At 46.0% G+C, this 144,179-nt stretch overlaps 1 protein-coding gene across 6 annotated transcripts; it reads right to left on the bottom strand.

Moving 5' to 3' along the window:
* Positions 1-83,495: 83,495 nt before the first annotated feature.
* LOC147423602 (protein CHUP1, chloroplastic-like) lies at positions 83,496-138,534 on the bottom strand. 6 transcript variants are annotated; one of them, XM_086502256.1, is made up of 10 exons: positions 138,335-138,528; positions 138,158-138,254; positions 136,332-137,101; positions 111,926-113,015; positions 111,561-111,784; positions 111,258-111,374; positions 85,067-85,254; positions 84,820-84,931; positions 84,097-84,237; positions 83,496-84,025 (listed from the first exon to the last, which is right to left on the bottom strand). In XM_086502256.1, exons 1-10 carry the CDS (start codon positions 138,359-138,361, stop codon positions 83,945-83,947), a joined length of 2,847 nt encoding a protein of 948 aa, XP_086358382.1. In that variant the 5' UTR covers positions 138,362-138,528; the 3' UTR covers positions 83,496-83,944. The 6 variants fall into 6 exon arrangements, with proteins under 6 accessions (XP_086358382.1, XP_086358381.1, XP_086358383.1 ...); XM_086502255.1 differs by having other exon boundaries at positions 111,561-113,015; positions 138,335-138,529; XM_086502254.1 differs by lacking the exons at positions 83,496-84,025; positions 84,097-84,237; positions 84,820-84,931; positions 85,067-85,254 and adding exons at positions 106,578-106,874; positions 106,951-107,336; positions 108,346-108,679 and having other exon boundaries at positions 138,335-138,533.
* Positions 138,535-144,179: the final 5,645 nt, after the last annotated feature.

The following is a 144,179-nucleotide window of genomic DNA, read 5'->3' as shown; positions in this document are numbered from 1 at the left end:
TGGTATGTCGAGTGGATCAGCTAGTTAAGGTGCCCTCGAAATGTCCTCCCCAAAGAGGAACCTAGATCCACCTCCCCCCCACGATGTATATAATAGTAGTAGCCACGAGCATCCGGGGCAGGCGCATCGCGGTCCTCATCCTCATGTGGAGCTCCAAGGGGTGAGCGAGGAGGTCAGGATGTAAGAGGAGGTGAATCTGTAGCATTGCCCCCTCCACCACCAAAGCAGCACGAGCCACTACCTCGACGAGAGCGTGAGCCACCACTACGGGAAGAGCGCTGGCCACCCGAAGAGCGCTGGCCCGAGCCCGAACCGCTGGGTGGTGTAGGCGACGGATAACTCGATGGTGCAAGCGTGGATCGCTGCGAATGCAAGGTGGAGGGAGCTACGGGTGACGGGAAAGTCGAGGGTAAGGTGGAGGGAGGCCCACTGGGAGGCACACTCTGCACGATGGGAGTGCCGGCGCCCGGTGTCGCAAGCGGTGAGAGCCCATAGGCAGCCAACTGTGCTGGTGTGTACCGCCCTCGAAGACTCTGCTGCGAGGATAGCCACTCTGCCTGGGCAGGGTATGCCCTCTCAAGGTCGGGGTCGTGTACTGCATCTCGGAACCATCGAAAGCCGAAGGTGGATTGTGACTGGTGGGAGGAAGACTGCGAGTAGTAAGCATCACAAGCGTCCTCGTAAGAGAGGCCCTCGACGAGAAAGTCCTCTATGGATCGATAGCTGGGCGTGGAAGAAAATTCCATATCCTACAATTTCACAAAAAAAGGGACCCTAATTAACATTGGATTCTAGTCAAAGTGAGATTCTTCCTTGCATAGGATTCCTCCTTGCATAGGATTCCTCCCTGCATAAGATTCCTTTTATCTCCTATTTAAGAAATGGTTTATGTGCTTTTTTTTTTTGCATCCATTTAGAGTGTGTGTGTGTGTGTGTGTGCTTCTAATTAATCTATTGTGTGTGTGCGTTAGTGTGTGGCAAAGAAATTAATCTAGTGTGTGTGTTGGACCTTAATCTACCGTTGGGCTTCTCGGTGACCATTGGGGTCTCAATCAACTTCATCGCACACCCACATGGAGGTATGTTTTGGTATGTTAATGCTAATGGAGGTATGTTTTGGTATATTAGTGCATGCCCAAGCACACACTAATGCAAGTGTTAGTGTGTGCTTGTGCATGCATTAGTGTGTAGACACACTAATTTGTGCACAAGCACACACTATTGTGAGCATTGGTGTGTGCTAGAGAGGTATGCACACACTAATGCAAGCATTAGTGTGTGTGTGTGTGTGTGTGTGTGTGTATAATGCATGCATTGTGCCTAAAATGGTGTGTGAAAACACACTAATTAGTGCACAAGCACACACTAATGCTTGCATTAGTGTGTGCTAGAGAGGTATGCACACACTAACGCTTGCATTAGTGTGTGCTTGGGCACAAATTAGTGTGTGGAAACACACTAATGCATGCACACTAATGCTTGCATTAGTGTGTGATTGTGCACAAATTAGTGTGTGCAAACACACTAATTTGTGCACAATCACATACTAATGCAAGCATTAGTACGTGTGTGTGTGTATAATACATGCATTGTGCCTAAAATAGTGTGTGAAAACACACTAATTAGTGCACAAGCACACACACTATTGCTTGCATTAGTGTGTGCTAGAGAGGTATGCACACACTAACGCTTGCATTAGTGTGTGCTTGGGCACAAATTAGTGTGTGGAAATACACTAATGCATGCACACTAATGCTTGCATTAGTACGTGTGTGTGTGTATAATGCATGCATTGTGCCTAAAATAGTGTGTGAAAACACACTAATTAGTGCACAAGCACACACTAACGTTTGCATTAATGTGTGATTGTGCACAAAATAGTGTGTGCAAACACACTAATTAGTGCACAATCACACACTAATGCAAGCATTAGTGTGTGTGTGTATAATGCATGCATTGTGCACAAAATAGTGTGTGAAAACACACTAATTTGTGCACGATCACACACTAATGCAAGCATTAGTGTGTGTATAATGCATGCACACACTAATTCTTGCATTAGTGTGTGCTTGGACACAAATTAGTTTGTAGAAACTAACTAATGCGTGTGTGTATTGTCATGCCAAGGGTAGGACTAGACGGGCACGGCCCGGGCAATGTGGCGGACACACATGCAGTAAAGGGGTCTATATATGGAAGAGGTCCAGGGGCCTATATATAGGATGGTTGAGAGGTTATTCGCATGTCTGTCTACCCGCTGGTCTTACACTTGGCATGACATGTATAATGCATGCACACACTAATACGGGCATTAGTGTGTAAAAACTAACTAGTGCGGCATTAGTGTGTAATTTGTGCACAAAACAATGTGTAAAAACTAACTAGTGCGGCATTAGTGTGTAATTTGTGCACAAAATAGTGTGTAAAAACTAACTAATGCATGCACACACTAATGCTTGCATTAGTGTGTGTTTGTGCATGCATTAGTGTGTTTACACACTAATTCATACACAAGCACACCCTAATGCAAGCATTAGTGTGTGCTTGCAACGCATGCACGCACTAATGCAAGCATTAGTGTGTGTATAATGCATGCACACACTAATGCAAGCATTAGTGTGTGATTGTGCACAAAATTGTGTATGTGTGTGTGCGTGTGTGTACAATGTGTGTGTGTGTATGTTAGTGCATGTGTGTGTATGCATTGTGTGTGTGTGTGTGTGTGCAATGTGTATGCATTGTGTGTGTGTGCATGTGTGTGTGTGTGTGTGTGTGTGTGTATGTGTTTGTGTGTGTGTGTAGAAGAACGAGAAGAAAGAGAGAGAGTTTGAGCACTTACATTCGTGACCTCGGTCGCTTGGATATGGTGGGGATGGAGATGAAGAGAGTAATAGAGGTTGGAGATGGACAAGGAGAAGGAGAGAGAGCTTGGAGATGGAGAGGGAAACAGGCCCGTGCAGAAGAGGAGGTCGATTTTGAATTTTTGGCATTCAATTTCGCGGGGACACACAGGTGCCCCCTTCATATAAAAAAATTTGCTTGAAATATTATCGCGCCATTTACCACCGGTATTACCGTCGTTATTACCGCGAAAATCTCTCTGATGAGACATTGAGGTTACGCCGACTGCATGACCTCTTGCACACACTCCCCTCTATCTTTAATGAGTGTCAGTCATGTCAGTACCAACATTCTTGATTTTTCTTTTTCTTATTTAATTTTTTTCTTATTTAGTGTGTGGTCATGTGTGCAGGACGATTGGGATGACGTGGGTCCGCCAATTGGCGCGGAACGAACTCGATGGTTGAGCGAGCGATTACCATGTCCATGTAGGCGATGTAAGCGTGCAATTGCATGGCTTCGACGTATATGCTTGGCTCACGTGGATGATTATGGGCTATGGGATGATCCGAGAAAACGTGCTCGAATGGAAACTAGCGATCCGAGGGTTTTGGCATCCATTGATGTCGCTCCCCATTGGAGTGTGATCGGGGGCGGAGGCGGGAGGAGAACGGAAGAGCGATTGTGCCAGGAAGCAGTCATGGGAGGGGGGTCACACCCGCCGTCCGATGTGGATGGGTCCACACGAGCGCATGCGCATCTTACATCCACCACATATGGGGATCTCCCTACCACCCCACCCCACATGGAGGTGGAGGAAGATCATTTGCACAATATGGTTGAGGATCTTCTTGCACGTGAGGCGGCGAATGAGTGTGAGCCTGAGTGTGCATGTAAAGAAGCTGCCCAAAAAACCAAAGATTCATTGCTAGAGGCAGCACACACCGCTCTTTACGAGGGATACTCCTACTCCATATTATGAGCGTCTCTTGAGATCTTGAATATTCAAGCAATGTTTGGATGGAGCAATGCAGGGGTCGATACACTATTGAGGTACATTTAAGTGTAATAAGTGTTAGTTGTGAGTTTTTTTCGTGGTTATATGCAATAACGAGTGTTATTTAATTATGTCATAGGCTATTAGGCAAGATGATGCCTAAAGGCAATCATCTTTTAGAAAATCGAAGGAAGGCACAACAGGTGGTGACAGGGCTTGGGATGGACTATGATCGCATACATGCATGTGTCAATGATTGCGTGCTATTCCGCAATGAACATGCAGGGCTTGATGCTTGCCCCGAGTGTGGAGAATCAAGGTACAAAGAGGGAATGCAAGGAACCACAATACCTCGCAAAGTTCTTCATCATTTCCCCCTCATTCCCCGCATCAAGCACATGTTCAGCACCAAAGGAACAAGCGAGCTTCTTACATGGCATATGACAAATCTCTCCACCGATGGGGTTATGAGAGTGCCGGCTGACTCGCCAGCATGGCAACACATTGAGCAGACATGGCCGGAGTTTAGAGAAGAGCCTCGTCACTTGAGGCTTGGTCTGGCTAGTGATGGGGTAAACCCATTTGGGCATCAGTCTACCTCATGGAGTACTTGGCCAGTGGTTGTTGTGAACTACAACATTCCACCATGGGAGTCAACCAAGAAGGGGAACATTTTGCTCTCTCTTCTAGTCCCAGGAAAACACAAGGTGAAGAACATGGATGTATATTTAGCACCTTTGATTGAAGAGCTTCAAGAGCTATGGAACGGCATAGATGTTTTTGATATATCAAGACCACTTCATGATCGGCGCACAATGATCAAGTGCATTCTCATGTGGACCATGCATGATTATCCCGGGCTTGGAGAGATTTCTGGTAAGCTTATACTTTGTGACGCTCGTTAATGTCTTTGCATTGGTCACTTATATGCGGTTATGTCTTTTGTTTTTGTAGGACTATCGACATCTGGACATAGGGCATGCACAACTTGTGGACCCTCACTCGTGACAGAGAGACCCGCTCTACTTGGTAAGGTGATCTACCCCAATAACCATCGCTTCTTGCCGCCCACACATCCATCTTATGCTCCACCGTGCAATGGGATGAAGCCACTCCATTGGACCATGGCCGATTGGGCAAGACATTGGAACAAGCATCACAACACATTGCCTCCTCCCAATGATCCACCTAGGGGTATGTCTAGGTACTCTATTTTCTTATCACTACCCTATTGGGCTTCATTAAAAATCCAATGCATGTGTTCAAAAATGTTGGGCAAGCTATATGGGATCACATATTAGGCACGAAAGATTCATTGGGGGCTAGAGAGGACATGAGGGCCATAAGGAGGCTCCCTCCTTCGGCCACACCTCGCATGGGGCCTCGGGGGAAGATGGTTCTTCCAAAGGCACCTTGGATTCTATCAAGGGTGGATCAAGAGCAGATGAAACAAGTCATTGCATCCATCCGTACTCTAACAGGTTATATGCGTTCGCTCAAGGGTGCCTTCACTAAAACTAAGAAAGGAGGATCCACACAACTGTATGGGCTCAAATCCCATGATTGGCACAAGATTCTTCAAGTAATGTGTGTGTGTGTGTGTGTGTGTGTGTGTGTGAGTGTGTGTATGTGGTTTAGGGTTCTGGATACTAAAAAGTCTTTTTGTTTGTGCAATAGTTTGTGCTTCCAATTAGCATTAGTGGATTTGCGGACATGAAGGTAAAGAAGGCACAATATTCAAGGTGGGAGAAGTTGTCAGGTATAGAACATTTGATCCTCCCTCCTAAACTTTACTTTGAAGACTAACTTTACTATGAAGATTATGAAGGGTTTTTTGGTTACAGGTTTGTGAGTTCCAAAGAAATCGAAGTTTCAACCATTCCAACAGCTCGACTTCTAGCGATTGAAGCAACTTGTGCTATTGAGGATGCATTCCCACGTTCTATCCTTGTTAGACAAGTTCACCTATTGCTCCATCTTGTTGAGGAGATAGCCATTTGTGGTGTGGTTCACTCCAGGTGGAGGTTCTTTCTTGAGAGGTTCCTAAAGACCTTGAAAGACTTTGTAAGGCTACGATCACAACCAGAGGTATTCATTGATCTTAAGCGTTAAACCTTATTAGGTGTGGATTGTATTAACAACGCTTTTTATTAGTTACTTTAATCACTAATGGTTTCATGTAAATGTGTTCAGGCAAGCATGGCAGAGGGTTGGATTGTACAAGAGGATTTTGTGTATGTCTCTCAATATCTTTTCACAATAGACCCATCATTGCCTCATTTAAAGACGGAGGAAGAGGATCCAAAAAAAAACGCAAACATTCCAAGTGGGAAAGGTTCTCTCTTGATTTTGGATAGGGAATTTCAAGCCATAGTCAACAACCATTGTCTACTCAATGCTCCCATCATGGGCAAATGGGTGGATATGTATGTGGAGGTGCGTACAACGAGAGAAAGGGAGAGGGAAGCATGGAAGAGGTCGCATGGCGGTAGGCGAGCACCTCCCTTTCCTAAAGAGCTTGCCAAATACCCTGATCTAATTCCAGTTGGGTGGATACACAATGCCATGACTAAGGCCAAGGCACAAGGAGAACAAATAAGCCCTAAAGAATGGGAGTACGCGCGAGGATGTCTACCAAGGGTAATATACTCAATGTGTTTAGTGTGTGTGTGCGAGTGTGTGTGTGTGTGTGTGTGTGTGTGCGTGCGCGAGTGTGTATGTGTGTCACCTCTCTCTCTCTCTCTCTCTCTCTCTCTCTCTCTCTCTCTCTCTCTCTCATCTATCTTGATTGGTTTTTGCAGGCCTTCACATTCAACTCTATGTGGTCCGAAGGACGTCATTTTCGAACCCGCAAGATAGATGAGCGTCGAACCACTCACGATAGTGGAGTCATGGGCAACTTTGACACGACAACACAAGAGGTGAGGGAATGTGGAACAATAGAAAGGATAATCAAAGTGGATTTCAGAACATTTCACAAATATCTCTTTGACTGCCGATGGTTTGCGGGTGAGGTTAAGAGACATGAGAATGGACTCTATATGGTAGACTCCGGGCAATTTCATCGCGGGAAGACCGACAACTTGGTGCAACCTAGTAGTTGTGAGCAGGTAAAGTCCATGTGCAACTCACTAAAACATTATATGATACATACAAAACTACATTCATGTTGTTGTTTGCTCTATGACCTACAGGTGTTTTATGTGCCTTGTATGTATCGAAGATGACTATGGTATGTTATTCCAGTCACACCACAAAGCAGATCTATCTTTGCAGATACGAACATAGAGACTTTGGCAGATCCCACCATACCATCTCAAGAAGACGCTAATGACGATGATGTAGTTGAGGTTGAGGAGAACCAACCATTCCCAATAACCAACCATAGTGAGGAGGAGGACGAGGATAGAGAGGATGATGATGATTCAATAGGAGAGGCTATAGAGGATGAATCAATAGATTTATTTGTTGATTTAGCTACCATGGGGTTGGACATGGATGTAAGCACTTGTAGAGATCTCTTGGAGGATGAAAATTAATAAATATCTTTTGGATTTTGACTTCTTTCTCTACTTATGCTGTACAAAAGGGCTATTTGTTTATGAACGCAAGACAATACAATTTTGATCATCGTTCGCTTGCCATTTCCATATGAATGCATAGTTGACATAAGATTTTGAGGTGGAAACAAAATATTTTTATTTATAGAATCTCATGGAGTACAAATGAGCAGAGTAGGAGAATCATACCAATAGATGAGGCAAGCAAAGAGAAGAGAGGTACTAAAAATCCCAATGAGAATGGGATTTCTTACACTCCATGCAAAAAGGGGGTGACAATACAATTTGGATCATCGTTCGCTTGCCATTTCCATATGAATGCATAGTTGACATAAGATTTTGAAGTGGAAACAAAATATTTTTTGATATAGAATCTCATGGAGTACAAATGAGTAGAGTAGGAGAATCATACCAATAGATGAGGCAAGCAAAGAGAAGAGAGGTACTAAAAATCCCAATGAGAATGGGATTTCTTACACTCCATGCAAAAAGGGGGTACCAATTTCTGAAAAGTAACAAAATAGAATAGGATTTATAGAAAGGGAAAAGTGGGAGAGGAATGGGCCACTTGGATTCTTTTCCGGGTGTGGTAATTTTGGCGGTTATGATGGCGGTAATAAATGCAGTAATACTCGCGGTAAAACTGGGAAACGCGACAGCGGGTCTGCACCATACAATCTCTCTCTTTCTTGCAGCTCTCTCTCTCCTCTTATGCGGTAATGTTGTGCGGTAACAGCACCATTCTCCCATAGTGTCTTGGAACCTAATTCACTTGAGTGATAACTTTGCTCACACACACTTGCACCATGTTTCTCTTTTATCCACCATAGCTAACATGATCCAATTCCTAACAATAAATATATTATTGTTCCTCTCATAAATGCTATATAGGCTACCCAACACCACATGGACCCTTCTCTAGAAATGGGGGTGATTAAATTAATGTCAACATTTGTTTCCTTAATCATTTAAGGATTGGAGACCAATAAATATAATGGTAATCTTGTATAAGCTCATGGCCAAGGCATTAGCTCTTAGACTTTGACTAATATTTAATCAAGCAATACATAAGAATTAATTTGGATTAATATTAGGCAAGCCAATGTTTCATAGTATTATGTAAATAAAAATGGACTTTGACCATGCCAAAAAAATCAAGCAAGACATAACGAAGCTAAAACTGGATTTTGCCAAGGCTTTTGACATTATTGAGTGGGATTTTATTGCACTTACCATGCAAAAGCTGGGACTTGGACCCAACGAACCTAGGTGAATATTCTTGTTGGGGGGAACAAGGATTCTCCAAATTGATCATTGATAATAGACTTTCCCCTTCTATAGACATAGCCATGTCAATTAGGCAAGGCTCCCTTCTAAGTCCTTTCTTATGTTTTCTATTTTGTAGATGCTTAGGTGGTTGCGGGTTATGTCACTGGTTTGAACGTAAATGGTGAGCAATGGTTGTGTCTTGGGTTTGTCGATGACGTTGCTTTGTTTTTTAAAGCCAATGATGTAAAAGTTTGTTGAAATCAATGTCATAATTCAATTTATTCTCACTTCTATGGGGTTGGATTTTAACGTTTCAAAGTCTATTTTGAACGACATTTATATCAATTACTTTGATGCATTTATTTGGGAGTAAGAGCCTATCTAAAAGACATGTTTCCAAATATTTGGGTTGGGAGGGGTTAAGATAGTACATGAGTTTAACATAAGGGTTGATTGTTTTGTATCGTATTACAAAATATATATATAAATAAAGGGGATTTTCATTTGAATTAGTAAAAAATTGATCCATAAGGGATACTTTCATTATAAAAAGTGTACTTGAACATATGTGATATAGAGGGTTTACATAGAGTGCCCCTCCCCCCCCCCCCCCCCCCCTCTCTCTCTTGCATGCGATATCTGAGGGGTATTGTGTGAGTGCAGAGGTAAAAAAACAAAGATCTTTATCTCTTGGGTCATGAACAAAGAGAACTATAAAATTGCACAATGGCATTGTTATGAGGACCCCGTACATGTGATGTTGAGAATCAAACAATATATTTTGATACCATACTTAATACTTGATGTATTATCTGCTATTGCTTGATTGGAAGAAAGTTCATTTTAGAATGGAACTTTGTTGAAGCACTTTTTCACCCCTAAGGGGTCCACCTCAAAATATGTAAGTGTAGCACGTTGGAGAGGGGCAATGGGGGAACACACCTGGAACACAACACAAGGCTTCTCTGTAGCTCAGGGCATTCACAACACCCCTATCCTCTCAAAAACACCTTCAAAACTTCACACTTCCACTAGTAGACCTTGTCTGCACACACACCAAAGCACCAACACGCTCACCACGACCAAACCCGCACTCGGTTGCACACCATCGACACCACACACTCACACTTACTAAGATCAGCTACCCATACACATTTCACACCTCACTTTATACCACAGACCGCTGCCGCACACATCACCTCTCTCTCACTCTCTCTTGCACACCAAAAATGGCTCGGGGGGCACACGTGCTCACACACACCAGCACCACGACACAAAAGCAAAAGAAGTAGAGAAGGGGGACAGGAGAAATGATGCTCGAGAAACGGCTATGGAAGCTCCATCACACTCAAAAAGCCTCACACATAAACTCTCTTACAATTGAGGTCACACCCACTTGGTTGTCGGAAAAAAACACTATAACTCTCTCTCCTTGGGCTCTATAGGCACACACCTCTACACAAAGAAACCCAAAAAAACACTCACTCTCATGGCTTCTTGCATACGGGTAGGCAAAAAGCGTGCAAAATGTACAAAAAATGCCCCTTATAGCGTGGGGGGGGACAATTCATTTTTGGTATCTGCTCTCCCATCCGTCCCCTTTGTGACCGCACTTGGTAACCTTGGAGGGTGGTTCCCTTTTGCTTGACAATTCCCCAACTGCTCTTTCACTTGAATCAGGGAACACTAGCGATATCACTAGTGCCCCTTGGGCTTTCAATGTTTTTTTTTTCATTTCACTTTCTCTCTCTCTCGACTCACCTGGAACTCACTCCCCCTCACCCTTGCACTAGCAAGGTTGCTGGGATTTTTTTTGTCTTCAAAAAATTTGGAGCCCCCATGGCTCGCAAGAATTGGCCCCTATGGGGGCCAAGTGCCACATCACCACTGCTACCATCGCAGACAGCAGTTACTGTCGCCCACACTGTTAACATCGTCAAGGTCAGCCTCAATCCCTTTTTCTGAAATTACATGGCCAAGGAGAGTGACTTTGCTTTCACCAATGTGACACTTATCCACGTTGAGCTGGCCACCCAAGGTTTTCAGCCTGATTAAGCTATCATAAACTTTGCTTAAATGAAGGGCTCGTGAACTATAGATGCAAAAATCATCTATGAAAACCCGTATTGATGTTCCAAAGTAGGGTTGGAAAACAAAGGTTACATAGCGCTAAAATGTGGTAGGGGTGTTAGTGAGGCCAAAAAGCATCACTCTGTAGGCAAAGCATCCCCAAGGTGTGATGAAGGTTGTCTTCTTCTGATCTTCTTCCGCAATGCTAATCTGGAAGTATCCTGAGTAGCCGTCACACACTGTGTATCGTTCGTGACCTGCCACTTCATTGAGAATTTCATCCTGGAATGGGAGGGGAAAATGATCCCTCTTCGTGGCTGCATTGAGAGGTTTATAATCCACACAGACTCTCCACTTACCATTTTTTTTGGTGTGACTACTACTGGGGAGACCCACTCTGAGTCTTCGACGGGGTAGATGAAACCTGCTTGTAGAAAACTTCTCACTTCTTTAAGTAGTACCTCTTGTTGGATTACTCCAAGTCTTCTGAGCTTTTGTACTACGGGTTTACTGCCTTCTTTGAGTTTTATGTGATGTTACACTACTGTAATTCCTGTGATCTTATCATAGCCATCAATGAACAAAGTAGTGAAGTTACCTAGCATGGAGACATACTCCTTCCTTTCTTCATTTGTTAACTTATTTGAGAGCATTTTTTGTAACTTACCTGCATCCTCCAAGGACTGCGTACCTGATGATTCCTCTTGGTTTGTTAGGGGTGTTTCAGATTGTGTCAATCTTTTTGGGTCTTTAAGAATGACCCCCATCACTTCGATGCTAATGTCACTTCCGTCGGTGGTGGTTGTCTCTTCTCCTGCGGTAGACGAATAGTCGCTAGTGGACTCATCTTCTAAAGCCTCCAAGATCATGTTGCGCTGCTTTCCAGTCCTCATGTCGTAGAATATGGACTTCCCCTTAGCGTCCTTCATCTAAATCATCCTAGTGCTCCAGTCTTGTTTAGCTTCCATAGCCATAAGCCAAGGCCTCCCAAGAATGATGGGGTAGCACTCCCCTTTGTGTGGCATGACAAAGATGTCAGTTTCACTTCTGTATTGAATGATTTTACTTTGACTGCATTTACAATGCCCACGCATTTCACTCTTACATTGTTTGACATCTTGGCTTGGCAGGGTGCCCGCCTACTTGCCTCTAGACCTAGATGGTGCATCATCTTTTCACTCATGACCCATATTTTCATGCCACCATCTATGTAGACATTTGAGATTCGTTGCCCCTTGATATGAGCATCCATGGTCAGTAGGATGTCGTCGAGATCCTTTCCAGAGATAGCCCCAGCTATCCTGGGTCTTGATTTCCTGGTGCTTACCATTTTTGTCCATTGCCTCCTCATCCTTGGTGCAAGGTGGAGTAATTGGGGCCAAGTTATCTTCGGGCCCTGCATTAACACATCCTGAACTAAGTCATAGGGTTTTGCATACTCACCTAGTGAGAAGTCCACAATGTCTATTTTTCGTCGCAGTTTAGCAGCTTGCTTGCTAGACTCGGTCTTCCCTTTCATCTTCTCTTCTCTTTGAGAGGATTCCTCGTGCCTAGTACGCTTCACTCCCATAGCATACACTTCTTCTACCTTTGCTTTCCCTTTGTGCTTCTCTCGAACTGATTCTTCTACCTTTGCCTTCCCTTTAGCCTCCAAGCTAATAACACTCACCCCTTGGTTCTCAGCAGGTGGTGGGGGTAGTGGTGGAATGAGAGGTTGGGGTGGTGGTTGTTGTTGTACAGGTGGTCGAAGGATTTGTACCGGTGGGATCGGCCCTAGTTTCCTAGGTGGTGGTAGTCTTGCTCTTGGCGGAGAGATCTAATTTTGTCTCTCCCCTCTATTGCAATTCTGTCTCCTTGGGTGTGGGCAGTAGTACATTCCATGGCCGTCTTCTCCACAGTTGTAACAGTGGTACTCTTGGTTATGCCTTCGTTGTCCTCTTCCTTGTTCTGGATTCCTGACAGGTGCATGCCCTTGCTGCACCAGATGCACAGATAAACTCTCTAGTTGGGTGGTGATGCGACTCAGCAGGTCTTGCTACTCTTCTGATGCCTCTTGCGGTTGGGCTCTATGATTGGCTGTTGTAGTCACTTGGGTTGGTCGGGCCGAGCTTGTCTCCTCTGACTCGTTTACTCTTGCTTGTATGCGCAGCTTTTTGTTTTTAAGGCAGGCTACTTGGACTGCCAACTCATATGTTACAGGAAACCTTCCCTTCACCTTCTCTCTAAGCGGCGACCATAGACCAGCAATGAAACGGTCCTTCTTTAGGAAATTAGGTGCTCCTTCACCTTCCTCCAGTGAGGCAACCCATCTCTCCCATAAGTCCACAAATTTGGACTTGTAGGTGGCATACTCTAGCAGACCTCCCTTCTTCAATTATGTCAGTAGCTTCCATAGCTTCTCCAAGGTTGTACCTCCACCAAACCTCTTTACAAAAGTAGCCCTTAACACATCCCATGCATTCTTGGTAGCCTGGGGCAATGCATTATATCAGGACTTGGCCTCTACTTTCATCAGTAGAGGAAAAATTCTAAGTCGTGAAGCGTCGTCATCTTTGTTGGAGATGACACAAGCAATGTCGATATCATCCAAAAAGTCGGTGGTGAGATCTTCTCCCTTCTTTCCATTGAACGTGGGGAAAGAAACACTTGCCATGGTAGTGACTCAGAAAATTACAAACCTTATATATATATATATATTATATTAACAACAGTAGCGGCTCATAGCGGCTTTTGCCAGGGTTGGGTGGATAGGTTAAAACAGGATAAAGATAGAAAAATTAAAGGAATGATGGTAATCCAATATGGGGAGAATGATAGGGTTTGGGGAATTGAAGATTTCTCCTAGTACCATCGCACCGAATAGGTATACGATCTGTTGTTGGTAGAAGACTTTCCTATCTACATAGATATTCATATGCATATGTTGTAGGAATCTGAACAGAAATGCCGTCGGCCCGTTTTCCATCATACACAGAGGGTGGAATACTTACTTATACTCTTACCGTGCCGTGTTGGTGAGTTGGCACATCCACAAGAGGTCATCGCCTTTCATGGGCTCTACCTTTCCTTCGTCGCTCAGCACGTACGGGGTGATGGCGACGCATTTGACCACTCCCAGCCTCTTGGCTAGTAGCAATTGCAAGTAATTTCCATAGTCGGCGTGTTGCATGAATTCTACTCCATTCAATTGCAACTCGTCCCCAGCCCACTGGGTTTCGCCCATGGTAGAAAGCTTCTTCAGGATAAGTTGTACAGGGAGAGGAGAAAGATCCTCTACCCGTCTTCCAAAACAGCGAGAGCAGTAATCAAACCACTCTTCCCTAGGACATGGGAATCTCCTTACCACTTCTTCTTCAGGATTGTCGAAGTGGATTGGTAGCACTCGCATGCGTCGTACAAATCAGTAGGCGACCTTCCGCCGCTTACCTTCGGATGACTTCCTCTTTGGCAAGCTGGGTACAACCCGGCTTTCTGAGCTTGAAGCACTTGCTTGGCCAGTTTCTTCTCCCTTCGGGGTCATGTGTTTCCAAACTGGCTTAACTTCTCCTTACCTTTGGCTCGAGCAGCCCCTTTAGGCCACTTTGGAGTAAAGCTTATAACTTTAACTGCAATTTCTTTAGGGAAAAGAGGCTTCACCGTTTTCTTTCCTTCTTTGATGTGAATGACTTCTTTGTGATGAATGTCCATGTAGACGATTTCAACCCTTTCGCTGCCTTCGTTGCTGGAACTCATTGACAGTGTGTCTTGGTTGACAAATGGTGTGGGGGGGGGAAGAGGGTGGGGATAGCGGCCCAAGGGAGGGAGAATGGGGCCGAGGGTGAGGCGAGCGGGTGGGGAAGAGAGAGGGAATATTTTTTGTCTATTGGCTTGCATGGAGAGTGTGGGAGGGGTGTGTGTGGATAAGAATACGGGAGAGAGCGAGTTCGTGTGCGGCTATGGCTCGACACAGCGGGAGCGCGAGAGAGAAAGTGAGAGAAGGGGGTGGATGCTTGAGCCGCTCCTGGTCAAGGGTGGCCAGTAAAGAGGGGGGGGGGGGGGCATTGAGGGTCAATGGGGTGCGGGTAAGAGAGAGAGAATATTAGAGAGAGTGTGATCGATCATTGGTAGGCAACGAGGGAGATAGAGAGAAAAAATGGACGGGCCACCTGCATGGGCGGTGATGAACAGCGTCGGGCCATGAGCGAGAGAGAGAGGGAGAGAAAAAAGGGGAATGGATGAGGGGAAGAGAGAGATGGAGGCCTGCGAGGTTGGCGAGTTAGGGCCGCGAGGTTGGCCAGGGCATTGCTTAAGCCTCCTGATGGTGTCACTAAGGCTTCGGTCAAGGGAAAAATAAGTTTTTTTCCTTTTTTTTTCTTTGATTTTCAAAAATCGGCCATCACCATTTTTGTGCCCAACTCTTGTGGCAGCTCTATCCATGTCCTCCTCGTATTTAGCTGGATCAGGTCCTGACGAATGAGTTTAGTAATCTCCACCCGTTGAGGGCGAGCTTTTTGAAATGGGGCCTCTAAACCCAAACCAATGGGCCTACCCTCACAAAATGTTCGTAAAGAGGTACACACACTACTTGGGGCACCACCTTCTTTTGGGAGTGGAGAAGGAAACCAATCAAAATAACACTTGCACTCACCCACTCAAGCAACACACTTTGAAAACCCCTTTACTCTATATACACTTTGAACACTTGAACACCATCAACGATTATGCAACCGAATGCCGTGCATCAAAATGAAATATGCAATTTGTGGAATAGCATTCACCTTCTCCCCATAAGAATACCCATAATACATCCAAACTCTTCCTCTCTCAAGCACTCATTAAAAAAATCATGTGCACAAGACTTGCCTCTCAAACACACTAGAAAATCACTTACATCAAACTAACACACTTTGCATAGAGAGCTCATCTCTATCTATGCAATGCCGTGACACAAATAAAATCACCATGAGAGGTATCCACATGCATATGTAATGAAGCAAAAGAGAGTTGGAGTGAGAAATTTCTTTAGACCAATTGAATAAGTGTGGAGAAACAAACCAATGGTACATTGAGAATAGAACACTTACTTGATTTCTCGCACACCTTTTAAGGGGAGGACAGACGCTGGCTAACCATCACGAATTGCGACACTTTAAAGTTTTGAAGATGATTTCATGATCATTAACATAACCATGAGAGAGATCATGATGTATTTACAAGTTATTGAGGTGCTACAAATGATTTATTGGGTTGATGGAGTAAGAGATTGTAGAATGGAAAGAGTGGAGAATAGAGTTGCACTTCCTCCAAAGAGGAGGGTTAGGAGAGAGGATGTGAAAGAGGGAGAGTTGGGGTTTTCTCTACTATTGATCAAGAAACAACATGAAGTTGAAAATATAGGTGTGTCCTTGAGTCTCTCCAAGGGGGGCTATTTATAGTTGTGTAGGAGTGGGATTATGCTACACTTAATTAGAGTAAGTGATTAGACCTAATTAAGTGTCCTTTGAACACTCATTGAATATTGGACATAAAAGGGACTATTTATTCACCAAAAATATCATTTTAGACCGTGAAGGCTCCATAGGGGTGCATAATGTAGGTGGGCCCCACCATGAGGCCCTATGGGTGGCTCCTGCGGGGTATCTCAACTTGTCTGTCTTGGCATTTAGAAAGCATCTTTAGGTTGGTCCCATCACATGCAAGTGACCTTGAACACTCATTGCTCTTCTAGAAGATGAGGAGGGGAAAAATAAGATCTCACCCTCTTGATTTACTTGATTTACAGTTCCCTTTTGCTGCGAATCTGACAGATTTACACTATTTTGACCATAACTTTTTTCCTGTAGCTCGGAATGACATGCTTCAAAAGGCAAAATTGACCTTCTCAACATGTTTGATATGAATTTGGACTATTCCTCACGCCCATGCACCAAGGAATTCGGTTTGGAAGGTCCACACTAGGCTAGGGAACCTTTTGCTTCCAAGTCTTCTTGTATGGGCCCTTTGCTTGTATGCATCCAAGGGGAATCATGCTTTTTCAAAAGGCTATGATGCTTAAACAAATAGAGGAGGGCCCAATATTATTTTCTTGTGAAAAGAATATACAATTGGAGTCTTTTTGAAAGGAGAGAAACTATATGTATATTCTTAAGAGATATTGGGCCACCTATGTAGGGGGCATAGAAGACTTGTAGAGAGGGACCATAATCTTTGGTAAAGACAAGTGGAGAGTTGATTTCCATGGGAATTTATCTATATGGGGTGGAAGATGGATATATTATTTTACTAATTCACAAGAGGTAAGAAAGTTTGGGGGTATATAGTTGGTTATTGTATGCTTATTCTATTTACAAAGCAAAAAAGAAAAGGGTGGTAATATAAATATACGACTAAGGTGACATTTTTGGGAAGAGTATAATGTATGTGTCGCCACAAAGGTTAAATGAAGAGGGGGAATTTACTCTAGATAACTTAATAGCATAGAAAAATATATACACATATGAGGAAGAGGACGTTGAGTAGGCTGACAAATGTTGCAAAAAGATGGTTACCATTTTATGCCACTCATATTAACCCTCCCCCAAGCCTAGAGATATTCATATTTTTAGGAGGACGGTGTTGCTTCTTTTTCTTCTTTTTTTTTTCTTTTTTTTTTCATTTTTCCTTTTCCACTTTTTTTTTTTTTTCAATAGGAGGAGTGTCATGTACTCTTTTACTCCATTAGACCTGCTTTTCATTACCTCAATCCCAAAAATCGAAGATGGGAGGGTTGCCTTGGGTATGTTCAGATTCCAAGGTTGGTTCTTCTTTGCACATCAAAGCTTTAAAAATAGGTGGAGCATTTGCCAAGCCGAAGAGAGCCATGTCAATTTGGAGATTAGACGATGTAGGCAGATGACTGCCTATCAACGGATTGATACGTTGAAAGTAGGGCTTTAATCTCCATCCATTGACTCTGGTCTTGTGGAGTTTTCCTGATAAATCTGCTAATCTGTAACTACCATTCCCAAACTTTGTTTTTATCATGAAAGGTCCCTCCCATCTTTGCAAAAACTTTTTGTCAAGTCGAGTATCAAGTCGGTTATCATAGCGAAGAACCAACATACCTTCCTTCAATCCTTTCCCCTTGAGCTTCTTGTTGATTTTATCCCTTTGGCTTGTCGCTTTGGTGATGTAGTGATCAATGGACTCTTCTCTATCTAGCTCAAGTCGTTGGAGATCTAAGATCCTTTCATGTAGAACCTCTTTTGGTTTTTTTTCCACTCTTGCAAGAACGTGCAAGCTTGAGAGCTCTACCTCAATGGGGAGAAGTGCCTCCTGTCCATAAACTAGATGAAAAGGGGTGAATTGGGTAGATACCTTGAAAGATGTCCTATACGCCCAAAGAGCAGCCATCAAATGGTGATCCCAATCATTAGGCCGGTCCACAACCTGCTTAGAAATGATCTTACATATCATTCCATTCACTTTTCCCACCAATACATTGCATTGAGGATAGTAGGGTGTGGAATGCAGGTGTTTCACTTTTAACCTCCTCAAGAGATCATTCAGAAGGTCAGCCCTAAAACCCGGGCCTCGATCTGATAAGATTTCTAGGGGTGTTCCAAACCTACTACAAATATGATCAAAATAAACTTTGATACCTCTTCAGCTGTGATTCGGGTTGTGCTTGTTGCTTCCGCCCATCGTGTCATGTAGTCAACACCCATGATGATGAAAACCTTCCCTGTAGAAGTACGAGGTAGGGGACCTATTGCATCCACACCCCACTTTTCAAAAGGGCCATAAGATATTATTGGGACTCGAGGCTCATATGTTAGTCGTCTATCCCCAGCAATTTGGCATGGCTTACATGCCTTACACCAATATTGGACATCACGATGTAAGCTCGGCCAAATAAACCCTGCTTGTAAAATCTTCCTACTTGTAATATCTTGAGAAAAGTGACCACCACAGACATCATCATGACATGAAAGAAGAATTTTCTCTATCTCTTGCACACCTGGTACTCTCCTCAAGACCAAATCTTTCCCTTTGTGATATAAATCATCCCCGATCAACTGGTAAGGTGTGGCCTTCTTAACTAGTCTATGTCTTTGCACCTTGTCTAAGTGTTTGGGACACTCACCTGCTTGTAGAAAGAAGATAATGTCTTTTAGCTCCTCTTGACCTTGATATTTGGGTTCATATAGTTTCACACCTCCTACCGCCATTTGAAGCTTTTCATTTGCGAGTAAGTCTGCTTCCTTGTTATGAGTTCTCACAATGTGTTGTACCTGTGTTGCTTTAAAACCCTTCATCAAAGCTCTTACACTACTAAGCCACTCAAACAATGTACGATTCTTGCACCTCCAAGTCCCTTGGATTTGCCTGACCCCTAGCAAAGAATCACCTTTTATAATAAGTCTTTGTATGCCTAATTCTTTGCATTCTTCTAACCCAAGGGTTAGAGCAGCATACTCAGCCTCATTGTTAGAGTGAACACGGGGTAGAGTGATACCTTTTCTAACCATTACCTCCTTTTGTGGGTTCAAAATGATGATTCCCCCTGCTGCTTTGTCTTGTTGGCGTTGATAAGCTCCGTCAAAGCATAAAGTATGGGCATTATCAATCTCCTTCACTTTGAAATGTTTTGAGCCTTCCTCTCTTTGTAGTCGTGATCCTTCCCTTTCTCTCACTATGTAGGTGAGAATGTCTGCAAGTCCTGCTCTTGTGCTATCTTCTACAAGGAAAGTGTATTCAAATTCTTGGAGTTCAGGCACCCACTTTGCTATTCTAGATGAGAGGCTCATGTATTGTACTACATATGGTAGATTGTGCTCTAAGGTGAGAAAAACAAATGGCACAGGGAGAAGATACGATTGAAACTTCCTTACCGCAAACAAGATTGCAAAGACCACTTTCTCCATTTCAGTGTATCCCTTCTCGGCTGGAGTCATCACCTTGCTTGCAAAATAGATCGGCCTCATGTATGATGTTTTAGGATCTTTTTGCATCAAAACAACACCAATTGTTTTGAAACCTACACTTGGAGTGACATAGTAGGTCTCCTTTGGATCTGGTGGCATTAGGATTGGGAGAGAGCTAAGAATGCCCTTCACTTCCTCAAAACATTTTGCATGTTCCCTCCCCCATTCAAATGTAGATTGGCTTGCCAACCTATGCAAAGGGGCGATGGCTTCTGCTAGGAGATGGATGAAGCGAGACATGTACCTCACTTTGTGGTTGAAGGTCATTAGCTCCTTAGTTGTTGTTGGTGGAGATAATGACAAAAGGGCCTCTACTTTAGAGGGATCCACTTGAATTCCTTGTGAAGAAACCACATGGCCTAGCAAAACCACCTGAGATTCACCGATATGACACTTCTCTGGGTTGAGTTGTCCCCCAAATTGATGGAGCCTCTTAAGCCCCTCTTCAACCTTTTGGCAATGAAGTGATCCACAACTATAAATACAAAAATCATCCATAAAGACTCTTATAGATTTTCCAAAGAATGGCTGAAATACAAATATTGTGAATCTCATGAAGGTGCTAGGAGCATTGGTGAGCCCAAAAGGCATTACTCTGAATGCAAAACATCCCCAAGGTGTGATGAAGGTGGTTTTTGGTTGGTCCTCTTCTGCTATTCTAATTTGAAAATATCCTGAATACCCATCACACACAGTGTAGCATTCGTGACCTGCTACTTCATTCAAAATTTCATCTTGGAAAGGGAGAGGGAAGTGGTCCCTCTTTGTCGCAGCGTTGAGGGCTTTGTAATCCACGCAGACCCTCCACTTACCATTCTTCTTGGGAGTGACTACAATAGGTGATACCCATTCGGAGTTGGATACTGGATAGATGAAGCCAACCTTCAAGAGTCGATTCACTTCTTGTAGGAGAGCCTTTTGTTGCACAGATCCTAGTCGCCTTAACTTTTGAGCCACGGGTTTGGTCCCTGGTTTCAATTCAATTCGATGCTCTATTACATCTACACCTCTTATTTGTGAGTAGTCAGTGATAAACAAATTGGGATACCTCCTTAACATATTGATGTAGGACCTCTTCTCCTCACAAGTAAGATCTTTTGCAAGCATCTTCTCAAATCCTTCTTCAAGGTGGTGGCATCTTTCATCCCCTTGTGTGTGATTGTCTGTTGGATTTTCTTCTATAGGAACATCTTCAGTGTTGGCATTGAATACAATTCCCATTATCTCCAAAGAAGATTCCTCTTCACTGGTTGATGCACTGGTTGATGCTTCCTCATCACTTGAGTAAGGACTCTCCTCCTCGCTCTCTTCATCTGCCGTGGTTTCATAGTTGATATCTATTTGCTTTCCTTCTCGCCAATCATACACCACCGGTTGACCCTTCTTAAGAATCAAACGACCACTTCCCCATTTTTGATCTGCATTCACAGCAATGAGCCAAGGCCTCCCTAGGATGATGGGATAGCCCTCCCCCTTAGCTAGCATGACATACATATCCACTCGTGCATCTATGTTACATACAGAGACTTTTACATTTTCAATGATCCCCAAACACTTCACACTTGAGTTGTTGGCTAGCCTAGCTTGACAATTAGAGGACTTTGTAATTTCAAGCCCTAACCTGTTCATTGATTTTTCCGTGATCACACACATTTGAGCTCCACCATCAACATATACATTAGACACCTTTTTACCCCTTATGTAAGCATCCACAATGGGTTCCACATCTTTTTGTAGCTTTGAGGCCACAACCTTAATGGAAAGATTTGCTTTCTTTTTTGGAATTCTTGTACTTACCAACTTTGGCCATTGCCTTCTTACTTTGGCTGATAGGTGTAGAAGTTGAGGCCATGAAATGTTTGGCTTTTGGGTTTGTAAATCCTCCAGGATGTTGTAGGGCTCTAGCTCCTTTCCCAATGGGAAGTCGTTGATACCAATTTCCCTTCGCCTTGATCTTTTCTTCCTGCTACTTTCAGCTTCTTCCATCTTTGACTTCTTCTTCTTGTCCCTTCTGGCTGAATTTGTTCCTTCACTTCTCATGTCTTCATCCTTATCATGTGCTCTTGTTCGTTTTTCTGCCGACATAACATCAAAGTTTAGAGTATGCTCATCTATTACCTCTTCTAGCTTGATGATGTTGACTCCTCTTTCTTCCTCCTCATGTGGGACGGGAGGTATATTTGCTGGTGGTGGTGGTCGACGAAGGATTTGTGGACCTTGAGCTAGTTCTTGCTGCACAGTGAGAGGAGGCGGTCTGGGGGGATATATGTCTCCCGGAAGTCGCCTTGGATGTGGACAATTGTACATGCCATGGCCCATTTCATTGCAATTCCAACATCGCAACTCTTGAGCTTGTCTTCGTTGATTGCGATTCGCTTCTCTTGGTTGTCCTTGTTGAGGTAGGCCTTGTACTAGATTCAGAGTGAGGTTCTCAAGCTGTTGAGTTAGCCTTTGTAAAACCTCTTGTTGAGAGTTATCTCCTATTTGTGAAGATTGTGCAAGAGGGGCCCTAATTGGTGCTTCCATGGTTTGTGAAGACTCCCTCTCACTCACTTCATTCAAACCCCTTGCTCTATGTACTTGGAAGTGTAGTTTTCTAAACTTGATGACGGCTACCTCACGTGCTTCTTCGAAGGTGGATGGGATTATATGAATGGATTGCCGAGCAATAGGCCTAAAAGGTTCATTGTTTTGATCGTGATTCATGTGCTACTCCTCGTTGTTGGTTTGAAGACCTCGTTCCTTCATATGGCCCTTGAGCACCCCTTCACCACTCCTTGTTCCTGCCTTTAAAACAAAATGAAAACGTGAACATCAAAAGAAGTTTCATAATTGATGATTGGAAGTATAATTGGATTGAGTGATGCCAGTATTTCTCTAAGTCTTTCTGCACCAAACATAAAAACAATGCGTTGCTGGAAAAATACTTTTCTATCTATGTGAACATTTAATCTAATGTGTTGTGCAAAATGAAATGGATAGATGGGAACTCCATTGTTCATCACTAAAAAATTTGAAGGTAACTTGGAAATATGTTCCTCAGTGGGGGCACCACTTTATGAGGGCGAGCTTTTTGAAATGGGGCCTCTAAACCCAAACCAATGGGCCTACCCTCACAAAATGTTCGTAAAGAGGTACGCACACTACTTGGGGCACCACCTTCTTTTGGGAGTGGAGAAGGAAACCAATCAAAATAACACTTGCACTCACCCACTCAAGCAACACACTTTGAAAACCCCCTTACTCTATATACACTTTGAACACTTGAACACCATCAACGATTATGCAACCGAATGCCGTGCATCAAAATGAAATATGCAATTTGTGGAATAGCATTCACCTTCTCCCCATAAGAATACCCATAATACATCCAAACTCTTCCTCTCTCAAGCACTCATCAAAAAAATCATGCGCACAAGACTTGCCTCTCAAACACACTAGAGAATCACTTACATCAAACTAACACACTTTGCATAGAGAGCTCATCTCCATCTATGCAATGCCGTGACACAAATAAAATCACCATGAGAGGTATCCACATGCATATGTAATGAAGCAAAAGAGAGTTGGAGTGAGAAATTTCTTTAGACCAATTGAATAAGTGTGGAGAAACAAACCAATGGTACATTGAGAATAGAACACTTACTTGATTTCTCGCACACCTTTTAAGGGGAGGACAGACGCTGGCTAACCATCACGAATTGCGACACTTTAAAGTTTTGAAGATGATTTCATGATCATTAACATAACCATGAGAGAGATCATGATGTATTTACAAGTTATTGAGGTGCTACAAATGATTTATTGGGTTGATGGAGTAAGAGATTGTAGAATGGAAAGAGTGGAGAATAGAGTTGCACTTCCTCCAAAGAGGAGGGTTAGGAGAGAGGATGTGAAAGAGGGAGAGTTGGGGTTTTCTCTACTATTAATCAAGAAACAACATGAAGTTGAAAATATAGGTGTGTCCTTGAGTCTTTCCAAGGGGGGCTATTTATAGTTGTGTAGGAGTGGGATTATGCTACACTTAATTAGAGTAAGTGATTAGACCTAATTAAGTGTCCTTTGAACACTCATTGAATATTGGACATAAAAGGGACTATTTATTCACCAAAAATATCATTTTAGACCGTGAAGGCTCCATAGGGGTGCATAATGTAGGTGGGCCCCACCATGAGGCCCTACGGGTGGCTCCTGCGGGGTATCTCAACTTGTCTGTTTGGCATTTAGAAAGCATCTTTAGGTTGGTCCCATCACATGCAAGTGACCTTGAACACTCATTGCTCTTCTAGAAGATGAGTAGAGGAAAAATAAGATCTCACCCTCTTGATTTACTTGATTTACAGTTCCCTTTTGCTGCGAATCTGACAGATTTACACTATTTTGACCATAACGTTTTACCTGTAGCTCGGAATGACATGCTTCAAAAGGCAAAATTGACCTTCTCAACATGTTTGATATGAATTTGGACTATTCTTCACGCCCATGCACCGAGAATGGAAGGTCCACACTAGGCTAGGGAACCTTTTGCTTCCAAGTCTTCTTGTATGGGCCCTTTGCTTGTATGCATCCAAGGGGAATCATGCTTTTTCAAAAGGCTATGATGCTTAAACAAATAGAGGAGGACCCAATATTATTTGCTTGTGAAAAGAATATACAATTGGAGTCTTTTTGAAAGGAGAGAAACTATATGTATATTCTTAAGAGATATTGGGCCACCTATGTAGGGGGCATAGAAGACTTGTAGAGAGGGACCATAATCTTTGGTAAAGACAAGTGGAGAGTTGATTTCCATGGGAATTTATCTATATGAGATGGAAGATGGATATATTATTTTACTAATTCACAAGAGGTAAGAAAGTTTGGGGGTATATAGTTGGTTATTGTATGCTTATTCTATTTACAAAGCAAAAAAGAAAAGGGTGGTAATATAAATATATGACTAAGGTGACATTTTTGGGAAGAGTATAATGTATGTGTCGCCACAAAGGTTAAATGAAGAGGGGAAATTTACTCTAGATAACTTAATAGCGTAGAAAAATATATACACATATGAGGAAGAGGACGTTGAGTAGGCTGACAAATGTTGCAAAAAGATGGTTACCATTTTATGCCACTCACCGTGTAAGAGACATCAAGGCTTCCTGAAGAGAGTATTGGAAAGGGGGCAGCCTATCCATGGTGAAGCCATGCGTCTGAAACCATGATGTCATGAGAGAGAGAGAGAGAGAGAGAGAAGAATACGACACCAGACGATTCTCAAACCCTCCTCCAAGGGTCCCCCTCTCTATGGCGAGAGAGGTCTATACTATAGACTACACAAACCTGGTACAATGGTCTAGATGCAATGGACTTGCCGACGATGTCGACGTCAATGATGACGAGGACGAGGACAGGTTGAAAACTGAAAACTCTAGGGCTGAAATGTTGAATTTTGGAAAACACTGATCTACTGCTGAATACTGCCATTGTGTCGGCGAGGATGGCGATGGCGACGACTTGCCAACGATGCGCTGAAAATACAGATGCTGAAATCTGCAAAAAGTGGGCTGCAACTGAAAACGCTGTTGATCCAACGATACGGTGAGGATCTGCTCTGCGGGTAGATGAGATCTGCGAAGCTAAGTCAATCTACAATGGCTAAGGACTGAATACTGAAAACGCTAACCTGTTTGGCTGGATCGGAGTGCTGATGACTGAAAACGCTAGGCAATCTGCAGGATGCAAAAACGCTAGGCCTAATCTGCAATCTTCAACCGCTGAGTGCTTGGGATATGAAAACGCTAGCTGATTTGGGATGTCCAAAAATGCTAGATGTTCTGATGGCTGAAAACGATGAGGTCCTCTGTTGGTCTTGCTGAGAAGATGCACTGCAAGTTTCTTGAACTTCTTCTGCTGCTTCTTCTGGAACCCCAATTGTTCCCTTTATAGTTAGATAAATCTAGGTCGAGCAATCTCCCAACAGCCACAGGACCTCATTAAATGGGAAAATAAAATGATAAAATTGCCCAATAATGTACTGTCCCAAATTTGGGTACAGTGCCTGGAAAGTGAACATGCTGGTTGGTATTGGGTTGTGCAATCAAAGGATATACAACTACTCTAAGTGCTTGGACATACACGGCCTATGCACATGCTCACAAAGGTGCCATAATAGTTCCTAGGCTAACCTGAACCCTTGAAACAACTTGTCCACATGTACATAGGGTTAGATGTACAGGTGACATCCCCTGCCTTTTAAAGTGAGGTACTAGTACCGAGCTGCATAGATTCCTTGTAGTCAGCCAACAACTCTAGATAATCTCTGAAAAACTCTTCATTGACCCACATTGCCTCGTGGGTTTCCTCGCTCCTTGAACTTCAAAAAGTACTATCTCACTTGCTTCTTTGAGCCATGTCAAAATCGATGCAACAAGACTTGCTCCGGTTCCATGAGTTCGGCTTCATTTATGATCTTTGGTTCTTATTCTTCGGAAATGTCCTTTGGAAGTATACCTTGAAACACTTTTAACCAAGAAACATAGAAAACGTTGTGCCTTCACCATTAGTTAGGCAATTGCAATTTCATAGAAACCTCATTGATCTTTTTAAAGACAGGAAATAGACCATACATTCTGAAAGACAACTTAGGACACTTCTCTCCGACTTGCTTAAGATGTTGTTTCATGATTCTCAAATAGACCCGATCCCCTTCTTTGATAGTAACATCTTGACGATGCTTGTTACCCTGTTGTGAGTAAGACTCCTGAGCTTTGCTTAGCCAAAGCTTTACACTCTCAGAAATCTCATCCAACGACTGACTTTCAGCATTGGCCTCACGCAGTTGAGTGACCGAGCAAGTCAAAAGTGACTCGAACGGATGGCCAAATGTTGCCTTATATGGAGTTCTATGAATGGCAGAGGAATAAGAGTCATTCAAGATTGCTTGGACCATTGGGAGATAGAGCTCCCAATGAGACTATTGATCATGCACATATGACTTTAAAACATCAAAAGCCAACTAATTATAAATTTTACGTTTGACCATCTGACTGTGGAATGAAAAGCAGATAAAAAATTTAACTTTGTGCCAAAATTTTCAAAGAGAGTGCGCCAAAAATTTGACGTGAACTTAACATCCCTATCTGAAACGATTCACTTTGGCAAACCACAGAGGGGGTACCTATGCTTAATGAACACCCGTGCTACATCTTGTACAATTATTGTGGCCTTACAAGGAATTAACATGCAAAATTTGCTAAAACGATCAACGATTGTCAAGCATTGTGTGTTCCTTGCATGCAAACTAGGTGGAAGATTAGTCACAAAATCCATAGAGATATCTTAAAAAGGTCCTCCGGGAATAGGCAACGGAATCAAGAGACCCTACTGCCTATCCCTAGGGGATTTTACTTTCTGACAAATGGTGCACTGACACATAACGAAACACATATTTTCGCATTTTAGGCCAATAAAAGAATCTTTCTATTTTTTCCAAAGTGGTGTTCTTTCCCCTTTGCCCACCTGTGAAAGCATAAACATCGTGCAATATGGTTGTCCTAGGAGAGGGCAACACACATGGATGGCGACGAAAATACAACAAACCTTTACGAATGAGATAGTTGTTGGGTCCTTGGGAAGCAAGGGCCTGCAACCATTGCTTACCAAACTCATGCTGTTTAAAGAGACACCCTAAATAAAAACTGTGGATCTTGACTCAAGAGCCAGGATTTGTCCTTTGTAACTTAACGCATCTGCAACAGGGTTAGCTTTACCAGACACATACTCAACCAAACCACCATACTCAATCAACTTAACCCCTTTCAAAACATCAGTCATGGGTGTGGCATGCATGCAAAATTCTCTATGTGCGAAATATATACTTGACAAAACCAAGAAAAGAACGCACATCATATGCAGTTTTGGGCAAATCCCAATTACGAACTTGTTCTACCTTTGCGGGATCAAGCTTGAAACCTTCTGCAGAAATGATATAACCTAGATAAGTAGCTTCAGTGAGAAAATGTAGTGTACAACTGACACTCATCCAAATGGGCTAACACTTTTTCAACATCCTTTTCATGTTGTTTCCACGATGCAGAGAAAATGAGAATATCATCAAGAAAGAAAACCACACACTACGCTCGCTGCTGCTTACGCCCCCCCCCCCTTCCTTCGCCTGCACCTGTCGCCCCCTCCACTGTTGCGCGTGGGCTGCTGAGAGTTGTCACTGCTACGCGCACACGCTGTCCCTGCCTGCTTATAGCAGCTCGCTGCGCGCTGTAGTTTCCAGCCAGCGCGCCCACTCAGCCAGTGCGTCCCCGCCTCCTGTTTTTTCACCATTGCCCCCGCCCACTGCCCTCACCCGCTCCCATTTTCACACCCCCCCCCCCCCCCCCCCCCCCCCCCCCCCCCGGCACCCGTCTTCGCTCGCTGAATTTCTCCCCTCACCCCGCCACTCACTTCGCTTTCTGCCTTTCTCTCCCCGAAGGTTTCTTTCGACTGGCTCAGACATTGCTGGTTTTCTGGACAATGCTCGTCAGGGTTTGTTGCAGAGAAATTACTCTATCCGATTCTTCTCTGCCACAGTAGCAGACACAAATGGAGGCTCAAGCTCCGCCACAGAGGGACTCCTCCGAAGTCCCCTCACCCGACTCTGATGAGCCCACCATTCGACTTGCTCTTTCACCGACACAGCAAGCGAGCCTAGCCGCAAAGGTAGAGCGCTTGTGCAGGCGACTTCTGTCATCTGCAAGATTCTCGGCACCGGACCTAGCAGAGGAGAGTTGCGTGACCTTCTCCAGGTCCGCCTTCTTGCACAGGTGGGCAAGATCTTGAACGTTCAGATCCTTGGACGAGGCTACTATCAGATCGAGTTTGAGATCTCCAAGATGGCATCCAAGGTCATCGCCATGAGCCCCTTGACCATCCGAGCACTTCGAGCCCACTTTCAACAGTGAAGACATGGTTTTGACCATGCTTCAGAATTGGTAGAGGAGGCAGACATTCCCATCTTCGTCTGCTTTCCTGGTTTGGAGAGGGAGTACCTACCACTTTTGTCGAGGATAGGCTCAGCGATTGGGACTGTCCTGGAGACACCTCGCACGGCAGCCTCGGTAGCTGCCAAGGCGGCTGGCATTCCCTCAGTTTGTGTTCTGGTTAGGGATACTCATACTCTCCCGAAGGTTATCCTCCTTCCTCGGGTGAGTGGGGGTTGGTTTAGACAAAGCGTGGAGTATTCGGGCCTCCCGAACCAGCGCTTCATTTGTCGACAGATGGGCCATCTTGCGAAGGCCTGTCCACAGAGGAGGCCCTGACCTACATCACAGACTCAGCCCCAGTCTGCAAAGGCTGGCCAGCAGCCACATGCAAAGACACAGAGCACACAGGCAGAGCCACTCTCCGAGCCTGGGACTCCAGCGGAGGCGGGATGGCAGTAGGTTCGTGGTCAATTCCGACAGGGGCCACAGCGATAGCCTGGCACTCAGACTGGTCCTCAGACGCCTGCCCATCAACAGTGGGTTCCTACGGGGAACCGACTCTGTCCTCTTGCGCAGGACAAGATCGTTGCTCCAGCCCCCGCCTCAGCTTCACCCTCCACAGTCCCTCCTCCCCCCGAGTTCCCCCCCTCCTCATCAGCCTCCCCCCCACCTCTTGTTCCCGCCGCCTCTCCCCCTCTCTCCTCTACCTTTGCCGATCCCCCCTGCCCCTCTTCTCCCCCACCTTCCCCTGCTCCTTCACCCCCCCTCCCGCTCTTGTTCCACAGTCGACTCAGGGGGCAGGGCCATCTCCGGCTGCTAAGAGATCTCTTGGCAGCGCCTTTGCCACGAGTCGCTTGGCGAGAGAGGGACAGCCTTTTTTGCGACCCCCTTTACAGGTACAAACGTCTCCCTTTGCAGCAGTCCCTCGAGGTCTGACGAGCTTTGACATTCGACACTGATGGGACTTTTTTGCCTACGACTTTACGCGCTTTCTCGGTGACTCCTCGTCAGACCTTGAGATAGCCTGCTTCAGGGTTCATGTGTTGTTCCTTGCAGCCAGGGGGATAGAGGCCTTGGACTTAGCAGTTGGCTTCTCTTTTCCCCTTTGCAGCAGGGACCAGACTGAGTGGACCCTTGACTCAATGTTGGAGTGGCTGCATACTCAGACCCTAGAGTTCTCTCACCACATGGGAGACCTAGGAGTTACAGACTTGCTTTCTACTCTCTGGCCATTGGCCAAGTTTACACTGACTCCTCCAGATGCAGCAGGATATAGACACACTGTGGTTCACTTCTTTGCTGATACTCAGTGCTCGCCATGCTATGTATACATTCATGAGGACTCCTAGACAGAGGAGGTTGCTTTACGTACGGCTCGGGTTACTTGGGCTTGGGCCAGACACTCTTTGCAGTCGCGCCTATCTAGAGGACGCTCGGATGCGGATTACTCTCCATCCAAGCCAGCCTCGAAGATAGCATGTTTAGCTGCTGCGGAAGCATCTGTTCTTTCTCGCTCCCCATGAGGATCGTCTCATGGAACGTGCAAGGACTAGGTGGGCCCCAGTTTTAGCGTCAGAGGGGCCGACTACGTCAGGAGCTTCAGCGTTGCCTTGTGGGAGGAGAGATTGATCTCCTGATGCTACAGGAGCATCATCTGTGTGAGAGCCGCATTATACGTTGTGGTCAGCTCTTGCGTGGACGATACAATACTTTTTGGTCAGCTGCTTTTGGACCTGGAGGCATCCAGGGTGGAGTATGTATGACTATTGCGGATTCTTTGCAGCAGGCCATTGTGGGCAGAGGGATTATTGTGCCAAGCAGGGCTCAGTGGATCACTATGCAGGTTCAGGGTTGCCTTGTGGGCTTCCTGAATATATATGCTCCCAATGTGGCGAGTGCACGAGCAGAGTTTTGGTAACAAATTGTTGAGTCTCTGCCGCCGCAGGCAAAGCAGTGGTGCATAGGGGGTGACTTCAACATGTTGGAGGATCCTTCTGACAGGATTGGTGGTAGTTATGCTACTGTACATGGAGTTGAGGTGGCAGCTTGGGAGAGGTTTTGTATGACTGCGGGTTTCGGATGTGTGGCAGCACTCTAGCTTTGTGAGGCCCCCAGACAGCCTGGCCTTCTCTCGTTCAGATCACAGAGTGGGAGGAGTGAATCTATCGCGGATAGATCGCTACTACACTAGTGACCATTTCTATGAATTGGGTGGGACAGTTGGCATTCTGGCAGGGACTTCCTTCTCGGACCATGCACCAGTGATCCTCACAGTGGTAGATAGACAGAGGAGGGGGAGCACGATGCTTCGCATCCCTGAGAGGGTCTTGCTGGACTCTGCACTCAGAGAGCGTGTAGAGGCTCTCTGGATAGAGAGCTTGGACATGCAGGATTCTCCTGCTGATAGAGTGGCCTCAGGACTAGCTCAGCTTATTCACTTCTTTCTCCATGAGTCTTTGGCTTGCCTGGCTGCAGCGAGAGAGGAGGAGCAGCGTCTTAGACGGGGCGTTGCTTTCTTGTAGAGGATGCAGTAGCAGCATCCAGACAGTCCTTGGTTGGAGGAGCAGTTACAACAGGCTCGCCAGGAGCTGGTTAGCACAGAGGAGAACCGCCATGAATTTTCTTTTCATCGAGAGGCATCTCAGTGGACACAGATGGGTGACAGAGTGACTGGTGCTGTTTTTGAGGTAGTGGGACCTCGGCATACGCATGCCAAGGTCAGTCAGCTGAGGAGGCCCGACGGGTTAGTTGCTTCTGAGCCAGAGGAAATGCGTGCAATTGCTACTAACTTTTACCGCGAGTTACTGTCTGCAGAGCATCAGTCAGAGTGTCAGGATGCATGCCGAGAGCAGGTGTAGGCACAGATGCCTTGCCTGGTGACTGAGGAGATGCGTTAGAGGCTTGAGCTGCCACTCCAGCTTGAGGAGTTACACACGGCTCTTAGTGCACTCCCCCGTGGTAGCTATCCAAGTGAGGATGGCTTGACTCCCAGTTTTTTCTTGGAGTATTGGGACTTGCTTGGCCCAGATCTCTGTAGTGATTTTCAGTACAGCTTGCACACAGGAGAGATGCCTGACAGCATGAGTGAGGGTCTCATCTACCTCATTCCCAAGGAGGGTGGCTCCTTGGATGAGATTCGACAGTGGCGCCCCATCACCATCCTCAGCTCAGCCTACAAAATTCTTGCGAAGGCTCTGAGTTTGAGGATCCAGCCACTTCGAGAGAGCCTTATACATGGGACTCAGACAGGTGTTGTCAAGGAGCGCAGTATCCTTGACGACATCTTTACTTTTTGAGAGGCTTCTGCCCTAGCGCGGCTCCGTGGTGAGGATCTGGTGATTCTTCTTCTCGATTTTGAGAAGGCTTATGACAGAGTTGACTGGGACTTTCTAGAGGGCACTCTACGCAAGATGGGCTTCTTAGATTCTTGGGTCAGAGGGGTGTCAGCTTTGTACAGACGGGCACACAGTAAGGTACTTTTGTTTGGAGGTAGAGGTGATTGCTTCATGCTCACACGTTCGGTCAGACAGGGCTGCCCTCTTGCCCCTTTCCTCTTTTTGTTCTATGTTGAGGCGATGAGCAGGTTTTTGGTGTCGCAGCAGGTTGGTTTATGGGGCTTAGCACTTCCTATTCGGGGAGATGAGCTATTGGACGCTAAGTTTCTTGACAACTAAGCCTTGTACTTGGATGGCCACGAGGCCAACCTTCACAGCTGTGAGCATTCTCTTGAGACCTTCTGTTGTGCATTTGGCGCACTGATCAACCAGAGAAATATAGTGGCTTTCTTGGTTGGTAGTGCTTCTGTACCTGATTGGATGCCAAGGGAGGGTTTCAGGTGGATTTTCCCAGGGAAAGCAATTCGGTACTTGGGCTATCAAGTTGGTTTAGACTTGTCTCCCGAGAAGCAGATTGCTCCCCTCCTCCTTGAGAGCGAAGCAGAAGGTACCAGTAGGTGCATGTCGCGATGTAGTGCACGATTGGGACAAGAAGCGCTAGGGATCGAAGCAGGGAGAGAGAGAGAGCTCACGTTTTTCGGAAAAACTCAATAAGTGAGTTTTGAGTTTTCCCACTTTTATTATAAGTGACTTAAAAAAAAAGTGTCCAGGTTCATATTGAACCTGGACAAAGTATAAAAATGTACAAAAAGGGGTTATTTAGGCCTTTAACCCAACAACCTCCCACTTAAAGGCATAAATGACGCCTTTAAGTTAACCAACTCCCACCAGCTGTATGCAATGCTCATGTTGAGCCTTAGCAAGACTCTTGGTGAGAACATCTGCAGGGTTATCCTGTGTATGGATCTTAGTCAAGGTGACTAGACCATCCTCCAATACCTGTCGTATGAAGTGGACCGCACATCTATGTGTTTGGTACGCACATGAAACATGGCATTTTTGGCTAAATAGACAGCACTCTGGCTATCACAACCCAGCAAGGGTCTATGAGCAGGCATGCCAAGTTCTTTTGCAAGCTGCCCAACCAAATGGCCTCTTTTGAAGTCTCCGTGGGCTGAAATATATTCAGCCTCAGTAGTACTCAATGCCACAATTTTTTGTAACCTAGAACACCAAGAGACTGCACCACCAGCAATGGCAAATACATATCTACTGGTAGATTTCCTGGTATCCATGTCACCTGCCATGTCTGCATCACAATATCCCTGCAACTTTAAGTCACTTTTGCCATAACAGATACACTTTGATTGTGTACCTTTCAAATATCTTAGAATGCATTTGACAGCTTCCCAATGAGCTTTTCCAGGATTCAACATGTATCGACTAACAACTCCCCCTGTATAAGCAATGTCGGGACGAGTGGCAACCATAGCATACATAAGAGAACCACAAGCTAATGCATAAGGGATTCCATTCATTGCTTTCAATGCCACCTCATCCTTTGGGCAATCTGCTTTGCTAAGCTTAGTGTATGGAGGTAAAGGTACCCCAAGAGACTTAGCATCAGCCATATTAAATCTGTCAAGTACTTTTGCAATGTACCTTTCTTGAGATAAAAACAACACTTTCAGCTTTCTATCTCTTTTAATACGCATGCCCAAAATATGCTCTGCATCACCCAAATCCTTCATAGAAAATGCTGAATTTCGCTTACATTTCAGAGCATCAAGACTAGTCTTATGTTTCTCGGCAAGCAGCATGTCATCAACATAGAGAACAAGTATGATGGGACTACCATCTTCATCCCTTTTCGTATACAAACAATGATCTACATGGTTGCGTTTAAAACCTTGAGACAGCATAAAAGTGTCAAACTTCTTATACCACTATCGTGATGATTGTCTCAAACCATACAAAGCCCTTTTCAGTTTCCATACAAGTTCCTCGCGTGTAGGGACTACAAAACCTTCAGGCTGTTTCATGTATATGTCCTCTTCAATGTCACCATGCAAAAACGTTGTCTTTATATCCATTTTATTCAATCCAAATCAAGCACCACAACGAGAGCAAAAGGACACGTAAAGTTGTAAGCTTTACAACAAGAGAAAATATGTCTTGAAAATCAATTCCTTCTTTCTGTGCATATCCTTTTGCAATCAATCTTGCCTTGTACTTGGGTTTTTCATCCACTATCTTATCTTGTATACCCATTTGTTAGGAAGAGCCTTTCTCCCTTTAGGCAATGGCACAAGATCCCAAGTATCATTTGCATACAAGGATTTCATTTCCTCTTGCATCGCAAGCTCCCACTTACTGCTTGACTCACATGATTTGGCCTCTTTATATGTAAGAGGTTCACCCTCATCTGTCAACATTACATGATCCAAAGAGGGGTTAAATCTCTACGGTTGCCTTCTCAAACGAGTTGACCTGCTACCCAATGATCTACATTCTCAGGCAACGGTTCTACATCATAAGGCAACTCATTTTCAGCTCTATCATGCAGCTACAAATCATTTTCAGCCAATTCAGGTGGTTGTCCATCCTCATTAGGAGCATCAAAATCATGTCCTACCTCTTCTAGCTCAAGGTTAACCGGATGATTAAATTTCAGCTTGCGGTAATGCATCATGAGGCTCTTTTTCAACATCAATGGGTAGCACGGAAGGCTGAAATCTGATTGTTTTCTTGTCAGAATTAGATTTTGTAGCATTCTTAAGCAATTTGGCCTCATTGAACACTACATCTTGGCTGCGTATTACCTTTGTAAATTGTGGTCACCACACTCTATAGCTCATTTCACCTTCTTCCCCATAACCTAGAAAGACTCCTTTAATGGACTTCATATCAAGCTTTGTTCTCAAGTCATTGCGTACATGAACAAAAGCTTCGCAGCCAAATACTCTCAAATGATCATAAGAGGCAGGTTTGCCAGACCAAACCTCCTTTGGAATGTCATTTTTCAGCGTACTATTAGGAGAGCGATTGCAAATATGAACTACAATTTTCAATGCCTCCCCCCAAAACTCTTGGGAAAGATTAGTGGTGGACAACATGCAACGCACTCTCTCGCATAAAGTACGATTATACCTCTCAGCCACACCATTAGAAGACGAAATTCAGCAAATACATACTCTCCTCCATTATCAGATCTGAAACATTTAAGCTTAATACTCTTTTGCGTAGTGACAAAAGCATGAAACTTCTTAAAAGCATTAAAAGTCTCACTCTTACTTTTCAACAAATGCACCCATCCTTTCCTAGTACATTCATCAATGAATGTAACAAAATACAATGCACCACCAAAAGACTTAACAGGCATAGTGCATACATCGGAGTGAATAAGATCAAGAGGATTAGCTTTGCGAGAGACACCAGAGTAATAAGAAGATTTCTTTTGCTTTCCATAAAGACAATCGTTACAAAAATCCAATTTTTTGTCTTTTACATCAACCCTCTTCAGAGAGGAAAGCACATCAATACCCTTTTGGCTCATATAGCCAAGTCTCTTATGCCACAATTCCGTGTGTGAAGCAACTTCAGCAACAACAAGAAACTTGTCAGGCAAAGCTTTGCATCGAAGATAGTACAAAGTACCTCTTTTAGACCCTTTTGCAACAAGCATAGAGCCCTTACGCAGCTTCCATGAACCCCCAGCAAAGATGGTAGTATAACCATGTGCATCTAACTGGCCAACAGATAGAAAACTTTTCTTAATGCTTGGTACAAACCTGACATCATTCAACACAAGCTCTTGACCATTGTTAAGAGCCAAACGCATAGTACCCATTCCCTCAATATTGCAAGCAAAATTATCACCAAGGTACACCTTGCCATAATTGCGTGTAGCATATGTAGCAAAACACTCCAAAGATGGAGTCGCATGGAATGAAGCACCAGAATCCACTATCCATGACTAGGATAGGCCATCATTAGCACTGAGCAATGCATCAATGACATCTTTCTTCGAGATAAGCATGTCTTCTATATTAGCTATCACCAAATCTGAGGGGCATGAAGCCGCAACCAAGATTTCCTCAACGTCTGACAACTCCTCAATGACCACACTAGAGGATACATTTGCATTCTCAGCATGCCTAGAGGAATCACCTATTGATTTTTCCCCTTTCTTCTCATCTTTCTTCTTCTTATCTTCCGTTTCCTTCTTCCTTTCCTGCTCTTTCTTGAAATACCTGCAATCGGGTTTCTTGTGACCCTTTCCTCCACATTGATAACAAGTGACATCATTATCCTTTGTCTTGCTCTTACTTCTATTTTGAGTCCTGTTGCCCGCATCACGCTTTTGATTTTTACCTCTTACATTGTAGGCAGAACTGCCACCTTCCCCACTAGATTTGCATCTAATCTCTTTATTGAGAATAGACCCTCTCACACCGTCATACGTGAGAGTGGGACTGTTGCTCAAGGAGACAACCAAGGTTTCCCAAGTATCTGGCAATGTCATAAGCAAAAAAATAGCTTTCAACTTATCATCGAATTGATGAATCCCATTGTCCTTTATTGACTCAACACACCTGTAAAAGCACTCAAATGCTCAGAAGCTGACTTCGAGTCATCAAGCTGCATATTCACCAACTTTCGCATCAAATACACCTGGTTCACAGGCGTGGTGTTTTCATAATTGGACTTTAGCTTTTGCCTTATTGCATAAGCAGAGTCCAAACGCTTGATGTCCGTCAAAATGTCATCATTGATAGCCATTTTGATGTAGACCATAGCCTTCTTATTCAACCTGGCCCACTCTTCGTCAGACAAACCTAGGGGCTTATTCTCTTCCAATGCATCTTCACAATCCTTTAAGAAAAGAATACCTTGCATGCGTTCTTGCGAGAGGTCGAAGCCTTGACCATCGAACCGTTTGATTTCCATCAAATTTTTAGTGTCAGATGCACAAGAGGAAGAAGCCATTTTAATTTAACCACAAGTGTGCATACAAGAGAGATGCAATAGGCTGAAAATTTTAGCAAATAGAAGCAACCACGAGACTTTGCATACGATAGACCACAATTTCTTTACATGAAACTGTCCAAATCTGAAATTTCAGCTGAAAAGTGCAATTTCAAACGCCTGTACTCAGCTTTTCACTCAATTTGTCGCGACAAACATCAATACATGTGATCCCACAACTTTGGGACACCTGCGTATTACTGTTTTGACCTGTTATAACCTGTGAATCACCTGCTTTGACTTAGAAACAGCCTGTTTTGGGCAATTTTTGCAGTTTTGGTGACCTTTTCGACTCCGAAAGCAAGGGGCTTCCCGATGGAAGAGAAATTGATCGCGGGAGAGCAATTTTAACTCGTTGTCCAGTAGACTGCGCAGGGCTGTTTTGAAACCCTAGGGCTTTGATACCAATTGAAAGCGCGAAGCAGAAGGTACCGGTAGGTGCGCGTCGCGATGTAGTGTAGGATTGGGGCAAGAAGCAGGAGGCGGAGTGGAGCAGAGAAGAAGCGCTAGGGATCGAAGCAGGGAGAGAGAGAGAGAGAGCTCACGTTTTTGGGAAAAACTCAATAAGTGAGTTTTGGGTTTTCCCACTTTTATTATAAGTGACTTTAAAAAAATGTGTCCAGGTTCAATATGAACCTGGACAAAGTATAAAAATGTACAAAAAGGGGTTATTTAGGCCTTTAACCCAACACTCTTGTCTATCAGAAGGAAGTTGCTACATTGGAGCTCCGCACGACTCTCTTTGGCAAGCAGAGTTGTACTGACCAACCAAGTGTTGTTGGCTACTATGTGGTACATCACTTCTTGCTGGATCTTCTCGAGTTCTAGTATCAGCCACGTAGAGAGGCTGATCAGGAACTTCCTTTGGTCAGGGTGTGACACTCAAACAGCTCGGGCCAAAGTGGCTTGGCAGGTCATCACTCTTGCTTGTTCACAGGGAGGGCTTGGGATCATAGACCCAGCATAGCAGAGTAGAGCCCTTCTTGGGAAGTTCATCGTCCGAGGACTTCTTCCAGGTGAGGAGCCCTGGAAGGAGCTCTTGCTACAGCGGCTTCGTGCTAGGGCGCCTCAGGCAGGAGGCCTCTCGCAACCTTCGACCAGATGGATCTTCACAGAGATGCGCAGAGTTGGTTTGAGTAGGAGACTGGAGGACCGCTTTGCTGTAAGTTTGCTTTGATCTTGGGAGCACTTACGGCGAGTCCTGGAGCAACGGCATCCTTCTTGCATGGAGGAGCGCTTGAGACAGCCCCTTGTTTGGAACCCCATGGTTAGCACTCAGAGAGGCCACCTGGTTGGTAGTCGGTCTCATGTTTCCTAGGGTCCCATGGTAGCGGGTCCTGCACGCTCTTTAGGTGACTAGCTACAGTTTTTAGGCTTGTCAGAGGGACTGCAGGGCTTTCAGTAGAAGGGCATGAGAGGGGTGCGCATGTACCAGGACATCTCAGAGGCAGTACCAACTGAGTGGCTCACACCTCTCGAGTCAGTAGCGCCCCGATAGATGAGAGCCTTCACGCGACTGGAGGTTCTCATCTCAGCTCGGGCTTGTTCAGAGACTGTGCCTCCCTGTTTTTTGAGTTACAAGGTGAGGGACGCTTACAGCGAGTTGCAGTAGAGGCTCCGCAGGTGGCTAAGTGTTATTTTCAGAGGATCCGAGTGGTGGGCATCAGTGGGAGGGCTTGTGTCATCGATCCTGACCCAGTTGCTCTTGAGACTAGACATTGGAGACTGTGGGCTTGGGAGTGATGTCCACTGACACGAGTACAGTGGGATTCTGGAGAGTGGCTATGGAGGGACCCTTTCTCTTCTACAGACCACCCAGGTGTCCCTTTCTTTCAGTATACTGTTCGACTAGGACGTCACATTCTGACAGCATAGAGAGAGGCTCGCCCTGCTGCCTGCAGCACCTCATTGGCAGGAGGAGGGTCTCATAGCTGAATTCTTGGCAGCTTTTTGGGAGAGGTTGTGGGACTCCAAACAGCCGCGGCGAGTCACTTTGTTTTAGTGGCTGGTCGCACACAGAGCTACAGCAGGTGGGAGCTGGCTTGTGCATAGTGGTCTCTCGGCCGCATGCGCAGCTTGTGACCATCTTGTGGAGAGTCAGTGCCACTGTCTTTGGGACTGTCCCTTGGCACGACAGGTGTGGCTTCGTGTTCTTCGGCTGATGCATGCTCTCTCCACGGCTCAGCAGTACACTTGGGGGGCAGCTGCTTGGTCCACTCTCACGGGCCCGGCACTTCAGTTTTAGCTATCTTCCACCAGCAGGATGATAGTGATGCAGGGGGGGCGACCTACACTCCAGCCTGCCAACAGATCTTACTCCACAGGATTGGTGCAGTGAGAGAGAGGAGTGCTGGGAGCTCATCAGTGGCCTGACACTCTGGTTCATCTGGCCGGCCCGCTGCTTCCGCATCTTTGAGGCTCGCCCTGTACCACCAGCAGAGACTGTTCGCGATCTTTGGCTAAAGTAGATCCACACTCTTAGAGGATAGCTCAAGACTCTAGAGCAGCTCCGACCACATGCAGGAGCGCAGAGAGGCTTTCCTTCGACTCTGGCGTCCTGGGCCTTTTTACACCATGGTCCAGGGTGTACTTAGATGGCACTACCGTCCACCTGTGTGGCTTTTCCCTCCCATTTCTTGATTTAGCCTCTTTGTACATTTGATGTTTTTTCATTAGAAGAGTCTTCCCATCATGGTTGTTTTAGCCCTCTCTCACATAGGTGGTTGTAGCCCTATGGGCAGTTTCATTAACTAATAGGAGGATCTTTTTCTCGAAAAAAGAAAAAAAAGGATAAACACACAAATGCCAATCATATCACCAAAACGGTCTACTATGAGACAGTTGAATGTACCCACGGCACCTGTCAATCCAAAAGGCATAACCACATATTCACATTGCTCTCGCTTTGTGTGAAAGGCGGTCTTATAGATATCACCTTTGAATACCCTTACCTGATGGTATCCACTTTTGAGATGAACCTTGCTGAAAACCTTTGCCCCATTGAGCCTATCGAGGATATACTCAATGTGAGGCATCGGAAACTTGTACTTGACGGTCATCTTGTTCAAAGCCCTGTAATCAACAGACAAACGAGACGAACCATCCTTTTTGCGGGGACAAATAATATAGGAGCAGTAAAAGGACTTACACTAGGGCGTATGAATCCTCTGGCCACCAACTTCGTAAGTTGCCGCTCTAACTCTTCTTCTTGAGTCTTGTTCATACAATAGGGAGCCTTACTCACTAGCTGTGTCCCCTCCGTGAGTTCGATGCAATGGTCCTCCGGCCACTCAGAAGGGAGACGAGGTAGAGAGATGATAGATCATCCTGCAAAAAGAGGTGCTCATACTTGGTAAACAAACCTGAATACCTTTCTGGAGCCTTGAGGTTCTGAGCGACTGGAGAGGCATAAATAAATGCCGCTTGTGCTCCTCTTCGTAATTCATGCTTCGCCTGCACATGTGAAATGAGAGGTAAAGAATGAAGACCCTTCTCACCACTAATGATCATGGGAGAGTCACTTTTGGCATTTAGAGTGAGCGTATTGTCTACCCAATCAATGAGAGGGTTATGTTCACGAAACCATCGAATGCCCAAAATCATATCACATCCTGAGAGAGAAGACACAACAAATTTTCTACGGAAGGAAGCTTGTTGAACAGTGAATAACACATCAAGGCACTCTTGTGTAATGAGAGAGTCTATACTGGGAGCGAAGCCCGACACCTCGAGAGGAGTTATCTGGCTAACCTCCAAGCGGGCTCTTTCTACAAGAGAGTCATCCATCACATCATGCATACTGCTTGAATCAAACAATATGACAAAACACTGACCCTTCGCATGACCATAACATTTAAAGAGGACTCATCAATGTGTGTGTCAGAGACATGTGGAGAATTAGATTGGTCCACTAAAGTGCTTGTGATAGTTGTTGGTGCTTTGGGTTCTTTAGGTGGTGCTGTCTTAGGACATGCCTTCTTAATATGCCCCTTGACGTGACATTGATAACATCGACCTCTCTTTGCATAAATGATTTATTCTTTTAGCGTTATGTATCCTTCTATAATTCCTTGTGCATCTTTTTCCTCTAGGGTTAGCTTAGATTTAGCTGGTGTTTTAGCTTTACCCTTGGATTCATTTTGAGAGAAGAATTAGAGGAAGATGAGCTAGAAGAATTACCATTCTTACCGTTTTGTGGATTCTGAGGATTCTGAGAGGTACTATGAGAAGACTTGTTCTCCTTAGACTTTCCTTTGTTGTGCTTCATCTCTTGTGCGAGAGCAATCGCTACCGCCTTGTTGAGATCTATGGGGTCAAGGACTTCAACATCGAACTTAATATACTCGTTAAGCCCGAAACGGAAACAGAAACGGAAACGGAATGCCTCTTTGCACTCATCATTTGATTTGTGTAATTGGGTGCCAATCTGCAAAACACGATAAGAGAAAGACATAACTGACATACCGTTTTTCTTGAGATTGTGCCAATCTTCTTTCAACCGCGCTAAGTACTGAGGTGGCATAAACCGTGCCTTGAGCTTGTCTTGGAAGTCTGCCCAATTGAAAGAAAGGGGTAAGCCTTCCTCGGCTTCCTCTAGCTGCACGGTCAATTGTGCCTCTTGCCACGCGTGATACCAATTAATGGCGTCACCGGCAAGATACATGGCTGCCGTCAAAACTTCACTATTCCATGTTTTTTTAATTGTCGACAAAGTAAGCATTAAATTGATGCAACCAAGAATGAATAACATTAGCATCCATCTTACCGTCATACTTACTGAATGTCAACTTCTCAGTGACTCGATTATTGGAATCCACATCTCTACTTGTGCTACCTGATGAACCGTCCACATCCTTGATTGGCTCGGATTTCGAGATGAGTATCTGTAGGACCAACTCTTGCATGCGTTGAGCTTCACGCGCTTGCTCGCATTGAAGCTCCATAGCTACCCTTCTTTCTTCGCTGTCGCGATCCATGGTGGCTCGTTGCACCTCTTGTTGTAGCATCATGTCCATCATCGACTTGACCAAAGCCTCCATTGGATTTGGTGCAATCCGTGGCGTAGATGGGGATGGGGGAGGATCGGGGAACAATCCTCCTGGTGTAGAAACTTCTTCTTCTCCAACTCCACTCTCATCACCTTCACGCAAAGTATCCATGCCGCTTCGGATGATGACCATACACTGAGATCTTGGGTACTTGGGTTCTTGAGGTACTTGGATTCTTTAGGTACTTGCGTTCTTAGCTTGCAATCGGTGTTTGAGAAGGCTTTTCTCTTACCCGAGCTTGACTCTTTCCTGTGGGCGCACCCCTTAGCGGCCATGTGCTCACACCAAAGTTGCTTTTTTCCACCTTACATCAATTGGACAGCCACTAAGTGCACGGTCCGCTCTCAATGAGTGAAAAGAGGAACAAGGGGAGGTTGGACAAGCCCTTCTTTCTTGGGGGTTTTTTTTTTTTCGAGAAAAAGATCCTTCTATTAGTTAATGAAAACTGCCCATAGGGCTACATCCACCTCTGCGAGAGAGGGCTACAACAAGCATGATGGGGAGACTCTCCCAATGAAAAAACAGCATATATACAATGAGGCTAAATCAAGAGATGGGAGGAGGGAAGAACCACACAGGTGGACAGTAGTGCCATCTGAGCACCCCCTGGACTATGGTGTAGAAAGGTCCAGGGCGCCAGAGTCGAAGAAAAGCCTCGCGGCGCTCCCGCATGCGGTCGGAGCTGCCCTGTAGTCCCTCAAGCTGTCCTCTGAGAGTATGGATCAGCTCTAGCCAAAAGTCATGAACAGTCTCTGCTGGTGGCACACGACAAGCCTCAAAGATGCGGAAACAGCGGGCCCGCCAAATGAACCAGAGAGCTAGGTCACTGATGAGCTCCCAACACTCCTCTCTCTCACTGCACCACTCCTGTGGAGTAATCTCTATAGCAGGCTAGAGTGTAGGTCGCCCCCCCTGTATCACTATCATCCTGCTGGTGGAAGATAGCTCAAACTGAAGTGCTGGGCCCGTGAGGGTGGACCAAGCCGCTGCCCCCCAAGTGTACTGTCGAGCCGTGGAGAGGCCAGGCATCAGCTGAAGAACACGTAGCCACACCTGTTGGGCCGAGGGACAGTCCCAAAGACAGTGACGCTGACTCTCCACCAACTGGTCACAAGCTGCACATGCGGCCGAGAGACCACTATGCACCAGCCAGCTCCCTACTGCTGTGGCTCTGTGTGCAACCAGCCACTGGAACAAGGTGACTCGCCTCGGCTGTCTGGAGTCCCAAAACGTCTCCCAAAAAGCTGCCAAGAACTCGACTGTGAGGCCCTCCTCCTGCCAATGACGTGCTGCAGCGGGGCGGGCCTCTCTCTGTGCTGCAAGTATATGACGTCCAAGCTGAACAGTGTACTGAAAGAAGGGGACTCCTGGGCGGTCGGCAGAAGAGAAGGGGTCCCTCCATAGCCACTCACCAGGATCCCACTGTACTCGTTCCAGTGGACAACACTCCCAAGCCCATAGCCTCCAGTGTCCAGTCTCAAGAGCTGCTGGGTCAGGGTCTATGACGCAAGTCCTCCCACAGATGCCCACAACTCGGATCCTCTGGAAACAGCACTCTGCTACCTGCGGGGCCTCTACTGCAACTCGCTGTAATCGTCCCCTACCCTGAAGCTTGAAGAACAGGGCTGGGACAGTCTCTGAGCAAGCCCTGATTGAAATGAGAACCTCCAGTCGTGTGAAGGCTCCCATCTACCGGGGTGCTACTGGCTCGAGAGGCATGAGCCACTCAGCTGGAACTGACTCTGAGATGTCCTGACACATGCTCTGCACCCCTCTGCTGCCCTGCAGCTGGACAGCCTGCACCTCCTCTGACAAACCTGTGAACTCTAGCCAGTCACCTAGAGAACGCGCTGGACCTGCCACCATGGGACCCCAAGAAACATAAGGCCGACTCCCAACCAAGTGGCCTCTCTGAGTGCTAACCATGGGGTTCCAGACGAGGGGCTGCCGTAGGCGCTCCTCCGTGCACGTCGGCTGTCTCTGCTCTAGGCCACGCCGTAAGAGCTCCCAAGATCGAAGCAAACTCACAGCGAATCTGTCCTCCAGTCTCCTGCTCAAACCAACTCGGCGCAGCTCTGAAAAGATCCATCTGGTCGAAGGTTACCAAGGACCTCCTGACTGAGGCACCCTGGCACGAAGCCTCTGCAGCAAGAACTCTTTCCAGGGCTCCTCGCCTGGAAGAAGTCCTCTGACGACGAACTTCCCAAGAAGGGCTCTGCTCTGCTATGCTATGCTGGATCAATGATCCCAAGCCCTCCCTGAGAACAAGGAATGGTGATGACCGACCAAGACACCTTGGCTCGGGCAATCTGAGTATCGCGACCTGACCAAAGGCAATTCCTGATCAGCCTCTCTACCTGGCTGATACAAGAACTCGAGAAGATCCAGCAAGAAGTGATGTACCACATAGTCGCCAACAACACCTGGTTGGCAACTACTACTCTACCAGCCAGCGAAAGTCGTACTGAGCTCTAGTGGAAAAGCTTTCTCCTGATGGACAGGAGAAGAGGAGCAATCTTCTGCTCGGGGGACAAGTCCAGACCAACCTGACAACCCAAGTACCGAACTGCAATCCCTGGAGGAATCCACCTGAAACCCTCTCCTGGCATCCACTCTGGCACAGGAGCACTACCAACCGAGAAAGCCACTGTCTTTCTCCAGTTGATCAATGCGCCCGATGCACAGCAGAAGGTCTCCAAAGCCTGCCCACATCTGTGTACATTGGCCTCCTGGCCCTCTAAGTACAAGGCTAAGTCGTCGGCAAACTCAGCGTCCAGAAGCTCATCTCCCCGTATAGGGAGTGCTAAGCCTCTCAAACCAACCTGCTGTGACACCAAAAATCTGCTCATCGCCTCCGCATAGAACAGAAAGAGAAAAGGGGCAAGAGGACAGCCCTGTCTGACCGAACGTGTGAGCATGAAGCGCTCACCTCTACCTCCTGCCAACAGCACCTGACTGTGAGCCTGTCTGTACAAAGCTGACACCCCTCTGATCCAAGCATCCGAGAAGCCCATCCTGCGTAGCGTGCCCTCTAGAAAGTCCCAGTCAACTCTGTCGTATGCCTTCTCAAAATCGAGAAGAAGAATCACAAGGTCTTCCCCACGGAGCCGTGCAAGGGCAGAAGCCTCCCAAAAAGTGAAGATGTTGTCAAGGATACTGCGTTCCTTGACAAAACCTGTCTGAGTCCCATGTATAAGGCTCTCCAAAAGTGGCTGAATCCTCAAACTCAGAGCCTTGGCAAGAATTTTGTAGGCTGAGTTGAGAATGGTGATGGGGCGCCACTGTCGAATCTCATCCAAGGAGCCACCCTCCTTTGGAATGAGGTAAATCAGGCCCTCACTCATGCTATCCGGCATCACTCCTGTGTGCAGAATGTACTGAAAGGCACTACAAAGATCCGGGCCAAGCAGGTCCCAGTACTCTAAGAAGAAGCTGGGAGTCAGCCCATCCTCACCTGGACAGCTACCACGAGGGAGGGCCCTAAGAACCGTGTGCAGCTCCTCAAGATGAAGAGGTATCTCTAGCCTCTGGCGCATCTCCTTAGTCATCACAAGACAAGGCATCTGTGCCCAAACCTGCTCCCTGCATGCATCCTATCTCTCTGACCCGGGCTCAGCCGACAGTAGCTCACGGTAAAAGTCAGTAGCAACTGCACGCATATCCTCTGGCTCACAAACAACTGACCCATCTGGTCTCCTCAACTGATTGACCTTGGCATGCGAGTGCCGAGGTCCCACTGTCTCAAAAAAAGCACCTGTCACTCTGTCACCCACCTGAGTCCACTGAGATGCCTGTCGGTGAAAGGCAAACTCATGGCGCCTCTCCTCTGTGCAAGCAAGCTCCTGTCGAGCCTGCTGTAACTGCTCCTCGAACCATGAACTGTCTGGATGCTGCTCCTACATCCTCTGTAGTGAAGCAATGCCTCGTCTGAGACGCTGCTCCTCCTCTCTCGCTATAGCCCGTCGAGCCAGAGACTCCTGGAGAAAGAAGTGGCTAAGCCGAGCTAGGCATGAGGCCACTCTGTCTGCAGGTGGAGCCTGGCTGTCCATGCCCTCTGTCCATAGAGCCTCGACCCTCTCTCTGAGTGTTGAGTCCAACAAGACCCGCTCTGGGATGCGAAGCATCGTGCTCCCACTCCTCTGCCTATCTGCCACTGTGAGGATCACTGGTGCATGGTCCGAGAAGGATGTCCCTGCCAGGATGCCCACTGATCCCCCCAAGTCACTGAAGTGGTCACTAGTGTAGAAGCGATCTATGCGCGATAGATTCACTCCTCCCACTCTGCCGTCCGATCTAGAGAAGGCAAGACTCTCTGGAGGCCTCACAAAGCCAGAATGCTGCCATGTATCCGAGACCCTCAAAGTCATACACAACCTCTCCCAAGCTGCTAACTCGACTCCATGCACAGTAGCATGGCTGCCTCGGATCCTGTCAGAAGGGTCCTCCAACATGTTGAAGTCCCCTCCTACACACCACTGGTCAGCCTGTGGCAAAGACTCAACAATCTGTGACCAAAACTCTGCACGAGCACTCGCCACATTGGGCGCATAGATGTTCAGGAAACCCACATGGCCACCCTGAACCTGCATAGTAATCCACTGAACCCTGCCTGGCACAATAATCCCTCTGCCCACAATGGCCTGCTGCAATGAGTCCGCAATAGTCATACATACCCCTCCCTGGATGCCTCCAGGTCCAAAAGCAGCTGACCAAAAGGTATCATAGCGTCCACGCAAAATCTGACCACATCGCCGAATGCGGCTCTCAGACAAATGGTGCTCCTGAAGCATAAGGAGATCAATCTCTCCTCCCACAAGGCAACGCTGAAGCTCCTGACGCAATCGGCCCCGCTGTCGCTGAAACTGGGGCCCACCTAGTCCCTGCACGTTCCACGAGACGATCCTCATGGGGAGCGAGAGAGAACAGATGCTGCCGCAGCAGCAAGACGAGCTATCTTCGAGGCTGGCTTGGATGGGGAGTAATCCGCATCCGAGCGTCCTCTAGATAGGCGAGACTGCAGTGAGTGCCTGGTCCAAGCCCAAGCAGAGCGAGCCGTGCGTAAAGCAACCTCCTCTGTCCAGGAGTCCTCATGGATGTATACATAGCAAGGCAAACACTGCGTATCAGCAAAAAAGTACACCACAATGTGTCTACATCCTGCTGAGTCTGGGGGTGTCACCGCAAACTTGGCCAGTGGCCACAAAGTCTGCAGCAAGTCTGTAACGCCAAGTTCTCCCATGTGGTGAGAGAACTCAAGAACCTGTGTATGCAACCATCCCACCACTGAGTCGAGGGACCACTGTCTCAGTCCTACCACAGAGGGGGAAGGAGAAACCAACTGCTGAGTCCAAGGCCTCTGTCCCCCTAGCGGCGAGGAACAAAGCGTGGACTCTGAAGCAAGCTGCCTTGTGGTCTGCTGCGGAATCGCCGAGAAAGCGAGTGAACCCGTAATCGAAGAATTCCCAGCGGCGTCGGAGGTCAATGCTCGTCAAACCACGAGGGATAGCTGCAAGAGAAGATGTCTGAATCTGCAGAGGGGGCCGCATGAAGGGCTGACCCTCTCTCGCTAGGAGACTCATGGCAAAGGCGCTGCCAAGAGATCTCCTAGCCGCCGGCGAGGGACCAGTCTCCTGAGCCGACTGTGGTACTTAAGCAGGAGGAGGGGGAGAAGGGGCTGGGGGGGGCGGGGGAGAAGAGAAATGGGGTGGGGCGACAGAGACATGGGGGGGGCGAGGTGGGGAGTGGACGGGAGCAAAGGGCGGGGGAGGGGATGAGGAGGAGGAGGGGATATCGGAAGGCGAAGCGGCTGGCGAGGGTGAATCGGAGGTGGAGGCTGGCGTAGGGGGCTCTTCCTGCTCAAGAGGACCAAAGCGGTTCCCTGTGGGAACCCACTGCTGCTGAGTAGGCACCTGAGGGCCACTCTGAGTGCCAGGCAATCGCTGTGGCCCCTGGCGTCGACGGCCACGGGCCTGCTACCACCCCTCCTCCGCTGGAGACCCAGGCTCGGAGGGTGGCGTTGAATCTGTGCGCTGTGTCGCTGGCTGTGGCTGCGGCCCAGCCTTGGCAGGCTAGGGCTGAGGCTGAGGTGCGGGTCGTGGTCTCCTCCATGGACAGGCCTTCGCTAGGTGGCCCATCTGTCTGCAAATGAAGCACTGATTCGGGAGACCCGAGTACTCCACACTCTGTCTAAACCAACCCCCACTCACCCGAGGCAGAAGGATGACCTTCGGGAGCATGTGGGTATCTCTGACCAAAACTCGAACTGAAGGGATGCCAGCCGCCTTGGCAGCTACTGATGCTGCCGTACGAGGTGTCTCGAGGACAGTCCCGATGGCGGAGCCAATCCTGGAGAGAAGTGGAAGGTACTCCCTCCGTAAACCCGGAAAGCAGACTTAGATGGGGATGTCCGCCTCCTCTACTAGCACATCCGAAGTTGGATCAAAACCATGTCGCCACTGTCGAAAGTGGGCGCGTGATGCTCGGATGGCCAATGGACTCATAGCTATGACCTTGGAGGCCATCTCGGAAGTCTCGAACTCAATCTGGTAGTACCCCCGTCCGAGAATCTGCCTCTGCGGCAAGGCTCGCTTGCTCTGTCGGCGAAAGAGCAAGTCGAATGGTGGGCTCAGTGGGGTCAGGCGAGGGGGCTTCGGGCGAGTCCCTCTGTGGTGAAGCTGGAGCCTCCATCTGTGTCTACTGCTGAGTCAAAGAAGCGGGCGGTGAAGAAAAAACCTGCAAACAAGTCAACCAGGCACTTTTTCCGAAGAGAAAGTGCTGCCGAGCCAGGTGCAGAGGACCTTCGGGAGCGAAGAGGATAGGGGGGGGGGGATGGGGGGACGGCGAGGACGAAGAGGGCAGCCGTGCAATGTGCGGGTGCACAAGCAGCAGCGAGCAGGGGGAAGGAGGGGGAAGGCAAAGCGAGAGGAGGGCAGTGGGCTGCGGGCAGCCTTTGGGGCAGTGCGCAGATAGAGGGGGGCAGCGGGGCTATGTAACTTTTTTGCACCAACTTTCCGGTTGCATCTACTGCTTGCTCATCGATGCTCGCTGCTGCTCCTGCGCGTTCCCCTTCCCCCCCCCCGCCTGCTCCTGCTCCCCCACGCCATAGCCCCCCCTTCGCCCTCGTCCTCGCGCTGCCCCTGCCTGCGCGCTGTCTGTCCACGCGCGCTGCCGAGCTTACACCCAGCCTGCGCGCAGCCCAGCAAGAGTGCAGCCCAGCCTGCTGCCCCCCCTGTTGTTCGCTGCCCGCTGCCTCGCCGCTCCAGCCCCTTATCCCCCCCCCCCCCCCCCCCCCCCCCCCCCTCCTCCGAAGGCCTCGTTTGAATTGCCTGGCAGTGGATTCTCAGTCGGTTTCTCCTTGCCGAGCTCTCAAGCGTTGGCCTTCTTGTCCGCCCTTCTCCTTCAGAGCAGCAGACACTAATGGAGGCTCATGCTCCACCTCAGAGGGACTCCTCCGAAGCCCCCTCGCCCGACACCGCTGAGCCCACCATTCGACTTGCTCTCTCACTGACAGAGCAAGCGAGCCTAGCCGATGAGGTAGAGCATCTGCAGGCGACCTCGGTCATTTGCAAGATTCTCGGCACCCGACCCAGCATAGGAGAGCTGCGTGACCTTCTCCAGGCCCGCCTTCTCGCAGAGGTGGGCAAGATTTTGGATGTCCAGATCCTCAGACGGGGGTACTACCAGATCGAGTTCGAGACTTTCGAGATGGCCTCCAAGGTCATAGCTATGAGTCCACTGGCTATCCGAGCATCACGCGCCCACTTTCGACAGTGGCGACACGGTTTTGACCCGACTTCGGATGTGCTCGTAGAGGAGGCAAACATCCCCATCTCAGTCTGCTTTCCGGGTTTACGGAGGGAGTACCTTCCACTGCTCTCCAGGATTGGCTCCGCCATCGGGACTATTCTGGAGACACCTCGTACGGCAGCATTAGTAGCTGTCAAGGCGGCCGGCATCCCTTCAGTTCGAGTTTTGGTCAGAGATACCCACACGCTCCCAAAGGTCATTCTTTTGCCTCGGGTGAGTGGGGGTTGGTTTAGGCAGAGTGTGGAGTACTCGGGTCTCCCGAACCAGTGCTTCATTTGCAGACAGATGGGCCACCTAGCGAAGGCCTGTCCACAGAGGAGACCACGACCTGCACCTCAGCCTCAGCCCCAGCCTGCCAAGGCTGGGCCGCAGCCTCAGCCAGCGACACAGCGCACAGATTCTGAGCCAACCTCCGAGCCTGGGGCTCCAGCGGAGGAGGGGTGGCAGCAGGCCCGTGGCCGTCGACGCCAGGGGCCACAGCGACCGCCTGGCACTCAGAGTGGCCCTCAGGTGCCTACTCAGCAGCAGTGGGTTCCCACGGGGAACCGCTTTGGTCCTCTTGAGCAAGAGGAGCCTCCTACGCCAGCCTTCTCTTCCGTTTCACCCTCGCCAGCCCCTCCTCCTTCAGATTTCCCCTCTTCCTCCTCATCCCCTCCCCCGCCCTTTGCTCCCGCGCACTCCCCACCTCGCCCCGCTGTCTCTGTCGTCCCGCCCCGCTTCTCTTCTCCTCCGCCCCCCCCAGCTCCTTCTCCCCCTCCTCCTACTTCAGTACCACAGTCGACTCAGGAGACTGGTCCCTCGCTGGCGGCTAGGAGATCTCTTGGAAGCGCTTTTTCCACGAGTCGCCTAGCGAGAGAGGGTCAGCCCTTCATGCGGGCCCCTTTGCAGATTCAGACATCTTCCCTTGCAGCTATCCCTCGTGGTCTGACGAGCATTGACCTCCGATGCCGCTGGGACTTCTTCAATTACGGATTCACTCGCTTTCTCGGCGATTCCGCAGCAGACCACGAGGCAGCCTGCTTCAGGGTCCACGCTCTGTTCCTCGCCGCTAGGGAGACAGAGGCCTTGGACTCAGCAGTTGGTTTCTCCTTTCCTCTCTGCGGTAGGACCGAGACAGAGTGGTCCCTCGACTCAGTGGTGGGATGGTTGCATACACAGGTTCTCGAGTTCTCTCACCACATGGGAGAACTTGGAGTTACAGATTTGCTGCAGACTTTGTGGCCACTGGCCAAGTTTGCGGTGACACCCCCAGACTCAGCAGGATGTAGGCACATTGTGGTGTACTTTTTTGCTGATACACAGTGTTTGCCTTGCTATGTATACATACATGAGGACTCCTGGACAGAGAAGGTTGCTTTACGCTCTGCTTGGGCTTGGGCCAGGCACTCACTACAGGCTCGCCTATCTAGAGGACGCTCGGATGCGGATTACTCCCCATCCAAGCCTGCCTCGAAGATAGCCCGTCTTGCTGCTGCTGCAGCATCTATTCTCTCTCGCTCCCCATGAGGATCGTCTTATGGAACGTGCAGGGATTAGGTGGGCCCCAGTTTCAGCGACAGCGGGGCCGATTGCGGTAGGAGCTTCAGCGTTGCCTTGTGGGAGGAGAGATTGATCTCCTTATGCTTCAGGAGCACCATTTGTCTGAGAGCCGCATCCAGCGCTGTGGTCAGATTTTGCGTAGACGTTATGATACCTTTTGGTCAGCTGCTTTTGGACCTGGAGGCATCCAGGGTGGGGTATGTATGACTATTGCGGACTCATTGCAGCAGGCCATTGTGGGCAGAGGGATTATTGTGCCAGGCAGGGCTCAGTGGATTACTTTGCAGGTTCAGGGTGGCCTTGTGGGCTTCCTGAACATCTATGCGCCCAATGTGGCGAGTGCTCGTGCAGAGTTTTGGTCACAGATTGTTGAGTCTTTGCCACAGGTTGACCATTGGTGTGTAGGAGGGGACTTCAACATGTTGGAGGACCCTTCTGACAGGATCCGAGGCAGCCATGCTACTGTGCATGGAGTCGAGTTAGCAGCTTGGGAGAGGTTGTGTATGACCTTGAGGGTCTTGGATACATGGCAGCATTCTGGCTTTGTGAGGCCTCTAGAGAGTCTTGCCTTCTCTAGATCAGACCGCAGAGTGGGAGGAGTGAATCTATCGCGGATAGATCGCTTCTACACTAGTGACCACTTCAGTGGCTTGGGGGGATCAGTGGGCATCCTGGCAGGGACATCCTTCTCGGACCATGCACCAGTGATCCTCACAGTGGCAGATAGGCAGAGGAGTGGGAGCACGATGCTTCGCATCCCAGAGCGGTTCTTGTTGGACACAGCACTCAGAGAGAGGGTAGAGGCTCTTTGGACAGAGGGCATGGACAGCCAGGCTCTACCGGCAGACAGAGTGGCCTTAGGCCTAGCTCAGCTTAGCCACTTTTTTCTCTAGCAGTCTTTGGCTTGACGGGCCTCAGAGAGAGAGGAGGAGCAGCGTCTCAGACGAGGCATTGCTTCACTACAGAGGATGCAGGAGCAGCATCCAGACAGTCCATGGTTGGAGGAGCAGTTACAGCAGGGTCGACAGGAGCTTGCTTGCACAGACGAGAGGCGCCATGAGTTTGCCTTTCACCGACAGTCATCTCAGTGGACGCAAGTAGGTGACAGAGTGACAGGTACATTTTTTGAGACAGTAGGACCTCGGCACTCGCATGCCAAGGTCACTCAGCTGAGGAGACCCGATGGGTCAGTTGCTTGTGAGCCTGAGGATATGCGTGCAGTTGCTACTGACTTTTACCGTGAGCTACTGACGGCTGAGCCCCAGCCAGAGAGACAGGATGCATGCAGGGAGCAGGTTTGGGCGCAGATGCCTTGTCTTGTGACTGAGGAGATGCGCCAGAGGCTGGAGATACCTCTTCAGCTTGAGGAGCTGCACACGGCTCTTAGGCCCCTTCCTCGTGGTAGTTGTCCAGGTGAGGATGGGCTGACTCCAAGCTTCTTCTTGGAGTATTGGGACTTGCTTGGCCCAGATCTTTGTAGTGCCTTTTAGTACATTCTGCACACAGGAGTGATGCCGAATAGCATGAGTGAGGGCCTGATTTACCTCATTCCAAAGGAGGGTGGCTCCTTGGATGAGATTCGACAGTGGCGCCCCATCACCATCCTCAACTCAGCCTACAAAATTCTTGCCAAGGCTCTGAGTTTGAGGATTCAGCCACTTTTGGAGAGCCTTATACATGGGACTCAGACAGGTTTTGTCAAGGAACGCAGTATCCTTGACAACATCTTCACTTTCTGGGAGGCTTCTGCCCTGGCACGTCTCCGTGGGGAGGACCTTGTGATTCTTCTTCTCGATTTTGAGAAGGCATACGACAGAGTTGACTGGGACTTTCTAGAGGGCACGCTTCGCAGGATGGGCTTTTCAGATGCTTGGATCAGAGGGGTGTCGGCTTTGTACAGACAGGCTCACAGTCAGGTGCTTTTGGCAGGAGGTAGAGGTGAGCGCTTCATGCTCACACGATCGGTCAGACAGGGTTGTCCTCTTGCCCCCTTTCTCTTTCTGTTCTATGCGGAGGCGATGAGCATATTTTTGGTGTCACAACAGGTTGGTTTGAGGGGCTTAGCACTCCCGATACGGGGAGATGAGCTTCTGGACGCTGAGTTTGCCGACGACTCAGCCTTGTACTTAGAGGGCCAGGAGACCAATTTACACAGGTGTGGGCAGGCTCTTGAGACCTTCTGCTGTGCATCGGGTGCATTGATCAACTGGAGAAAGACAGTGGCTTTCTCGGTTGGCAGTGCTCCTGTGCCAGAGTGGATGCCAGGAGAGGGTTTCAGGTGGATTCCCCCAAGGACTGCAATTCGATACTTGGGTTGTCAGGTTGGTTTGGATTTGTCCCCCGAGCAGCAGATTGCTCCTCTTCTCCTGTCCATCAGGAGAAAGCTTTTCCACTGGAGCTCAGCACGACTTTCGCTGGCTGGTAGAGTAGTAGTTGCCAACCAGGTGTTGTTGGCGACTATGTGGTACATCACTTCTTGCTGGATCTTCTCGAGTTCTTGTATCAGCCAGGTAGAGAGGCTGATCAGGAACTGCCTTTGGTCAGCTGCCTTTGGTCAGGTCGCAACACTCAGGTTGCCCGAGCCAAGGTGTCTTGGTCGGTCATCACCATTCCTTGTTCTCAGGGAGGGCTTGGGATCATTGATCCAGCATAGCATAGCAGAGCAGAGCCCTTCTTGGGAAGTTCGTCGTCAGAGGACTTCTTCCAGGCGAGGAGCCCTGGAAAGAGTTCTTGCTGCAGAGGCTTCGTGCCAGGGTGCCTCAGTCAGGAGGCCCTTGGCAACCTTCGACCAGATGGATCTTTACAGAGTTGCGCCGAGTTGGTTTGAGTAGGAGACAGGAGGACCGATTCGCTGTGAGTTTTCTTCGCTCTTGGGAGCTCTTACGGCGTGGCCTAGAGCAGAGACAACCGACATGCACGGAGGAGCGCCTACGACAGCCCCTCGTCTGGAACCCCATGGTTAGCACTCAGAGAGGCCACCTGGTTGGGAGTAGGCCTCATGTTTCATGGGGTCCCATGGCAGCAGGTCCAACGCGCTCTCTAGGTGACTGGCTAGAGTTCACAGGTTTGTCAGAGGAGGTGCAGGGTGTCCAACTACAGGGCATGAGAGGGGTTCAGAGCATGTATCAGGACATCTCAGAGTCAGTTCCAGCTGAGTGGCTCACGCCTCTCGAGCCAGTAGCACCCCGATGGATGGGAGCCTTCACACGACTGGAGGTTCTCATCTCAGTCAGGGCTTGTTCAGAGACTGTCCCAGCCCTGTTCTTTGAGCTTCAGGGTGGGGGACGATTACAGCCAGTTACAGTAGAGGCCCCGCAGGTAGCAGAGTGCTGTTTCCAGAGGATCCGAGTTGTGGGCATCTGTGGGAGGACTTGCGTCATAGACCCTGACCCAGCATCTCTCGAGACAGGACACTGGAGGCTATGGGCTTGGGAGTGTTGTCCACTGGCACGAGTACAGTGGGATCCTGGTGAGTGGCTATGGAGGGACCCCTTCTCTTCTGCAGACCGCCCAGGAGTCCCTTTCTTTCAGTACACTGTTCGGCTTGGACATCATATACTTGCAGCGCAGAGAGAGGCCCGCCCCGCTGCAGCACGTCATTGGCAGGAGGAGGATCTCACAGTTGAGTTCTTGGCAGCTTTTTGGCAGAGGCTGTGGGACTCCAGACAGCCGAGGCGCGTCACTTTGTTCCAGTGGTTGGTTGTACACAGAGCCACAGCAGTAGGGAGCTGGCTTGTGCATAGTGGTCTCTCGGCCGCATGTACAGCCTGTGACCAGTTGGTGGAGAGTCAGCGACACTGTCTTTGGGACTGTCCTTCGGCCCAGCAGGTATGGCTACGAGTTCTTCGGCTGATGCCTGCCCTCTCCGCGGCTCGACAGTACACTTGGGGGGCAGCGGCTTGGTCCACTCTCACGGGCCCGGCACTACAGTTTGAGCTATCTTCCACCAGCAGGATGATAGTGATACAGGGGGGGCGACCTGCACTCCAGCCTGCTACAGACCTTACTCCACAGGAGTGGTGCAATGAGAGAGAGGAGTGCTGGGAGCTGATCAGCGGCCTAGCTCTTTGGTTCATCTGGCGGGCCCGTTGTTTCCGCATCTTTGAGGCTCGCCCTGTGCCACCAGCAGAGACTGTTCGTGACTTTTGGCTAGAGCTGATCCATACTCTCAGAGGACAGCTTGAGGGACTACAGGGCTGCTCCGACCGCATGCGGGAGCGCCGCGAGGCTTTTCTTCGACGCTGGCGCCCTGGGCCTTTCTACACCATGGTCCAGGGGGTGCTCAGATGGCACTACTGTCCACCTGTGTGGCTCTTCCCTCCTCCCATTTCTTGATCTAGCCCCATTGTATATATGCTGTTTCTTTTCATTGGGAGAGTCTCCCCATCATGCTTGTTGTAGCCCTCTCTTGCAGAGGTGGATGTAGCCCTATGGGTAGTTTTCATTAACTAATAGAAGGATCTTTTTCTTGGAAAAAAAAAAAAGAGGGGGGCAGCGGGTGGGCTGAGGGGCAACGCGCACGGGCTGAAGGGGGTGGGGGGACAGTGTAGGGGCAGTGGGTGGGGGGGGGGAGGGTAGCAATGGCGTAGCAAGGGGGGGGCGAGCAGCAGTAGCGAGTTCTTTCTTGGGTTACCTGCCACTCTTCAAAAACACGATTAGGAATCGACACATCCAAGTGGACTTGGGTTACGAGCGACCGCAACAAGGAAAAAATTTGTGTGGTTCTTTCCTTGAGTCATACAGAATACTGCCAAAAAGCTCCGATATCAATGTAAGGTGCAGCAAAAGTGAATGTTGATATTGCTCAAGATGAGAGCTCCGAACTGTGCTCAAGGGTCCTTTTACTTACGGAAGGGAGAGCCTTCCGTTCTTCTTAGAGAGAGAGTGCAATGATCACAAACAAAGTGAATGCTACTATAAATGAAAGTGCTGAGAATGAGAGAGAGAGAGAGAGAGAGAGAGAGAGAGAGAGAGAGAGAGAGAGAGAAGAATACAACACCAGACTGTTCTCAAACACTCCTCCAAGGGCCCCCCTCTCTATGGCGAGATGTCTATGCTATAGATTGCAGAAATCTAGTACAATGGTCTAGATGCAATGGACTTGCCGACGATGTCGATGACAATGATGACGACGATGAGGACGGGCTGAAAATTGAAAACCCTAGGGCTGAAATGCTAAATTCTGGAAAACGCTGATCTACTGCTGAATACTGACATTGTGTTGGCAAGGATGGCGATGGCCACGACTCGACGACGATGCACTGAAAACGCAGATGTTGAAATCTGCAAGCAACGGACAGAAACTGAAAAGGTTGGTTGATCCGACGATACGGTGAGGACCTGCTGCGGGTAGGTGAGATTTGCGAAGATAAGGGGTCAATCTGCAATGGTTAAGGACTGAATACTGAAAACGCTAACCTGTATGGCTGGATCGGAGTGCTGATGACTGAAAATGCTAGGCAATCTGGAGGATGCAAAAACGCTAGGTCTGATCTGCAATCTACAACCGCTTAGTGCTTGGGATTTGAAAATGCTAGCTGACCTGGGAAGTCCAAAAAGCTAGCTGTCCTCATGGCTGAAAACGCGGAGGTCCTCTGTCGGTCTTGCTGAGAAGACGCATTACAAGTTGCCTGAACTTCTTTTGCTAATTCTTCTGGCTTCTATTGGCGCCCCAACTGCTCCTTTTATAGCTAGATAAATATGGGTAGAGCAATCTCCCCAACAGTCCAAGGACATCATTAAATGGGAAAATAAAATGATAAAAATGCCGAATAATGTAGTCCCAAATTTGGTACACTGACTGGAAAGTGAACATGCTGGTTGGTACTGGGTTGTGCAATCAGAGGATATGCAACTACTCTAAGTACTTGGACATGTACGGCCTCACGCTCACAAAGGTGCCAGAACACTTCCTAGGCTAACCTCAACCCTAGACCTGAAATAGCTTGTCCACATGCACATAGGGTTAGATGTGCACGTGACAACCTCCCTTTTTGGTTTTTTTTTTTATATTGATCTCCCGGAGGTTAGCTTATCGCTTGATTTGGAAAAGCATAAAAAGTATGACTTTTCTAAAAGCATTCAAAGCATCTTCGTTCTTGTTGGAGGGTTTCTTTTGTCCCTAAGAAAGTTGACTTAGGTCGTGCACATGGAATCGAGTTTCCCGAGCATCCCTAGAAATAGAACGTTGTGGTTGAGGATTTTCTTTAGAAGCTTGTTCTGGTTACGATGCAAAGACAAGTTTTCCCTTCATCAACTTGTAACCAACAACAGCCTGATCCATGTGTTCTTGCAAGGTAGTGACTTGCTTGGAAAGACATTACTCTTGGAGTGGAGAAGGTAATCCGATAGTGTATCACGCACATTGATCCTCGAAGGTCACTGAACATTCAAATCACATTCACATCACTATTCCCGTCGAGATCTTGGATGGGAATCATGATCTATTGTAACGTATTTAGCAATCACATTCAGATGTCACTGATCTCTCATGGATGTCTTGATTGACTAAATCTTGTTACTATCATGTCCACCTCATCTCGCAAGAGCAAGACCAAAATGTTGCAACCATTTCGTCTTTCAAACATGCAATCAACATGAGAGAGCACTTATAACAGATTCATTTCAAGAATTCCCATTTCAAAGTACTTCTTTCCTAAAGTCATACATCAAAATACAATCAACCCATCCGTATCCCTAAAATCACAAAAGGAAGTCAATGACTTTATTCTATGTGACAAAGGAGCGGAGTAAGTTGTAACTCCCCTCTTGTGCAATCCCGGTTGCACTAGATTCAACCCGCTAATCTCCGGAAACTCTCGCAATAGTCGAAGCTAGACCAAAAGCCTCAAGGTAAGGTTTCAAAATCTGAGGAGTATCTGCTAGGTCCTTCTCCTCGATCCACTTCGCGTCCAATTGTTAGAGTTCATATTCCCGTGCGGTGGTAGCTCTGGTATCTCCCAGGAGAAGATAAGGGAGTGAGGGTTGTTTTATGGCTGTGCCCGGCCAGTGTGAGGTTGTTCTCTCATGTTTGGTCATGGCTAGCCATCTTTAGCTTGGGTTTTGGCTTTGTTCCATGGTCACATAGGCTCCTGGAGGCCTGGGATACTTTATCCCAGGCTCCCCCTATTTTTCCCTCTGTCTCCCATACGCATTTGATGCCATTCCCACTATTTTCCCATATTCACAAGGTCGTGAGGGATGAGGGCTAGGTCGGGTAGTTTAAGGATGACCCTATATAGGGAGCAGGGGGGAGTCACTTGTGGAGCGTGCAGTGCAGCCCAGGGGCAGGGCAGCCCCTTCAGCCCAGCGTTTTCACCTCCCCTTCAGCCTGGCGTTTTCTCCTTCTGGCAACGTGGCATTTACACCTCCCTGGAGTTTTTGGCCTGCTGCCCACAGCCAGTGTTTGCATCCATTGGGAACCTCTTCCCAGCGTTTTTCCTGGCCAGCATTCACATCGCTTTGGGAAACCCGCCAAGGCAGGTTTGGCACCGCAGATCCGGGGAGCAATTGGTGATCCTTCGCTGGGTGTTGGGCAGTAGTTCTCCCCTTCCCCATTCCTCCTCAGAGCAGCCTATTCGACGAGCTTTATTGTAGATCCATGTCAGAGAGTCCAGCCCATGACAAGACCGTGACAGTGGTCTCATGTGCAGGAGCAATTGGCAATGTCAGTAGCAGTCGCAGTTGTGTGTGTCCTTGGGTCTATCCATTGGTATGTCAGTTCTATGCCGGACCACCCTTGGTCACTTGTATGAGCAGATTGTTATCAACATGGAGAGCCTTTCCCAAATCTCTCTCTCTCTCTCTCTCTCTCTCTCTCTCTCTCTCTCTCTCTCTCTCTCTCTCATTCTCAGATGTCCTGTCTCATTCTACCTATGTGATCTCTCTTCTCCACAAGTGTGCCTTGTTTGTGTGTTTGGCATTGCAGGAGTTCTAGATCGGAGTCGAGGTACCCACTGGATCACGAGCCAGGTCTTGTCCTCATTGCATCTTCCACTGCCACCTTTCACATGGTATTAGAGCTCTATGGTGTTACAACCACCTGAGTGCTCGGATATGGCTGATCCGGTGCGGTCTTGGACATGATTCAGAGAGAAGAAGCTCGCTGTTTTTTTCTGGTTTTCTCCAAGTTTGGGGCAGCTTTGGGTATGTGGAGGGCTTGGATCTTCGTCTACAACTTCCCCACCTTTACCCTTGATTACCCCGACCTCTCTTCACCAAGGGGAATCCAATGGAGACTCCAAGATGTGTAGCAGTGCTGGATTGCCTTAGTTATCGCAAATAGAGTCATGTTACCGTGCTTTCCTGCAAGGAGAGCAAGCATGCGGTTGTTGGATGCAAAGGGGGAGCTACTCATTTCCGGCTTCTTCTTCAAAGAGAAGTGTTTGGACGATAGTAGGATCTTCTTCATCCCTCTAGGAGGAGCTTTCTATGGCTATGTTTTCTTTGAGAAGATGGATTGGCACATTTGCTTTGCCTTTTGCAAATGCACGTCTTTCTTGTAATTGTCGACGGAGCTTCCTATCCTTTGGGTAGCAGGTTGATGATTCAGTTGCACTTTTGTTCCTGATTGTGGATTATGGATAACAGAGGGGGATTTCTTCCCGACCTGAAGCAGGGGATGTTCTGTCACAAACTGGTGACGTGGCTGCCTTGTACACACACACACCTGCCCCGCTGAATCGCTGACCCCGCTGCAAATGTTGACACGTGGCAGAGCGTACCGACACCCCTGCAGATTGCGGCGCAAAACGCGGGATGACATGGCAGCTGCGTATGACAGAATTGTACGGCTGTTTCTTCTACGCATATCAGGCTGCTTTTTCTACTCTATGGCTGAAAAATTCCTACGCCAAAATTTCTTTATTTTGAGTTGCTTTATTAAGCAAACCTTGTGAGATGAATGGCATTATTTTTAATGCTTTTTGGGGCAGCTTTTGGGGCTCTACTTTTGGCATCCCTTGTAAAACCTTTAAAAGAGTGGTTTGGGCTCCCACTTCTCAAAGCACCTGGATGCAGAGTCCGAGAGTGAGACCCAATCACTCCCTTGTACATTGAGCATAGATTTTAATAAAAAAAAGAATACCGAAAGGGGCGCCAATCTTTGGGGCCAATACCTCTTGGCACGGAACTCCATTGAGCCGGTGTCGAATCAAATTGTGAATTGTTTTGAAGTGAATTCCTGTCGTGTCGCGGTAGATTCTTGACTTGGGAGTGTCCAAGTCTATTACAGTGGTATCAGAGCGCGGCCGATTTCTCTTCTACTGGGAAATCCGATCCTTTTTACGCGGCACTTACACATTCAAGAAAAGGACATTTGACTTTCTCTGCATCCGAAGATGCGGGAAGAGATCACGAAGAAGATTCATGCGAGTACGGCCCGCCTCGGCCTACTCAGGCGGAGCTTGAAGAGATGGAACATCGGAGATTGGTTGATGATGCGACAAAGTTGATGATGAATTTTGTGAAAGACCCTAAACTTGCAAAATTTTTCACCCAAACCTCCTTGGACGAGGTGCACTCACAGTGGTTGCAAACCATGGAGCCACCCCTCAAACCGGCGCTCAAACAACCTCCTACGCAAGGATGTTTACAAAGCAAGAATTAGATGAGGTGGTTGATGCACGGATTAGCCAGCTTTTTGACACGCAGAACAAAGCCCAAAAACACGACAAAAAGCAGAATAAAGACACTGACTTCCCGGGTTATTTGGGTCATCAATCTACTTTTGCCTCGGCAAGAAAGTAGAAGAAGTGTGTGCGATTTGAAGGAGTACCTAGTTCTTCTTCTTCTTCTTCTTCTGACAGTTCTTCTAGCTCTTCTGAGTCAAGCGAAGAAGACAGAAAAGGAAAAAAAATGAAGCAAAAACAACGCTTCGGAAAGGGCAAGAAAAAGGCAAAGAAGTCTAGATCTCGCCCAGTTTCGGACAGTTCTACAGAGGACTCGTCTTCTGATAGTTCGGACTCCGGTGGCAGCAGATTTTATGCAAGGAATAAGAATTTTTACAAAGCCAACCAGTATAACTTTCTGGAAGATAAAAGCAAGAAAGTCCGAGAGTTTGAAGAAGGTGGACAGTCAATTAAATTTGACACGTTTTCTGGATTTCGAGATGCTTCGAAGGCTTTGGCCTTCATACAACATTTTGACATAGCTTTCTCAGAGGACATTACTCAGAGCACTCCAAGATTTGGAGGGCTACCTCTTACTTCACGGGAAATGCTCGAACTTGGTGGTCCACTATTCTATTGAACAAGAAAGCGCCACTTAAATGGCTGAAATTTAAAAGGCTTTTTATTTCTTCATGGCTGACTCGAGAGTACGAGCGTGACATACGAACTGCTTGGAACCATCTTCAGATGACCAAGAAAGATACATTGGACGCATATTGCGAGAGATTCTGGAGCTCTTTTCTACCAGCTTCTTCATTTAAGAGGATCTTGTTCAAAGAACAGATTGAGTGGTTTACCTTGGGACTTCCTACGGAGATCAGAGATCACTGCTTAGAGAAAAAGTCATATTCCATTCAGGAACTGATGAGTCATACGAAACGGAGTTTTGCCATTCATTCAGGCAATTTGACTTACCAAACAGATGAGATCATGACGCAGAGAACCGAACAGACTTCTAGCAATGAAAGTAGAAAGAAGAAGAGTAATCCAGAAAAGAAAGAAAAGGATGCAAGACCCCAGCTCACTCTTCGAGAGAGGGTCAGCTATATCAAAGAGGGAAACTGCTTTGGATGCAGGGAAACCGGGCACATCTCCGCGAAGTACCCTAAAAAGGTACCGAATGAACAAGATGAAGAAAGGACTGAGAGTTCGAAAGCAGCTGAGGAACGTGGCAGAAAAGGCAGATGAAAGCATAACTGGCACCACATTGCATGGGGCCCGAACCAAATCAAATGAATGAAAGTACAAAACTTTGCCGCTTTTAGGGCAAAGTAAAAGATCAAGAAGTCCTTTTTTTTCTTGGATGAAGGAGCCAAGACCGACTTCTTTTCACTTGAATGGGCGGCTCGATTTGGAATTACGTCCGACAGACGGAGGCCACAGGTAGAGGTAGTTCTAGCGGCACCCGGACGGGATGTTGCCATTACACCGATCATTGGCAAACTTCGTTTGCAATCTCAGGGGTGTTTAGGGCACGAGGCTTCTACGTAATTCCCTTGGGAGGTTGTGACGTCCTGCTCGAAATCCCTTGGTACCACAATAACAACGTCGTGGTTGACTATCGGGCCGAGAAAGCAACTTTGACAAATGAAGAACACAGACATTGTACTTGATGAAATTCAGTTTCTTTACTTACTGGAAAGGACTGAATGAGGATTGAAGGTCGAATATGTTTTGACCTCGAAAAAGAACGCCAAGATTTTCTCCACACTCATGCCGATTGCTTTTCAGAGGGCCTGCAAGGCGAGTTGCCATCAGCTCGTCCTAAGGATCATACCATTGATCTGATACTTGGAACCACACCACCGAACCGGCCACCTTACCGTGTGAGCCGAGCCCAGGGATACACTTTTTGGGACACATTGTCTCAGCCAGCAGGAGTGCAGATGGACCCGGCCAAGATAGAGAGTATCTGTGAGTGGCCCGATTTGAAGAATGTCCATGAAGCTAGAAGCTTCTTGGGCTTATGTTCTTACTACCGGCAGTTCATCAGAAAGTTTGCAGAGGTTGCTTACCCCTTTGCATTTGTTGACATAGAAAGGAGTCCTTTTCTTGTGGGGACCCCAGAGGTGACTGCCTTTCAAACATTGAAACAAAATTTGACTACAAGACCAATTTTGACTTTGCCGGATTTGCAGAAGTCGTTTGAAGTATATTGTGATACTTGTGGTCGTAGTCTAGATGCGGTCTTAATGCATGAAGTCCATGTCATTGCCGGAATTGACAATACAGATATGTGAGAAAGAGCTTTTAAAGGTTATCCATGCTCTTACTCAGTGGCGACATTACCTACTCGGAGCCGATTTTACGGTTTTCACAGATGGTTGTAGTTTACGCTACTTCTTGTCACAGAAGCAGCTATCAAAAAGCAGATGCGGTGGGCAAACATCTTGTCACAATTTTACTTCCGGATTGTCCATGTGCAAGGACATAAGAAATTGGTAGCAGAACTTTGTCCCGAAAGCCGTTGGTTCTCGCTATTTTCCACGATACATCATAGAAGCTTCGAGGATATGGTCAATCAGTATGCCACAGATACAGATTTTTGCAAATGTATTCAGTTGAATACAGAATGGGGAGGACACACACACACCCGCCCCGCTGAAAGTATTCCAATGGATTTCATTTTTGATCTCCCGAGAACACAGAGTGGTCACGATGGTATCTGGACTGTTATTGACAGATTTAGCAAGCAAGCTCATTTCATTCCAGTGAAGAAAACAATCAAGCCGGATCATTTAGCGAGACTGTTTGTGGCCCAGATCTTCAGATTACACGGCATGCCTGAGACGATTGTCTCCGATAGAGACCCCAGATTCACGAGTTTATTTTGGAAGGCTATTTGGGAGAACATTGGCATGCGGTTGCAATTCTCATCATCGTTCCACCCGCAGACTGATAGGCAATCAGAGATTGCCAATTCAGTGGTACTAGATTTATTGAAGTCTTACATCTCGGATTAGAAGACTCAATGGGAAAAGTATGATGTTTAAGTGCCAGAATTGATAGAAGAAATGACTGCAGCATTTCAATCTGAAAGATCTTTATAGACATGCTTTTTGGGGCAGCTTTTGGGGCTCTGCTTTTGGCATCCCTTGTAAAACCTTTAAAAGAGTGGTTTGGGCTCCCACTTCTCAAAGCATCAGAACGCAGAGTCTGAGAGTGAGACCCAATCACTCCCTTGTACTTTGAGCACAGATTTTAATACAAAAAGAAATACCAAAAGGGGCACCAATCTTTGGGGCCAATACCTCTTGGCACGGAACTCCGCCGCGGGCCGGTCTCAAATCAAATTGTGAACTGTTTTGAAGTGAATTCCTGTCATGTCGCGGTAGATTCTTGACTTGGAGTGTCCAAGTCTGTTACATGTTCCATGATTTTTCATTTTCCATCTATGGATGGAAGTTACAGTTCCGGCTTCAGTAAACTCTTGTTTATCCGGTATACAGTAGTTCAGGTACATATTCCAATGCATGTGTTGGAGTTGGCTTTGACAGGCAGAGGGGGATACTTCTACCTCTTGAACCACTTCTTGTTTGATCACTAACTTCCTTGGATGAGGTTTAGAGGTGGAGCATGTGGTGTCAGACCCTTAGCCAACAATGACAACAATACGAGGAGGTTATGTTGGAGTATGGATCCTTCCTTCTCCATGTTTTCTCCTTTCCCCAGTGGTAGTGTGGCCCTACAGATTTGGTTACTTCCTTGCCCTCTTGTGAGCTTGTCAGTATTAGTTGTGGGACAGTTTACGATCCTTGTCAGCTAGTCTACACCAGTTTGGGACAAGTTTACAACCCTTTATGGGCAATTTTTCTTGATGATCGACATCAGATTTGTCGAGATCCTTTGGATGACAAGTTTGCACGTAGTGTCGGTAGTTAGTGGAGACATCTAGTTCCTACTCTTGCAGTCAGCAACAATTGGATGCTCCTTCCATACATCTCTTTCGAGAGCTCCAACCTTGGGGGCAACCCTTTCTTCAGGTGTGCAAAATTTAGGTTCTTCCCTTGCAGTTTTGTGCCCAGTTCTTTGGCATGTTATAAATCAGCCCCAACGTTCTTCACGGGCTAGTTCCCCGAGCCGGTACCTTTACTCTCTTTGCTCAGTATTGGAGTTATGTTGTGTATTGGATATTGATTGCCCAGTTTAGTTGTGGGTATGTTCTTTTCAGCACAAGTACAAAGCACAGTTTTCTGATAAAGATTTTAAGGAAGCAAGTTACAACAGTGGCAGTATTATGTGCTATTCCGAGTCTGTATGCAGTTTGGCATATTGTATTGGATTGTACCTACCAATTTAATCTTGGCAGATGCAGAGATACGGCAGAAATTTGGTTTGATCTCAGGGAATTTTCTTGAGTAGCTAGGCTTTTTGGACCCTGACGGCTTCTTTGGCAAACATGATCCTCAGGTGACGACCTTTCAGGTCTTCCTATTCTTCACATTCCGACTTTACCGGTGGTGTGATTCTCTTTGAGTCTCGAGCTTCATGAGATACTCCACATTGTCTCGGATTTCTTTCTGGTGGTACTTATTCTCTTTTCCCAGGATTGAGCAGGAGGGGGACTTCCTATCTTTCGGGGAGTTCTCAGCTTTAGCTCTTGAGCTTTCAATGTCAGTGTGTGCTCTATTCCGACGTGGGTTGAGTCACTTGCTACCTCATAGCGTACTTTTGAGGATACTTCTCTATCAAAGGGAGCTTCTAGGTTATTATCTTCAATCAACTTCCAGTGCTCCATTTAGCGGAGTACCACGCATGGTGTCTTTCAATCCTAGATTTCCCTTGCCCATTTGTTGCAGTTTTGGATGGTGTGCTTGAGCCCACAGTGTAGTTATTATCTTGGCGGATGTTTTCCCTTAGCCATTTCGGTGGTTGCCTTGTCTTTCGGATTTGTGGTGTGACGGTTGCTCTTCCCAGTGCATCCGAGCAGTAGTTCCTATGCCTCGTCTTCCACATTGATCCCTGGAGACTGTACCATATAGGACACACCTACTTCCCTTATCCTTAGACCAGCATGTTCTCTTTTGTACAGGTGGATAGTGGTCTTTCCCGGACTAGGAACCAGTTATAGTTAGCCATGGCAATCTTCAACAAGGGGAGACAGTCTTCTTGCTTCTCCGAGATTTGATTCCAGATTCCACAGGTATATTGTCACAAAGTGATGATGTGGCTACCGACAGCAAAAACCCTAATTTTTGCCAAAAACCCTAAAATTCGTGCAAACCCTAATTTCTGCCAAAAACCCTAATTTTGCAGAAACCCTAATTTCCGGAAATCACGGAGGTGGAAATTTATTTTATTTTTTTCTTTAAATAATTTTTGATCGACGCAAATCCCAGCTTTTGGGCTACGCTTTGCTTTATTTTGCTCTCATTGAGAGAAAGAGAGAGAGAGAGAGAGAGAAGGAGAGAGAGAGAGAGAGAGAGAGAGAGAGAGAGAGAGAGAGAGAGAGAGAGAGAGAAACTGCTTTAAACTGAAATCTTTGGGGCTCTGTTTTTGGGCATCCCTTGTAATCTTTATATACACTCACTCTGCAGAGCATCTGGACGCAGAGTTTGAGAGTCAAACCCTAACCGCTCTTTGTACTTTGACATTGATTTAATACATAAAGAAATACCGAAAGGGGCGTCAGTCTTTGGGGCCAATATCTCTAGGCACGGAACTCCGCCGGGCCAGTGCAAATCTATTGTGATCTATGAATTGTTTTGAAGTGGTTACTTGGTGTTGTCGCGATTGATTCTTGACTTGGAGTGTCCAAGTCTGTTACAGTGGTATCAGAGCACGGCCGATTTCTCTTCTACGGGAAATCCGATCCCCAATTTTTTTTCCGCGGCACCTATGGCTTTACGCAAGGATCAGTCGACTCCCTCTGCATCTGGAGATGCGGGCAGGGATCACAACGAAGATTCAGATAGAGAGTATGGCCCGCCTTGGCCTACTCAGGCAGAGCAACGAGAGGTGAAGCGTCGTCAATTGATCGGTGATGCAACAAAGATGATGCTCAGTTTTGCGAAGGATCCGAAATTGGCAAAATATATGAGCGAGACTTCTTTTCAGAAAGTGCATATGCAGTGGTAGAAAACCACTACACCACCCCTGAAACCCGCTCTCAAGAAACCTTCTGATCACAAACAGTATTCAGAGAAGGAATTACAAGAGGTGGTTGATGCACGGATTGCTCAGCTTTTTGACGCGCAAAAGAAAGCCAAAAAGCACGGCAAAAAGCAGAAGAAAGGCACTGACTTCCCGGGATATTTGGGTCGTCAGTCGACATTCAACAAAGCAAAGAAACAGAAGAAGCGTGTTCCATTTGAAGGAGTACCCAGTTCTTCTTCTTCTTCTTCTTCTGACAGTTCTTCTAGCTCTTCAGATTCGAGCGAAGAAGACAGAAAAGGTAAAAAGCGAAACAAGAAACAAAGCTTCGGAAAGGGCAAGAAAAAGGCAAAGAAGGCTAAATCTCGCCCAGAGACTGACAGTTCTAATGAGGACTCGTCTACAGACAGCTCAGATTCCGATGACGGAAACTTTTATGCGAACAAGAAGAATTTTCACAAAGCCAACCAGTATGACTTTCTCAAAGATAAAAGCAAGAAAGTCCGAGAGTTTAAGGAAGGTGGCCACTCGATCAAGTTTGATACTTTTTCAGGATACTCAGATGCTTCGAAGGCTGTCTTTATACAGCAGTTTGACATCGCTTTCGCGGGAGGACGCTATTCAGAGCACTCCAAGATTCGGAGAGCTGCCTCTTACTCTAAGGGGAATGCTCGTACTTGGTGGTCCACGCTTCTTTTAAACAAGACTACGTGAGTTAAATGGCTGAAATTTAAGAAGCTTTTTATTTCTTCTTAGTTACGCAAGAATATGAACGAGATATACGAGCTGCTTAGAACCATCTTCGGATGACCAACAAAGATACAATCAATGCTTACTGTGAAAGATTTTGGAGCTCTTTTCTACCCGCCTCTTCATTCAAGAAGATCTCGTTCAGGGAACAGATTGAGCGGTTTACCTTGGGTCTACCTACAGAGATCCGAGATCACTGCTTGGAACAGAAGTCAGCTTCTATTCAGGAGTTGATGAGTCATGCGAAGCGGGGCTTTGCCATTCACTCTAGCAGTCTGACCTACCCCACAGATGAGGCCATGACACAACGAGCCGAGCAAACTTCTGGGAATGAAAGTAGAAAGAAAGAGGGCAATCCAGAGAAAAAGGATGCACGACCCAAGCTTAATCCTGAGGAGAGAGCTCGCTTCATCAGAGAGGGGAAGTGATTTGGATGCGGGGGAACATGGACATATCTCCGCGAAGTGCCCTAAAAAGGCACAGAAAGAACAAAATGATAAAGACGACGACAAGCCTGAGAGTTCGAGAGCAGCTGATGAACGTGGCAAAAAAGGCAGATAGAAAAGCAGAACTGGTACCACATGGCGTGGGACGTGCACCGAATCAAATGAATGGAAGTATGAACTTTGCCGCTTTTTGGGGCAAAGTGAAGGATCAAGAAGCTCTTTTGAAGGAGCCAGGGCAAACTTCTTTTCACTTGGAATTGGCGGCTCGATTTGGAATTACGCCCGGCAGACTCACGCCACAGACGGAGGTTGTTCGACTCGAACCGGATGGGATGTTGCCATTACACTGAGCATTGGCAAACTTCGTTTGCAATGACAGGGGTGTTTAGGGCACGCGAGTGACATTCTACTCAGGATCCCTTGGTACCACAAGAACTATGCCATGGTTGACTACCGGGCCGAGAAAGCGACTTTGATAAATGAAGGGCTCAGAGAATTGTAGTTGATGAACTTCAGTTTCTTTACTCATTCTTTTGGGAGAGAACTGAACGATGGATAAAGGTTGAATATGTTTTGACCAGATCAAAAGAACGCCAAGATTTTTCTCCACACTCATGCCAATTGCTTTTCAAAGGGCTTGAAGATCAGACCATTGATCTGATACCTGGAAGCACATCACCGAACCGGCCACCTTACCGTCTGAGCCGAGTTCAGACAGAAAAGATTATGAACCAAGTGAAAGACCTCTTGGAAAAGTGTCTTGTCCACCCTAGTACTTCACCGTACTGCTCTCCATTGTTGCTGGATTTGAAGAAAGACGAATCTTGGAGAATGTGCATTGATTATAGAGCTCTCAACAAAATCACCATCAAGAACAGATTTTCGATTCCTAGGATCGATGATATACTCGACAGGTTACAGGGATCCTCGTGCTTTAGTAGGATTGATCTGAAGAGTGGATATCATCAGATCCGAATCGCGACGGGAGACGTCAATAAGACAGCCTTCCGGACTACTTTTTGGATTATTTGAGTTTTTGGTGATGCCTTTTGGCTTAACCAATGCTCATGCGACATTTAACCGGATGATGGACAGGATTTTTCGAGAGTACAGGCTATTTGTTGACACTTTCTTTGATGATATCATTGTTTCTCCAAGAATGAGGCAGAACACAGAGATCATTTGCTTCAGAGACTTTTTGGGACACTTTGTCTCGGCAGCAGCAGGAGTGCAAGTGGATTCGGCCAAGATAGAGACTATAAGTGATTGGCCCGATTTGAAGAATGTGTTCGTACTACAGGCGGTTCATACGAAAGTTTGCAGAGGTTGCTTCCCCTTTGCATATCTTGATACAAAAAGGAGTCCCTTTCCCGTGGGGATCGACAGAGGGGACTGCCTTTCAGACATTGAAAGAGAAATTGACTACGGGACCAGTTTTGACTTTGCCGGACTTGTAGAAGTCATTTGAAGTATATTGTGATGCTTGTGGTCGTAGTCTGGGTGCGGTCTTGATGCAAGAAGGCCACGTCATTGCTTACAAGAGCCGATTGTTCTCTAGGCCGGAGATGACAGCACAGATTTATAAGAAAGATCTTTTGACGATTATCCATGCTCTTACTCAGTGGCGGCATTACCTACTCGGAGCGGATTTTACTGTCTTTAGAGACCATAAGAGTTTGCGCTACTTCTTGTCACAGAAGCAGCTTTCGGAAAATCAGATGCGATGGGCGAACATCTTGTCATAGTTTCACTTCCAGATTGTCCATGTGCAGGGACAAATGAAAGTGGTGGCAGATGCTTTGTCTCGGAAGCCGTTGGTTCTGGATTTTTCCGCGATACATCATAGGAGCTTCGAGGACATGGTCGACCAGTATGCCACAGATACAGATTTTGCAGATATTTTCACACAGATACGGGATGGGAAGATAGTAGCAAGATACTTCCATCGGGAAGGCTACTTGATGAGAAAAACCATGTTGTGCGTTACACAGCCGTTGAGTAAAAAGGTTATGATCGAATGCCACTGTCCATCTTTTTACAGGTCACCGCGGCATTGCTACCACCATGAAAGGGGTAGAGAGATACTTCTTTTGGCCGAGACTCAAGAAGGATGTGGAAGAGTTTGTGCGCAGTTGCTTGGTATGCCAGAAGGTCAAGTTTGATAGGCATAAGGCACAAGGATTTTTACAGCCTTTACCCATACCCACCCACACCTGGGAAAGTATTGCAATGGATTTCATTTTTGATCTCCCGAGAACACAGAATGATCACGATGATTTTCCGATTACATGGCACATCTGAGACGATTGTCTCCGACAGAGACGCCAGATTTATGAGTTTGTTTTGGAAGGCAATTTGGGAGAACATTGACACGCGGTTGAAGTTCTCGTCATCGTTCCACTTGCAGACTCACGGGCAATCTGAGATTGCCAATTCAGTGGCTTTAGATTTATTGAAGTCTTGTATCTCGAATCAGAAGACTAAATGGGAAAAGAACTTACCTTTGGTGGAATTTGCCTACAATAACAAGATACACTCTTCGACGGGGAAGACGCCATTTGAGATTGTTGAAAGTGCTGTGAAGGTTCCATCCTTCCTGAGCACAAAAGATTAGATATTTGAAGCGGATAAATATTCGCGAGATTTGGATACGGCTTTTGCCAAGGTTCGCAAGAACGACAGAAAAAGGCAGCGGATCGCCATCGTCGCGACTTGAAATTGAAGGAGGATGATTGGGTGCTCTTACGTTTTGAGAAGGCACGCCTAAGAAAGAAAAAGGGAAAGGAGAGGCTTTTTCCAAATCTTAGTATGCGATACTACAGACCTTTCCAGATTACTGAAAAGATAAATGATGTCTCCTTCCAATTGAAACTGCCAGATACTTGGAGGATTCACAATGCATTCCATGTGGGTCTCTTGAAACTTTTTAAGGGTGATGTGCCTGATGATGGGGAGCCTGATGAGCAATCCGAAGTGGAAGAAAGCGAGGAGACCCTTGTTCCTAAACAGATTTTGGCACATAGGGATACAAAGAAAGGTAAAGTCCGAAGGCGGTTCTTGGTTAAGTTCAAGAACTTTCTTGCATTAGATGCGAAGTGGATGGAGGAGGAGGACCTAGCAAATACTCCTCGGATTGTGAAACTTTACCTCGATGCTTTGGTTTAGCATAGTCTACTCCGAACGGAACCCGGAAATTCAGCTTGGCCGAAGATCTGGTGCAGTGGGATGCACAAGAGAAGAGTTACTCCACTCCTTTGTCAACAGATGCCTTGATTTTGATACTAAAGTCACTAATGTCTCTTTGAGCTTCAGGAATACTGAGAGCTGACAGTATTCTGCTGGATGACTTTATGAAATGGAATTCCTGATTATGATACTGATTTGTTCTTGACTGCTTTTAAGTGCAGGAACTGATAGAAGAAATGACTGCAGCATTTTGGTCTGATTGATCTCGAATAGACATGGTTGCAATAGGTGTTAGTCAATCGGACATCAATAAGGTCCCGATTGGACCTAGATGTGATTGCTAGCTACATTGCCGATAAATCATGGTCTACGATCTGAATGAATGTTGAATGTCATGTGATGTCCAGTGATGTCTAGTGATGTCGCGTGATGTCGTGTGATGTGACTATCCATTTGGTACATGTGCTAGATGTGTGTTCCTAGTACGTAGGTACTATTAGTCAGTGTCTGCTAAGACGGTTTATGGCTTTTGTCGGTTTTACAGGCGTAATCGCGGTCGATTACAATGCTTTCAAGAGGGGGGGATGTCACAAAGTGATGACGTGGCTACCGACAGCAAAACCCTAAAACTCCTACAAACCCTAATTTCTGCCAGAAACCCTAATTTTGCAAAAACCCTAATTTCCGGAAATCACGAAGGTGGATTCTTTTTTTTTTTTGATTTAAATAATTTTTGAGCGACGCAAATCCCAGCTTTTGGGCTACTCTTTGCTTTATTTTTCTCTTATTGAGAGAGAGAGAGAGAGAGAGAGAAACTGCTTTTGAACTAAAAGCTTTTGGGGCTCTGCTTTTGGGCATCCCTTGTAATCTTTATATACACGGTTTAGGGCTCACTCTGCTGAGCATCTGGACGCAAAGTCTGAGAGTGAAACCCTAACCGCTCTTTGTACTTTGAAATACCGAAAGAGGCGCCAGTCTTTGGGGCCAATATCTCTAGGCACGGAACTCGGCCGGGCCAGTGCAAATCTATTGTGATTTGTGAATTGTTTTGAAGTGGTTATTTGGTGCTGTCGCAATTGATTCTTGACTTGGAGTGTCCAAGTCTGTTACATATATCATTTTTCCCTTGCGGATTCACTTATCCTTGGTGATCCAGTTACACAGGCAGATATTGTTGGAGAGTTATGACAGTTATCCATGGTTCGAGTGTTCTCCCTTGAGAGGGGGATATGGAGCCAGCTTGGGAGTCAGTTTCCACGGACTACTTCCATTTAGTTCTTGTGGTTCCATGTGCAGCAGACAGGATTGACATATTTGGTTGCTTTCTACAGCACCATGTTCTTCTCGTACAGAGCTTGAGAGAAGGATCTTCCTTTGATCTTACCATGCTAGCTACAGTCTCAGTATTGATGTGTGTTTCCATTTTGATCGATGTTTGTTCCCTATTCACTATGAGAGTGGGGTGATATTCTCTCGAGTAGTGTTCCAGACAGATCAGTTACAGTTTCACTCTTGGCTCCGATGCGGTTCCTTCAGATAGAGTTAGCAGATCATCATTCTCTATGGTGGTTGGTGCAGTTCTTGGTTCCTTATCATCTGACATATAGTTCCATAATAGCCGTCGCTTGAAGTTTTTTTTTTTTTGGCATGTGGTATATGACCGGAGGTGCAGATTTCCGACTCTTTCCTCAAGGGTGAAGTACTTTAGAGTTGGGAAATGATCCGGATACCAGTTTTTATGCCTTTTACCTTCAGCTCTCGGATGTATACGCTTGGAGCGGTCAGCAGCAGTACTTTCTGCAGATGCTGGTTGTGCGACTTGTGAGTCGATTGGCTTGAGGAGATTCTTGAGAGCTGGATTTACTTTCACCAGACAGCATTATAATTCCTGGACGTCTTTCGAGGGTAGCAGTTGGATCGTATTTACTACAGGATACTTTCCCACTGCAGAGTTCGTAGCAGATATCCTCGTCCACAAAACCCTCTCTTTATAGTTGCAGATTGCTCACTCCAGCTCCTTGGACCCGTTTCACGTCCACAATCTGAGAGGGGGTGTTAGAGTTCATATTCCCGTCCGGTGGTAGCTCCGGTATAAGGGCTGTTTTGTGGCTGTGCCCGGCCAGTGAGGTTGTTCTCTCATGTCAGGTCATGTCTAGCCCTATTTTTCCCTCTATCGACCATAGGCATCTGATGCCCTTCCCCCTATTTCCCATATTTACAAGGTCGTGAGGGCTGAGGGCTAGGTAGGGCAGTTTATGGATGACCCTATATAGGGAGCAGGGGAGAGTCACTTGTGGAGTGTGCAGTGCATCCCAAGAGCAGGGCGCCCACATGGGAAACCCTTTCAGCCCAGCGTTTTCACCTCCCCTTCAACCTGGCGTTTTCTCCTTCCGGCAGCTTGGCGTTTACACCTCCCTGGTGTTTTTGGCCTGCTGCCCACAGCCAATGTCTGCAGCCATTGGGAACCTCTTCCCAGCGTTTTTCCTGGCCAGCATTCACATCGCTTTGGAAGACCAGCCAAGGCAGGTTTGGCACCGCTATGGGAGCAGATTCAGGGAGCAGGAGCAATTGGTGATCCTTTGTTGGGTGTTGGGCAGCAGTTCTCCCCTTCCCCATTCCTCCTTAGGGCAGCCCATTCGACGGGCTTTACTGTAGATCCATGTCGGGGAGTCCAACCCATGACAAGACCGTGACAGTGGTCTCATGTGCAGGAGCAGTTGGTAGTGTCAATAGCAGTCACAGTTGTGTGTGTCCTCGGGTCTATCCATTGGTATGTCAGTTCTATGCCGGACCACCCTTGGTTACTTGTATGAGCAAATTGTTATCAGCATGGAGAGCCATTCCCAAATCTCTCTCTCTCTCTCTCTCTCTCTCTCTCTCTCTCTCTCTCTCTCTCTCTCTCTCTCTCTCTCTCTCTCTCTCTCAGATGTCCTGTCTCATTCTACCTCTGTGATCTCTCTTCTCCACAAGTGTGCCTTGTTCGTGTGTTTGGCATTGCAGGTGTTCTAGATCGGAGTCGAGGTACCCACCGGATCACAAGCCAGGTCTTATCCTCATTGCATCTTCCGCTGCCACCATTGACACCAATGGCGGATAGTTAAAGTAGTTCTTGAACTTAACTAAGAACCGCCGTATCACTTTACCTTTCACTCTCCTTTCTTTGTGAGCCACTATTTGTTCAGGAATAAAAATCTCCTCAGTCTCTTCCACTTCAGGTTGCTTCTCAAGTTTCCTGTCCCACTGGCACCTCACCTTTGAAAGGTTTCAACAGACTTACATGAAAGCATTATGAATCTTCCAAGTATCCCGCAAACTTCAGTCTGAAGGATATACATCATTGATCTTCTCTTGAATCTGAAAAGAGCCATAGTATCGCCTGATTTCCTCTTCGAACTCAATACCATGGTCATCAATGTGAATAGCATACCCTTCGTTTCCATAGGCGTGTCTTCTCGAACCGTAAAAGCACCCAATTATTCTCCTTCAGCAGCAAGTCGCCTCAATGCTTGTCTGCCACCTTCTCATGCCGTGCTTGGGACATCTCAAGAGCCTCGTACAACTTCCCAAACGCAATGTCCAAAACCCACGTGTACTGATCTGCTTCAAAAATCTTACCTTTGGTGCTTAGAAAAGGTGGAACCTTCTTAGCACCCTCAATTACCTCAAATGGTGCCTCGTCCGACAAATGAATTGTGTTGTTGTAGGCAAACTCCACCAAGGGCAAATACTTTTTTCATCGAGTCTTTTGATCCGAAATATAAGACTTTAACAAATCCAAAACCATTGAATTGGCTATCTCAGATTGCTTGTTTGTCTGTGGGTGGAATGAGGACGAGAACGAAAATCGCGTGCCAATGTTCTCCCAGATTGCCCTCCAAAACAAACTATGAATCGAGGATCTTTGTCTAAAACAATAGACTCAAGCATCCCATGTAATCAGAAAATGTGCGAGACAAACAGTTTTGCCAAATTATCGGGCTTACTGTCTTCTTTACCGGAATGAAGTGAGGCTGCTTAGTGAATCTGTCGATGGCTGCCCAAATGTCGGCATGCCCACTCTGAGTCATGGGTAGATATAACAGACTTGGACACTCCAAGTCAAGAATCAATCACAGCAGCAAAAATCTTATCTTTCGTGCTTAGGAAGGGCGGAACCTTCGCAGCACCTTCAACAATCTCAAATGGCGCCTTCCCCGTCGAAGAGTGTATCGTGTTGTTGTAGGAAAATTCCACCAAAGGTAGGTACTTTTCCCATTGAGTCTTCTGATCTGAGATATAAGACTTCAATAAATCTAGAACCACTGAATTCGCAATCTCAGATTGCCCATCGGTCTGCAGGTGGAACGATGACGAGAACTGCAACCGCGTGCCAATGTTCTCCCAAATTGCCTTCCAAAACAAACTCGTAAATCTGGGGTCTCTGTCGGAGACAATCGTCTCAAGCGTGCCATGTGATCTGAAGATCTGGGCCACAACAGTCTCGCTAAGTGATCCGGCTTGACTGTTTTCTTCACTGGAATGAAATGAGCCTGTTTTCTAAGTCTGTCAATAACAGTCCAGATACCATTGTGACCACTCTGTGTTCTCGGGAGATCAAAAATGAAATCCATTGCAATACTTTCCGAGGGGCGGGTGGGTATGGGTAAAGGCTGCAACAATCCCTGTGCTTTATGCCTGTCAAACTTGACCTTCTGGCATACTAAGCAACTGGGCACAAATTCTTCCACATCCGTTTTGAGTCTCGGCCAAAAGAAGTATCTCTCTACCCCTTTCATGGTGGTAGCAATGCTGCGGTGACCCGTAAAAGGTGGACAGTGGCATTCAGTCATAACCTTTTCCCTCAACGGCTGTGTAACGCACAACATGGTTTTTCTCATCAAGTAGCCAGCCCGAATGGAATATCCCGCTAGTGTCTCCCCATCCCGTATCCATGTGAAAACGTCTGCAAAATATGTATCTATGGCATACTTGGTCGACCATATCCTCGAAGCTCCTATGATGTATCACGGAAATAGCCAGAACCAACGGCTTCCAAGACAAAGCATTTGCCACCACATTCTTCTGTCCCTGCACATGGACAATCTAGAAGTGAAACTGTGACAAGATGTTCGCCCACCGCATCTGCTTTTCCGAAAGCTGCTTCTGTGACAAGAAGTAGTGCAAACTCTGATGGTCTGTAAATACAGTAAAATCCGCTCCGAGTAGGTAATGCTGCCAATGAGGATAACCGCCAAAAGCTCTTTCTCATAAATCTGTGCTGTCATCTCCGGCTTTGAGAACAATCGGCTCTCGTAAGCAATGACATGGCCTTCTTGCATTAAGACCGCACCCATACTACGACCACAAGCATCACAATATACTTCAAATGACTTCTGCAAGTCCGGCAAAGTCAAAATTGGTCCCGTAGTCAATTTCTCTTTCAATGTCTGAAAGGCAGTCACCTCTGTGGATCCCCACGAGAAAGGGACTCCTTTCTGTGTCAAGATATGCAAAGGGGAATCACCCTGTGCAAACTTTCCAATGAACCGCCTATAGTACGAACACAGTCCCAAGAAGCTTCTAACTTCATGGACATTCTTCAAATCGGGCCAATCACAGATAGTCTCTATCTTGGCCGGATCCATTTGCACTCCTGGTGCTGAGACAATGTGTCCCAAAAAGTGAATCTCTGGTAGGAAACATTCACTTTTCAAGATAGTCTCTATCTTGGCCGGATCCATTTGCACTCCTGCTGCTGAGACAATGTGTCCCAAAAAGTATATCTCTGGTAGGAAAAATTCACTTTTCTTTGAGTTAATCATCACTAACTTGTGATCTCGTAATGCCTGAAAGACCTGAAGTAGATGATCTCTGTGTTCTGCCTCATTCTTGGAGAAAACAATGATATCGTCAAATAAAGTGCCAACAAATAGCCTGTACTCTCGAAAGATCATGTCCATCATCCGTTTAAATGTCGCAGGAGCATTGGTTAAGCCAAAAGGCATCACCAAAAACTCAAATAACCCAAAAGTCGTCCGAAAAGCTGTCTTGTAGACGTCTCCCGGCACGATCCTGATCTGATGATATCCACTCTTCAAATCAATCATACTAAAACACGAGGATCCCTGTAACCTGTCGAGTATATCATCCATCCTAGGAATCGGAAATCTTTTCTTGATGGTGATTTTCTTGAGAGATCTATAATCGATGCACATTCTCCAAGATCCGTCTTTCTTCAAAACCAACAACACTGGAGAGCAATATGGTGAAGTACTAGGCTGGACAAGACCCTTTTCCAAGAGGTCTTTCACTTGGTTCATAATCTCTTCATTCTATGCTCGGCTCACACGATAAGGTGGCCGGTTCGGTGGTGTGCTTCCAAGTATCAGATCAATGGTATGATCTTCAAGACGAGCAGGTGGTAACTCACCTGGTAGGCCCTCTTAGAAGCAATCGGCGTGAGAGTGGAGAAAATCTTGGCGTTCTTTATCAAGTTTAGACATATTTGTCCTATCCTTATCGCTCAATTCTTTCATAAAGATCGAGTAAACAAACAGACTGGATTTCATTGATTTAGAAATGGCCGAAGCCAATACAATACGGACAGACTCGCCCTTCAGTTTAATATCAAGTACAAGGGTTCTACCCTTCTCTGTAGTCAATGTCGCTTTCCTCGCCCGATAATCGACCACGGCGTTGTTCCTGTGGTACCAGGGAATCCCTGAGAGAACATTGCAGCCCTCTAAAGGCATTATGAAAAAGTCCTCATGCCCCAAATACCCCTGACAATGCAACCGAAGTTTGCCAATGACAGGTGTAATGGCTACGTCCCTGCCGGGTGCCGCTAGAACTACCTCCGCCAGTGGTCCCATCCGATCGGGAGTGATCTCGAGCCACGCCACCAATCCCGGTGAAATGAAGTTGGCCTTGGCTCCTCCATCAAAGAAGATCAGGGACTCTTGATCTTTCACTTTGCCCCAAGCTCGGCAAAGTTCTGTACTCTCGCCCATGGTGTTGGGATCGGTACCCACACAATCTGGAACCAGTCCTGTTTTCATCTTTCCTTTTCTTCCACGTTCCTCAGCTGCTCTCGAACTCTCAGGCCTGCCGTCGTCCTTATCATTCTGTTCTTTCTGTGCCTTTTTAGGGCACTTCGCGGAGATATGTCCATGTTCCCCGCATCCAAAGCACTTCCCCTCCCTGATGAAGCTAGCTTGCTCCTGAGGAGTAAGCTTGGGTCGTGCATCCTTCTTCTCTGGGTTGCTCTTTCTCTTTCTACTTTCATTCCCAGAAGTCAGTTCGTCTCGTTGTGTCATGGCCTCATCGGTGGGGAAAGTCAGACTGCCAGAGTGAATGGCAAAGCCCCGCTTCGCATGACTCATCAACTCCTGAATAGAAGCTGACTTCTGTTCCAAGCAGTGATCTTGGATCTCTGTAGGTAGACCCAAGGTGAACCGCTCAATCTGTTCTCTAAACGAGATCTTCTTGAATGAAGAGGCGGGTAGAAAAGAGCTCTAGAATCTCTCACAATAAGCATTCATTGTATCTCTCTTGGTCATCCGAAGATGGTTCCAAGCAGCTCGTATATCGCATTCATATTCTTGCGTCAACCAAGAAGAAATAAAAGCTTCTTAAATTTCATCCATTTAACTGGCGCAGTCTTGTTTAAAAGAAGCATGGACCACCAAGTACGAGCATTCCCCTTAAAGTAAGAGGCAGCTCTCCGAATCTTGGAGTGCTCTGAGTAGCGTCCTCCCATGAAAGCGATGTCAAACTGTTGTATAAAAGACAAAGCCTTTGAAGCATCTTGGTATCCTGAAAAAGTGTCAAATTTGATCGACTGTCCACCTTCCTTAAACTCTCGGACTTTCTTGCTTTTATCTTCCAAAAAGTCATACTGGTTGGCTTTATAAAAATTCTTCTTGTTCGCATAAAATTTTCTGTCGTCGGAGTCTGAACTATCCGTAGACGAGTCCTCTGTAGAATTGTCACTCACTGCGCGAGATTCAAACTTCTTTGCCTTTTTCTTGCCCTTGCCGAAGCGTTGTTTCTTGCTTCGCTTTTTACCTTTTTTGTCTTCTTCGCTCGAATCTGAAGCTAGAAGAATTGTCAGAAGAAGAAGAAGGAGAACTGGGTACTTCTTCAAATCGAACACGCTTCTTCTGTTTCTTTGCTTTATCAAATGTCGACTGACGACCCAAATACGTCGGGAACTCAGTGCCTTTCTTCTGCTTTTTGCCGTGCTTTTTGGCTTTCTTTTGCACGTCAAAAAGCTGAACAATCCGTGCATCAACCACCTCTTCCAATTCCTTCTCTGAATATTGTTTGTGATCAAAAGGTTTCTTGAGAGCGGGTTTGGGGGGTGGTGTTGTGGTTTTCTGCCACCACTGCGCATGCACTTCCTGAAAAGAAGTCTTGCTCATATATTTTGCCAATTTCGGGTCCTTCGCAAAACTGAGCATCATCTTTGTTGCATCGCCGATCAATTGACGACGCTTCACCTCTCGTTGCTCCGCCTAAGTAGGCCAAGGCGGGCCATACTCTCTGCCGGAATCTTCGTTGTGATCCCTGCCCGCATCTCCAGATGCAGAGGGAGTCGACTGATTCTTGCGTAAAGCCATAGGTGCCGCGAAAAACAAAATTGGGGATCGGATTTCCCATAGAAGAGAAATCAGCCGTGCTCTGATACCACTGTAACAGACTTGGACACTCCAAGTCAAGAATCGATCACAAGAGCACCAAATAACCACTTCAAAACAATTCACAGATCACAATAAATTTGCACTGGCCCGGCGGAGTTCCGTGCCTAGAGATATTGGCCCCAAAGACTGGCGCCCCTTTCGGTATTTCTTTATGTATTAATCAATGTTCACAGTACAAGAGAGCGGTTAGGGTTTCCCTCTCAAACTCTACGTCCAGATGCTCTGCAAAGTGAGCCCAAAACCGCTTATTTATTGTTTACAAGGGATACCAAAAGCAGAGCCCCAAAATCTGCAGATCAAAAGCAAAGTATTCTCTCTCTATCTCACACAAGCTCTCTTGAGCTTTCAATAAAGCAATCCAATTCTCTCTATCTCTTCAACTCAATTTGCGTAGAAAAATAAAAGCAAAAGCTGCAAAAATTGCGCCGCAAAATCCGCATGCTTTTCCATACGGTGCCACGTCAGCATGCCAGTGCGTTTGACGGGAATCAGCCCTGCTGCTAGGGTTAGGGTTAGGGTTTAGGACAGGTTTTAGGGTTAGGGTTAGGGTTAGGATTTTTGGCAGATTTTAGGGTTTGCAGGTTTTAGGGTTAGGGTTTGCAGAATTAGGGTTTTCAGCAGCTCGGCTCCCGGGCAGACACGTCATCACTTTGTGATAGTAGATCGAAAATAAAGTCCATTGCTATGCTTTCCCATGGTCGGGATGGTATGGGTAGACACTGTGGGAGACATGGTACCTTATGCCTGTCAAACTTGACCTTTTGGCATACTAAACAACTGCGAACAAACTCGTCCACATCTTGTTTTAGCCTCAGTCAATAGAAATACCGCCAACACCGTTCAAGGTAGTATCTATGCCGCATTGACCCAAAAAAGGCGGACAGTGGCACTCTGTCATAACCTTTTCCCTCAATGGCTATGTAACACAACAACATCATTTTCCGCATCAGATAACCTTCCCGTATGGAATAGCCTGCAATTGTCTCCCCACTCTGTATCTGGTTGAAGATGTCTGCAAAATCAAGATCGATGGCGTACTGATCTACCATATCCTTGAAGCTTCTATGATGAATCGCCAAAAGAGCCAGAACTGATGGCTTGCGAGACAACGCGTCTACCACTAAATTCTTTTGTCCCTGAACATGGACAATCTGGAAATGAAACTGTGACAAAATATTAGTCCACCACATCTGCTTTTCCGAAAGCTGCTTTTGGAAGCATAAATTCTGATGATCGGTGAACACTGTAAAATCAGCTCTGAGTAGAAAATGTCGTCACTGTGTAAGAGCATGAATAACTGCCAAAAGTTCTTTCTCATAAATATGTGTAATCCGTTTACAACGTGAAAACATCCTACGCTCATAAGCTATAACATGGCCCTCTTGCATCACCACAAGCATCACAATAAACCTCAAAGGGCTTTTGTAAGTCTGGCAAAGCCAACAATGGACCAGTTGTCAACTTTTCCTTGAGAGTCCCAAAGGCTGCAATTTGCTATGGTCCCCAAGTAAAAAAGGGAACCCCTTTCTGTGTCAACACATGCAATGGAGAAGCTATCTCTGCAAACTTTCGAATGAACCGGAAGTAATAAGAGCACAAACCCAAAAAGCTTCAAATTTCATGAACATTTTTCAAATTTGGCGAATCACAAATGGTCTCAACTTTGGCCGGGGTCCCATCTTTACACCTTCTGCTTAGACAATGTGTTGTATCTCTGGCAAGAAAAACTCGCTCTTTTTTCCATTTACTATCAATCGATGTTGCCGCAGTGCCTGGAAGACCTGTAACAGATGGTGTCTGTGCTCTGCCTCACTCTTGGAGAATACGATGATGTCGTCGAAAAAGGTACCCACAAATGATCTATACTCTTTGAAAATCCTATCCATCATACGATTGAATATAGCCGGAGCATTCGTGAGACCAAAAGGCATCACCAAATATTCGTACAAGCCAAAAAAATGCCCTGAAAGCTATCTTGTAGACATCCCTAGGAGCAATTCGGATCCGATGATAACCACTCTTCAGGTCAATTCTGTTAAAGCAAGTAGAACCCTGAAGTCTATCTAGTATATCATAGATCCTTGGAATAGGGAATCTGTTCTTGATGGTAGCTTTGTTGAGAGTTTTATAGTCAATGCACGTTCTCCAATAAATGACCCCTTTTTTAATTAAACTTATGGGTTTTTCCTAATTTTCATTAAAAAATCCCCTTTTGTAAGTAAAATAAAATAAAATTTATGAATTAAAATACCCCTACTTTTGAACGCATGCCATACACAAAAAGTTTTTGAGGTGCACCTCTTGAGTAACTCTCACACATTCTGGGAGTTGAGCATACTACCACTGCGGACACTTTTTCCTCAAATCTGTCTAGAGCTTCATGGTACTTATATATTGGACTACTCTTCTCATGAACATTTTCATCTACATTCTTCGTGTCAGTTCAGCATGTCTTCCGATTATCCTGTAGTTCGAGCTTCTCTGGAGACTGCGATTATCCGAGCAGAGGCAGCAGAACTAGAGGCGTCGTTTGTTTATATCAATAGTCAGCAGAGGCGGCAAGCAAGGCTGGCAGCCTACCTGTGATTGTTGGACACTTTCCTTGTACTTTATTAGATGTTGGCTATTTTGTTCGAATAGAAGCTGGGTAGATAATAAGAGGCACTCCGACCCACTACTATGCGGTGCAGAAACTTTGAAGAATTATTTGGCAATGGTTATTTTACAAGTTTCACTTATTGCAGGTGCCTTTAATCTTATTGGTAGGAAAATAAAGGGCAGCAATTGAGTGAAATACAGCCAAGCTCCGTTGCCAGAGTAAGTTACACATGGTAAACACACATTGATAGAGCCAACTCCGTGAAACTTTACTTGCAGCAAAGAGGAGGTATGTAAGTGATAAAATCTTAGTGGCACCACTTCTAATGAGGTGAAGGATCATCGACACAAAATTTGTCTTTAAACAGACCAGTGAACTTCGAAAGAGTGAAAGAGTTCTTATTTCTTTTAGACCAGTTTACAACAGCTCACCCTCTGCGGCGAAGAGTGTTTAAGTTAAATTTATTCCAATTACTATTGCTTCATCAAAATTTTCCTTTGTAGATCTAGTGTAGAAAATAACCTTAAACATTCATGGCCCCATTTGAGAATTGAGAACTTCCGTACCGAGCCAGAAGAGAGGAATACACATGCCATATTGATAAAGCATCAAAATGATTTCTTTTATTAAGCAGAATTTTTTGCCAGTCCAGAGCATTTTACTGTCAGATATGGATATCAACAAAAACTAATTGCAGTTGCAATTGATGCTATTACAGGTACAAAAGCCTTTTCACCACTTCACTGAAACATACTTCCATACTTCCAATATCAATGGAAAACTTTGTGGATATGTACAAATATGTAGAAAAAGTGTTTGGGCTTGCTTTCTAGGAGGCTTACTTGGAACACTCTACACTTCTTTGTACTAATTTATGTATAATAACTATTGCTTGAAGCATTATACAAACTCGTGTTCTCGCCCTGATACTAGCAAAGGGAGAGAACCACAATCATTTCCCGTGACATACCAAGGAAAGCTTCAATTCTACTTTCCTACTGATAGATGTCATCCCAAACAAAGGCTGTCATTGCCAATTGAGTGTCCCACTTTTACCATTTGGGACCTTAATCACATCCAACATTTGACGTCATGGGCTCATCATGAAGTCGCAATACAGCATTACTTACTTGCTACTTTGGAGGTCTGCTTGGCTCTGTAGCAGCTTGAAGGCATTTGCTGTTTTCTCATCAAAGCCTCCTGCAAACTGTCATTCCGACATGTATGAATTTCCTATGGCCTAACAGATAAATTTCACAGATAACCTCTTGTTCTTACATTATGTACTTGAAGTAGAAACCTTGCGGCTTCCAACAGCAAATTCTCCCTGGACACTCTTCCGGGTTCTGCTTGCGTTGTGAGTAGTATTGTCACTCGTTGTATAAACCTTTGAGCTAGTTGTAGAGCTGCTAGCTTGATCTACAGTTTGATCAAGGTTGAATTAGCAGATAGCAAATCTACAAGCCCATGCACTGCTTACAAATCAGCAACAATTCGTGATCTTCATATGTTAGAAACAAAAAGGTGGACTGAACTGCATGGGATAAAAAGACCATTAGAATATGAACTGAAGCAATGTATCTGCATTGTCCACTTGGTGGAAGGACATTGTTTGTTAGAAAGTTTGTGATGCAAGACATCAGGTGTTCTGCAAATATAGTGGCTTACTATTGTTGATGCCTTCTGTAATTAATATTGTATTAAAACGGGGCTTCAACATAGCCGCATGCTCTTGCCTACCTGTACTAGACTACAATTTTGGGCACATTATAGTAGAGATGTTATGCAAAATTACAAGGATAGTAATGACACTCTTGGAACATAGTAAAGATGTGATGTAAACTAAAGTTGATAGTGATGGCACTGGTCGTAATTGTTGATGGCTTCCTGTGTTTATATTTACCCATCCCATTCTTTCCCAGGTGCATTAATCGGATGCAAAACTTACCAAAGGCTTCAATATACTTGTTCACAATGATAAAGACGTGTGCAGGCAAATACCTTGGCAATCATTCCAGAATCGAGCATCCACGCCGTTGGAATATCAAGCGCAGAGAACTGCGCAATTGCAAGTTCTCGTGCTTGCTTGAAACCTTGAATGTAGTTCTCCACCCTAAGAAGGAAACAAGACAAAACACATCAACACTCAAAAAGAGCCTATGAGCAGAGGGCTCTTCTCATAGTAATACTTAGCTCTCTTCAAAAAGATTTGTGGCCAGGAAAAGAATGTTCCATGTCAGGTACTTGCTTTTCTAGCAGAGTCTTCATATCCTGCACAGAAAGATCTGCAGGGCCTTTCAGCTCGTTCTGATGAGTGTGCAGCTCAGTTTCCAATGCCTTCAATTCTTCATGTTCATATACTGCCCGTCTCATTGCCTCTACTTTATCTCTGGGAAAATCTGGAAACCCAAAGAATTCCTGCTTGTCTACCTCACCCTGTACAAACCTTGAATAAGATTATCAACATCAATAACCACACAATTTACACTCACAGCATAATTTGGTATGTTCTGATAAAATATGAGCTGAACCAAAATTCCTCTACAGATGTCCAACAATTAATGCCAAACGTATATACACCAAGCCATCCATATTATTGAATAGTAAATCCCTGACCATCTTCAATTCTATATTAATTTTGTCACAACATGGTAATGTGGCACTACTCAAGTCAGATCTGATGAGGATAAACATAGCTGAGCCGAACTGGACCCAAGTCCCATGTCAAACACCTGGAAAATTTGGTGCATTTTGCGGAGCAAAGCACGGGCCGTACGGCCATGTGCTGACATGGCAGTGTATGGAGGGCTGATGACATTGCACTGTATGGATGCTGTTGGCATGGCACATTTTACGCTAGGAGAACTTTTTGGGTGTTAGTTTTTGAAAGAGTTGACCTTTGGGCGACCAATTGTACAAGCAGTTGACTTTAGTGCTCTTGAGCACTTGTAAAGCAGAGACCAAGTGTGTATATAGCCAGGGGGTGAGCCAAAGCTTTCAGACTCAAGTTGAGTTGGCTCACACTGGCAGTTGTAACCAACACAACTTTGAGCAATAAAAAGAGGTAGCTAGAGGTGCCTAGTTTAGGGGAGTGAGGAACCCCGTCCCACTTTGTCTCGTCTCTTGTGTTATCTCTCATTAAATTTTTCTACTTTCAGTCTGTTCCTGGTGTTGCTGTTCTAGGTTCTTTCAGTCTTTCGGAGTGAAGGGAGGTGCTTTTGGACCATATAGCATTGGTGCAGGTAGCTTTGAACTGTACATTATAGGTGCTTTTGGCACATATTGAGCATGGATGCCTGGATATATGGGAGGATGTACGATGCTATGCCTAGCATGTTTGGAAACTTGTATGGATTTCCTAAGAGTGGGATTACTAGTATGTATGGAGGACGAATACCGTCAACCTTCAGGACAAATAGAGGGCAAGACACACTCGAGGCCTCATATGTACAATCAATTGCCACCTTTGGAATCACAGAAGGACTTTAAAGGAGGCGGCCAAACTATGAAGTTTGACACTTTTTAGTGCCTCACGATGAGATAAAAACATTGGTTTTCATGTAAGAGTATGATACAGCTTTCTTAGGAGGCAACTCTTAGAAGCCTTTTCTAAAGGGGAATGCACAACAGTGTTGATTGACCAAATTGCTTCAAGTACAGGCACATCGTACTTGGGTGGGATTCAAACAGTTGTTTGCTTCCCTATGGTTGACACCTACTTATGAGGTACAAATTCTCACAGCTTGAAACCATCCGTGGATTTGAAAAAGTCTGAAACTTCATTGTCTTACAACCAATGGTTTTGGGATACTTTTCTTCCCATGGATTCTTTCTGGATGGTCCCTTGGAGGAGTATATAAAGTGCTTGAGTTGCAGAAGTATTGCCTGAAGTAGAAGGTTGCCAACATACACAGGACGACTATGCCTTGCTTAAGGCATCATTGACATTTGCAGACGAGGATTTTGAAGAGAAGTCATAGGACAAAGAGCAGAAGAAGGTAAGAAGAAGACAAAAAAGTTTTTCAAGTGGAAGCTGTCTAGAGAGCCACAGTGACACCGGCACAGAGTGCAGAATGGTACAAGCAAGGGAAGGGTACTAAACAAGCCATATTTCAGTCAAGTGTCCCATGAAGGAAAGTCCAGTAGACAAGCTTGAGACATCAAAGGTTGCTGATGAACGGAAGGTAAAGAAGGAAAAGACAAAAAGGACTAGTATCACATTTGTTGGGAGACTCCATAGGATCAAGAGGACGAGAGTACTGAGCGTGGGGCAGAGTACAAGATCAAGAGGCACTGATTTTCTTGGGAGCCAAGGCCCACTTTATCTCACTAGAGATGGTGGCACAGTTGGGAGTGAAGCATGAAGAGATGGGACCAAAGATGCATGTGATTGGAGCAACACCGAGGCATAAAGTTGCAGTGACACCCTTGATAGACAAGCCCCGCTTGGATTATCAATGGATAGGAGGACTTCTATATCATGCCACCTGAGAGGTATCTTGTTCTCTTGGGGCAGCCCTTGCACCATGAGTAGCCTCGTGGTGGATTCTGAACCTAGTCATTGATATAAAACTCAAAGGAGACTGTCTACCACTTGTTGCGGTGTCAGCCATTTTGAATTATTGAAATCACCCATATCTGTTTGCACCATCTTCTTTAGAGATTATTTTTCCAAGTTTGACTCATTGTTATAGGCTTGGACACTCCCAGACGAGAAATTACTAGCAACACACGAACAAAAACTGCAAATAACTGAACTGAACTTGAAAAGAGAGAGAGAAATGAAATGAAATGAAATGTTATATTAAATGTCTTCAAAAGGCTAAAATGACCTATGAGACTAAACTGATACAATCTTGGTGAATGTAATACAATGTCTGGGTACAAAATAGAAAATGAAAATGAAGTAAAGTGAAAAACTAAAATCACCATTGAGCTCGGGAGAGCTAGATGTCCACATCTATGAGGGCGACTACGACATCGACGGAGGCTCCATCAGAGGGTTAGGACTATTCTAGCAAGACATGAGAGACGTTGAATACGACTATTTACAGAGGCGGACATTGACGATGCTCTTCAGCGAACGATGCAATACTTTCTCGGAAAATGCCCGATACCGGGCATTCTTGAACATTGATGATAATGATATAGGTAGTATAACTCTGGTATTGGTGGGCTATGAAGTCTGCTATGAAGCTTGCTCATTTGACTGCTGAGTCTCTGCTCTAAAAAAGTCATTGATCTCCCTCTGTGAATGTCTCCCACTCCCTGATCTCCTCAAGAGACTCTCCTTGTGATTGCGCAGCTCTAGCAAAAACAACCCGAGGCATCTCTGATCCTGATAACTCATGACTCTAGCCAGCCGTCCGAAGCCCGCTCTGAATAGACAATGAAAGAGGCTTCGTATCTCAATAGTATACCAGGCATCGACATAGGTGATGTAACTCTGTCTCTGGCTCTATATAACACAACTAGAAAATATTGGCCTCTGTTGGTAATCTCCTAAATCTGCCGGTCTCAATCTCTAATTGATGCGATGATGTGCACATCTGACCAATAGCACATCGTATCCCATGGGATAGATGAGTGTCCATAAAGGCATGTCTGCTTACATATCCATCCTCTGTTAGTTGGAGAAGATGCTCTCTATAGAAATCCATCTTCGTGCCTAACTCCTGTGTGGGTTGTGCTCCTGGCATCAAGTTGAATTAGATCCTGACATATGAGTCTAGTGATCTCTTTCCGTGTGAGAGATAGGGAGGGTGCATCCAAGGAGTATTGGAACGGAGGTAGTCTATCCATGCTGAAACCATTTGACTGAAACCATGATGTCATCTTCCCATACCAGCATGCTGTATCCCCTTGTAGCGCTAGCTGTCTAGATGGCTCGAGGGCTAGCCCAGCATATCTTTCTCTGGGGAGGTCTCATAAACTATGCATGAAGGATACTGATCTAGTAAGTGCCTCGACCACGAGAGGGGGGGCACCTAGCTCGCCTTGAATAATCTCATGTGGCATTGAGGCCTTAGCCCGAATCATCCGAGAGATCATTGAGACTAAAGGCCTCTCCATACATCTCCATCCATCAGTGCTACCAGATCTGCCGTGGTGATCCAGTGAGGGTCCCCATATCTGAACTCTGTAAAGCATAGCTAAAGCCACTAGAGTGTCAAAAAACTAGAGCTTTGTTCGAGGTTCCTAAAACTGAACATGGCACATCCTCTCCAATCCTCCCAAGGCTGCATAAGCTCTCATCAGTCTAGTCTTTGCTGCTCTCCTCAATGAAAACATTGGTCCACTGAAGACTGCCCCCCAGATAGGTGTATGCATCTGTATACTCCACCATCTCCTAGCCATATGTAAATGTGGGTGCTGACCTTCTGACTCACTGTGGTGTGATGGTAAACACCATAACCTTGGTTTTTCCCAGGTCAACAGACAATCCACTATCATGAGAAAATGTGTACAAAGCATATAAGTGATGCTGTATCCCCTCTGGGGAGTTAGAAATCAACACAATATCATCATCGTATAACAATAGCGGGATCCATGCCCTGCCAGCTGTGCTCCTCTATCACCATCCCTCTCAATGTAGTCACAAACCTCATCCACATACATGCCAAATAGTGTAGAGATAGTGGATAACCTTGTTTCACCCCAATAGTGGAGTAAACCAAATAAAAAATCCCCTCTGGAGTGTGCACATGCCCCACTACTAACCTCTGTAGAGCCATGATCCCCCAAATCAACTTTGTGGGTACCCCCATCTCCTGTAGTCTACGCATCAATCTAGCTCTAGGCACTGTATCGAAGGCTTTGCGGAAGTCCACAACGCAACAATAGAGCCATCTCCCACGTGATCTCCCCTCCTCAATAATGGCTCTGAGTGTCAGGATATGATCAAGAGTAGAGAAACCTCTCCTGAAACCCGCTTGTCCTACTACCCATACACCCTCTCTCTCTGCCCATTAACTCAACTGCTGCTCAAGGATGGATGCGTACAATCGTGCCAATGTGTGTCCAATCATGATAGTGTGATAGTTCCCAGGCTCCATAGGGTCCCCTGACTTGAAGATAGGTACAATTGTCGACAAACTCCAAGTATCAGGTAGGACCTCGCAATGGCACGGTTGAACATCATTGCTAGAAGCTGTGCAAGCACATCTTTGGCATGTATAAAATGCTTTGCTACCAAGCCATCGTGATCATATGCTCTCCTAGTCTTCATCCTGTCAATGGATTTCTTTACCATCTCGGCGGTAAAGAAAGCACATGTGTGTGGGCATGGCTTTGGCATATCTGGAAGAGGTGGCTGCAGTGAGACGGTGTATAGAGATGATGCATATTGACCCCATACCTCTGTAGAAGTGATGACCGGTGGGAGGGAGTGCTCATGGAAGAGTTGCCATGCCTCGCTTGAATCCTGGCTCAAAAACAGCTGATACAAATCTTGCTCTAGCCAAGCTAGAAACGCCCTCTTCTTTCATCGTACCAAACGCCAAGAAGAGAGAGAGAGAGAGAGAGAGAGAGAGAGAGAGAGAGAGAGAGAGAGAGAGAGAGAGAGAGAGAGAGAGAGAGAGAGAGAGAGAGAGAGAGAGAGAGAGAGACATGAAATGAAATGAAATGATATATTAACGTCTACAAAAGGCCAAAATGACCTATGAGACTAAACTGATTACAATGGTGAGTCTAGTACCAAGTCTGGGTACAAACTAGATCCTGAGATAGGAGTGCTACCGACTCCTATGGGTGGCTGGTAAGCTGAGCAATGGTATAATGCCACAAAGGTACAAAGTGGGGATAAGTGTTACCATGATACAAAATAGCAGTAGCATGAAGCCTATCCTGATCAACACGCTAGGTGTCGTGCTAGAATCCTGTGGATCCTTTGCCGCAATCTCCGTCGGTGTTGCGTAGCTCCCCTCCTCAGTCGTGGTCATCTCGATCTCCGAGAGAGAGACCGAGAGACAGAGAGAGAGAGAGAGAGAGAGAGAGAATGTTTTATGTTAAACTTCTTCAAAAGGCCAAAATGACCTATGAGACCAAACTAATACAATCTTGGTGGATCTAATACAATATTTGGGTACAAAATGAAAAATAAAGTAAAGTAAAAAACTAAAATCATTATCTTCATCAGTGCCCAAGGATACCTAGAATCGGGCATTGTTTGAGAAAGTATTGCATCGGCCATTGAAGAGCATCGTCAATGTCCGCCTCTATAAATAGCCGTATTGTACGTCTCTCATGTCATGCTAGAATAGTCCCGATCCTTTGATGGAGCATCCGTTGGTGTCGTGGTCGCCCTCGTAAACGTGGGCATCTAGCTCTCCCAAGCTCAATGGCTCTGTCAGCACCTATACCTCTGGTATAGGTGATCTCTGAAATCTGTTGTGAAGCTTGCCCATCTGACTGCCGAGTCCCTGCTCTAAAGAAGTCAGGGGTCTCCCTCTATGATTGTCTCCCACTGCTTGGTCTCCCCAAGAGACTCTCCCTATGTCTGTGCAACTCTAGCAAAAACAACCCGAGGCATCTCTCTCTCTCATCCTGATATCTCATGACTCTAGCCAACGGTCCAAAGCCCTCTCTGAATAGACAATGAAAGCGGCCTCGTATCTCTTAGTGTACTGGAAAATGACAAATGTGATGTAACTCTGACTTTGGCTCTATATGACGCAACTGGCAAATCCTAGCCTCTGCTAGTGCTCTCCTAAACCTGTCACTCTCAATCTCTAACTGATGTGACGATGTGCGCATGTGACCAATAGCACATCATATCTCATGGGATAAATGAGTGTCTATATAGGCCGGTCTGATCACATATCCATCCTCTATTAGTTGGAGAAGATGTTCTCTATAGAAAGCCATCTTCGTGCCTAACTCCATCTTCATGCCTAACTCCTGTGTCGGTTGTATCCATGCGCTCCTGGTATCAAGTTGAATTAAATCCTAACGTATGAGTCTAGTGATCTCTGTCCGTGTGAGAGATAGGGACGGTGCATCCAAGGAGTATTGAAATGGCTGCATCAATCTAGCTTTGGGAATTGTATCGAAGGCTTTGCAGAAATCCACAAAGCAACAACAGAGCCATCTCCCATGTGATCTCCCCTCCTCAATAATGGCTCTGAGTGTCAGAATATGAGAGAGAAATGAGATGAAATGAAATGTTATATTAAACATCTTTGTGGATTTAATCCGAAGTCTGGGTACAAAAATAAAATGAAGTAAAAATGAAGTGAAAGTGAAGTCAAGTGAAAGACTAAAATCATCATCCTCATCCTCATCATCATCATCAGTGCTTGAGGATTCCTGGCATCGGGGGTTGTCCGAGAAAGTATTGCATCGGTTGTTGAAGAGCTTCGTCAACGTACGCCTCTATAAATAGTCGTACTAGAGACGTTTCCCATGTCGTGCTAGAATAGTCCTGATCCTCTGATGGAACCTCCGTCAATGTGAGCGTGGATAGGGCAGATGTTGTCATAGGTAAACGAGAGAGAGAGTAGTCGTACTAGAGACGTTTCCCATGTCGTGCTAGAATAGTCCTGATCCTCTGATGTAACCTCCGTCAATGTGAGCGTGGATAGGGCAGATGTTGTCATAGGTAAACGAGAGAGAGAGAGAGAGAGAGAGAGAGAGATATGAAATGAAATGTTATATTAACGTCTTCAAAGGGACAAAATGACCTATGAGACCAAATTGTTACAAAATTGTGAATCCGATACCATGTTTGGGTACAAAAAGACTAGAACAAAAATACTACTACTACTAGAATCCATCCTCATCTGCACTCTGGATGTCGAGAGAGTATGGCTCGAATCCTCTAATGTAGTCTCCGTCGATGTTGTGTAGCCCCTCTCCTCAATCATGGCCATCTAGATTTCCGTAGCTCCAATGCTCGCTCGATGAGAGTGCCGGTAGTGGTCGAATGAGTGTGGGCCGAGCTCTGCAGTGATGGCTTCTCCTCTGGCTGTTCCATATCTAGTGAAAAGAAATCTGTAATCCGTCTTTGGGACTGTCTCTCTCTAGCTCTCCCCAGTAAAGTGTCTCTATGTCTGTGTAACTCAAGTAGATATAGCACAAGACATCTCTGATCCTCATAACTCATGACCCTAGAGAAAGGACCGAAACCCTCTCTAAATAAGGAGTGGAAACGGCCCTGAATCTCATAGTACACTATGCAATGACATATGTAATGTAGCTCTGTCTCTGGTCTAGCTGGCATAAGCGGCATATCCTGTTGTCTACTGGTATCCCTCTGAATCTACCAGTCTCAATCTCCAGCTGATGTGAGGATTTGGGTATCTGACCAATGGCACACTGCAAACCATGAGACATATGTGTATCCATGTAGCTGGGTCGAATCATAAACTCATCTCCTGCGAGGTGGAGAAGATGCTCTCTATAGAAATCCATCTTCGTGCCCAACTCCTGTGGTGACTCTATCCATGTCCTCCTGGTATCCAATTGGATCAGGTCCTGACGAATGAGTCTACTAATCTCCACCCGTGTAAGAGACACCGAGGGTGTCTGAAGAGAGTACTGGAAAGGGGGCAGCCTGTCCATGGTGAAGCCATGCATCTGTAACCATGATGTCATCTGTGCATACTAGCATGAAGTGTCCCCGTGAAGAGCTAGCTGTCTGGAAGACTCAAGGGCCAGTCTAGCATATCTGTCTCTAGTAGTATCCCACAAGGTGTGCACAAAGACTTACCTGGTAAGCGCCTCAATCTCCATAGGAGGGGTAGTTAGGTTTTCTCGAATGATAGCATGGGGTATAGAGGCCTTGGCTCTGATCAGTCGAGAGATCATAGATACCAAGGGCCTCTCCATATGTCTCCAACCATCTTGGCCTACAGAAGGTCCCCATATTTGCACCGCATACAACATAGCTGAGGCTACTAAAGTATCAAAGAGCCATAACTTTGTCTGAGGTTCCTGGAACTGAACTTGTGAACACATCCTCTCCAAGCCTCCCAAGGCCGCATAAGCTCTAGTCAGTCTAGTCTTCGCTGCTGCTCTCCCCAAAGAAAACCTCGGCCCAGTGAAGACAACCCCAAGGTAAGTGTATGCATATGTATACTCTACAATCTCCTGACCATATGTGAAAGTCGGTGCTGATCTCCTGATCCACTGTGGTGTGGTGTTAAACACCATAACCTTGGTTTTACCAAGGTTTACAGACAATCCACTATCCTCTGCAAAACTATGTAATTCATCCAATTGTCGCTGCATACCCTCTGGTGAGTCAGAGATCAACACAATATCATCATCATATAACAACAATGGGATCCACGTCCCTACCAGCTGGACACCTCTGTCACCCTCTCTGTCAATGTAATCAGACACCTCATCAACATACCAAATAGAGTAGGAGACAATGGGCAACTTTGTTTCACCCTCAATGGTGGAGTGAACTAAATCAGATATCCCCACCAGGGTGCGTACATGTCCCATCGCTGATCTGTATAGAGCCATAATCCCCCAAATCAACACTATGGGCACCCCCATCTCCTGCAGTCTGCGCATCAATCGAGCTCTCTGTACCATGTCAAATGCTTTGCGGAAATCCACAAAGCTACAATAAATCCGTCTCCCATGTGACCTGCCCTCCTCAATGATGGCTCTGAGTGTCAGAATATGATCAAGAGTGGAGAAACCCCTCCTAAAACCGGCCTCGCCCTTTGCTTGTACACCCTCACCCTCTGCCCAATTACTCAACTGCTGCTCGAGAATGGATATATACAACCGTGCCAATGTGTGCCAACCATAATAGTGCGGTAATTCCTAGGCTCTGTAGGATCACCTGCCTTGAAGATAGGCACAATAGTAGACAACCTCCAAGTCTCAGGTAACCCCTCACACATGGCATACACTGCAAGAACCTCTACCAAGGTTTACAGACAATCCACTATCCTCTGCAAAACTGTGTAATGCATCCAACTGTCGCTGCATACCCTCTGGTGAGTCAGAGATCAACACAATATCATCAGCATATAACAACAATGGGATCCACGTCCCTGCCAACTGGGCACCTCTATCACCCTCTCTGTCAATGTAATCAGACACCTCATCAACATACATACCAAATAGAGTAGGAGACAATGGGCAACCCTGTTTCACTCTCAATGGTGGAGTGAACTAAATCAGATATCCCATCCAGGGTGCGTACATGTCCCATCACTTATCTGTATAGATCCATAATCCCCCAAATCAACACTATGGGCACCCCCATCTCCTGCAGTCTGCGCATCAATCGAGCTCTCGGTACCATGTCAAATGCTTTGCGGAAACCCACAAAAGCTACAATAAATCCGTCTCCCATGTGACCTGCCCTCCTCAATGATGGCTCTAAGTGTCAGAACATGATCAAGAGTGGAGAAACCCCTCCTAAAACCGGCCTGGCCCTTTGCTCGTACACCCTCACCCTCTACCCAATTACTCAATTGCTGCTCGAGAATGGATACATACAACCGTGCCAATGTGTGCCAACCATAATAGTGCGGTAATTCCTAGGCTCTGTAGGATCTAGAAGGGGGTCCTGTCCAGGAACTGTATTTAACGATGTCACATACTGGCCCCACACATCAGAAGCATTGATCACGAGGGGAGGGGAGTGCTCATGAAAGAATCGCCATGCCTCTCCTGGGTCTCTACTCAAGAACAGCTTATACAAGTCTTGCTCCATCTAGGCCAAATAAGCTCGTTTCTTCTGTCGCACAAGGCGCAGAGAGAGAGAGAGAGAGAGAGAGAGAGAGAGAGAGAGAGAGAGAGAGAGAGAGAGAGAGAGAGAAGAAAGATTTTATTTACGTCTCCAAAAGGCCAAAGAAAACTGGCCTATGAGACAGATCCATGTACAACAATGTGAATATCCTCAGGATATCTGGTATGTGCAAAATGACCAGGTAATAATGGCATCTGGTGTACAAAATGTAGTGTGGTAAGTGATCTGGTAATAACAAAACATCCGGTGTGCAGATGTGGGGGTGACCGTATAATAACAAAACATTCAGTGTACATAAAGAGGCATGTATGTGTGTAGTGAGAGTGAGGGGAGGAGGGAGGGAGGGAGGGGGGTGGTGTGGTACATCATCTCCATCCAGTAGTGATGGCAGGGTGCATCCAGGGAGTATTGAAGCGGAGGTAATATATCCATCTTGAGACCATGCGACTGAAGCCACGTTGTCATCTGTCCATACCAACATGTTGTATCGCCTTGTAGAGCTAGTTGTCGAGATGACTCCAAGGCAACAAGCCGAGCGTATCTGTCCCTGGGGAGATCCCATAGACCGTGCATAAGGGAAACTGATCTCGTCACAATGCCTCCACCACGAGGGGAGGGGCAGCTAGCTCGGCTTGGATAATCTCATGTGGTACTGAGCATAGTCACAAGGGACGCATTCCGGGACGAGAAACGGGGGACGGGGCTCAAATTGATTTTTAGTATAAAAAAGTGGGCGGGACGGCAAGTGGGGACGGAAAAGTGGGGACGGGAAACCCAAAAAAGGGCGTCCCCTGTTACTATGGTACTGAGGCCTTAGCCCGAATCATCCGAGCGATCATAGAGACCAGAGGCCTCTCCATACATCTCCATCCATCTGTGTTGCCAGATCTCCCATGGTGGTCTACTGAGGGTCCCCATTCCTGAACTCCATAAAGCATAGCTGGAGTCACTAGAGTGTCAAAAAGACAAAGCTTTGTTCGCAGTTCCTGAAACTGAACCTGCGAACACATCCTCTCCAGTCCTCCCAAAACTGCATATACTCTCGTCAGTCTAGTCTCTGATGCTCTCCTTAGTGAAAACACCGGTCCACCGAAGACTACCCCAAGATAAGTATATGCATCTGTGTACTCCACAGTCTCTTGGCCATACATAAATGTGGGTGCCAAGCTCCTGACCCACTCTGGTGTGGTGTTGAACACCATAACCTTGGTTTTCCCCAGATTGATAGACAATCCACTCTCACGAGCAAATGTATGCTGAGCATCCAAGTGATGCTACATCCCCTCTGGAGAGTCAGAAATCAGCACAATATCATCAGAATATAGTAACAGCGGAATCCATGTCCCTGCTAGCTGAGCCTCCCTGTCCCCCTGACGCTCTACATAGTCCGAAAGCTCATCCACATACATCCCAAAAAGAGTCGGGGATAGAGGGCATCCTTGCTTTACTCCAATAGTGGAGAGGACCATGTCCGACGTTCCCTCAGTGGTGCGTACCCGCCCCATCATTGTCCTGTATAGAGCCAGAATCCCCCAAATCAGCTCTGTAGGCACACCCATGTTCTGTAATCTGCGTATAAGTCTGGCTCTCTGCACTGTGTCGAAATCTTTGCGGAAATCCAAAAAGCTACAATAGATCCTCTTGCCATGGTGTCTACCCTCCTCAATAATAGCTCTGAGTGTCAGAATCTGGTCAAGAGTGGAGAAAACTCTCCTGAAACCTGCTTGCCCTGGTGATCTTATGGCCTCTCGCTCTGCCCATCTACTCAGCTCTTGTTCAAGAATGGATGCATACAGCCTAGCTAATGTGTGACCAACCATGATGGTGCGATAATTCCCGGGAATCATGGGATCTCCTGACTTGGAAATAGGCACAACCGTGGACATACTCCAAGTCTCAGGGAAGTCTTCATACATGGCTCGATTAAACATCATAGCCAGGAGCTCTGCGAGCATATCTCTGGCATGGATGAAGTGCTTTGCTACCAGACCGTCATGATCATGTGCTCTCCTTGTCTTCATCCTGTCAATAGCTTTCCTTACCCTCTCGGAAGTAAAGAAAGAACATGTCTCCGGGCATGTCTCTAGTGGGTCCGGTAGAGGTGGTTGTCCTGATGCTGTGTAGAGAGATGTGGCATATTGTAGCAGGCTACAGTGTCACTTTCACAGGACACAATATTAGGGTACAGTTGGTCTAGTCTGGTTCACACTGGACAGACTCTCTAGGCTGGGCACTGACACGTGGCAGGATACGGACGGTGGTGGTTTAGTGGACATCGTGGCCAGGTCACCACCACCACTCAGTTTGGAGATTGGTTTAGGTTGCTGACATTTATGAGCCATTGGTGGATCATCTTCTAGCTCTATGGTCCAGCGTCGTCGTTAGGAGAGCGAGTATATACACACAGTACTGCTTCACCATCCCTACACATCTGAGCCTCGACACCCCATTGTACCTGTAAGTCCTGGGCTAGAGCTGAGTGTGCTGCCACGCCAGAGTATGTATCAGTTCTTTGAGATAGTCGAGTCATATGTTGTGATCTGCTCGTTGTGTCTCTGTGAGCTCCGTTGTTGTCTATTTGTTCCTTTGTTTTCAGTCTGTTTTGAGTGAGATTGTCACGCACATTGCACTGAGGAGCACCCACTGTAGAGAGCACGACACACTATCCGCGCTACAGGTGCTCTCATTTTCGCGATCACGGTGGGACCTCAACTGAAGTCTCACTCTCTGTTGAGATACAAACAGTGAAGCTAGTTGGTTTTTACTTAGCTTCGCCTACCTTAGCCTTGCACTGTGTAGTCTTCTAGTCTAGTCCTCTCTCGCCCTCGTCCAATCAGCCCTCGTCCTTGGACTAGTCCCTCCTCGTCCCTGGACTAGTCCTTCCTCGACCCTGGTCTAGCCTGGGTCTAGTCACTTGCCTGGTTTAGTAGAGTCTAGACCTGTCTTCAGCCAGTTAAAGCAATCAAAAGATCTTATTGCCCAAAGCTTTGTTTGGTTGAGCTTTGGTTGCATTTGTGGCCGCTGCATGACACGCACAAGGCGGTCATTAGAGCGTCAAAGCGCACTACTGAGTCCTCTGAAGTACTACAGCAGAAGACGACCTTGGTACGTAGTAGAAGTCCATCAACCTCATCACCCTTACATACGACATCACCCATTCCTCCATCCGGTTCTACATCTTCAAGATCACCTTCCCCAGTAAATCTCTCTCCTATTCTGTTACAGCAGACTATTGAGCAACGGGCTCCTGAGCAAGGGGCCATGAAGGCGTTGGCTAGTTTTGGCCAAGGTAAACATCAAGCTTCCTACCTTCAAAGGACTCTCTTCAGAAGATGCTGACGACCATGCAAGGAGGTTTGTATCTCTCTGTAGGGGTCGTGGTCTTAATAGAGAAGATGCTTGTTTGGTACTCTTTCCATCTACCTTGGATGGCTTAGCAGACAAATGGTACAGTCAGTTTTCAGAGAACCATTTTTCAACTTGGGCAGCTTTACAACAACAGTTCTGTGTGGCATTCAGGCCAAGTGACTATCAAGAAAAGGTTTTGGATGAGTTCGCCAACATGGTGCTCCAGCCAGAGGAGACTTTTGCAGAACTCGTGACTAAAACCAAGTCTCTGGTTGCGAAGCTTCCTCAGCAACCTGGTGAGTTCATGGTCAAGAAATGGGTAGAGAAGGCTCTCCCAAAGACTTCTCAGCAAAAACTGAGAGAGAATCTCCGACCTGATGCCACCTTGGAGGAGTTTGTTGCAGCTGCTACTAGGATAGAGGGGGCAAGGAAGTTGTTTACAAATTCTTCTCAGGTAGAAACTGCCTCTGTACTCTTGGAGAGTCCAACTGACCCGTTCACTTCTTTACATAGGGAACTTGAAGCCCTAAAACTACAACACGCTCTTCAAGAGGAGAAATCAATCTCTCTTAAACAGGAGAAGCCCCCACATCACGAGGCTTTGGATCAAATCAAGAGAGAGCTAGAAGAGCTTTGGTCTCAACAGGAGACTAAAGCTATGGTAAGGTGCAACTCGTGTCGCTCTCCAGGACACCCTCCACAGGACTGTCCCCTTCGAGCTTATTGCCACTTCTGCGAAAAGTCTGGGCATGAGAACAAGGACTGCTACTACTTCAAGGGATTGCAAAAAATACAGCAAAGTCTTGGTCCTACTCTTCAACAAGGGCCAGCACCTGCATCCAATATGGTTTCTCCCTGTGGAAATCCACACCACATGCCACCTTTATTGTCAACCCCTCCTATGCAAGGTATGCAGAGCACTTTTCCCTTTCACAGCTTTTATCACACCTATGCTCCCTCCCCACCTCACAGCTTCTATGCCTCCACCTCCAACTCCATGCACCAGGAGAAAGGACCACCTCGTCCTTCGACTCGCCCATTGAATCGGCCATTTTGTGCTACAGATGCGGGGAATATGGTCAATACCAAAGCAAATGCCCTCTGCCCGAAGGGTCCCCTCCCTGTCGTCATTGCCCTGAAATGAAGGATCACTATAGTAAAGATTGCCCTAAACTTCGTGCATCCACGACTGCGAACCCAAGTCAAAAATAACTGACACAGATCTTGCTCTAGTTGGGATAAATAAGCCCTATTCTTTCGTCGCACTAGGCGGCGAAAGATAATCCGTGACTGTCTATGTGTGGTAATACCCATGAGCACTTCCCTCTGTAACTTGATCCTCATCTCTCTACATTCCTCATCATACCAACTATTCTAAGGCATTTTTCCAGATCGTCTCCGTGTAGGCTGGCTGTGGGAGTATGCTTCTGATGCTGCATCATGGAGCATCTCTGTCAGTATCTAAGTGAGTTCATCTAGTGGCCGTCCTGGCTCCTGGGTGCATAGCTTCTTGTAAATCTCATCCATATACACAGAGTCTATCTCCCTCATAAAGGTATACCGGATGTGTGTAGGGACCTCTCCTAATGGAGCTGTGCTGAACTGAAACGTCAGGGTGAAGGACAAGATAGTATGATCAACTGCTACTCCAACTGGCCTAGTGCCCACCATGAAATCTTGAAAGAATGGAATGAGACCTGGCTGGGCCATAACATAATCCACTGTGCTGGCACCATGTCGGTGTGGAAAGCAAGTAAAACCTCCAGCTGTCGAAAATCTTTGTAGGCCATTCAAAATGGCCAATCTATGTGCGGTTCCCATATCCATCAAGTGTCTGCCATATTCCGTGTATTCCTCATCTTGTGATAATATGGATAGACCCATCTCTATAACGTCCAGCTCCATAAGCATTTCCTCGGAAGTATCATAAAATATTGTCTAGTGGTGGACATCATAGCATTGAAATCCCCTAGTATGATAATGTCACCATCCTTAGAAAACTCCCATATGTCATTATCCAAAATAGCAAAGGGGGATTGTCCCCTAAGTGATGCATATACTAACGTACTAGGAGGAAAGTAACAGATAGCAATGTAGAGGTATCTGCCCGTCTCTGCCATGAGCCTCACCCACATGTACCTAGCATGCTCATCCTTGTGTGCTATATATATCAATGGCTGCAACTCCTCCCTGAATAGAACTGCCACTCCCCCTAAGCCTCGTCCTCGATGCTCCAATCTGGTCTCTTGTCTACAGGCTGTCTCCCATCTATATCCGCGCACCTGTGGCATGGATTGCCTAGGGGCTTGATGCGTCTCAGAGTAGAAGATGATGTCTCTCCCTGTGAAGCTATCCTCAAAGGCCCCTACATCAAGACAAAGTGAACCGTTACAATTCCAGGTTGCCATCTTTAGTGTGGTCCCATAGGTCTCGCACCGTCATGCGGGACGTCGCTCCAATATCACCACCTTTCCATCTTTGTAAAAAGCAATCTGCCCCTTTTCCCTTGCTGCTCTAATTTCCAGCATTACTTCTTGCATATGAGCAATCTGCGAGAGGGTGAGGTCATCTCCAAGAAAGATGTCAGTCTTCTTTAGAGTCGGTCTCTTCTTCAGGAAATCCTTCTTCGCTTCCATGAAGGGGAAGCGGAGAATGAGTGCCCTTTCCTTCGAGGTTTCTCCGTTGCTCCCGCTTTTCTTTGTGCCCACTCTCCAGGCCCTCGTATGCGTCTCCTCGTTGACCCCCACCAGAGTCATGAGTTCTTTCACCTCTTCCTCCACATTATCTTGGTCTATGAGGCTACATATCCTTACGTGTAAGGCCCACACACATCTCCTTTGCTCCTCTTCTAGTGTCAAGTTGATGATGGTTGGTGTGGTGGGGGGGGGAGGTAATTTCCTTGCCTTTCCCTTTCTTAACAATCTCGATTCATTTTTCGGCCTTTTCTGCTTTTTGTTGGGTCTTTGTGATGACATCTACCCACGAGGTCGTCATTTCTTTTTGTTGCTCCCCACCTTCTTTGATGGCCCGCACTTGTTCCTTAATCGTGTTAAGGATGAGACGGCGAATCTCAATGAAAAAGTACAGCAACAAAAAAAAGAGCAAGAGCGTCGACTAGATAGTTATGTTCAACTACAACACACTTCACGCAATATGCGTCGGCGAATCGATCATCTCACACACATTCCCCTCGGCTACCACATTCGTAAGCGCAAGAGACAAGCGATGTCCTTGCTATCCTGAAGTGGTGGAGCTCGAAAGAAAGGTGTCCGTCAAACTCGGTAAGAATACTGATGCAAGATTCTGATTTCCTATATGTTCTACAGGTTTGTGTAATGATAATTCAATATGCAGAAACTTGGCTCGAATGATGATGGGAATTGATCCCGATGCTCAAACAACAGGACGTGCTCTGCTGCAGCATATCATCAAGCCAAAGGAGTTGGTTGAGCTACTAGATGATCCATCCAATGCTAATGTTTTGCGGCATAAGTATTTCAGTGAGCTAAAGGACATTGTGTCGCCTCAAGAGATGATGGAAGTGTGTGACAGCGCAGGAATAAGTTTCAAGGCCTATGAAGCTTTGTATAAAAGTGTCACACTCGTCATCATCATCGGACAAAAGGTTTGTTTCAGTTTCTGCCAATGCCTTACAATGTCAGTGTTGCAAAAAAGTGAGTCAATAATGATGTTGCAAGCTTGTTGGAAGGATTTCAGTATGTGAAGGATGACATGCCATTAGATGACAACAAAGTATTCCGCTACAAAGAGTTGAACAATGTGTATGTTGACTTGTTGAAGCTCCAAGAGTCAGTGATAAGATTTTATGGGTTGACACAAGAAGAGCGTGATGGGAAAGTGATATTTGTTATGAAACTTGATGAGTGCCAAGTTGTTAAAGGTCAACGGCTCGAAAGGGTAAGTGTTACGTTGATGAGCAGGGCCTTGGTGGGTGTTGATGTGGAGCTAAATGCCAATGAGAAGGGAAACACTTGTTTAGGTGTTCAGTCAGAGAAAAATATTTGGTGGCTGACAGCTTTTCATCTCCCACATGAGACACATGAGACTCTCAAATGGTATTTCAATCACACAGCAATCGTTGATGTCATTCGACAACAGCAAGAAGGACAGAGATTGCATGTTTCAGGTCTGGGAACGTTCCAAGTTAAGTGGCATTTGGCAGGAGACTTGAAAACACTCAAGTGTATGTTAGGGTGCAAGCAAGGTGCAATGACCCTCTTTCCATGCATTTATTGCTGCCACAGTAAAGTCTCAATGGGAACTGATGGCAAGGGTGCAAAGGCCAGCAAGTTGAAAGGTGGTAAGGATAAGGGAGGCAAAGTTACAGTCAACTCTGCAAAAGGTGTACCCACTACACAAGCAGTGGGTAAAGCACTACAACAATGGTTTCAAGGTATCCTCAGTTGTGACCAACAAGTACCTCCTAATCGAAACATGGATGATCCAAATTGGGATCCTATTCTTTTAATACCACTAATAAATGTGCATACGTGCACCCTTCATGTCCGTCTACAAATTCTTGACAAGTTGCTTATGCTCCATATTAATTACGCTTGGAATATGGAGCCTGCAGAAAGAAGAGAAGAGTGTATACAAGAACTAGAATCTATTCTATCGAGCGTTGGTCTACATGGGGGTGCAGTTGAGCTATCAAAAGACAAGAAGGCATCTGGAAGTACACAAGATCGCCCTAATAAAGTTTGTATGGGTGGTAGTGAAGCTAAACATTTGCTTTCAAACTATTCAGACTCCCAAAGTCCCAATGAGTTTCAGTTGTGGAAAAAGGTGTGTGACATTACTACCTACAAAGGTAATGAAGCAGCCCTAGGAATTAAGCATGCTCGTGTGTAGCAGTCTACTGATGATATTTTTCATCTTCTCGAAAAGGCAAAGCTAACCGATGATGAGATATCCACCCTAAAGTTTGTAATCAATAGTTTTACAGCACAAATGGTGGATGTTTGGGGGGAGACACACATAACACATTACATGGTGTGTTGCACATTTGATATTTTCAATCAAAATACAGATATCTGTATACGAAACTAAAGTTTTTTTTTTCCAGCACATTCTTTTTGCACATACTGCTTTTTTCCTCGACACTTATGGTTCATTAGGCATTTGGAGCAGCCAAGGGATGAAGCGCTCACACTATCAAGCAAAAGCAGTGTATTTTAAAAATACACAACATGGAGGTGGAAGAAAAAAGAGCAATGCCCTTCACGAGATGTTCAATTGGTTCTACAGAGTTTTAGCAGGGAGAGAGAGAAAAAAGACAAAACAACAAAGAAGTTTAAATTGTAGAATAGAAAAAGTGGTTAGCTTGAGGCGATCACAATCATATCATACTTCGAGTGCAAAAGATCGATTCCAACGCTGGTTGGAGATAAGGTGGCGTGATGGCAAGCGTTGGGTGGAAATTTAATTTCCTTTTGACACTAACCATTTCTATTGTAAACATGCATTGTCATACAAAGTGATTTGTAAAGGCAACAATTATTAGTCCCATGGTTCAAGTTTCATCTATTTTGGAGTCTTTTTTAATTTTTAGTGATTTTATTGAGTTTTTTAAAATTTTTAAAAGTTTAAGTACTATATAAGTCAAAATTCATAACTCAAAGTTCATTTCTTGTTTGAACATTTTAGAAAATCCTCTCAAGCCCAAACGTACACGCACTCATATCTTGCACAACATGGACAATACACAAGAGCGCACCACCACGCACAACGATGACACCACTGCCACTGACAATACTGCAAATCCGCAACCACCACCTCGTACAGAATCCACCTCTTCAAATCCACAGCCTCAACCACAAGAACTAGCTCCTAACACCTAACCACTCCTCCAACCTTCAACTACAGAGGATCAAAACACCATGTGACAGATATTTGGTGATCTCCAGCCACCACAGCATGCAAATCGCACACCTCCACCAGACCTCGGAGCATTTGCAGCTCATGACAAACCAACACAGGAAACAGGACCTGGAGCTCATGCAACGGCAGCAACTGAAGATCAAGCAACGGCAGCAACTAGAGATCAACCAACAGAAACACCTGAAGCTCAAGCAGCCGCAACTACACCGCGGAAATTCCCTCCACGAATCAAACAAAGGATAATCAAGGTAATACCCGGTGATCCTGTTTCAATAGCACGAGATGCCAAGAGGAGGAAGAGAATGAGAGAGTTAGAAAAGAAAGAGGCAACAGATAGAAAATCACAGAAATTGCATGAAGAACAAAGAAGGCAGAGAGAGCAGGAAGAATGGCAGAGAGCCGAGGCTAAGAGAGCCCACTTGGCTAATTTATAAGCACGAGCTAAGGCCGAGACGAGAGCGGAAGAGGACAGGGCTCAGGCCGCTCAACAAGCAAAGGCTGGGAGCTCCAGACCAGCAAAAATTCCTCATAGCAAAACAATGTGCGAAAAAGAAAAAGGACAAGCTCACACCTAAAGAGCACAAGCCCAAGAAGAGAGGAGGAAGAAGTATAAAAATGACCCTCCTCGATGGGCCAAACAAGCGGCTCCTCCACCACCACCAATAGCACAGAAGAAAAGACGATGGAAGCCTGGAACAGTTGCTCTACGTGAGATTCGCAAATATCAAAAGAGCACGGAGCCAATAATACCAAAGGCAGCTTTTTCTCGAGTGGTAAGAGAAATAATGGACGAATATTCAGATTCAGTTACACGTATCCAACGTGCATCTCTTTTGGCTTTACAGGATGCCGCCGATGACATTCTGGTGCAGTTGTTCCAAGATGGTGTATCTTGTATGGTGCATGCAAAGCGAGTTACATTAAAAATTACAGATCTAGCTCTAGTGCTCAATCTGAGGAATGAAGGGTGCCTCCATAAGAATTAGTTTTCCCATATAATCTCTGTTTATCAGATTTGTAATCTTTTCGATATAATATAAACGACTTGATTTTCTCTCATTCGGTATAACTCTAATAGTTAATTGTGTACTTTCTATTGTTGAAGTATTTGAATTAATCAAGTAGTTAGATTTCACCTCCTCGACCATCCAAGCACCCGTCTGACGTGGGACGCCCACCGGTGAATAATTTGTGAAACGGAGCCGTTTCGGGTGCGTACGGAGGCTGTGGGACGACCAAAAGCACGGCTATGACCAATGACGCGGAACGGGCTGCAAAAAATCCCCGTGCGCCACGACACGCATGGGGCAGTTTTGACCTGGTCAAAACTGCCCCATGTGCGCCGCAAAAAGCCCTGTGCGCCACGGCGCGTATGGGGCAGTTTTGACCCCATGCGCGCCGTGGCGCACAGGGCTTTTTTGCGGCCCGTTCCGCGTCGTTGGTCATAGCCGTGGCTTTTGGTCGTCCCGGCCTCCATACGCACCCGAAACAACTCCGTTTCACAAATTATTCACCGGTGGGCGTCCCACGTCAGACGGGTGCTTGGATCGTCGAGGAGGTGTGAACGCGTTGAAGAAAAAGATTTATTGGCCAATATGTGCAATAGAAAAAAAAAAGTACATGAAGTGACAAACAAAAGACAAAATTATGGTATATTGCTCTGGATATTACATCATGGCTGGTTGGTTTTCTTGTAAATTACATCTTTTGGTATAGGGCGAATAGCCGACTTGACACCAAAAATTTTGACAATCTCCTCTGGGTTTGTCACCCCTTGACCTAGGCTTAAGGCACAGTGGAAGAGGACTTACCTAGGATGCTTTCCTGTAAAAGCATACAATGCGGCCTCTCGATCGACCAAGGTACACTTGTGAGCATTAAGGGTAAGGGAATCTTCAACAAGGATGGCACCTAATGCCTTGCACTTGAGCAACTCCGCAGAACCATGCTTGGAGAACTCTGTGTGTGCAACTCGAAGAACGGATGGCCCCAGATGGCCAAGGTAGTGCCACAGGAGGCTATCTCTACCCATAGGATTGCTGCGTGAACCTCCAGTACGCATTGCAAACTTATCAACATGGTATGCGGTCTGCAAAACATTTTAAACAACTTCAACACTTGCTATAGGAAACAATCTACTATCGATAAAGTTAAAAAGTGGATACCTCAATTTCCTCATCCATCTCTCCAAGAGTTTTCCTTGTAAGGTCGATGCTAGAGCGATCTTCTCCACCCATAATGGTCAGCGGTTTGTGTGGAAGAAAAGCGCTTTCCGGGATGCTTTCATAAAATGAGGCACATGATTTGATTTCCATAAGTGTATTTGCCACGGTTTGTACCAAATTCTGTTCGTTTTCACTAGGGAGGAATGACAGGCTTGGTGTGAGACCTTGGTCTTCAAAGTCAATTTGAAAGTTGACCTTCTCTTGCCTTCCACTGGAATCTTTCATGCACGCATAGATAGCGAGCACTGAGAGCGACTCATCTTCTCTGAGTCCTAGTGTCTTTGCAATGTCATCAAGGAACAAAAAGTGACGACCATCCACCACCACTGCATGCAAAGTGAGAATTTGTATTAATGGGAGGGAAATTGTTTTAGTTACAAGCTTTTACATTAATATATCGCGGAAAACCAATGTTTTCACACAGAAAGCTCTTCTCTTTTCTGGAACGAACAACCTTTTCATTGATTACAAAAACATATTGATTGGGCAAAGTATATCTAAGATTAAGATACTCGCGAAGGTGAGTGAGATTCCAGTCATTATTCACCGAGATGTCATGCACTGCATTATTATGGAGGCATATTTGCAAATCAATTGATTCTCTAGGAGCAACATCAAAGTCTAGTGCCTCCCATTCTCCCTTCGTCAGCTTCCATCTTCTGTAGGGGAAGACAATTGACAAGCTCTGCTTCGCAATATGGTATCTACACACCACATTCTCAGCAACTATAGAGTACTTGATTGTATCTCCCTGGTGGTTGACCACCTTAGTCTGCCATTCAGCTGCAAGGAAACTGTTGATCGCACTTTCCCATTTGCAAGTCCACATTGTTGGTGTCATGTGAACACTCTGCAGTCGAAAGATAAACACGAACACATGAAGTGACATAAACCAAGTTAGGGAAGCTTTATGGGAACCATAGGTGCACTTCATTGCTGAATACACATCCGCCTCGATTCTCGTTTTGGTTGCTGTGATCAAGGCACTATCAGACAGGCTTAGGCCATTCCATACTCTACAAGGCTAATGGATAAACTGGAGAAAGATTACCATACCCAGTTTGCCTAGGCGTTACATAAGTATGGTTATAAAAAAAATGTCCCGTGAGACGAGCTCCACGGATGGACAACCAGCATAGAGCAGCTTGCCAAGGTCAATGTGGATGGCCTCAAAAGTTCCTATGAAGGACTCTAATGGCTCCCACTCTACAAAATTAGATGGGAATACATCTGCAAACATGAACAAGCAATGAAAGCCTTATAGACATCAAAGCAATATATACAACACAAATACAAAATATACAATCTAAAAAATTGATAGAGGAGTGAAATTACAGTTTGCAAGAAACCTCGATGGATCCATTGTTGTCTCTAGCTTCAGTTGTGAAGCAACATACACATGTTGCACCTTTGCAAGACGCTTGCCATCATGGGTTTGCTTGAACTCCATGATCTTTCCCTTCCAATGGTGTGCTCGAGAAGCCATGTGTCTCCTTGAGACCTTGTGTGCACCTCTTGAGCTATGCTGCATTGTCACCCACATCAATCGTTTGAACTCCATCGTCACCCAACATCCACTGTTGTCTTGTACATTGCTGTATGAAATGGAGTCAATGACACTCCTAGGTCGTCGAGTACCCGGTGATGCCATGGAGAATAGTGGCACAACCTACAGACAAACACTTATGATTAGAGATTGCACATCCATGTTCTCAGTTGTATAGAGCAAGATTCTTGATGGTACATCAGACGAAGGATGCCACTTACTGCTATACTGCTCCACCTGCTTGTTGGCTTAATTGAAAAGATAATGTTGCAAAGCTTGAGAGGAAAGTAGATCCTCTCTAGAGAGCACAATGGAGAAGAAGTAGGAAACCTGTTGAGGAAAGAAAGAGGGATGATCTAGCAGAAGAATATGCAGCAGATCTTCAGCTTTAGGTAGAGGTGTTTAGTGAGGCTCATGGAGAAATGGAGAACTTCAACTTGAGGAGAATGCAGTAAGCTTGAGGAGGGAAATAAGGTTCAAACTTCTGTTGCAGAGCTTTTGGGAGGGAAAACTGAAAGTGAAGTGAAGAGAAGTGAGAGATGGTACAGTAGAGAGAGAGGGAGGGAATGATCAGCACATTTTTGGAGGGACCCTTTTTTAGGAGAGAGGGGGGGAGAAACTGACAGCCACTAGAGAGAGAAAGTATTGGTTTTTACTCAACTATTTAGAGAAAAGTTCATTTTGTTGAAATTATAAGAGATTTTCTCTTTGATTTTGTAAAAGAGCACAAGTTTGACCACTTTACTTTTAGGACCTGCCATACCCACCATTTCAGTCCACATGGCATCCACCCATTTGCCCCTTCCATAATCTCCTTTTTAATCCCATGGCAAATAAAGAGGCCCCCTTAGACCCCATTCCCTTCCTAATGGCAGCAGGTGCAGGCGCGAGAAGGGGCAGCGGGGAGAGAGAGAGAGAGAGAGAGAGACTCTCAAGTTCTCCCAAGTATGTGGTGTGTCTGTGTGTGTATGTGTGTCTCTCTCTCTGTGTGTGTCAAAATGCTGTTCGACTTCGTTTGTGGCCCGACTGCCCGCTACATTGCAGAGGCAAACATGCTCAGTCTAGGCATGTTTGTGTGGCTCGTTTGCTAGCAACATTGCAGAGACAAACCTACTTAAGCACGCTCGTGTGTGTGCACCCCTCACCTCAAGGGAGTACTCTCTGAGTTGCTGCTATGGCTGCAGGCTTCTGCCCCCACCCACACATTCCTGCCTGCCTGCATCCTTGCCTGCATGTATCATTGTAGAAGAAGTTACGCATGACCTTTACCTGCCCTATATGGCTACATCTGCCCTATTGTTGAAAATGACTATTGCAGACCCTTGCTGATGCTTTGCACGAGTTTGCAACTGTTCAGTACAACTATTTACAGAGTCGTGGTCGTCCTCGTAGACGTGGGCGTCTAGCTCTCCCGAGCTCAATGGCTCTGTCAACTAATATATCTCTTGTATAAGTTCCCTCTGAAGTCTGTTGTGAGGCATGCTAAGTCCTTGCTCTAAAGAAGTCACTAATCTCCCTGTGTGAATGTCTCCCATTGCCTAATCTCCTCAAGAGACTCTCCTTGTGTCTGCGTAGCTCTAGCAAAAACAACCCGAGGCATCTCTGATCTTGATATCTCATGACTCTAGCCAATGGTCCAAAGCCCTCTTTGAATAGACAGTGAAAGCGGCATCGTATCTCACAATATACCGGACAGTGAAAAATGTGATGTAACTCTATCTTTGGCTCTATATGACACAACTGGTATATCATGGCCTCTGCTCGTACTCTCCTAAATCTGCCAGTCTCAATCTCTAGCTGATGCGATTATGTGCGTATCTGACCAATAGCACATCGTATCCCATAGGATAAATGAGTGTCCATATAGGCCGGTCTGATCACATATCCCTCTTCTGCTAGTTGGAGGAGATGCTCTCTACAGAAAGCCATCTTCGTACCCAAATCCTGTGTCGGTTGTATCCATGTGCTCCTGGTATCTAGCTGAATCAAATCCTGACGTATTGAGTCTATTGGTCTCTGTCAGTGTGAGAGATAGGGAGGGTGCATCCAAGGAGTACTGGAACGGAGGCAGTCTATCCATGCTAAAACCATGTGACTAAAACACAACCACTGTTAGACCAACTCTTTGGGACAAAATCGCCAATTTTAATGCACCCCCAATTTGGATACCATACTCCTATTTTCCATACAATTTCAAATTTGGAAAATGAATATATGTGTTTGGAAAGAACTATGCTCCCAGGATCCCCAGACACTCAAGTCACGCCCGCACTGATGCACGAAGGCTCACACCGGTAATTGTAAGTTGTAACAAAAAAGAAATACCACAAGAGGCACCTAGTTTAGGGCCAATGCATCTGAATAGCGAACTCCACCCCAGAGTGTCTCGCCTCGTGTTGCTTTTTTGAAGTTTTCTTTTTTTAGTTTGTTCATGGTGTTGTTATTCTGTTTTAGCCCCTTGTCGAATGGCTTGCCAGGTTCAAATTTACAATAAAAAACACATCTTTACTGACAGTAGGTGTAAAGCTCAAGCCCTGATGGCCACACTTCAACATGACTCTCAGGTCATCGTGAAGTTTGACATTACATTGAAGCAATTGTTGTACTAGCCACAACCCACTATGGAATGTGTTAATATTTTCTAAAAATGAAAGAAATTGTTCACGAACCAAATTCAGCAGTTTAAGAATATTGTACCTACCTGTCTCTCAAACCAGTTTACAAATGCAGATATTTGCTCGATAGAACTGTAATGTGTGACTTGTATTGCTCGGGCTAGATCGCAAATGAAATCTACTTGAGCTGGTCTTTCTGTGGACTGCACGAAAAAATCAAAACAAACATAAGCTTGGAAAGGAGGGTTCATGCATTTGTCAATAAACTCAGAAATAAGAATCCATGCTTATTTCAATATGGGCAGCCTACCTTGCACAAAAGACTACAAGTAATGGTGGAGTTTCAATTCAGAAAGCTGCATATGTCTGAAACGATTGTCCTGGCTTACCTTATGAGCATCATGTTCGTCATGTTGTTGAGCCTTGCTTTCTGCTTTGTAGTCATGGCTGTTCCGCCTTGACAAGTCCTTGAATGTCTGGTGTGCGTTTTTTGTTGGTGAGGAAGCAGAGAGCTTCTGAAAGGCAGCAACTACTCTATTTGAAGGATCCAGGTGAATTTCAAATGAATGAGCCTTTGCACCAGTAGAATCTTTCCTCTTTGCAGGCTCCATCACTTTTTTCATCGTAGGGAAAGGCACAGTTTTGAAATTACTAAACTGTCTATTATCAGGTAAAAGATCTGAAAATCTTGAAGTGGGCCTGTTAAGGCTCCTGGTGTTTGTACTGTGTAGGTATTCGTCTAGGAGGGACATACCTGAAGACGCTGAATGCCGCCGCAAGCTTGGGTTGGTACTCAGATTATGTTCAGCAGTAGGGATGTCCGAGTCTGCACAGAGTGTACTAGAAGACCTCCTGAAAGTTTGTCTGTCTTGTATTTGACGTCTACCTTGTGTTCGGTTCGTAGATCCGTCGAAGCTTGCAGAGAGGGTACTAGCTGATCTAGTGAAGCTTCTTCCCAATCTTTGCAGTGAATTATGTGTGTGGAGGGTCATATATGAAGTTGCATCTGATGTGGATGATCTATCGTGGTTGAATGTTAGCTTTGACTGAATCTCTGCTGTTTTCTGAGGATCTCTGTCTTGAGTCATACTTCTTGGGCTGTGTTGTAGAGCATTATAGGCATTTGAAGATTGAGGAAAGTGACTGTTTGAGGGAGGAGATTGTTGCTGTATTGAATAAGGCACACCTGATTTTGTCTTCCCCACACCTTGAAGAGAGTTTTTAGGAGATGCATGACTACTCTTCAAGCGGCCAAGTGGGTTTTCTAACAGAAATAAGTGACTACCATCTGCATGTGGAAGTGGGGGTGATGAATCACTGCGATCTACATGTCCAAAGGGACTTACTAGCGGTGATGAATGACTTCTGCTGACATCTCCATGTGGAATAGCAAGAGGTGATACATGGATGTTCCTTTGGCTGTATTTGGTAGATGTTGGTGATGAATATATACTATTAACAGGGCTTGATGTTTGAGGATTATGTGAGGTTCTACTCTCATTCTTTCCTTGCATGGTTTCACGATCATTTTGTGGCGTAGAGTTGCCAAGGGCATTGTTGTGTGATGCAGAAGAACAATGAGAGTAAGTACACAAGGTAAGATCACCATTACCATGTACAATAGGGCTGCAATTTTCAATCTCATTTACGATTTCATTTGAATTTTGGCGGGAGGATTTGTATACATCAAGGTCATGTCTTAAACAAGCATTTACCCACCTCAAATAAACAACCTCCTCAACTTCATTGAAGCGGCTCATTTGAAGACTCTCCACCTTCTTTTGTAGCTCAACATTGGTGGACCTAAATTTGTGAACTTCAGCTTTTGATGCTAAGACATCATCCTGCCATTGAACTCATAACTTTCAAGGAACTCTCTCTCTCTCTCTCTCTCTCTCTCTCTCTCTCTCTCTCAAGCAAACTGGGATATTTTCGGATGATGACCTTACTCTAACACAAGTAGCACACATGCAAGAGGTGATGCCAGAGATCAAGGCAGCGAGGGAGTAAGGTAAAATTGCTTTCTACAAGGGAGGAAGAGTAGTGGTGTTGGAAAAGCACACCGCATGACGGTGCGAGACCTATGTGACCAACCTTAAAATGGCAGCATGGAACTATAATGGATCAATGAAGCTAGATGAAGAGGCACTTGAGGATAGCTTTAAGGGAAGAGACATTATTTTTTCTCGGAGATGCATCAGACTCATGATGGCACATTACCTAGAGTGACGGGATACCATTGGGAGACTACTTGTAGGCAGGATGTGAGATCAACGCACAAAGGACGTGGGTCAGGAGGTGTGGCGGTTCTATTCAGGGAGGAGCTTCAGCCCCTCATTCGTATTGTTCGGAGAGATGAGCAGGCCAGATATATGTGGGTCAGAGTGAGATAGAGTGTGTCACAAAGTGATGACGTGGCGGACAGCAGAAACCCTAATTTCTGCCAGAAACCCTAATTTCCGGAAATCGCGGAGGCGTATTATTATTAAAATATTTTTATTTTTATTTTTTTTATTTTTTTTTGGAAAATGATGAGCGACGCAAATTTCGCTTTTTCTCTACTTAATGAGAAAGAGAGAGAGAATGCTTTTGCTTTCATGTTTTGACTCTCTGTGAGAGAGAGAGAGCAATTGCTTTTGATTTGAAGCTTTTGGGGCTCTGCTTTTGGGCATCCCTTGTAACCTTTAAATTAGTGGTGAGGGCCTCACTTCTCAAGAGCATCTGGACGCAGAGTCTGAGAGTGAAACCCTAACCGCTCTTTTGTACTTTGATGATTGATTAATATAAAAAGAAATACCGAAAGGGGCACCAGTCTTTGGGGCCAACATCTCTAGGCACGGAACTCCGCCGGGCCAGTGCAAATCTATTGTGATCTGTGAATTGTTTTGAAGTGGTTATTTGGTGCTATCGCGGTTGATTCTTGACTTGGAGTGTCCAAGTCTGTTACAGTGGTATCAGAGCACGGCCGATTTCTCTTCTACGGGAAATCCGATCCCCGAATTTTTTTTTCCGCGGCACCTATGGCTTCAGGCAATGATCAGTCGACTCCCTCTGCATCTGGAGATGCGGGCTGGGATCACAACGAAGATTCAGACAGAGAGTATGGCCCGCCTCGGCCTACTCAGGCGGAGCAAAGAGAGATGGAGCGTCGTCAATTGATTGGTGATGCAACAAAGATGATGCTCAATTTTGCCAAGGACCCGAAGATGGCAAAATATATGAACCAGACCTCTTTGGAAGAGGTACAGAGGGAGTGGTAGAGAACCACAACACCACTCCCGAAACCCGCTCTCAAGAAACCTTCTGCCTCCAAGAAATATACGGAGAAGGAACTGGAGAACGTGGTTGATGCACGGATTGCTCAGCTTTTCGACGTGCAAAAGAAAGGCAAAAAGCACGGCAAAAAGTAGAACAAAGGTACTGACTTCCCGGGATATTTGGGTCGTCAGTCGACATTCGACAAAGCAAAGAAACTGAAGAAGTGCGTCAAGTTTGAAGGCCTACCCAGTTCTTCTTCTTCTTCTTCTGACAGTTCTTCTAGCTCTTCAGACTCGCGCGAAGAAGACAGGAAAAGCAAAAAGCGAAGAAGAAACAACGCTTCGGAAAGGGCAAGAAAAAGGCAAGGAAATCTAGGTCTCGCCCAGTGAGTGACACTTCTACAGAGGACTCGTCTACGGACAGTTCAGACTCTGACAACGGAAACTTTTATGCAAACAAGAGGAATTTTTACAAAGCCAACCAATATGACTTTCTCGAAGATAAAAGCAAGAAAGTCCGAGAGTTTAAGGAAGGTGGCCAAGCACTTAAGTTTGATACTTTTTCGGGATACTCCGATGCTTCAAAGGCTTTGTCTTTTATACAACAGTTTGACATCGCTTTCGCGGGAGGACGCTATTCAGAGCACTCCAAGATTCGGAGAGCTGCCTCTTATTTTAAGGGGAACGCTCGCACTTGGTGGTCCACGCTTCTATTAAGCAAGACTGTGCCAATTACATGGCTGAAATTCAAGAGGCTTTTTATTTCTTCTTGGTTGACTCAAGAGTTTGAGCGAGATATACGAGCTGCTTGGAACCATCTCCGGATGACCAAGAGCGATACAGTGAATTCTTACTGTGAAAGATTTTGGAACTCTTTTCTACCTGCCTCTTCATTCAAGAAGATCTCGTTCAGAGAACAGATTGAGCGGTTTACATTGGGTCTACCTACAGAGATCCGAGACCACTGCTTGGAACAGAAGTCAGCTTCTATTCAGGAGTTGATGAGTCATGCGAAGCGGGGCTTTGCAATTCACTCTGGCAGTCTGACCTACCCCACAGATGAGGTCACGACACAACGTACCGGACAGACTTCTGGGAATGAAAGTAGAAAAAGAAAGAGCAACCCAGAGAAAAAGGATGCACGACCCAGACTTACTCCTCAGGAGCGGACTCGCTACATCAGGGAGGGGAAGTGCTTTGGATGCGGGGAAACTGGACATATCTCCGCGAAGTGCCCTAAAAAGGCACAGAAAGAACAGAATGACAAGGACGACGAAAGGCCTGAGAGTTCGAGAGCAGCTGAGGACCGTGTACGAAAAGGCAAGATGAAAACAGGACTGGTTCCAGATTGTGTCGGTACCGATCCCGACACCATGGATGAGAGTACAGAACTTTGCCGAGCTTGGGGCAAAGTGAAAGATCAAGAGGCCCTGATTTTCTTTGATGGAGGAGCCAAGGCCAACTTCATTTCACCGGAATTGGCGGCGCGGCTCGAGATTACTCCCGATCGGATGGGACCACTTGCAGAGGCAGTTCTAGCGGCACCCGGCAGGGATGTAGCCATTACACCTGTCATTGGCAAACTTCGGTTACATTGTCAGGGGTATTTGGGGCATGAGGACTTCTTCATAATGCCTTTGGAGGGTTGTGATGTTCTCTTAGGGATTCCCTGGTACCACAAGAACAACGCCGTGGTCAATTATCGGGCGAGAAAAGCGACTTTGACTACAGATAAGGGCAGAACAATTGTACTTGATATTAAACTGAAGGGCTTAGAGATTGTACTTGATGAACTTCAGTTTTCTTACTCATTCTTTTGGGAGAACTGAACGATGGATAAAGGTTGAATATGTTTTGACCTGAAGAAAAGAACACCAAAAAAAAATTTCTCCACGTTCATGCCGATTGCTTTTGAGAGGGCCTGAAGATCATACCATTGATCTGATATCTGGAAGCACGCCACCGAATCGGCCACCTTATCGTGTGAGCCGAGTACAGAATGAAAAGATTATGAACCCAGTGAAAGACCTCTTGGAAAAGGGTCTTGTCCAGCCTAGTACTTCACCGTATTGCTCTCCAGTGTTGTTGGTTTTGAAGAAAGACAGATCTTGGAGAATGTGCATCGATTATAGCACTCTCAACGAAATCACCATCAAGAACAGATTTCCGATTCCTAGGATCGATGATATACTCGACAGGTTACAGGGATCCTTGTGCTTTAGCAGGATTGACTTGAAGAGTGGATATCATCAGATCAGGATAGCGCCAGGAGATGTCTACAAGACAGATTTTCGGACAACTTTTGGGTTATTTGAGTTTTTGGTGATGCCTTTTGGCTTAACCAATGCTCCTGCGACATTTAACCGGATGATGGATAGGATTTTTCGAGAGTACAGGCTATTTGTTGGCACTTTCTTTGACGACATCATTGTTTTCTCCAAGAATGAGGCAGAACACAGAGATCATCTGCTTCAGGTCTTTCAGGAATTACGAGATCACAAGTTAGTGATTAATGCAAAGAAAAGTGAATTTTTCCTACCAGAGATACACTTTTTGGGACACATTGTGTCAGCCGCAGGAGTGCAAATGGATCCGGCCAAGATAGAGACTATCCATAATTGGCCCGACTTGAAGAATGTCCATGAAGTTAAAAGCTTCTTGGGACTGTGTTCGTACTACAGGCAGTTCATACGAAAGTTTGCTGAGGTTGCTTCCCCTTTGCATATCTTGACAGAGAAAGGAGTACCTTTTTCGTGGGGACCCCCAGAGGTGACTGCCTTTCAGACGTTGAAAGAGAAATTGACTACGGGACCTATTTTGACTTTGCCGGACTTGCAGAAGTCATTTGAAGTATTTTGTGATGCTTGTGGTCGTAGTCTGGGTGCGGTCTTGATGCAAGAAGGCCATGTCATAGCTTACGAGAGCCGTTTGTTCTCTAGGCCGGAGATGACAGCACAGATCTATGAGAAAGAGCTTTTGGCGGTTATCCATGCTCTTACTCAGTGGCGGCATTACCTACTCGGAGCGGATTTTACTGTCTTTACACACCATCAGAGTTTGCGCTACTTCTTGTCACAGAAGCAGCTTTCGGAAAAACAGATGCGGTGGGCGAACATCTTGTCACAGTTCCACTTCCAGATTGTCCATGTGCAGGGACAGAAGAATGTGGTGGCAGATGCTTTGTCTCGGAAACCGTTGGTTCTGGCTATTTCCGCGATACATCATAGGAGCTTCGAGGATATGGTCGATCAGTATGCCACAGATACAGATTTTGCAGATATTTTCACACGGATACGGGATGGGGAGATAGTAGCTGGATACTCCCTTCGGGAAGGCTACTTGATGAAAAAGACTATGTTGTGCCTTACACAGCCGTTGAGGAAAAAGGTTATGACTGAATGCCATTGTCCACCTTTTACGGGTCACCGCGGCATTGCTACCACCATGAAAGGGGTAGAGAGATATTTCTTTTGGCCGAGACCCAAGAAAGATGTGGAAGAGTTTGTGTGCAGTTGCTTGGTATGCCAGAAGGTCAAGTTTAACAGGCATAAAGCACAGGGATTGTTACAGCCTTTACCCATACCCACCCGCCCCTGGGAAAGTATAGCGATGGATTTCATTTTTGATCTCCCGAGAACACAGAGTGGTCACGATGGTATCTGGACTGTTATTGACAGATTCAGCAAACAGGCTCATTTCATTCCAGTGAAGAAAACAGTCAAGCCGGATACAACATGCTGGTATGGGCAAAGGACATCATGGTTTCAGCATGGATAGACTGCCTCCGTTCTAGTACTCCTTGGATGCACCCTCTCTATCTCTCACACGGAGATCAATAGACTCATACATCAAGATTTGATTCAGCTAGACACCAAGAGCACATGGATACAACTGACATAGGATTTGGGCACGAAGATGGCTTTCTATAGAGAGAATCTTCTCCAACTAATAGAGGTGTAGCAGGGCTACAGTGTCACTTTCACTTTCACAGGACATACGGTTGGTACAATTGGTCGGGTCTGGTTCACACTGGACGGACTCTCTCGACTGGACAACGGCACGTGGCAGGATACGAATGGTGGCCTAGTGGACATCGTGGCCAGGTCACCACCACTCAGATTCGGGATAGACTTAGATGGCTGACATTTATGAGCCGTTGGTGGCTCTCTACGGTTGTGCATATGAGTAGTCGTTTGGGTCATTTTGGGTTTATCTTTATGTAGTCGCTTAGAGTGAGTCGGTACACAGAGCATGTCTTCACCATCCCCGCACATCTGAGCCTCGACACCCCCATTGTACCTGAGAGTCCTGGGCTGGAGCTGAGTGTGCTGCCACGCCAGAGTCTGTATCAGTTCTTTGAGATAGTCGAGTCAGTTGATGTGGTCTACTGTTGTTGTTGCTCTTTTGTGTCTGTGAGAGTTGTTGTCTATTGTTTCCTGTTTTCAGCTTGTTTTGAGTGAGATTGTCACGCACATTTCACTGAGGAGCACCCACTGTAGAGAGCACGACACACTATCTGCGCTACAGGTGCTCTCAATTTGGCGATCACGGTGGGACCTCAACTGAAGTCTCACTCTCTGTGAAGTGCAAATCTTGAAGCTAGTTGGGTTTATCTAGCTTCGCCTACTTTGCCCGGCACTGTGTAGCCTGTTGAGCTGGTCCTCTCTCGCCCTAGTCCAATTGGTCTTGTCCCTGGTCTAGTCCATCTGGTCTGGTCCTATCTCGCCCTGGTCCAATTGGTCTGGTCTCTCTAGACTGGTCCAATCTATCCTCGTCCTTCCCTGGTCCAATTGGTCTGGTCTCTCTAGACTGGTCCAATCTGTCCTCGTCCTTCCCTGGTCCAATTGGTCTGGTCTCTCTAGCCTGGTCCAATCTGTCCTCGTCCCTGGTCTAGTCTCTCCTCGTCCTTGGTTCCACCTAAGTCTAGACCTGTCTTCAACCAGTACAGGTTTTCTTGCCCAAGGTTCGGTTGGATTGGTGGTCACTGCATGACACATACAAGGCGGTCAATCGAGCGTCAAAGCGCACTACTGAGCCCTTTGAAGTACTACAATAGAAGACGACCCTTATTGCCTAGTAGAAGTCCATCAACCTCTACACCCATACCTCCACATACGACATCACCCATTCCTCCATCCGGTTCCACATCTTCCAGATCACCTTCTCCAGTAAAGCTCTCTCCTATTCTGCTACAGCAGGTTATTGAGCAACAGGCTCAGCAAGGGGCCATGGAGCAGTTGGCTAGCGTTTTGGCCAAGGTAAACATCAAATTCCCTACATTCAAAGGACTCTCTTCAGAAGATGCTGATGACCATGGAAGGAGGTTTGTATCTCTCTGTAGGGGTCGTGGTCTTAACAGGGAAGATGCTTATTTGGTACTCTTTCCATCCACCTTGGATGGCTTAGCAGACAAATGGTACAGCCAGTTTGCAGAAAATCATTTTGCAACTTGGGCAGCCTTAAGACAACAGTTTTGTGCAGATTTCAGGCCAGGTGACTACCAAGAGAAGGTGTTGGATGAGTTGGCCAACGTGGTGCTCCAGCCAGAGGAGACTTTTGCAGAGCTTATGACCAAGACCAAGTCTCTGGTTGCCAAGCTTCCCCAGCAAGCCGGTGAATTCATGGTCAAGAAGCGGGTGGAAAAGGCGCTTCCCAAAACATCGCAGCAAAAACTTCGAGAGAGTCTCCGACTCGACGCCACTTTGGAGGAGTTTATCGCAGCTGCTACTAGGATAGAGGGGGCTAGGAAGCTGTTCAACTCCTCTCACATAGAGACCCCCTCTGTGTTTTCGGAAAGTACTGCTGATCCATTGACTTCTTTGCGTAGAGAACTTGAAGCCCTAAAACTACAACGCGCTCTTCAAGAGGAGAAAAATATCTCTCTTCGCCAGGAGAAACCCCCACATCTAGAGGCTTTGGATCAAATCAAGAGAGAGCTAGAAGAGCTTCGGTCTCAACAGGAGACTAAAGCTATGGTATGGTGCAGCTCGTGTCGCTCTTCAGGACATCCTCCACAAGACTGTCCCCTTCGAGCTTATTGCCACTTCTGCGAGAAGTCTGGGCATAAAGACAAGGTTTGCTATTATATCAAGGGATTACGGCAGATACAACAAATCCAGGTCCGTCTCTCCAACAAGGGCTAGCACCTGCATCAAACATGGTATCACCATATAGCCATCAAAACCCGATGCCACCTCTGCTGACAACACCTCCTATGCAAAGTATGCACAACAACTTTACATCCCCCAGCTTTTATCATGCTAGTACTCCTTCAGTTCCCCAAAGCTTCTACACGTCAGCATCCGGTCCCATGCAGCAAGGGCCGAGACCACCTAGTCCCTCAAATAGGCCAATTTTGTGCTACAGGTGCAGGGAGTATGGACACTATCAGAGCAAATGTTTCTTACCAGAAGGGTCCCCTCCTTGCCGACATTGCCCTGAAGCTAAGGATCACTATAGTAAGGATTGCCCAAAACAAAGAGCGTCCACATCTGCAAGCACAAGCCAGAACCAACAGGAGTTTACATTCCCAAAGCTTAACCTCATCACAGTGAACTCCATTCGACAGGCCCCGCCTTCCACGCTTGTAGTTGCCTCTCGAGATGGGTTGAAGCAAGTGGAAGAGCCGGCCCGTGTGCTCACACGGACACAGAGAGCTTCTCTTGGTCTCAGCCTCCCTGGCGGTCCAATCTTTCCATCTCCTGTCACACAAATGAGTCAAACTCCAGTAGTAGCTGCCAAACCAGCAGGTAGTGTCAAGAGCCAACCTACCTCGCTTCTATCAGATATTGATGGTGCTTTCATGGAAGCGGTAGAGGACTTGCAGAAGGTCAAGATACCAGAGCAAGATCTCATCAAAGGAAACAAGCCCACAGCAGGGTCTATCTTAAAAAACACTTTTCAACAAGTGTCACTGTATGACATGCTTCGACTTGATGCAAATTTTAGAAGTGACACCCTTTCCATCATCCAGTCTCTGTACCCGGGTGCAGAGCCTAGTATCGGGCACCTACCTGTGCAGCCCTTGGAGTCCTATATGATTTCATATCCAGCTGCTCCCCTCACCGACTACAAAAGTCCTCGTCTCACGGCGTCTATTCTTGGGCATCAATTCTCAAGCGTCATAGTGGATGGTGGATCTGGGATCAATCTGATGCCAGAATTTACTATGTTGGCCTTAGGCCTGCAGCCTAACCGCCCTGCTCCATTCACTGTTACATTGGCAGACCAGAGGACAGTCTACCCGGTGGGCATAGTAGAGAAGATTCCACTGATGGTACAAGGCTTCACATTTAGCTTAGATTTTGTGGTGGTCAGTCTTCCTCAGGTGGAGGGAGGATTTCCGTTGCTGATTGGTAGACCATGGTTGCGGCATACTAAGGCACTGCATGATTGGGGAAACGACGCCATGTGGATACATTCTCCTGGCTTCCCCATGCAACCAATTCAGGTCGAAGGAGGTATGGATCCAGTGGTTCATCACAGCTCATTGTCAGTACAGTCCAACCCCGACCCTGAGCAGCCCACCCCACCTGACGGGTCTAACGAAGACCTGCTGCAGTGGTTGGAAGCTACCGCCTCGATGCCATGCTATGTTGTTTCTATTCAAAACTCACCTGTGCCGGTAACACTCTCTCTCCCAACTCCTCTGGCGGACATAAATGTCCCAAGCCCTACAGCAGACAGTGGTTCAGTCCAACAAGTAAGTGTGTCAACCCTAAATTCTCATGATTCAGATGATCCGCCTACTGAAGCCCTCGGCCTCGGGGAACCTATAACACATCACCGAAGGGGGAAAAAATATCCTCTGCATGAACTCGCCAATGATTTCCCCCTCCCTCTAACATCTTCCAGGTCGGACGCCCCGCCCCCTCAAAAGCACTCGGTTATGCCTGTGTCTGAAGATTTACCCTTCGAAGAGCTTCCACCAGGATGGTTACAAGAAGAGTATGCGGAGTTTCCAATCGATCAAACACCAGCACATGAAGTCTCGAGGCTCCAAGAGGCAGCTCAGTTCTCAACTTCTCAAGTACCCTCCACTGTTACACCCCCTGACCCTATCAAAAAAGTCAACCTGGGCGACCCTGATGACCCTCAGTACGTCCTCTTAGCAGCTTGGTTATGGGAGCATCCCGCATTACTTGATCAAGTAGTTTCTTTTATTCACTCGTTTAAGGATGTTTTTGCTTGGTCCTACAAGGATTTGGAAGGGATCCCACCAGAATTAGGTCTCCACACTATCCCTCTGGTTGAAGGGGCGAAGCCTGTCAAAGGCCGAGCTTATAAGCTCAACCCAAAGTATGTAGAGGCTGTCAAGTCGGAGCTCGAAAAAATGCAAGAGGCAGGGATCATTGTACCTGTGGAGCACTCTGAGTGGTTATCACCCATGGTGATAGCGCCTAAGAAGCAATCAAATAAAATTCATGTGTGCGTAGATTACCGTGCGCTAAATAAGGTAACTATCCCAGATGGTTTCCCCACACCTTTCACCGAGCGTGTGCTCGAGGACGTAGCAGGGCATGTTTTGTACAGTTTCATGGATGGGTTTAGTGCATACAATCAGTTGGGCATCCATCCAGGTGATCAGTTGAAAACGGCCTTTGTGACTCCCAGGGGTATTTTTATCTACACTAGAATGCCTTTTGGGTTGAAAAACGCTCCACCTTCTTTCAATAGGGCGGTATATCTCATCTTTTGTCCTTTGCTTACGGATCATCTTCGCATCTTCATGGACGATTTTTCGGCCTTCTCGGGTGCTCAATGTTCAACCCCAGTGGAAAATCTCGAGGAACACCTCGCTCAACTCTCTGTTGTCTTCCTCCGGTGCAAAGAGGCACGCTTAAAGCTGAATCCTAACAAATGTCATTTTTTGGTCACTAAGGGCACACTGCTAGGCCATGTGGTGTCTGCTAAAGGTTTAGCACCTGACCCAGAGAAGATTGTGGCAATCTTGAAGTTACCACCCCCCCATCAATCCAAAAGGGGTGCAGAGCTTTGTTTGTCACACAGGCTATCATCACAGGTTTATACGCATGTATGCGCAGGTGGCTCAGCCCCTAACACGCCTAACCAGTGCTACTGTTCACTTCCAATGGTCGAATGCAGAGGCTAAAGCTTTTGCATATCTCAAAAAACGCCTCACTGAAGCGCCTATCCTAGTAGCTCCCGATTGGTCTCTCCCTTTTCATGTACATACCGATGCCAGTCAATTGGTTGTGGGTGCTGTGCTGACTCAGCCTAGTAAGGAGTACAACTTGGATCGCCCTGTTCACTATGCGAGTCGCCTACTCACCAAGGCAGAACGCAACTATAGCACCACAGAAAGGGAAGGCTTAGCTATCGTGTATGCTCTACAAAAATTTCGGCATTATTTATTAGGGGTCCACTTCACAGTTATTATTGATCACCATGCCCTGCGCTATCTGCTCAACAAGCCGCAAGTTGCAGGTCGAGTATGGGGATGGCTACTCCTATTTCAAGAATTGGATTTTGAAGTGGTACTCAGGCCTTGCAAACATCATGTCCTTGCTGACCACCTCTCTCGCATTCACACGGGTGAAGAAGCAATAGGGATTGCAGACGACTTTCCAGATAGCAGCCTCTTTAAGGTGGATACCACTCCGGAATGGTACGGCGATGTTTTGCATCTAATTTCTACTGGCATGTACCCAGAGAACGCTTCTCCACTGCACAAATGACGACTGATGTTGAAGGCAAGGCCATTCACACTAATTGGAGGCCAGCTATACAAGTCAGGACAGGATGGTGTTCTGAGGCAGTGTGTCTCCCCTCATGAAGTGGAGTTTATTTTGGAGGATGCCCACAGTGGTCCCACCGGTAGCCATTACCCTGGTCATATTACTACTTAGAAGATTCTCCAGTGTGGCTTATGGTGGCCCTATATTTTTCGAGATGCAATTGCCTATGTCAAAGTATGTGATGTATGTCAGCGCTGTGGCCCCAAACCAAGCAAGCAGTCAAACCGTCCCCTACAGGTCTCTATGGCATGGCAGCCCTTTGAGAGATGGAGCATTGATTTTGTGGGTCCAATTACTCCCTCCGCCCAACCGGGAAATCGGAAGTATCTACTAGTGGCTACAGATTATGCAACAAAGTGGGCAGAGGTACTGGCAACAACGGATTGCACTGGCACTACTGTAGCCAAGTTTCTCTACGAAAATATTTTGTGCAGGTTTGGGTGTCCCTTGGAAATCACCAGTGATAGGGGTAGTCACTTTGTGAATGAAATAATTTCAACCTTGCTGGCCAACTACAAGATTTTTCACCGAAAATCTTGTTCCTATTACCGTAGAGCAAATGGGCAGGCGGAGAGCACTAATAAGGTTCTGATAGCACTTCTGCGGAAAGCATGTCATCTGCATCCTGCGACTTGGAGTCAAGCTATCCACGGCACCCTTTGGGCATACCGCACTTCTTTCAAAGCCACAACCAATCACACCCCATTTCAATTAGCCTTCGGTTTGGAAGCAATAGCACCCTTTGAGTTCAATTCAGGATCTCCGCGAGTGGGTAGTCTGCGTGCCAATGGAGATTTGGGGTCGGCATCTGTCTCTCGTCTTTACCTTCTGGAGGAAAGCCGAAGTTTGGCTTCCCGGGCTCTGGAAGCAGAGCAGCTTCGTCGCAAAGCATGGCATGATCGCCATCTCCGAAAGCCGCAAATAGCGCAAGGAGCACTGGTGCTACTTTATCAAGCTAAGTATCTGAAAAAGGCTAAAAAACTGGCTCCAGCCTGGCAAGGGCCATTCAGGGTGCAGGAAATTTTTCCACAAGGAGCAATCTAGTTAATAACTTTGGATGGTGTTCCATTGCCTCTGGTAAACGGCTCCAGGATCAAGTGCTATTACTCTGAGTAAGCAATCTGCAGCGATTTCGCCATATGTAGGTTCAAATAGCCCATCTATCTCCTCCCAACTACCTTTCCACCAGAACGGGAGTTCTATTATGTCTCAATCTCTGCTAGGTTTGTAGAAGTTTCCATCTTTCAATCTGAAGTATCATTTCCCACTCAGTCTCGGTAATTGGGTATTGTCTTCAACTTCTTACAATCGAATCACTCTTTCTCTAATTGTTATATCATCAGTGTTATTTGACATTAGCACTAAGGTATTTCCAGTTAAGCTCCTAGTCTCTTTTGCGATCTTTTCTTTGAGTTTACTAGCTTCTCTCAAGGTCTCCATAGATAAGTAGCTTGTCAGTAAAGATTTGGTAAGTAAGTTCTTAGCCTTGCTTGGCCTTCCTCGAACATGGCTGGGCATTGTTCCCACTGTGCTCACAAGGGGCAAAATTCAAGGACATGCTTGGGCAATCAAGCAGCGGTAAACTCTTTGCTGTATGCCTCTCTGCAAAGTGTGCAAGTGATGTATGGTATCCTCACCGGAGGGGCACAGCCTCAAAATGTCGTCTTCAGCATTGGCTACCAATCGTCCCATTTGTCAAATTAGTCTCCCTCCCCTATCTCTTAAATTCCCCCTCCTCTGCTCTCTCCAAATTCACCACCCTTCCCTCCCAAATTTGGCCATGCTGAATTAGTCCCTTCCAGAACTTCTCCCCTACCTGCCTTCTCCTACCAATTCGAACCCCTCCCCTAGTTCCCAATTCGACCCTCTCTCCCATCCCAATTCGCCCCTTCACCATTTCGCCCCCTATGCCCTGCAAATTCGTCCCTCTTGCCCAACCCAATTCGCCCATTCTCCTACCCAAGTCGACCCCCTCCCTTTCCAGAATTCGCTCACTCCCAATTCGACCCCCTCCCTTCCAGAATTCGCCCCTCTCCTGCTTCTCTTGCCCAATTCGACCCCCTCCCTTCCCAAATTCGCCCTCTACCTTCCAGTTCGTCCCCATCCCTTTCGTCTCAATTAATCCCCCCTCCCCTCTTTATTCGTCCCTCCCCTCCATATTCGGCCCCCCTCCATATTCGTCCCTCCCCTCCCCTTTCTCCAATTCGTCCTTCTCTGCCTTATCAAAATTCGTCCCCTTTCCTTTGGCCAAATTCTTCCCTACTGCCTTTTTCGCCCCCTACCAAATTCGCCAGTGCAACCGGACTTTAGCCCTGCCCAAATTACACCCTTTTCCAATTAGTCAAACTTTCGCGCAATTCTTACCCTATTTTTTTCAAACTCGTCTCATATTTCACCCTTTCCCCAAATTGGCAATCCTCTCATATTCCCCCAATTCGGCCTACTTTACAATTTCGCTCCCTATCACCCACCGTTCCCAATTCGGAAACTTCCAAATTCGTACAACTGCTCGAAAATCAAACCAGGTCGCTGGGCCATCTCTAGTCCAGTTTTCGGGTATTCAACACCAACTCGACTGACAGTGTCTGAAGTTCTTCTGCTCTCTATTGGGTCTTTCTGCACGAGGTGTGCACATCAGTAGTTCAAGAAGAAACTACAGTTATCATGGCAGCTACTAGCAAACACTCAAGAAAATCAATCAAGAAGCCACCACCTCCGCACGAGAGTTCTGCTGAAGAGGAGGAGGATTCGGGAACTAACAGCCAAGATGTGGATGATGTGGATGGCTTCACCTCAAGTGATGCAAGCGATGAAAGTTAGAAGGCATCCCCAACTTCGGAGTCAGAGTCAGAAGCTGTCTCTGAGTCGGGGATGCATCAAAAGAAACAAACTTAAAAACAGCAGGTAAAGAGACATGCAATCAGGAAGTCATCCACCAGGAAATTGCTCGGCCGGCTGCATCGAAAAGTCGCACACCATTCTCCTTGGCCGTTTATCTACAGCTACCTCGACCGTCTCTCAGCCAAATACTCTCCAAGGACCAACTACAAACTATGGGTCTCACGGCACTGGCAGAAGATCTCCCAACCACTGTTCCTATAGAGATGATTCATGATCTTTTGAAGAACTTTCCCAAGGTCAGAGGTCATAAACTCACCGCTACAAGGCTGGGCCATGCTATGGGTATGAAAACCTTCCCAGTTGTGACGCCTGCCACTAGAACCTTCTCTCAGATTTCTAAGGAGACCACAATTCAGTCATGCGAGGAAATGCTCAGTACAAATCATCCGAACTATGAAAGAAATAAACAGATCTTGGCAATCTTTAGGTACTACTTTCTTGCTAGAGATGCCAAAGAAAATAAAGGGAAATGTGAACTGCCCACTACAGTATCTCACTGGGATAGTCTTTACTGTTTGCTACATGCCCAACCCTGTGGATTTCACCAGATCCTGTTCTCATCTTTACAGTCTCGGGCAAAAAGATTTCGGACCCAGGTGAGATCTGTACAGCTCAGCTTCAAATTCTTTGCAGCCCCTCTCTTGGCATGGGTTGTCAGTATTCCTGTTACACCAGACGAAGTAGATGATGATACGCAATGTGTGAAAAGGAAAAGGAAATCACTAAACATTCATGCGGATCCTGTAATTCTCAAGAAAAAGAAGATAAAAGCAAAGGTGGCCAAAGATGCAGCAGAATCTCTAATCTCCTTGCCAATATCGGAGAGCCAACAGACTAAAGTCACACATCTTCCACGGCGGTCTCTGTCTACCACCCTCTCTCGCCACTAATGTCGACTCCCGAATTTCGCAACAAATCAGCGGCTTCTCCCTCGGAGATTCCTTCGGGCACAGGTACAAATGAAGACCTTCGGACATCATTGAAGACCTTCGGACACAGGTACAAATGTTTAGGGAAATGCTTCTACATGGAGACCTTCAAGCTCAGGCTCAGGCTCAGGCTCAGGCTCACGCCCAGGCTCAGGGAGGGTTTGGATGGACTGGATCCGGACCACCATTGCAGACAGCAGGTCCTTCTCAACACTTCACGGGACTATACACACAGCCTCAGCCTCCAGTTTAGTACTACAGTCCATAGTATCCTCACGGATTTCAGTCCTCATCGTCCCACATGTATAGCGCTCCTTGCTGCGACGGTGTTGCTGGGGCTCACCGCCATGGCTTTGTCACTCGCCGTCCTCAATTCACTTCCGGACAGGTGTTACCCTCTGCCGTGAAGTAGCTGGCAGCTCCTTTCACAAGGGGCCAGGTTATGGATAGAGCCCAGCAGCCTCTACCAACTCAGCGGTCCCTACAACGAAGTTCTGAGGAGCACCCACTGTAGAGAGCACGACACACTATCTGCACTACAAGAGGATGGATATGTGATCAGAACGGCCTATTTGGACACTCTGTCACAAAATGACGACGTGGCAGTACTACCCAGACATGACATATGACATGGCAAATGACATGGCATGATAGTACGGCATGCCAACATGGCAGGACCGTACGGCAAGCTGACGTGGCATTGACGGAAACCCAGATTTTGCACTGGTTGATGATGTGGCGGCCTGTACGGATTACCGCAATTTGCGCTGGGTGCTTCTTTTGGCAATTTGCTTTTGAATTTAACTGCTTTTGGGGCTCTGCTTTTGGCATCCCTTGTAAGAATAAAAAGGGCCCAAGGGCCTCACTCTTCAGAGCATCTAGACGTAGAGTCTAAGAGCAGAGGTCCCCTTCGGGAGTTGTACTATGATCAAGCATTAATATAAAAGAAATACCGAAAGGGGCGCCAGTCTTTGGTCCAATCTCTCTGGGCACGGAACTACGCCAGACCGTGTCAATCAAAGTGAACTGTGATTTTTAAAGTTGTGAAGTATTTCAGTGATTCTCTCATGTGTCGTGCCAGATTCCCGACTTGGGGTGCTCAAGGTTGTGACAATGGTATCAGAGCATCGGGCGTGTGCTTTTTTCAAAGCATATTGGTCCTATCAAAGAGTCTGCAGACAGGGCACTTGGGCACGACAAAATTCTGGAATTGAAGAATCGTTGTGTCCCGACCCCGGACTTATTAGCCACTCCCTCCCTTACTTCATCGTGCATCGGGCGCACTCTCGTCTTCATCGCTTTGTCTTACTCAAAGCCATAAAGAATCCGAGATTACACATGGGTTCTCGTGGAGAATCTGACAGAGATAACACCTCTCAGTAGAAAGGCAAAGAAAAGTTGAAATCCAGCACGGGAACTGAAGCACCTGAAAAATTACCCGATTGATGAGATTCACTGAAGATGGCGTGAGGCCATTGAGTCTTCTCTCAAGACAGGATGGAAAGCTGAAAGGACAGACGAGTGCAGAAAAGCGCAAGCTTTACTCGCAGGAAGAGCTGGAACGGAACTGTTGACCAAAAGAAGAACTAGATACTGGAAAGAACACTAAAAGGAATACTGATGTACTGACAATCTGGTTATTTGTGACAGATAACCGGAAATAGGAGCGAGGAACTCGCGTCTGTATGGATTGGGAAGCATGGAGCTGGACATCACTCTTTTGCAACGAGGTGAGCCATCTCTTTGCCTGTTTTGCAAGTGAAATCGAGGATGAGATGGTGAGATCGGGAGCGACAGAAGCTCAAGAATGGATTCATCAATTCAAGATAAGAATGATGAAATCGATGATAATGGATGAAGAATTCGAAGTAATGACAGCTCCAAAATGAACTTGACAACGATAAGTATCATGAATTTTGAATGAAACTAATGGAAGAACCTGCTATTTGTGAACAGGTAACAAGATTAAGAATGAGATGATGATTTCGGAGCAGTGAGAGCTCCCGAATGAACCTGAAGTGAAATCGAGGATGAGATGGTGAGATCGGGAGCGACGGAAGCTCAAGAATGGATTCGTCGATTCAAGATAAGAATGATGAAATCGATGATAATGGATGAAGAATTTGGAGTAATGACAGCTCCAGAATGAACTTGACAACGATAAGTATCATGAATTTTGAATGAAACTAATGGAAGAACCTGCTCTTTGTGAACAGGTAACAGGATTAAGAATGAGATGATGATGATTTCGGAGCAGTGACAGCTCCCGAATGAACCTGAAGTGGAAGAGAACGAGGAGATACTCGTTCCGGAACAAATACTCCAACAGAAAGAGAAAGGTAAAGTGAACCATCCGGCATTGAATGCGAAATGGTCGGAGGAGGACCTAGCAGATACTCCTCGGATTTGGAACTTTACCTTGACGTTTTTTAACTAGCATTGGCTATTCCAAGAGTTCCCAGAAGTCAGCGGGTTGAATTTGGTGCAAGCGGGATTGCATAAGAGGGAAATTACTCCGCTCCTTTGTCATAGATTACCTGGACGGAATAAAGTCACTAGTTTCCCTTTGGACTTCAAGGATATTGATGTGCTGACAATATTCTGTTGGATGACTTTATGAAAGAAGTACTTCAAAATGGGATTCTTGGAAATGATTACTCGCACACGACAGTGCTTGAGTGGAATGATTGACGAAATGGCTGCAGCATTTCGGTCTTGAAATCTCTATAGACATGATCACAATAAGAATTAGTTAGTTTGACATCAGTGAGGTCCGGGATGGATCTAGATACGATTACTAAATATGTTGCTGGCAATCATGGTTTAAGAGTTGGGTATGTCACAAAATGATGATGTGGCAGTACTACCCGGACATGACAAATGACGTGGCAGGACAGTACGGCAGGCCAGCGTGGCGGATGACGTGGCAGGACCGTACGACAGGCTGACATGGCACTGTACGGAAACCCGGATTTTGCGTTGGCTAATGACGTGGCTGCCTGTACGGATTTCGACAATTTGCGCTAGTGCTTTTTTTGGTAGTGTATGAGGACCAGTTGCTTTTGAGTCTAACTGCTTTTGGGGCTCTGCTTATGGGGCTCTGCTTTTGGCATCCCTTGTAAGAATAAAAAGGGCCCAAGGGCCTCACTCTTCAGAGCATCTGGACGCAGAGTCTGAGAGCGGAGGTCCCCTTCGGAAGTTGTACTTTGATCAAGCATTCTTTGGGGCCAATCTCTCTGGGCATGGAACTATGCCGTGCCGTGTCGATCAAAATGAGCTGTGATTTTTAAAGTTGTGAAGTATTTTCAGTGATTCTCTCATGTATCATGCCAAATTCTCGACTTGGGGTGCCCAAGATTATGATAGTTGCTTTTGGGGCAGTTTGCTTTTGAGTTTTTGCTTTTGGGGCTCTGCTTTTGGCATCCCTTGTAAGAATAAAAAGGGCCCAAGGGCCTCACTCTTCAGAGCATCTGGACGCAGAGTTTAAGAGCAGAGGTCCCCTTTGAAAGTTCTACTTTGATCAAACATAAATATAAAAGAAATACCGAAAGGGGTGTCAGTATTCGGGGCCAATCTCTCTGGGCACGGACCTACCCCGGCCCATGTCGACCAAAGTGAAATGTGATTTTTAAAGTTGTGAAGTATTGTTAGTGATTCTCTCGTGTGTCGTGCCAGATTCCCAACTTGGGGTTCTCAATATTGTGACTCACTCATTTATCCTATGGGATACGATGTGCTATTGGTCAGATGTGCACATCATCGCATCAGCTAGAGATTGAGACTGACAGATTTTGGAGAGTACCAACAGAGGCCACAAAATGCCAGTTGTGTCATATAGAGCCAGAGACAGTTACATCACATTTGTCATTGTCCTGTATACTATGAGATTCGAGGCTGCTTTCGTTGTCTATTCAAAGAGAGCTTTGGACCGTTGGCTAGAGTCATGAGATATCAGTATGAGAGATGCCTCGGGTTTTTTTTGCTAGAGGTGCGCAGACACAACGAGAGACGCTTGAGGAGATCATGTAGTGGGAGATATTCACAGAGGGAGATCATTGACTTCTATAGAGCAGAGACTCTGCAGCCAGACGAGCATGCTTCACAACAAACTTCAGGGCCCACCCATACCAAAGAAATATTAGTTGACAGAGCCATTGAGCTCGAGCGAGCTAGACGCCCACGTCTAGGAGGGCGACCACGACATCGACGGAGGCTCCATGCATGTTTTCCTCACCAACATGGGGCTAGCACTATGGACTATGTTATGGCTCATCCCAGTTTAATACCATCTATTCAAGTTCTTAAAGTTGGCCCTAGACCTGTTGGGGAAGCAGTAGATCACGCCCTCCTCACATTACAGTTTTTTGTTCCAGTTTAGTATAGCGCTGCTAGCCCAGGCATCTACGTATACTAGATACAATTTTACATTGGAGAATGACTTTGTCTACATGGATAGTATTTATAGGCACCTGGCCACAGAGTAGCTGAGATGCCCATTAGAGGAGCGTACCCAGATATTTACAGATACTTTACACGATAGAGCAGATACTTTACAGATACTTTACACACCCAACTCGGGCACAGACGACGTTTTGGAAGTATGCCCCATAATAGTTGGTATGATGAGGAGTGTAGAGAGACGAGCCACACTTCAGAGAGAGGTGCTCCTGGGGGCCATTACTCATAGACAATCGCAAATAACCTTCCGGCGCCTAGTGAGATGGAAGAGGACTTATCTTGCTCGACTAGAGGAGTAGTTGTACAAGCTATTCATGACCCAGGACTAAGGCGAGGCATGGAGATTTTTTCATGAGCATTGCAATTTCCTCCCCTCCGGCTATCACATCAACCGAGATTTAGCGCATATATGCAACATCTCTTTACATAATTCCAGGACAGCAATCTCTACCCGACCCTCTGAAGCCATGCCCACATACATGCACTCTCTTTACCACTAAAATGGTAAAGAAATCCACTGCATTAGGAAGAGGATGTGGTCTAGGAGGGTCTCTTTATTTTCCATGAGATTATGGAGGTGATTTACATTTTGACGAATAGGTGTATGCCATGTGTGAAAGAATGGTGGGTGTGTAAGAGAGGTGTAAGAGTGGTCAATGGATGCACTTTTTTCCCTCAAAAGGGAGGTGGACGACTTTATGATTTTCGGCCTTCTGTAACTCTTACATACGATCTCCGATTTGAGCGGAGATTATAGATCTAAGATCTACACGCCGAGCTCTTTCCATAGATATGTTACATGATATGCTTTTGCCCGCTAGATTTTAAATTTCATTTTGGGAAAAGAAATTGAATTCAAATAAACTAGCCGTTTTGCCTGTTTGAATTCAAAAACTTTCCTTTGATTCTTTCTTAATACTAGAGGTTTGACTCCCTCAAATTGCCAAATAAAGAGGCCCTCCTAGACCCCATTCTCTTCCTAATGATAGGATGAGGACAAGGAGAGCATATGATCATGATGGATTGATAATGGAGCACTTTATACATGCTAGAGATATGCTTGCAGAGCTTCTTACAATAATGTTCAATTGAGCCATGTGTGAGGGTTTTCCGGATACTTGGAGCATGTCTACTATTGTGCCTATCTTCAAGGCAGAAGATCCCATGATACCGGAGAATTACCGTACTATCATGATTGGGCACACACTAGCTAGGTTGTATACATCCATTCTTGAGCAGCGGCTACGTAGATGGGCAAAGAGAGCAAGCATTCGGGCATCAGGTCGGCAAGTTTCAGGAGAGGCTTTTCTACTCTTAATCATATATTGGCACTCGCTTTCTCTACACTCCGGTTCTCCCTATCAGGCAAGGTTGTGCAAAGTGTCTCCAATGATGGGGGCGCATAAGAGGGGCCATACTCCCCAATTTTTGTAACCATGGCTTGGAAGTATGGAGACCTATTACGAATAGAGAAAGCCAATTAGCATGTGATGTTTTACAAGATAGTAGCAAAGAGGCTTTGCAATATTTCGTAAAATATCAAATCTTGCACTCAATCAATGTGGTCGTGGTAGAAGCAAGCAAGCAACCTATCCACCTCTTCCTTCAATTTGGAATTCAAATTCTCATCAAAAGTGGATTGGTGGCGAGGATGGTTGGCAATGGAGATCCCCGAGGTGAAAGGAGCACACATGTGCTTGAAAGGCCAAAGGCAAACCAAGGTTGGGAGCCGCCCTCTATCTCCACCAATGGCGGTTGCTCTCGTGGTCTCACATGGCGGAGGATCAATGGCAACATGCCGGCCTCTCTTTGCCATCTAAGTGGCCTCATAAACCTTGAGCTTCTCAAGAAGCTCTGCTCTTTTCTCGAGCGTGATGCGCATGCAAAACTTTACCTCCTGACCTGCTTCATGCAATAGGTACACCCACACTTTGTTGGCGCTAGTGATTCTCTTATACCAACAAAGCTTGCAAGTCCATGCCCTTGCACCGCCACCTATGACCTGATCAACAAAATTGACTTTGAATGGTAGGCCGCCTTCAAGAGGAGCCGGCTTCAAGAGATGCCACGGATGCAGAGAGGGAGCTTGAGCAATGAGAGATTACGACCTAGATAATAGCGAGGGAGCTTGAGCAATGAGAGATTAGAATTTCGATAATAGAGAGGGAGCTTGAGAGAGGACAGGGAACTTGAGCAATGAGGAGTAGAGAGGGAGCTTGAGGCTTGAGCAATGAGAGAGTAGAGAGGGCACCAAGCACTTGAAGCTTGAGAGGCCCTTGGGCATCGGCACTTGAAGGCTTGAAGCTTGAGGAGGCCAAGCCCTCCCTTTGGTAAGCTATTGAGGCCCCAATGTTCTTCAAAATTCCCCCTAAATCATGGTGAAAATAGCCCCAAGAGGGCTATTTTAAAAACAGTCCTAAAATTGGACCGTTTCAAATGGTCTGTGACCGCTGGTCGTCTCATTCCCGTTCCTAACCGTCCGATTGTCCCGATGGCGTCCCCGGTACATCTGGTTGTGCCCCTGCCTAACCAACCCTCTGCGGTCTGTTCCATGTCGTCCCTGACCACCGTACAGCCGTCCCCATTGACAGTTGTAGCCATCTGAGGGGGGGGACAGTATAGACATTCTCAGATTTGTTACATCCTGTAGGTGTTGTGTTTTTGCGGGCGGGTTGCCCGCTTGCTGTACATGGTTTGAGGAGGCCTACCGACCACTAAGTCTCTCTACTGTTGCATGTATGATCTTGAGAAAGTACTTGTCCTGTCCTTCTAGGCTTCTTGTTGCATGTTCTAAGTACTGTTTCACGAAACTCCAAAACACTGGTTTTCGGTTTTTGTTTCTGCCATGTCCATTTCGGGTGGTGACTATGCTGTCTAGCATTCGTCTCGCAAAGCTGATGAGTGCCCAGTCTTGTCGAGTGAGAAGATGGGAGGAGGGAGGGAGTGGTGGAGGAGGAGGATAGCATTTGGGTTGTGATTTAGTTTCTTTTTGTGTGTGTGTCTGTGTGTGTGTTGGTTGGTTGGGGGAAGAGGGGGGGGGCTGGAAGTTAGAGCTGGGGATGGGGGGCAATGATGTGGAGGTGCTTGCTAGAGGTGGAGATGGCAGAACTCTTGAAGGGTCAGCAGCCGGAAACAGGCTGAAACCGGGAAGTCGACGTCCTGGGCAGTCACAACAACGGTGGTGAAAGGCTCATTTGCAGCACCTGGGCCACCATCTTCAAACTCAAGGTGGTAGCATACTCAGCCCTAGTCTGCACATCAATGATCTTGCCCACCTTTGTGAGGATGCCAGCATGGACCAAGTCTCAAAAGTTCGCATTCCGACAAGCTTGCGGATGAGTGAGGTCGGGTGGTTGTTGTCAACCTCAACTGTGCTAAACTTGCTTTCTATTCCAGCGAAAGAGAAAGTCGAAGGGCTGGACTTTGAATGGTCAATCAAGGGGCTTCATCAAAGTCCCTCCGTGAGGGCATGGCAGGATCATCCATGTCTACTATTGCAGGATGAAGAGTACAGGCAAAGTGAGAGGGCTGGCAACCCAAGTAAAGAGGAGGGAGTGAGCGAGGGGGAGAGAGCCCGAAGTGTGCATAAATGAATGGAAATGTGAGTGTGGGGGATCGAGAATGTGTGCATAGGAGCATGTGTATGAGCCTGCATGTGGAAGTGAGTGCAGGATCGGGCAAGAGAGTGACTTCGCATGCGCATGCGTGTAGAAAGTAAATCTCCTTCGAAACAATGTAAAACATATGAAGCTTGTTAATAGAATTCCATATGAATGAAGTACACAATGTACCATGCAGCTGCTCAGAAAACGTTGCTCTCTTTTGACATGCCATATCAATTTCATATTGCTCATTACCTTGGTAACAGGTTTGATTTTCTCAGCCTTTTCCAATAAAACTGAAAGCTTTTTGCTCAGGCCTTTTTTCTGCATCAGAAGCTCTTCGTTACCCCTCCTCAGCTCTGCCAATTCAGACTCCAGTGCACTTGAAATCTGTGAAGCCTTTTGAAACTCGAGCTCTTTGCGTTCGCTTGCATTTTTTAGCTTTTCAAGCTCTCCAAACTGTTGCTTTAAAACAAGAAGTTGAGATTTGGTAGTGCTTGCATCGTCCTTAATTGCTTCTTGCAGCCCTTTGATTCTCTCCTTTGCGGCAGTGAGCTCTTCGTGCAAATCAGGGCTTGAAGAGAGTTCTACAAGCATCCGATTTACCTCAGACTGAACGTTTGCTAAATGTTTCTGCAGTTCTATCAAGTCGTGATCAAGTTTCAATCCCTGATCTACCAAAGACTTCTTATTCTCATTGCTAGACATGGCCTGAAGATCTTCTTTAGAGCGCGCTACGCCACTCTCTTTAGCATTGCGTGTAAAATCCTGTGTATTTGCATTCTTTATGAAGATATGCTTATCATGATTTGCCTCGTCTCTCACATGATCCTTCACAACATTTGATGAGTTTGTTTTATCTTTGCCCCATTTCTCAGCTTCAGATTTGAGCTGGGCCTCCATCTTCATTGTCTTCTCTCTCATCTCTGATATCAATACCTTCAAGCGTGCAATCTCAAGCACTTCTTGAGGGTCTCGTAGCTTAATTTTCCCAGCTGGCCTTTGGAATTTGACTTGAGTAACATCTGAAGATTTGAACAAATTAATGTGAGGACTTATAATAGGACACAATCTGATAAGGTGAACACATTCATAAAAGAAGCATTGCAATAAAACTCTGTTGAATTCATCAGATACTTGATCAGGTAAGTTGCAATCCATAATAAAATTTCTTATTATGGAGCCACTACTATGCAAACAAAATCTGAGTATCCAATCTGAACACAATTAGGCATAAATTGAATTTCTTAGTAAGGACTTGAACACCACAATTATGAAGACAAAAAATGATTATCTCAATTAGGCATGAATTTTCAATGCCCCGTTGAGATCAATTCCATGAACTGTTTGTAACATTGCTTTACGCCAAATTTTCACTCTGCCTAATCTGTTGGATATATCAGGCATCTGACATTAAGCCCTATAGATGAGCATGCAATGCAATCCTCTACTCCAAGGCAAAGGAGTAGAGAGTATGAAAAATTTCTTTGTAGTGAGTGGAAGGACCCAATTACGCAGGCAAACTCTGATTTGCCAATGCGACTACCATTTGGGCATACACAAATTTCCTCCGATGGTTGGGACGTAGTCCATGGGCTGTGTGCTTGATAATGCCAACTTGAATTCTCCTTTTGGACGATGCATCCGCATCTGATGTTAGGTCCTTATTGATTAGGCATAATCAATAGGAAATTTAGCTCTTATGACTGATGCATCAGGCCTCCAACGTTCGGTCTGTTGGTTTGAATGTAGTCCATGGGTTTTGTTTGATTATGCTAACTTTACTCTCCTTCTAAACGATGCGTAAGGCATCTGATGTTACGTCCCTATTGATCAGGCAATATCGACAGGAGATTCAGCTTTAATGAATGATGCGTCAGGCATCCGAAGTTACATACCTTTTGATCAGAAGATGAGCTTGTAATCCTAAACTCCAAGGCAAAGGAGTACAGAGCTACATCAAAAAGGGACTACCGTTTTTAGAGATTATCACTCTTTGTTGAGATTAAGCCACTGTATGATTGTCCTTAATTACACAAAATTGTCACTTTGATGATTGCAATTTAAGGAGAAGTTGTTACCCTTTTGCTGGTTGACCTTGAGCTCAAAGCTTTTGATTAAGTCAGGCAACTGGGTTGAGGCTAGAGTATGCATTTTGCTGCGATCGTCTACGAAGTTCTGCACAGAATGAGAGGCAAGGGTTACGAATTGAATGCAATAATCGATTTTTGACAGCAATTAAGAGTCGCTATGGGTACCGCTCTCTCATGAGCTTCTGCGAGCATTTGTAGCAGCTCAAGTTGCTACTCGCAGAGCGCAATTGGGCATTGAAGTATGGCTTTGCCGCGCTGCAGGGACAGGGATTGGAAAGTGATCACGACGACGGTCTCGCCATCGCTATGCAGAGAATTGGTATGCATGTGTGCTGATTGCAGGAAATATAATTGATTTAGATAATGCCCATTGCCCTCACAAATTTTCCTTCTTGTTTAAAAGCAACAGGTAAAAGCATTAAAATGTCCTTTTCACGATTCAAATAATGCAGGGACAATTATTATTTTGCGACAATTCTCCAAAAGTTTTATTACCCCCTTTTTTTTTGGTTAAGTCGTTCTTTATATTCATGTACATTTGTTTAAAATAATCGGAAATACGTTTGACTTTGTTTTTTGAGAGTCAGGAAATAATATAATTTTTATATTATATTATATTTTATTTATTTATTTATTTGACAATATCTCCGAAAATGAGCACAGATAATGGCCTTTCATTATTTGATTTGGCACCTCTTTGTTTGTTGACACGTGTCTTTGAGGAAATGTCCCACATTTCCAATGGCTGAGACGCTTTGAATGGATACGTAAAGTCTGGTCCCTTGGAACAGCGTCCACATTATTTAGTTCATTTTTTCTAGCTTTCAAAGCGTAACCATTTTTTTCCATCCGCAAAGGATCCACCACCACCTTCTAGAGCACGTTCTCACTTGCAATAACAACTTGAATTTTGAGGGAACCGCCACTATCGTGAATAAAGGGTAGCATGTACATAGTCTAATCTACAATATAGCAGGTTAGCCCCCCCACCCCGCCCCCCCGGTCACTTGTCAGGTACACCCCCAAAAATAGATAGCTCGTGAGTTCAAAATAACGGTATCTTATTTGGCAATATTTTTAAAATTTAACATTACATTTACAAAAAGCATTCTTCTTGCGTTTTGAAATAGGTAGCTCGTGAGTTCAAAATAAGGGGTATTTATTTGGCAACATTACATTTACAAAAAGCATTCTTATTGTATTTTGAAAAAAAAAGTAATTTTCTTAAGACAAAGAGGTCATTTTATTACCTCGTAGCTTGTAAGTAAAGGAGTTTTAATTAGAAGGCTCCCCCACAAGGCCAGTTTGGGAGGGCCCTCAAATTGCCACATAGGTGCCCCATAGCATGTCAATGGAGCCCATTATCACCACAAAAATGAAGTTGGCTACTACAGTTTCGTTTGGGGATGCTTCAACCACCCCCCACATAAAAGTTTCGCTTTCTGTACAAAATGCAGTAGGTTATCAGGATCAACATCAAACACTCGATCACTCGAGGTGAATCAAGGAACGTGAAAATGGTGCAATTCACCACAAACGTGCCCACCTCCCTTTTAAAGGGCCCATAAAGGCAAAGAGGGTCCTGTAATTAAATTGCCCTCTAAGGAGCTTATTGGGGAGCCCTCTTAATCTTTGAAAGCACGTGATATAGATGGTTTCCTATAGATGAACTTCTCGATGCCCCCTCCCTTCTCCCAAATAGGATTCAACAATCTTTATCAAGTTACTTTTGCAGATTTCTCTAGAGTACATTCAACATCCATTTTGTAGCATAGCATCTTCTTGCTCTAGACAAATGAATAGTATCTCACCACAACTCGTTGTTGCTCTTGCAAAAATGCTCCTACATGTCTATTTTTTGGAAGCATTATAAGCTTGGCATGATACGATCTGCATACTATGTTGGGTTTTGCATAGCAAAACGGTCCTTGTATGTGCTCATAAGGAAAGAAGAGAATATTGTTCAATTGCAAGGTACTTTCATTTGTTTGAGTATTAAGGTAATATAGCTCAAAGATCTCTTCATCTTTGTGCAAGGATCCTTCATCCACATGAAAGTTGAAGTTACAAAGGCTTCAATCATCTAAGAGTGTGGCAAAGAAGAAGCAACTATGTGAAGCTGCAACAACAACTGAAAGCAAAGAAGGTTAAAAGGCTTTGTCATAAGAGACAACCCATCTAGATTTGAGTATCAAAGGTTTTTACATCATTAAAGAAGGGAGAGACCTATTGCTAGAAGACAAAAACAAAGGATTATTTGTGGCTTGCAAAGGTGATTTCTCAAGGATCCCACCACAAGGCAAAAGGCATCACCCTATAAGCAAAAAATCCCCATGGCACTATAAAAGTGGTTTTGCATTGATCCTCCTATGCAATCATAATTTGAAAACACTGCTAAGCACCCATTACATAATGTGCAACACATGTATCCCACTACCTCATTATCATGGAAATTGATGGGAAAGTTGTCCCCTTTAATGGTTGCATTGAGAGGTTTGTACTCTACACAAAGTCACAACTTACAATTAGTTTTGGGTGTCACCACTCAAGTCTTCCATGGATAAATGCAATCTGCATCAAGTAGCTTTCTTACCTTGAGCCAGGCTTCTTGTTGAACTACACCAAGTCATTGTGGCCTTTGCACAACTGGCTTTCTTACTTCCTTCATTTTGATATGGTGCTCTACCACAAATCAATAGCTATCTTTTCATGGCCATCGATGAAGAGAGCTGGGAAACCCTTCAACATGCATATGTTGTGCATGTTTAACAACAAACAAACTAGAAAACAACATTTGTTGTTCACTCTTATCGAGCAATGTTGGCCCATCACCTTCACAGAGATGTTGCTCTCATGTGTCATTGTAAATTCCTCCTTGGATATTGCAATGTAACTAGTGGAGAACGCATCCACAATAGTCTCCAAATCCATCTCATGTGGCTTCCTTGTTCTCATGTCATAGAGAATTTTCTTACCCTTTGTGCCTTGTATTTTAAGCATGCTTGTGTCTCAATCTTTCTTTTCCCTCTTTGTTAGGATCACAAACACATCCACATCTAACTTTGTATCAAAGGCTTTCACTCTAACAACATTCACTACACTCACACAATGTAACTTTAAGTTGTTAAGCATCTTTGCTTGCGATGGTTTTGGCCTGCTCTACCCCTCTGATCAAATCACACATCCACATGCAAAACTAGTAGCAAATCAACTCCGATCAACGCCAAACTTGGCAGGCACATTACTTACTAGGTCAAAACACTTTTAAACCAGCAACCTCAAATTTGCACACTAGGCAAAATCACGATTTTCTTCGGTAGCAAAATCATGTAGGTTGTCGAATTTGATGCCGGACACACCTACTATGTGCTCCTAAGCGTTGGGAATCTAATGCAATTGATGATATCTGAATATAACGCTCGGATAATGAGATATGTCACCTGGAAGGTCGTGGGAGTCGGTGCTCAGATCTCACAAAACGCTTGCAATGTAGATATCGACATGTAGAGATCCCTGAGGCAATGCGTTGATGCTCTCGGCTTGTTAATACGAAAACCGAAAACATATGAAATCTTGACAGCAAGAGAGTGCTTATGACGTACAGAGAAACCTTATTTGTTTATTTACGATAATAGAACTTATTCTTCATAACGTTACAATGTTGCATTTTATACCCTGGCTAAGGGTCTTATATGTACAAAGGCTAAAACTACTTCGAAAATAAGTGACCTATCTAGGCAAATTGTCTAGCTTATGATACATCTTAGAAGCGCATAGCCGTGGATTCCATATTGATAAATAGTAAATTGGTTTTCTTGTGGAAAAAATTACACTTTCTGTTACAAGGGCTTAAAAAACCTCTCGAGAATCTCCTTCTCTTGAGCATGCATCTATTATTGGAATCTTCCAACACTCCTCTCAATAAGGAATCTTATGTGAAGCTTTCTCTGTCTCCATGAGGAAAGTGAAGGTTGGCAATTGTTTCAGTATTTGCTTGTGACCCCACTTCTTTGGTATTCTTTTTGTGTTGTTCTGTGTAGCTCCTGTATAACCATCACACCATAGTAGCACTTTTAGCAAATTTCAAAGCTATTCTTGCATTTTCCTTGCCTCTATGCATCCATTTAGCTTGTTGATTCTCTGATTGTTTTGAAATGGCTATATGATTAATGCAGAATACACAAAAACTTGAAAAGTTTTCATTCATACAAGATTAAGAAAATATCACAATTTTTTCCAAGCTATGATGGATACAAACTTGTTTTGGATTTGGACCTCATGGGCTTGATGTACACTGTAAGAATAGGCTTTGGTACAAAAATGATGAAATTTGGCTAAGTGGTTTGGCTTGAACCAGGGTTTTCATCATTAGCTCTTGTAGGCTTAGACGTGAGCTTTTTGACTTTTGACCTTACAAGAGTGATCTATCAACTCTAGCCAAGATGGCTATCTGGTTGAAAATTTTGTTGTGTGTGTGATCAACTTCTGTGGGAAAAAAACGCGATTTTTTCCTCAACCAAGAGACATCATCTCCGGTTGACTTCAAGCTTTGTGGGCATGTTCCCCATGGTGTTTTATAGGTATTGAACCATCTGTACTACAAATGTGACCTCCCATTGAAAAAATTTCTATCACTTTTGGACTTCTAGCAAGGTGAAACAATCAGGTTCTTGGCAATGGGTAAGTCCATTACATTTAGGACCGTAGGCATTAGTTTCTAGGTTATGGTAAAGCATTCGCTAAAACAAAATCCGACTTTGTTCAACAGGAATAAGGTAGAGAAAAAATTGCGGTTTTTTCCTACCTAGCACAAATATACAAATTTTCTGTTATGTGACTATTACCACATGAACATATACTCCCTTGAGACACACTTGATGTGTCACTCCATATATTGGAAGCCATTATTGCTTCTATCAGCCATTTGTTATGTGAATGAAGCTATGACCATTGTCCTGAACTGTAGGTTGAAGCCTGGTACTATGTATGATGCGGGACATGATGTAGTAGCCTTGTAGAAGCTGTGTACTGAAGTTTGACCCCATTCGGATGTCATTTGGATGAATCTTAGCGATCTTGATGCTTTCAACATTCACGAGTTCATTTGCTTGTATCACTTTGCATGTAGAGTTTCTCGTGAGACTCATTCAAAATTTGGTAGATTTGATGCGCGTTGGTCCTATGTATGCATGCTCAATCAATGCACGCGAAATTAATGATGTACGAGAGGTGGGTCTTAAGCTAATTTCTTAAAGGCATTCGACAGTCAGGTTGACCTGGTCCCACATTAATGAGCACGTACCATGTAACAAGTGTTGTAAGTTGGCAACATTTTGTTGAATCGATCGAAGTTGAACAACTACTTGTCTTGAATTTGTGTTGGAAATTTAGGGACACCACACCATTATAGTGAGTCCTGAATTTGACGAGTATTGTCGTGTCTTTGAAGCACTTCTAGGGATTCTGGTCGCCAGGGGATGAATATGTCTTTTTGTTTCGGAATCCACAATTTCTGAGCGGTAACGAGCTGCCTCAGTGGGGTCACTCAATAATTATGTGACTATCACGTGAGTGCAACAGAAAGGGTTATTAAATCTTATTTTTCTCACATTTTCACATACAGAAGGGTACCATAAAATGGAACTAGGAAAACTTTTTACAGATTGAATAGAAAAAGGATGCATTTTATTTGTCAAAATTCACAAATAAAACGTTTTATAAATAGTCCTTGAATGCACGGATATACACAGTTTATACATAGTGAACCCTCTTTACCCCCCCCCCCCCCCCCCCCCACCCCCCCAAGAGCTAGTTGCTTAGGTATCCCTACCTGTTTGTATTTAACTACTTGTGTTTTCTTGACCTTGTATAGATGACTCGTGGTGGATCATGCTTTGTTGCTTGTCTTTCCTTTGTAGCTTTGAGTGAATACCGTGGTTGACTTCGTGTTTGCTCAAAAAAAACAACTGGGCTTTTGGTACCCAAATGAAGCTTGCACCAATTCGTGGGG

This window comes from Adiantum capillus-veneris, chromosome 26 (genome assembly GCF_014529385.1).
Source record: "Adiantum capillus-veneris isolate H3 chromosome 26, ASM1452938v2, whole genome shotgun sequence".
Taxonomy (NCBI): Eukaryota; Viridiplantae; Streptophyta; class Polypodiopsida; order Polypodiales; family Pteridaceae; genus Adiantum; species Adiantum capillus-veneris.
The sequence above is the reverse complement of the archived record's forward strand: the minus strand, read 5'-3'. Positions and strand labels throughout refer to the sequence as shown.

Coding starts and splice junctions, on each gene's coding strand:
- LOC147423602 (XM_086502253.1), bottom strand. CDS start 138,361: ATGCTCGCAGAAGCTCATGAGAGAGCG. Junction 137,102..138,157: donor CAAGGTCAACCAGCAAAAGG/GTAACAACTTCT, acceptor TCAAATCTTCAG/ATGTTACTCAAGTCAAATTC. Junction 113,016..136,331: donor AAATCAAACCTGTTACCAAG/GTAATGAGCAAT, acceptor GTTCAATGGCAG/GATGATGTCTTAGCATCAAA.